The sequence below is a fragment of the Mytilus edulis genome, chromosome 8 (genome assembly GCF_963676685.1).
Source record: "Mytilus edulis chromosome 8, xbMytEdul2.2, whole genome shotgun sequence".
NCBI lineage: Eukaryota > Metazoa > Mollusca > Bivalvia > Mytilida > Mytilidae > Mytilus > Mytilus edulis.
Window position 1 is genome coordinate 45,818,208 of NC_092351.1, and position 118,377 is coordinate 45,936,584.

A 118,377-nucleotide genomic window follows, 5' to 3' on the forward strand; every position below is an offset into this window, starting at 1 on the left:
TATTTTCACAAACTGATCCACGCTTAATTAGATTGAATGTTGATTGTTGCTATTTTTAGACATTATATATATATATATATATATATATATATATATATATATATATATATATATATATATATATATATATATATATATATATATATATATATATATATATATATATAAAGTCTCTGAATGATTGTATAATAAAAACTATAACACAAATTCCCATACGTTTCGGCCATTACGGCCTTCTTCATTGGAATAAATTACAACATTGAACAACAATTACATTGCTTGGATACATTACGTTATATATATATACCTCAATATTGATGAAATTTACATGGGAAGTAAGTTTTGGTAAATTTATCACAGTTCTTGCAGATTGCAGCAGATATATTTCCGAATAGGTATTAAAAAATACATTAATAATTTTGACCGTTTGAGGATACATGTGGCTGAAGCGGTATCATATTTGGTAATTTGAATATTTTTGCCACAAAATCCCTTAGTTTCTGCATCCTGAAATCTGCTAAAATGTATCCAACATACATCTAAAATAGGAGATGCACATGTTCAATGTATATCGATAAATAACACATTGTGCAATTTTGAAAGATCTTACAGTTAGTGTGGAGAGCTAAAAAAAATTAGATTCACCCTAAAAACTTTAAAAGCTAGTTGAAAAAAGTTACAGATAATAAAAAAAATGATTTTAATTTTAAAATTATTCAAAAAATCAATATCAGATTTACAATCGGAAAAGTGACCGTCTACAGGTAGTCATCAGTAATCCATTAGTTGAAAGCAATTTTTCCAAATGTTTATATAAAAAAAAGATGTGTTGTGATTGTCAATGAGACAACTGTCCACAAGAGAACAAACTGACACAGACATTAACAACTATAGGTCACCGTACGGCCTTCAACAATGTGCAAAGCCCATATTGCATAGTCAGCTATAAAAGGACCCGATATGACAATGTAAAACAATACAAACAAGAAAACTAACGGCATTATTAATATAAAAAAATGAACGAAAAACAAATATGTAACACATAAACAAATGACAACCAGTGAATTACAGGCTCTTGACTTGGAACAGGCACATACATAAATATTGTGACGGGGTTGAATATGTTAGCGGGATCAAAAAAGATAAAACTGATATATGCATGTATTATTTAATTTTATATAATAAGTAAAGGAGTGAAAAATAAAACAAAAATATTTGAATAAGATTAGTGAAAGGGAAGGTAGAATGAACTTACTTTTCATGTACCAGTTATAATGTATTGAATATATAATTCCTACTTATAGTATCAGTATGTATGATCTGCAATTGAAAATAATAGCGAGCCAACTTTAACTTAAGATATTTGAAAACTGATGTAGGGTGGGTATCGATACACAATTAATAATAACCTTTTTATGCATTACATTTCAATTGGTAAGTAGCGTGCACCTTTAAGTATTTGAATATTACTGCATAAATTTTGATCTAAATTATGATGTTAATTTTTTTTTTAAATGAATGCAGAATAATAATTTGAAAGTATTTTAACCACCCGTCGAGGAATGACGAAAATATGTAAATATTATTTACATCATTTTAATTTATGAAAATAATAACTGTTTGTTTCATCACGAACAAATCAGATAGGACCCGTTTAGAATGAGCGGTACTGACTTTGTTGTGAAATGAAATTTTCTGAATTTGGATTGTTTATTTTTCATTTCATAATACAGTCAGGTGAGTTTTATTGTAATTAGAAAAGTAAAAATTCAAAGTAAAATAGTTCAAAACAAATGTGTTTTAAAAAGAAATAGATAAAGGCAACAGTAGTATACCGCTCAAAACTCATAAATCCATGGACAAAAAACAAAATCGGGGTAACAAACTAAAACCGAGGATATGTGGCCCGATAAGGTTGCAATTGATACTTCACTACACCAGAAACCAAATGACGTACATGTTAGTGTACGACTGCTTTCATAGACCTTTAGTATTGAAATGAAGGCTCATAAGCTTTTACTTAGTCTACATAGTATATGGTCCGAGACCACAATTGTCGAATATAGTCCCTAGTGTTGACAGTGGGTTACTTGCCAATGTTTTTTATATCCCTTCCAAATTTATTTCTCCTTGTTTTATGCCTGAAATTGCATGTAGGGGGGTTGAAATTACACTGTAAAAAAAATTTGGGTTCAGAATTTGAAAGGAAAGTAGTGATTTAGTCCAGCTGAAAAAGGTTAAAAATCAGCACTTCAGAAGCTGTCAAAAGATTTCAAGACGCCCTAAACTTAAAATTGTCCATATTTTGAGTTAGAGCCGATGACGTTTTCTATGATTTTAATATAGTTTGTCACAAAAGTAATACAACCCACTGTAAAAATTCCATTGAGAAAGCTCAGGTGGGATTTTTTAAATTTTCATTTATGTTTTAAAAGGAATGCACTACGAAATAATTGTGGTCTCGGACCATATGATAGATACATATTCTTGTGTTTGTAAAATTGTGTTAACGTTTTTTGCTTAAAAGTATTCTGGTCAAGCAGATGACAGACATGTTTACTTCTTTTCTTTCTTAGCTTTGATTTAACAATAAAAACAAAAACATACCTCTACCCCCACCACCTTCCCACCCACCCCTTTGGTGTAAAATGGTCGCTCCCTAAGACCAATTTATGGATTTTAATGTTCTAAATGTTTATTCATTTGTATTTCGTTTGATATCGACCTGAAGAACCATGTAGAGATTATTTCCTGACCTTGATTGGACGGCATTATTAACGGGGTATCTTATCATGACATTGTAAAATTTCTAAATTATATAATTTCCAGTCATATGATACACCATTGTATAGATATTAGCTTATTTTCATGATTTATATAATTGTATTTTGTCTATCAAATATTGAACTACTTTTCTAAACAAGGAAACAGAAATTACTAGATATTTTTATGAAACAAATATAAGTTTCAAAATCATATTGATATTTTTCAGATGCACAGTGTACGTTTCCAACAGATCTAAGAGGTTCTTGGATTAGTGCTGATCGTGGAACATTAACGTTTACAGCCAATACACTATCTGGCTATACTGCCTCGTTTAACTCGGTCGTTTTTGAGTGTAAAACTCTTTTAAATAATAAGTATTATTTAAGGTAACATGTTAATCAATCATCAATATATTTTAACGTTTGAAAAATGAAAACAACATGTTATAAATTTGATTTTCATTAGTCCGAAGTACTTTTACAGATTTACCTTCATCAGCAACGCCTTAAACCGAATATTTGAAAGTCCAGGATGTAGTTTATTATACGATAAAAAAAAACATAAAATAAATAACCAATTCTATCGAAAGTCAACTTTACCCAAGAGAATAAAGACCTTAAATGCATAAATAAAGAAAAGGGTTTAGGAGATAAAACAAAGCCAAAGGGACAATTAAAATTATGACTGAGTGGCAAAAACAGACAATACCATGACCCCAAAAAGGAAGAAACAAGTTAAAATGAAACTAAGTACTATACCCAGAACATGTAGTATAAACTAAACCAGCACGAATCCCTCCAAAAACTGTGAGTGAAATCAGGTACTGTGAAACGGTAAATGCTTCCCTAATGACACTTATACCGTGTTCACTATGACTTGTACATAATGTAAGTGGGATATCGTATTTTATAATGATAACGTGTTCACTATGACTTGTACATAACGTAAGTAGGATATCGTATTTTATAATAAGGCAAGAACACATACAGTAGGATTTGCTTGTTTGTGAAATCGACAGAAAAAACACATTTAAGCTGTTCATTTGTGACTTTCTAAACGATTTGTTCCTCGTTGAAAAAACATGATGTCAATATAAACAAACAAATAGACGTAAATAAAGATTTAGTGGTCATACATTTTTTAAGTACTGAACATAATGACGTAAAAACTACTGGTTAATGAATTTATGAAAACATGTTTTTTGGGTCTTCAATTATAAATATACGGCAAGCTGTAAAGTATGATGAAGACTACAAAAATAAACGGCGTTGCATCTTATAAATGTATGAATATTATTTTCTTCATTCTCGTTACCTAATGCAAAGTAGACATGCCATCCGTTTGAAATAAATCTGCATCAACTATAAAAGATAATTGATATTTCAACATATTCGGGTGGAGAAAATTGTATGCGTGTGTATAATCCGTGAGCTTTACATAAATTCATAAGATTTATCCTACTTTTAAAAGACTTTTAATTTCTTCAGTTTAGTGTAGGAAGTAAACTTGTATAGTTAAAATACGTTAAGTTACTGATAAAATATATACTTATTTTTTTTTCATTTTCAGAGGTACTACCGCTGTTACCATTTTTGGTACGATAACTCTAAGGGCACACATCTGTCTGGAATTTTACAACTTGACTTCTGAAAAATATTACTATCACGTAGCAACAGGTTAGTAATTGTGGAAAAAGGGGAGGGGGGGGGGGTAAACGGATCATAACTCTAGTTATTCTTGAGGGGGATTTTATGCGACCGATCATCATACGACCGCAAAATATTTTTGATCCCGTCGTCTTCTACGTCGTCTGTGTCGTCTGAAGACACATTGGTTTCCAGACAATAACAGTTTAAGTAAATGGAACTCTATGATTTTTTTATGAAGGTTCAATACCACAAAAGGAAGGTTGGAATTGATTTCGGGGATGATGATTCAAACCGTTTAGGAAATAGCGGCCCAAGAAGGGCCAAAAACAAGCCAAGTTTCAGGATAATATCTTGTGTATAAGTATTCTATTGCTCTGAAATTGTACCACGATGTTAAATTCCACAAGTAGAAGTTTATGATTTATTATAGGGGTTATACGGCCAATAGTTTAGGAATTAAGGGCCAAAAGTAAAGACTAGCATTTTATTTTGAGGTTATTGCTCCAAGAAGGGGTTTTAAGAAGTTTGGTTTTTTTTCCAATTATTTTAAGGGATTCATATTTTTTTTTCTATTTTCTAATGAAAATTTTCAAGAAGAAATCTTCATTTGCACAGTATTACACAATAGATTTGTAAGATCTTTGACCCGATTATTTGTGTCAGAAACCTATATTATGTCATTTTTTTTTATCACAATCCAAATTCAGACAGTATCAAGCTTGAATAGTGTGTCCAAATTTGCCCCAACTGTTCAGGGTTCGACCTCTGCGGTCATATCAGTCTACGCTCAGCGAAGCATTCTATTTAAATTATAAGACACTTAAGTTTGCTCCTGCAAATACATTTGGCACCAAAACATGCATGCACGTATATAAGTTAAAACATGTCTAAACAATCTAAAATCTAGAAATGAACTTTAAATTATTCTGATGGCAGAGGATCATCAGTAAGATGATAACATCATTTCAGAATGTATTCTTTTCTTGTGAATTAACTGTCTCCGTTTTTTTTTTTATAATACAGAAATATCAAGTATTATAGAACTACCAATTATTATAGAAATACCAATTATTATAGAAATACCAATTATTATAGAAATACCATTTTTTCTGTAATATTAAACCACAGTAGTCTCTTGAAAATGAAAATGACGCATGAATTTAATCTAAAGCGTCATGTTTCTGTAGGTTTCCATTAAAATGATCTTTTTGTTATTTCAGCTATAGAACCTTCGAGTAATGACAGAATTTACGTATCTGCAGGTGCAAGCACAGTGACACACAGCGATGTATGTAACAGACAAACACCTTTTGAAGTGGGAACATATGTAATGTTAATTAAGGACGGTATGTATTACAGGACACATCAATTGCATATTTTGTATTTATATAACCAACACTGCAAATTGTAAGTGTTCGGAACTGATATACAGGGCGACTGTAACTGTGAACACAGTTTAACATGTTTAACATAGAACACTATGGAAGAAAAAACATTAAAAAATGTTTTTGTCAGAAAACGCTGTCAAATATTCAAACATACTTTCTACACCGATCTGTGTCCACACTTGTATTTATAATTTAAAAACATGAACATCTTACTAAACGCGCTTCCAATGTTTCTCTTATGATACATCAATGTTTAGATTATTGGTTTGCATATTATAAAGTTGTTGTTCGAGTTCGGCTAGTATTGTACGAGCACAGCAAATAAGTTAGTCATAACCTAAACAGTACTTATTTTTACAATTTTATAACTGCACAACTGAACAAAAGGTACCAGATGCATAACCTTTGAAATATGCTACATTCGTGTGTCATCGGTTTCAAAACAAAATATTTTAATAGATCTATAAATGCAACTGAAATAATGTATTATCTCATGTAAGCGGTCTTTATTGATTGATTTATTCAAATCTATAAATGTTTTGTTAAATCGATAATCTGTTAATGATAAGAGACATGCAGTTTACATCAGTTGCGATCCAAATTACCATTTCCAGCATCAATATTCATATCCAAGCTTATAATCCCGAATTTCATCTGAAAATTAAAAAAAATATTTTAATGCTTCAATCACAGATCATTGAAACATGACATCATTTATGATTCACAATTTTGATTTTTAAATAGGTGCATCGGATGCTAGTTTAGCAGTAAAATGTCCAAGTGATATTATAAGAAAGTTTGAAAATGTGCAGTTTAGTTCTGCTGATGGAACTGCTAGCTGCTCAGGAAAATTAGACACATGTACTGACAAACTGAAAATGAATTATACATACAACTCGTGTAGTAACAGTCTGACATTTTCAGGTATACTAGGCCTTTTTAACTTTTTTGGATTCGAGCGTCACTGATGAGTCTTTTGTAGACGAAACGCGCGTCTGGCGTATGTACTAAATTTAGTCCTGGTATCTATGATGAGTTTATTCATATGTCTATGGATGAGAGTGTGGATGGGTTGCCCATTTAATTATGTAATCTTCTAAGTTTTATGCAATTTTTCTAAATTATATACCATCTCAATTATTCTCGTTAATAAAATTGAGAATTTCAATGAACATCAGACACAATCCTTCCCGTTAGGGGTTTAGTATCATACCATCATAACATATATGAGAAGAACATAACCCGTGTCATGCCAACAACTGTTTTTAGAATAAATGTGTTTAGTTCCGATGCAAAGACCTTTTCAGTGAATCAATATTAACGCCAAAATATGCAATCTTTAATGACTTGACAACAGTATCGTAATTATATCCCTTCTTAATAAGTCTATTCAAAGGTTTTGTAAGTTTCTGAGGTGAATACTGACACCTTTGTGCTTTATAAAAAATATTTCCATAAAAAATTGGATGTGAAATACCTGAACGTATTAGAAGTCTGCATGTTGAGCTATATTTACGAATGATGTCTTTATACCGATGATAAAATTTAGTAAATGTTTTGACTAGTTTGTGATATCGAAAACCCTGGTGTAATAATTTTTTCAGTAATACATAAATTTCTCTCGTTAAAATCTAAAACATTGTTACATACACGAGCGAATCGTACAAGTTGAGATATATAAACACCGTAAGAGTGTGACAAGGGAACGTCACCATCTAAAAACAGATAATTAACGATAGGAAATGACAAATCATCCCTTTTATCATAAATTTTAGTATTCAGCTTTCCATAAGTGATATAGATATCAAGATCGAGAAAAGGGCAGTGGTCATTGTTAGTATTAGCTTTATTTAAAGTAAGTTCAACAGGATAAATTTCATTAATATACATACTGAAGTCGTCATTTATAGTTCATTATCATATTATCCCCCTTTTTTGTAAACGCAACCTTTGAACCTCGAGGTAGAGTAATACACAATATTTTAGAAAACAATCAAAGACAGGCTTACACTTTTATTTTTTGTCTATCTGATGAGTTAAGCCTTTTTCAACTGATCTTTATAGTTTGTTCTTAATATATGTTGTTCTGTTATACCACTGTCCCAGGTTAGTGGGAGGGTTTGGATCCCTCTAACATGTTTAACCCCGCCACATTATTTATGCATGTGCCTGTCCCAAGTCAGGAGCCTTTAATTTAGTGGTTGTCGTTTGTTTATGTGTTACATATTTGTTTTTCGTTCATTTTTTTACATAAATAAGGCCGTTAGTTTTCTTGTTTGAATTGTTTTATATTGTCTTATCGGGGCCTTTTACAGCTACTATGCGGTATGGGCTTTGCTCATTGTTGAAAGCCGTACGGTGACCTATAGTTGTTAATGTTTGTGTCATTTTGGTCTTTTGTGGATTGTTGTCTCATTGGCAATCATACCACATCTTCTTTTTTATATTACATGAGTTACTTGTATAATTTAAAAGCTTGGTTTGAAAAGCAGTGAATGTTTTGAGGGACTTTTAAGTTATTTTAAAAAAACACTTTAATTAAAGAGGATGTAAATAAAAATGAATATCTTATATAATGACTTATAACTTATAAATGGCGTATGTGTAAAAGTGATGTTTTACAAATGCTTCATTTATTTTATACGTAAACGGATGAAACAGTAAATGAAATTTATTAAGTTAATAATAAACATAATACATAATAAGTACACCTCCGGATGCGAGAGTTTCTCGCTACATTGAATACCAATTGGTGACCTTCGGTTGTTGTCTGCTCTATGGTCGGGTTGTTATCTCTTTGAAACATTCCCCATTTCCAAACTGAATTGTATAATACAATCTTTTATTTTATTTTAGCTGATGGACTCTGGCGTTGTTTATATTACACAAACTCTGGTAGCACTACTTACCTTGCTGCACTCAATATGGATACAACCCTTGTCAGTTATCAGACTTATAGAATAGTTTGCTATGTAAGTTATTTTATTATGAAAGATGATGTTTAGAAACACTGACAAACATTTTTGATCGCATTCACTGTTTATTTGCCATTGGACTTAAACCAACAAACGGTGGTCTTCTCTTTTCAAATCCAGACGTATATATATATGTATATATGTATATTAAATAGTGGTATCGTTTATCTCCACATGATGTGGGAGTTTACAGCTACGTACGGTCGGTTAGTAGACGTCAAATCCGATACCTGGTGTATGTATCCTGTTGTAAGTGAATAAATGAAGGCTTCAGTAGTATGCCGCTGTTAAAAAGTCATAAATCAATTATGGAAAACTACATTCAAAACTAGTATTCCTAGTTTTCCCTTGTTCCACCCGTTACCACGATAGACCCTAATTGCAAAATCTTCTAATTATATTAATGTAGCGTTAAAAACAAAATCTAATAATTTAGTGATTAAACACTTTTTTAGGATCTGCACTGATTGTATGTTTTGAAATGTTTGCCATTGAACGTTCAACAAAATTCAACCAAAAGAACTAGTTGACGTTTGAATACACACAATATTTGTTAGATTTGTTAACATTTGTTCTACAAGATTGAGCTGTCCTTACCAAGTATTTGATCGGTCTTCGATTGATTTTTCCCAGTTATCTCCCTTCTTTGTAATTGTTTATAAATCTCTTTATTGAAAAAAAATCAAACTTTATCTCATATAAACATTTGCAGTTGAACTATAAGTAACCTCATCATAGTAGTCAAGTCATAGATTTGACCAAACCTTAAAGTAATTGCAACAGAAGATTTTTAAGTTTTAATCTTTAGCATTATACCCCAAACATACATAGAAAAAACTCCAATAAAATCTTACTTGTGGAAGACCAAAAAAATCACAATTTAAAATTCCTATTGAGAAAGAGAGAAAACTATGCAAAAAAGGCAAAAATAGCAATAAAATTGATATAAAACTATAACTTGACCGCTTCTATTCAACAGAATGTATTGATTCGTGATATTTTATCCGTCTTTAATGTATAACAAACAACTTTTAGTGTGTTTTCATACTTCAATCTAGATTTCTTAATTCATTAGGTGACCATTTATTGAATTTTTCAACATGTCAACGTAACTAATCTCATTTCTAATACAAATAATTTAGCATATATTTTTCTTTCTGTGGTTTAAAGTTTCTTTTAACAAGGTAGATGCTGAAAAAATATAATATACAGATATAAACAATACCAAATTTTAACATTATGTTTTCAAAATAGTCACAGAGTCACAAATTTGAAATTTCTTTAATGAAAAATTCCCCCCCCCCCACAAAATAAAAACTCTGATAACAATTCCTTTTAGTACATTTCACGAGCAGAAGATTATATAATATAGTCATAACCAAATCAAAGTATTATACTTTACAAAATTTTTAAGAAAAACAACAAAACCTGACAAAAAAGACTATTTTTTGCAGAGTTAGCTCCCCTTCCAATATTAATACTGATTTTGAGTTTTTCACAAGTTAGATTTTTTAGGACTATTTTCTGTGCATATTTAGGGCATAATGCTAGAGATTATAACTACAACTTTTTTATGTTGCAATTAGTTTGAGGTTTAAACTTAGTTTGACTGGACTATAGGCATAAGTATTCAAGTCTTGTATTTGCGCCAGAAAAGGGTCTAGGAGATTCATGAGTGACGCCCAAATCCCGAAACGTTTAAAAGGTCAAATACGATGAATTTTACAAGCCAGTAAACTAAAGTTTGAATCTTTTAACTGAAACACTTTCAAAAACGTTTAATAAAGTTAAGTCTCAAAACATTTTCGTCTATATTAAAACTTTTAAACTTTCAACGAAGCAGATTATTTTGTATCTTCTGGGTGTTTACAATAGTACCTATTGAACACATATTTTAAATATTGATACCAAAAAGGTATATGCTTTTGTTAACATGCTAGTCTAAACAAGGGAACACCAACACGATTTGTTATTTATTTCATTGTCTAATGCTTTTCAAAATACTTTCAGACTTTGCGATGGCATTACGACGTTTTAAATGCGACAACACATCATGGATCTTGTTTACCTGATCAAACTGCGTCATCGGTTGTTTCACCTGGTGTTCTTTTGACAATGTCTGACGGTTCAGGTATGTAAAGAGTATATGGTAAAAATATTAAATGATACTTCTTGTCTTTTTGTCTGGATATACATCGTTTACAAGTTTAAGTTTTCACAAAACGCTTTTGTTTTCAAATAATTTCCCACGAGAATCACTGGAGAAACATTGGTTGTCGAAATGCGCATCTCTAGCAGAAAAATTAAAACCGTTAATGTTAGTAAACAAAATACTTCCATTTTTTCATTAGATATATGTAAATAATGGATTTCAGAATTTTGGTGGCTTTATATATAAATGAAAACTGAACAATAATGTACCTATATAATCAACTGAACTACTTAAACAAATAATAAGACTTTAACGTGACAATCAAAACATCAAAAGTGAACAAAGACAAACAACGAAACGGTGAGCGAAAAAAAACTACAGTATTAAAACATTACAAAGAAAACTAAAGATTGGGCAGGAAAAACGGTTCTCTGAAACTTGAACTGCACTAATGAAAAACACAGAAGAGAAAAAGGATTCCTTTCGCTGCATGTGACAATCGTCATGTAAATCATCACACGTATATATGTGTGCAGATATGTTCACAACGTAGTTTGGATTGTCACCGGTTACTACATTGAACATGTCAGTGGTAATCTTTTGTTGGACTTCAGTGTTCCAGTTGTTCCCTGTTTTTCCTTATACTTAATGTGTTTCCCTCGGTTTTAATTTGTAACCCGGATTTGTTTTGTCTCAATTAATTTGTGACTTTTGAACAACGGTGTATTATTTGTGCTTTTATTTTACACAGACTATTCCTTAATTGTTACCCAAGTAATGATTGATATGTAGACCGATACTCCCTCCAATTTAGAACGTATGTAAAAGATGCACTACTCTGACACGAAATAGTGCTTTTGGTGTCCTTTTTTACTAATACTAACCAACAAATTTGAACAAATGAAACTTTTGGTGAAAGAGAAATATATTAAGACCATAGTGAGCCATAATTTACTTTGTGTATGAGAATGCATTAAAAAGTGAAGATTAATGCGCTCCATAGAATACGAATTTAAGATTTCCAGAAAACCAGTGGTTATTTTTGGAGTACCACTTTTTGAAGGTCAGTTTTTTTCTTAAAAGGCTTTAAATTTATGTTGAAAATTGGCATGCAGAAAGTTGCTACACGTACAACTCAGGATATACCTGGTTTCCATGAAGTTAAACTTCAGGCAAAATATTTAGAAACCTGTGAATTTGGTTGAACAGATAGTGATATTTAATTGGTGCTTTGACACCTGTAAAACTGTCGCAGCAATAACATCCGTCGTCTTCTCAATTAATTTTTCTTTGCTCAATAGCAACATCATAGGCAGCAACCCTCTGATACATTTATAGTGAAAGGAAAGACACAATTTGAAAGTAATAAAAGCTAGTTTTACATTGAGGAAGTTCGCTACTCAGTTTCAAAATAATTAACTTTTCAAAACACTAGTTTATATTGATAGGGGATTAATAAAGGAATCAAAAGAGCAAAAAAAAAAAATATAGGTCAATGTGCTTGTCGTCGTGATATAAACCATTGAAATTTTGGCGGGAAAATATTCTCTCTTGACTTTTCATAGCTTTATCATTAACAAATTTGATGTTCTCAAAAACTTTTAAAAAATAATTAAAATTGTATAAGAAAAAAGTGAAAACACAAAAATACTGTACTGGCTTATCATTATACATGTAAATATTTATCAAAAGAAAAATGGGGGTCAACTAATGAGCAATTTTTTTTTAAAAGGCATTCAAATAGATAAACTAGAGGATTTCGAAAATCTGACTAAAATTTCAAAACGTGACAAGCAAACATCCTTAAAGCTTGTTTTATATTAAGAGGGGTGTCACTTTGTGAGGGACCACAGCTTGTTTTGTCATTCATGTGTAGGATTTTTAAGATATTATTCATAAAGTCTTTAACCCACGACTGAGATTTTATGAAAATGTTGTATGTTTTAAGTATTGTTAAAACAAATTTTGTGTTATATTTGAATAGTGAGTTGTGGTAAGTTCATATGCACTTGCAAAGACTCTACATTTTATAATATACTTAGCATTTGTTTACATTTAAGAGTTTTACCTGAAGTATATTTTTTACATTACATTATTATTATCGTATCTTTTATAGTAATTTAGTATTTATCAAGATGTCGAATTTTCTCTTAATGCACAATCAATATATGTTTAGCTTAGCTTATTTCAAACCCATTTCTACTGTATTATTCTATATGACGTGAATGGGATGTAAAGCTCTCAGATTACCATTAGTATTTGTATGAAATGAATGCATGTACACAATTATCACCAATGAAGGTAATAATAATCGTTTTCAGCATAGTGAATATTGAAATGAGAAGATGTGGAATGATTGCCAATAAGACAACTCTCCAAATGAGTTCAAATAACATAGAAGTAAACAAATGGAGGTCACATGACGGCTTTCAGCCATAAACAAAACACAAACCACATAGTCGGCTATAAATAGGCCACGAAATGACAATGCACAATCAATCAACTAGCAAACTATAACGACCTGATGGCCGTTTTAGCATAGTGAACACATTATTTATTATTAACTATAGGACAATGCAAATCAGTTCTTTTTCGTTAAAAGAGATTTGCGTTACAACAGGACATGTTGCATACCTTATGTCAACTCTGGGGTTTTCCTAAAGTGTAAAGCTGACTAAATATTACCATCACCTGCCGTTATACAAAATGTCTATCTGAAATAGCATCCATCAATTCAAAGTAGTGTTCATATGGCAATTAAGAATCATTTCACATGAAATTTAAAGCGAGTAAGTTATCAACTATTTTGATTTGCTAACTTAAATATTAAACGTATTACATTTTACAGACAGTGGCAGATTACGAGAACTGAAAGCTGTTGAATCTTTGCAAAATGGTTAAAATAATGAGACGTTTAGATTGAGAGAAATATAAGTAGTTCATGCATGGTTATCTTTCAACACACATATATTAACATTAGTTAAGCATTACAAACAGATACTAATATGGTAATGAATGAGCAGAAAACCATGCACAGTATGGAACGCATATTCTGTCGATGTAACTGGTCTCGCACGTTTTGGGTTCATCCGATCCCTAAGGATTTTGATTATCATGATCTGTATCGTGTTAAATCGATTTACGAGATTTGAAAATCGATATACTACTGTTGCCAATCTAAATAAAGGACATCTGAACATACTCCTTTAGGTTATCCAACACCGACAAGACAATAAAGGAATGTATTTAGGGGCTATACAGTGCAAAATTTAAATTCTGGTATCTTAGTGACTGCAACACGAAATACTTTTTGGTTAAAAAAAAGTGTTCGTTTCTATGTATATTGACGTGTTTTTATGCTGCACATCAGTGTTTCTGTTCCGTTGTTTTCCTCTTATATTCAATGTGTTCCTTTGGTTTTAGTTTGAAAACGGGATTTGTTTTCTCTCAATCGATTTATGACTTTTGAACAGAGTTATATTACTGTTGCCTTTATGTATACCATTTCTCACTATCGATTTGTCTTAACCCTGGTCACTTCTCCAATTCCTTGTCTGAGAGAGACTACTACTGTAATGTTTAATTGAACAAGACAAAATAATTATGTTAATAGTAACTGTTGAACTGTACAATGTTAAACCATGGCAAAATATATGGAAAACAAATTTAAGCTAGAAATACCATACTTTATCTTAGAATTGACAAGATAAGGACGGATCGGGTTGGAAATGGGAGACAAGCTGTTTTCGAAAGGATTCTGAAAACGACTGGTTTATCGACAATGTTGTTCTTATTTAGGTTAATAGAAAATATATATATACCTGCGAGTCTTTTCTGGTTTATGCCTGTTCAGAAGTCATAAATCGAAAGTTCATTTCTATCACTACAAACCATTAAAGTCTGAAATGGCCTACATCTGTACTCGACTGTACTGATTTTTACTCGACCAGTCTGAATTGGTCTGACTTTTACTTGACATTACTCGACCCCAGTCTGAACCATACTCGACTGTACTGAATCCTACTTGACCGTTATCTTTGCCGTTGAAAATAGTCTGAACTATTTCTCGACCAGTCTGGAACAGTCTTAACCCATTCTTGATAAGTACTCGACCTTTTTTTCCAGTCTAAACCATACTTAACCAAAGGTCTGAACAATACTCGACCAGTCTGAACCATACTAGACCAAATAACCTCTACTTTTTTAACTGTTAAAATAAATTTCTTTTTAACTGACATTTATAACAACAGCCAACAAAATTTATAAATTGTTTAACCTTATATTAGAAATATATCGATTATTTTATTTAGGTTAAAAAAAATAATATATTATATATAATTTATATCAAAAAGGGATAAAATTAAATAAATAAATAAAATTGTTTTTCTGAGTAGTGGTGAAATATTAAGTATAACCTCTGCTTGGGGCAAACTCATAAATAAGATCACACCTGGTCAGAGGGATTAAATTCTAAATAACATTTATTCAAAATTACAACATCCTGTTTAACTTTAAAAAACAAGGCCTTTCGAATATACAAGATAAGTAATACACGAATTTAAGAAAATAGGGCTTTCTTTTTACCTACAGGTAAAACACATGTACTGAGGGAATAGGACCATATTAAAGTGCTTAATGAATGCCATGTCTTTAATTTGACAAAACATACTTAAATCAATTGAAATTAGTTTTTACTGTTACTTTGGAACACATTTCTTTTTTAAAAAGGTTATCAAGGATCGATATGGAAATTCTATTATCATGATTATATTAAATTTTTGATTTAATAAAACAAAAACATTGAGGTCTCTTTTTTTTTAATTTATGTTTTATATACTATTTTATATAAATATTAATTAAAAAAATACATTCACTGCACTATTAAAGTCTAACTGACAACATAAATCTATACTAGGCTTAAGTTAATGGTGAACATAGTCCAGTTAGCATAAAATACTTCATAAAATTTTTAATAACATTGAAAATATTAGTCACAATTCATTGTTTGGATTATTTGATCACCTTATTTCATTTGTATTTTAAGGTTGATATATATTATTATGTAAGTGTTGATTAATATTGTGTTGAAGTTATTTTATGATTGATTATTGCGAAATTTTAATTTCAATACTATATTGAATACATTTTTAATATTAAGTTGTTGTTCAAATTTCATTTTTATTAAAAATATTTCCTAAATTGATAAAATGCAGAATAGGTCTAGGTTGGTTAAGACTTGGTCGAGTATGGTTCAGACTAGGTCTAGTATGGTTCAGACTAGGTCGAGTACGGTTCAGACTAGGTCGAGTATGGTTCAGACTAGGTCGAGCATGGTTCAGACTCGTATAAAATGGTTAAGAACTGGTCACGTACAAACTCAGACTGTTAAGAATGGTTCAGACTACAGTCGAGTATCATCAAGTAAATTTCAGACCAATTCAGACTGGTCGAGTAAAAATCAGTACAGTCTAGTACAGATATAGGCCATTTCAGACTTTTACTGGTTTGTAGTGTATGTATATTGCATTGTCGTTTTTTGTGTTGCACTTGTTTTGTTGTTTAGTTATTTTCCTCTTATAGTTGATGTGTTTCATGCGGCTTTAGTTTGTAACCCGAATTTGATTTCTCTCAATCGATTTATGATTTTTGAACCCAAGTATACTACTGGTGCCTTTATTTATCTTGACAAAACATCGTGAATTTACAAGAGAACATACATCACCAAAGTATTGAAAATAATATTGAGGATCAAATATTAGAGTCTAAATCATTACCACATCACAAATGTATTCGAAAAATTGTATCTCTTCGTAAATGTAAGATATTTAATGAAGGTAACAGTAGTATTCTTTAAGCCTTACAGTACTGAATATTTCTAAATTCAACATATGAATGTGCTGGAATCATAAGGCTTTTGACTACAGGTTAAGTTGAGTCACAAATACATTTTTAACAGAAGTAGAACAATTGTGAATAAACGTTTCTGTAATCAAAAACAATTGCATGCATGTATACTATGAATATTGCTTAGAATATATTACATTTATATTTGAAAGTACTTCACGCTTTCAGATATGATTGCTATACACTTATTGGTTTTACTATGTACGTATTAGTGATAGTATGAACTTAGTTTTGTGTATCGGATATTGAGTTAAATGGTAAATTCTGTGGTAACAAATTATGGATATCATACAAATTTCTGCCATTAGCATATATTGGATATTTTTTTTATATTTCTCTTTCTTTTTAAATGTCTTTTCACTTCATTGTTCACATTAACTCTTCATAGTAAATTTGAATTAGAGGGTAGCATAGCATTTCTCAAAAATGTGATTCCAGTAACATGAGTAAGACGTACTTTCATGCCTCAGAATCAATGAAAGTGAAAGTGCAATCCATATTCGTAGTTAAATGAGTTTTCAATACAATACAATACTATTTTTCCCCATTTTAGATCCTGACCATGGATTCGATTTAGTCCCTTTTTATGTTGGAGCAATAGCTCTTGCTCTTCTAATTATTGGTTATATCGGAGTGTGTGTAAATTACCGCCACTATAAAAATGCAGACAAGCCCAATAGAGTACATACGATAAAAGAGAAGGAAATGAATGATATATCTAAACGTCAATCAACAAGCGGTATATTTTCTTATAGTGAGTATTATTTTGAAATAAATATATCTATTGTCGATGTTTGTATTTTCTCTAAAAGTGTTAATTTTATCTTAATTATTGAATGTTCTACCTAATTGCAAATGCTTGTCTTTGTATACATACAAATGTCATGAAATTTCCCTGTTCTATGTTGACTTTAGACTAAACTCTATTCCACTCTAAATTTTAAAGTAATGATTAATATGGTTTTTTTTCAAAACTAGGCAACGTGTGAACATGGACACAATTCCGTTAGATGGAAATTTGAAAAAAAAATATCGATTAATCACCGAAAATAATGTATTGTTTTGTGAAAATGATGTATTGTTTTGTGAAAAAAATGCTATATATATATATTGTTGTTGCACTAGATGTTAAAAGACACAACCAATCAAACAACTGGCAGTTTTAAAAGTAAGCCATAAAGTCAGACTTTTGACTCAGTTTATCAGCCGTGCATTTCAACTCTAGATTCATGAATGGAGCTCGAATCATCAGTGTATGAAGGCTAAAACCATAACAAAAGTGAAAGAGTTTGAACATATTAATCCATCACCAATAAGCTCAAGTTGTTCTAAACTTGACTGTCGATGCATATGAACCCACACACATTACGGAAGTATGCCCTCGTCTATACAAATAGTTATCAAAGGTACCAGGCTTATAATTTAATACGCCAGATACGTCGTCATAAGACTCATCAGTGACGCTTAGACCAAATTAGTTATATATAAAGCCAAACAAGTACTAAAATGAAGAGCATTGAACACCCGAAATTCCCAAAAGTTGTGCCAAACACAGCTAAGGTTATCTAGGCCTTTGATAGGTAAATCATTAGTATTTCAAAAAATTCTTACTACAATGTATCGTAAACAGGAAATTTATAAATTTATAAAAAAACCATAGAATTGATATTTATGTCAACACAGAAGTTCTGACTACTGGGATGGTGATACCTTCGGGGACGAAACGTCCACCAGCAGTGATATCTGTGTTGTTATTGGTTATTGATTGTTCAAACGCAATCTTGTTCTGTTTGTTTACTTCGAGATATTGAATGCTGTCTTATGGGTATTTAACATTTTGTTATTGTGCTGCACTAGCTGATTCATTAATGTATAATACCCCGTTTCTAGTATTTTCAAATTCACTGATATTGCAAATCTCATTTGTTTATTTTGCTAAACTTACTGTCAATACGAATATGTAATTAATTGTAGGTTCAACCGCGCTGGATGGAGATGATCATTTTAGAATATCTTCAACAACTATACAAAAGCCAAGGACACAAAGATTAGGACAAAAAATTACGTCACATCCGGCAACTCTGTCTCGTGTTCTACAATATTACGGCGTGCCACCAAATAACTATAGAATAAAAAACAATTTAAACGATTATGACGATATTTTTAAAGCATATGTTGGCCTTAAACATTTAAAGAAAACTGCAAATGTTAAAACGGCGGAAGATTTTTACAGAAACCAGAAAATGTATGTAGATAAAGGACTATTGCCTAGAAAATTTCTTCAAGGCAAGCTACATAAACCGCAAAAAGGACAAAGAGCACGGAAACAAAACGTAGCTTTAACAGTGAATAAAAATATGCCATACGTTGAAAACAGCATTCACGAAAACAAGTTGATAAAATTCTCAGAGAGACAGAACATTTATGGGCAAGGTAGGAAACCGACGAAGACTACAGCAGACCCCGGTGTAAATGACGAAGGAGATATACCAAACACGGTCCATTATTTCAATAGAATAATACCAATGCATTGGAAATAAAATTATTTCAAAATGAAAGATTTTTAAATGATACAAAAACAAATATCTGAGAAAAACGCTATATTAGGTTGTAATGTGTATTATATCGAGTTCTCTGTTGCATTGTCTACTATCCTCATAAGAGATAATCACACTTTATAACCAAATGTAAACAATCTGTGAAATTGGGGTCAAAACTCTAGATTGGCATTAGGATTAGAAAAAACACAGCATAGGGAACAAGTTTTAAGTTAATTAGATTTCAAGTAAACTTTCTTAAAAACTACCTTGACTTAATAAATTAACATGAAGCACTATCATTCTAAAAAAACTAACGTTTTTCTACCTCAGGAATAGATTGCGCCAGCTGTATTTGGCAATTTTTTTTAGGAATTTTTGGTCCTCAATGCTCTTCAACTTCATACTCTATATTGCCTTTTAACACTTTTTAATTCGAGCGTCACTGATGAGTCTTTTGTAGACGAAACGCGCGTCTGGCGTGAATATAAAATTTTAATCCTGGTATCTATGATGAGTTCATTTCTATGTTCGAGATAAAATGATTGTTTTCATCGGTAACATGTGTACTAAGTTTCAAGTTGATTAAATTTTAACTTTATCAAAAACTACATGGACTAAAAACTTTAACCAAAAGCGGGAAAGACGGGTAAGTCAACGGATAGACTAGTGCCTAGGAGGGTCATGAAAACAAATTACAAGTAAAATTGAAAACAGAAAGTCCTTTATCAAATGGCAAAAACAAAACCTCAAACGAAGGAAAACAACTGTCGTGTTTCTTATCTTACTGGATACAGCCATTTCCTTATTGTAGAAAATGGTGGATTCGACTTGGTCGCATAGCTGTCTAAACCTCTTTCTTGTATGGTAGTAGCATAATATACCACTATATTGACAACAATATGTGAACAAAACAAAGACAAATAATCATGATAATAGGGAAAGATTTCAAAAGGGGTTCAACAGTCGACATGTTGTTATAATTTTAATCACTATAAAAACAAACACAAATTTTGTTAACAAAGAAACAGAATCACCTATAAACAAAGCAAACAATCAAAAAAGAAAGAAGAGATAAAATAAACGAAAAGACAAAACTGGTAACGCCAAGAAAAAAGACAAAAAAACAATCCAAAACACAAACAGCCGTCTACAGAACCACATAGAATAACTGAAGACTATTGAATACCAACCTTAACAAAAACTGAGCGTGATATATACTCCAGATTGTAATCAGATTGTCCTCAAAATATGACACTCGTATAGTGATGATCATGTCAATTGGGACATATATATACGTCGTCATCTCTGACACAGATACATATTTATCCTAACGAATGCTGAAATGTTTCTTGTTACTGTTTGCATCCTTTTTTCTGTGATGGATAATTATTCAAATAAGAATAACTGTTGCTGAGTTTGAATGAAAAACAAGTTTGTCTTAGGACACTGAAACCGAATGACAACTTGGAAATCTAACAGCTCTGACTTTAATGTTAATCATGTCCCTATGTAATTCTAAAGTAGTTTTGTACATACAGTTGTTTCCCAGCCGCCACTTTTTAGGAGCCATATAATATTCATAGATATTTTGTTTTGTTCAGGTACTGGTTCTCAGTTATGATCTCTATTTTTATCTCAGAGTCATAACTAGGGAATGTTATTAGTATAACCAAAGTGCAGATTGCTCTGAGGGATACGATTGCCGTTGTTTTCATTGACACATGTATACATGTAGCTGGATAATATTATTTTCAAAACTAATTCAACTGCACATGTATAATGTAAAATATACGTAATCTGAATAGTTACAAAATAGCCAATCGCGGATAAAAGTATCTGAACAATATACTTAGGTCTATTGTGTTTTAGTTTTGTACTTTCAATTCTAAGTTTACTTTCCTCAGCAGGCACTGAGACTCAGAGTGAGAGAAGGTATTTCACTTCGTGTCTTACATGTATCACCTATTTTCCTACGTTAATTCTAGGAGGAACCCCATTCCCAACTCTTTAAATAGTTAATTTTCTTTGGGTCAGTGATCATGACTTCTTTCCGTACACATTCCTCGGTTTAAATTGCGATCGTTTTTAACATAATACGACGTTTATTTTTCTCAACGTGTTGTTTTGATTCGAATTCAAGGAAGTTACTTCCGGAAGGGAGACTACTGGAAACGATAATATGGAAGACTCCATTTCGTCTAAAGGTGTATTGAAGTTACTTTTACGGTGTGGACTACATTTATTTTAATTTAAATGATGCATAAGATTTAAAATAATGCAACAACAATACCCTCAATAGCAGACATACATTGCAACCATCCCATGAGTTATAAATTAATCAATTGAGTGGGGAATCCAGAGCAACCATTCAATCTACTACCCCTTGAAGTCAAGAAAACTACATATGCATGCACATAATTACCTAAACAAACCCTGGAGCAAGAACGTACATTAATTAAACGACCTAGATGGTTCTCTATTTCTTTATGGAAGTACATTATCAAATATCAGTCTCATAACAGTGAAATATAAGAAAAACTCCAATTCAGTCCTTATATGACAGAAATAGATTTATCGGAATTCAGAGAACTCCCGCATTTTTATCACAACTAGGGAATTCCCTCTGACGTGTTTCTAAATTTATAGAAACACTAAATATAAATACTGCTTAATTCTGATTTTCCTTGTTGTTAAAAACACTCATATAAGTCAAGGGAAATATCAGACATGAAGATTATGAAAAGAACATTAAGGGAAAGTTGTTTAAGTTCAATCCATTTGTTTGTTTTTACCTTTTAAACAAGACAATCATAAGAATCTGAGATGTTCCTTAATGTTTAGAATAAAATGGTTGACGTGAGGGCATGGCCCCTGAGCCAATCGTATAAGTCTACAGATTGCTTGAAAGCAATCGTATCCCAAAAACATATGGTTGCAGTGAAAATTGAATTCTGAGATAGGCCCAAGGTGAAGGTAGTACAGAACTTCAGCAGAAGTCTAAACTCTTAAAACTAGTTAAGGGTATATAAATGTTGAAAATATGCTGCACAGCCCTATGTTTTGACCTTTGAATAAAATAGTAGTGTATACCAACTTTCCATTCCAGGATACAATTGTTTATAAAACTCCATAGTAAAAGGGCTTCAGTTTTAGCCATACGGAGTTTTTATGGGAAATTGCATTGTCTATATTAACAGAAATGCAACCTAGTGAGCATATGTTTTGTAGAAGCCCAATTTATATTTGCTAAGTATTATTCAATTGTTAACAGAATTCAACACTGATGGTAAAACAATTTGCAAAAGGACAAACTTGACCAATTTTCAGTCACTCTTCTGTTCCAGCCAATATATCCAGGGCTCACCAAGACAGTGTTAGGAGTGAGTCTTGTAATTGGTCTATGAATTTACCAAATGTCTAGCTGAATAAGACAGCCTTCATCTAAATTTGATGATACCAATTTAAATTTTACTAAATTAAAACATAAAACACTAAACATAATAATCAGTTTAATAATAAATGTATAATATTCATTTATGGTTTCAAAGAACACCTTAAAAACAAAAATAATATTATGTCTTCATTCTGAAGTGAACTCATTCCCATGGTATGTATGCGATGTTCCATAAATTCAAATTAATGTGTAGATGATGTCCAATCTAACATATTTGCAAGATAAATACTGTAGAGCAACTTTTGCAATTTAGCCCTTCTAGCGAACATTGAAGCTATTTATATGTCGTAATATGAAAACTAATGGTTGCAAATATGTAAAACCTTCTTTCTAAAAATAGATGTCCATAAAATATTAGAAAATTACAAAAGAATGTCACAAATATAATAGCTTGCAAAAATAAGTTAGTCAACAGAGCATTATATAATATTTATTTTTTCAGACTTTGCATTGAGGTCATTTTCAAAGTTTGTTCATACACTATATAAGTTATTTATACTTATTTGTATGATACAAAGAAAAATAAATAATATAATTGTTTTACATTTTTGAAATTTTACACAAGTCCCCTTTATCATGTTTATAATGTTTTCCAATTTGTAGCAGTTGAATTTGTCATTTGTTTTCCTTCAAGAAGTTTATTTTGGGAAAGAAACAACATGAACAGAAAGTGTCTCCTTAATTTGATAATATGTCAAGCAAGCAATATAGTAAGCATATGATAGTATTTGAGCTGCGTCGGATAGAAATCGACTTTATGCAAATGAATATCAATCAAGTTTATGTTAACTTTTTCGGGTTGACAATTGACGGAATCTCTATTCAAAGTCTGTGACTTTTTGAAAATTTAGTTGTTATTAAACCCTACAACATAGGTCCAAAATTCATCTTTTATTTCACATCTGAAGGTTCTCAAATCCACCAAAGGCTTTAAACATGTACATGTGTACATGAACTTGCATAAGGTCAATGTTTATCCAACCCAGCTCATTTGCAGTATCTCTAACTGGATGTATGACATGTTTCCCTTTGCCAAAGAATCTTAAAATTTAAAAAAAAAAGTACATTCTCTGATGTGTACACACATAATGTAAATTGGACCATTACATATATATGAAATACAAAATATTCATTCAAAACATTAGAAAAATCTTTAAACATATACTTATGTATGGCACTAGTATCTTGTATTTTTTATAAATTGTTCAATCCTAGAACAAAAAATGTGCTGACAACTCAACATGAGCTGGTTAAATAAAATATTAATGTGCTGATAATCAAAAACATAAAATTATATTATAAATAGTATATAATATTTATGCAAATCAATAAATATCAATGAAAATATTTAAGTTAAATTAAATGTTTGTTGGTCATTCATCAAATTATCTAAACATAAGCTGCCAGTTACTGGCAACTAAAAGTGTTATTAACAAAATTTTCTATAAATTTGAAAATAACCTGAATATCTAACATAAACTGCATCCTAAGCTAGTTACCTTCAATAAAATCATCTGTTTTGAAACTATGTATCATTTGAAATTTACACAACATGTGTTTGTACACTTACAATGGATGCAGAAATACACATATCAAATAACATAATACTTAAAGGTCCAAATTAAGTAAAAGGCTCATGAGTTTTCAGGTTTTTAAAACTAATGATATATTTCAATCAAAACAACAAAATGTTGTAAAATTGTAGCTTTCAAATTTTTTATCACTCACTATGGATGTTATTTATCATTCTCTTCATGATAAGGGCTGTTCCATAAAATACTATGTTCTCCCCAGGGAAAGCATTTAATTTTAATTTTATGTGGATAGTTGTTTTCGAAATACACACAATGTCAAGGGAGGGTTGCTCTAATGTTTTTCATTTCAAAGGGCAGTGGGGTTTTAAAAAAGTGCTGTACCCTGGGGGGCATAGTATTTTTCTCTAACAGCCCTAATACGTAGATCTTGTTCTGAACTATTGTGTAACAAATGACATATTTGTGTTGGTCAATTAATCAATTATTATAGATGCCGATTATTAGCATACTAATTTTCAGGCCAAAAATTTAAAATGTGTGTTTCCTATAACATGTTTGAAAAAATAGGGTAGGTAGGTATTGTTTTTTTTATCATTGAGTCTATGGGAGAGACATTCTAACTTTAACAGTGCTTATTGAAAGATGACAAAAAAACTTTAGGGTAGGCTATTTTTGAGCTTAAAAACAAGGAAGAGTAGGGTAATAGGAAACACACATCTTCTTTTATTTGGCCTTACTATTCTCTATTGATTGTCCTAAAGATGTTGACAGGGGCCGTGAACCATATATTTCTGAATATTCCAACACTTGATAATATAAACTTAAAGAAGAGACATTATTTTCTTATGTTTATTCTCTGCTTGACCTTGCACCGTATTTAAAAAAAGTTGTAATACAATTATTACAATAATATTAATTAATGGTCACTATTTAATCTTTTTTTGAATAAAACGATATAAGACCTGTAATTGTTCCTCCATTTCCCAAATGAAATGCTTTGCTTCTCGTACAATTGTGTGTCCATAGTCTTTACAAATCTGGTCCTTTTTCTCTCTCTCACAATACACTGATATTACATATATCATTCCAATGATGAATAAAGCTGTCATGAACAACGATAATAAAACCTTTGTACAAAGCCTGCCACCAGTTGCTAAAACAGATCATAAAAGAAAAAATTAAGCCTTTAACTAACACTAAATTATTCGGTTCACATGGTTCTTTCTTCATAAAATGTAGGTATAAGTTCTGCAACATTATGAATGTTGAAATTTTGACTTAATCCAGGACATTGGTCAATTATTACTTGTTAACTACATTCATTAGCCAATCCATAACACGTTTGGTAGATGCTTTCAAAATTATTATAAAAAATGCATTAGACTCTTAAAAGGGGAATTGACAAACTGGAACAAGAAAAGTTTCTCTCTTTGATACTATTTCAACGTCATCAAAATTTTAAAACAAAATTATCGATCTTGAAGACATCAAGAAAAGCACTGTTCCTCTGGTTTGGAATTAATGAACCTGTAATTATTTGGTGTAAGGAATTGATACTCTATTTCTTTTCCATTTATATTCAAACAATTATAAAAACTTTTATAATTATCATGATTATGGTTACCTGTTTTTACTTTAATTGCACTTTTACTTGTTCCACTATCAAATCTTTCACCTAAAACATGAATTGAAATAATAAAAAATTGTCTTATATTAAACATTACACTAAATACATAAAATATCTATAATGGATTAAGTACTCTTCTGTTGTTTCAATGCTAAACATATGGAAATTTTATACAGCCTTTCAACTTATACTTCAATATTTGAAACCAGGTGCTCCGCAGGGCGCAGCTTTATACGACCGCAGAGGTCGAACCCTGAACAGTTGGGGCAAGTATGGACAAAACATTCAAGCGTGATACAGCTCTGAATTTGGATTGTGATCAAATTTTTGACATTACATGGTTTTTTTTACACAAAACAAATGTCAAGATTTTACAAATCAATTAAAGATTTCTTCTTATTTAAATCTAAAATTAAATAGTTGACACAGCATAGGTTTCTGACATAGAATGAATGTGGTCTAATGAACTTAAAAGTTTTTTTTTGCCTTTGAGCAATTCACTATGCTGTTGAATATTAATCCTCTCAAAAAAATGTTTGAAGAAATTTTCTTTTTATTTATGAAATCTGAAATGAGAAAAATTTAACCCCCCCCCTTTTTCACATCCCCGTTTCCCTTTTTCCAAAACTGATATCAATTCAAATTTCTAATGGAGTTTGCAACAATAACTACTCTTTTAAATACATCATAAAATATTAAAATGTAAAATAAAGTGCTTGTTATCACTGAATGGTAAAGATTGGTTGGTAGTTAAAGTGAATATACATTGTTTATTGTATAAAACAATAAAAAAAAACTTCATCAGCAACATTTTATATTGGCAAATTTCCAATGAAGTTATTTACATAAAGTTATTGGCAAATAAAAATAGAAAATGACATCATAGTCATGTCTGGCAAATTTCCAACATACATTATCTAAAACATTTTAGATAAGATAAGGAAAAAAAGCTTCATCAGCAACATTTTATATTGGCAAATTTCCAATGAAGTTATTTACATAAAGTTATTGGCAAATAAAAATAGAAAATGACATCATAGTCATGTCTGGCAAATTTCCAACATATATTATCAACTACTATTCTATACAAAGAAAGATAACTCCAATTGAAAATTAATTGCTATTGCACAATATTGTGCAATTAGATATTTCTTGCTATTGTGCAATACTGTGCAATTGAAAATTTCTTGCTATTGCACAATACTTGATATGGAATCCTGATTTGGACCAACTTGAAAACTGGGCCCATAATCAAAAATCAAAGTACATATTTAGATAAAGCATATCAAATAAGCCCAAGAATTTAATTTTTGTTAAAATCAAACTTAGTTTAATTTTGGACCCTTTGGACCTTAATGTAGACCAATTTGAAAACTGGACCAAAAATTAAGAATCTACATACACCGTTAGATTTGGCATATCAAAGAACCCATTTATTCAATTTTTGAAGAAATCAAACAAAGTTTAATTTTGGACCCCCATTTGGACCAACTTGAAAACTAGGCCAATAATTAAAAATCTAAGTACATTTTTAAATTCAGCATATCAAAGAACCCCAAGGATTCAATTTTTGTTAAAATCAAACTAAGTTTAATTTTGGACCCTTTGGACCTTAATGTAGACCAATTTGAAAACGGGACCAAAAATTAAGAATCTACATACATAGTTAGATTCGGCATATCAAAGAACCCCAATTATTCAATTTTTGATGAAATCACACAAAGTTCAATTTTGGACCCTTTGGGCCCCTTATTCCTAAACTGTTAGGACCAAAACTCCCAAAATCAAACCCAACCTTCCTTTTATGGTCATAAACCTTGTGTTTAAATTTCATAGATTTCTATTTACTTATACTAAAGTTATGGTGCAAAAACCAAAAATAATGCTTAATAGGGCCCCTTTTTGGCCCCTAATTCATAAACTGTTGTGACCTCAACTCCAAAAATCAATCCCAACCTTCCTTTTGTGGTCATAAACCTTGTGCTAAAATTTCATTGATTTCTATTTACTTATACTAAAGTTATTGTGCGAAAACCAAGAATAATGCTTATTTGGGCCCTTTTTTGGCCCTTAATTCCTAAACTGTTAGAACCAAAACCCCCAAAATCAATCCCAACCTTCCTGTTGTGGTCATAAACCTTGTGTCAAAATTTCATAGATTTCTATTCACTTAAACTAAAGTTATAGTGCGAAAACCAAGAAAATGCTTATTTGGGCCCTTTTTGGCCCCTAATTCCTAAAATGTTGGGACCAAAACTCCCAAAATCAATACCAACCTTCCTTTTGTGGTCATAAACCTTGTGTTAAAATTTCATAGATTTCCATTCACTTTTACTAAAGTTAGAGTGCGAAAACTAAAAGTATTCGGACGCCGGAAGACGACGACGACGACGACGCCGACGCCAACGTGATAGTAATATACGACGAAAAATTTTTCAAATTTTGCGGTCGTATAAAAAAAATTGTGTTTGTTAGATAGAGGATTATTGCATGCAGTGCTAGCAATGATTTCCTTAAAACAAGTTTTAGAAATTAAGGTTTTGGTTAAAACAAATATAATTATTGACCAATTCAAGTAAAACTCTAGGGTGCGCTCGACTTAAGTGATTGAGCATGAGGTTTTTTGAAATGTAAAGGTTGTTTAGGATTTTTTGTAATGTAAAGGTTGTTTAGGATTTTTTGGAATGTAAAGGTTGTTTACGATTTTTTGGAAACAAAAAAAGGTAGCACATCATGGCAAAACAGGAAAGTCATCTATGTTCATGATGTTTGAAAATTTTAAAACGAAAATCTCTGTATAAAAGTCAGTGGAATTTCTGCAAATATCTTGGCTATATTCATGATACATGTATTTGCCACAAAATCCCCATTTACTAGTTATCAAATACAGTAAAATAATTATTATATTGCTTTGAATGGTATATGTACAAAAAGGCACATCTCTTATATCTATTATCTTTACTGTTTTGATACTATTGCACTTTGAAAATTTCATAATACACATGGCTACAGAAGGGGTCATCAACCTTATTGAAGAAAGTCAGTGGCAATGCTTCAATACTGGACACAATTTTAAAATTTTCTGATCAATTTTTTTTAAAAATATCTTCAGGATCTTAGGAAAAATGAATGATAGACAGCAAACACAATGCAATTTCAAATATTTAATATTTCCAAGGGGCAGAACTCTATAAATTTATTGAAAAGAAATTGAAATTTCAACTTTTTACATATAGGCACTGGCATGATTTTACCGTATCCAAACAAATCAGTCTGACATCTAAGGCCAAATAAAAATGTATGTGTGGTTCCAGTTACATTCTTTTAAAAAATAAGGTCGGTAGGTCAACAAATTTTTTATTTTTTCTTTATTTTGGATTGTGAAAATCCGGAAAAATCGTATGTTTAACTAGGGACGGTCGGGTAACTGGGATCACACATATATTTTTATTTGGCTTAACGATATGGGAACAACATGTCAGTCTGGTTTTTTTTGAATTTGTGGCCACAAATAAATTATACATACCTTCTTCTGATGATTGTGTATCTTCATCTTCTTCCTTTTCAGTCTGATACTTCTTTCTGTTTTCTTGCTTCTTTCTTTCCTTTTCAGCTTTTCTTTCATCTCTTATTTTCTGTCTTTCACTTTCTTCCTTCTCTTTTTGTAAATTTTCTAGTTCTATATTAACAAACAAATTTGTTGTGCAATTAAAATATTTAAAGGAGAAAAAAAATGTTATTTTTGTAAGCACTATATACATGATATAACCATGATCATGATACCAGTTATGAATAACATTATATTACTATAAACATGGCAGCTAAACCCAACTTGAACTTAAAGTTTCATGCCATTATTTCCCCAGTGAATTTCTAATCTATCTATTGTTAGATTTATATAAAGTAAAACACACCAAATTTACTACATTTTAACATTTCTTTTAATCTGACAAATGGTACTTCAAAAAGTAGAAGTCTTCTGAAAGACATGTAACACTACCCAAAGACATGTAACACTACCCAAAGACATGTAACACTACTCAAAGACATGTAACACTACCCAAAGACATGTAACACTACCCAACTACCCAAAGACATGTAACACAGACATGTAACACTACCCAAAGACATGTAACACTACTCAAAGACATGTAACACTACCCAAAGACATGTAACACTACCCAAAGACATGTAACACTACCCAAAGACATGTAACACTACCCAAAGACATGTAACACTACCCAAACACATGTAACACTACCCAAAGACATGTAACGCTACCCATAGACATGTAACACTACCCAAAGACATGTAACACTACCCAAAGACATGTAACACTACCCAAAGACATGTAACACTACCCAAAGACATGTAACACTACCCAAAGACATAATTCTGTCTCTGAGCAGATTAGTCTTTGCTCTCACTCCTTTATGACACATTCTTAGCAATAAGCAGCAAATAGTAAGTTTTAATTTTGACCTGATTAGGGGTTGATTATAACACTCATTTTGACCTGATTAGGGGTTGATTACACTCAAGGCAAGCATACTACCAAGAGACCAACAATCTGTTGGACAAATGTCAAGACTTGAAATGGTACTAAATACAAAATAGTTATCCTATTGCTCATAACTGAAGAAAAAACATTCTTCAGTCACTGAACCAGAAAAATGAAAGACTACAAAACTTAAGACTGAGCAACACAAACCCTTCAAAAAAGAACTTATCTCGGAAACTCTGTTGAGGTAAGCAGATACAAACTCAGAAAATAACTATACATTTTCTGAAAATTTACCTCTTTCTTTCTGAAGTCTTCTCTGTTTTACTCTTTCTAGTTCTGAATTGAGATCTTTCATGTACCTCAATATCTGAAAAAATAAATGCATCCATTGGAAATTACAGGAGAATGTTGGAGAGTTGTAAGAACGGTCGAGGTATTTTTCGTTTAGATGGCACATTTTGAAAGAAAGAAAATAATGTATATTGAACATGTTGAAGTTCTATCTACATGATAAAGCATGTACAAGGTTACATTTAAAGTTGTTTTTTGGGGTCGTACTTGTAAGAGTACACAGGAAGTATGGTGATTTATTTTACTATAGATTCATTCATTCTTGTTAAAATGCTTTTGTGAAATATTGATTCCGCTACATACATGTCTATGGAAAATATTTTTTTAACACTTAGGTTTATGGTCTATCTTTACCTGCCAATAACAATAAATGAATAAATTCACAATATATTTTTGGATTATCTATCAACAAATGATCAAGGCAGTCTACCTCCAAAAAATTGTGTGCCAAGCCATATATCGAATTAAAGTTTAAATCATACGTTACAACAAATGGAAAGCTATTCAAGAAAAGAACAATAACATTTATTGTCAACTCTTACCCTTTGTGCACATTTTTTGCATTCATTCTCATTTAAACAGTCTCCAGCATTTCTTTTCAGCTCGTCTTTCAAAGGATTATCTTTTAAGTCCAACCATCGTAATTTTTCCAATCTCCAAAAACTTAATGGCAAAACATTCAATTTGTTCCCAAGTAGGTCAAGATGTTGCAAATTGCGTAGACTTCCAAAATTCTGTGGCAATTCTGTTAGTAAATTTTTGCTAAGATCAATCTTGACTAGATGAACAAGTGTGCAAAATGGATCCTGAAAAATAAAATAAAAAATCAACAAAAAGAATTATGAAGCAGCAAGTCATACATGTCAGGAATCTGATGTTCTGAAGTTGTTGTTTGTTGATGTGATTCAGATGTTTGTTTTTTTATATAGATTAGATTGTTGGTTTTTCCATTCGAATGGTTTTACTCTAGTAATTTTTGGGGCCCTTTATAGCTTTATAGGCTAGCAAACTAAAAAATAATGTAAGCTTTCTACCTTTAATGTAAGAATGTCTTTCTGTGCATAAGATCGTTCCTTCACTTGCAGTTAATATTAAGATGACATTCTTTTTTTATTTATATATGTTGTTGAGATGACTTTGCTAAAATGTTATTCAGATTAAAGATCTGTTGATATGACATTGTTATTTTTCTTACAGGTACATGTAGTGTTGAGATTTTCTCATTTTTGGATTTGTGTGTGAAAATATCAGCTGCTTGATACAATATGAACCCATTTTGAAGTTGTTTGCTTCGCTCACTGACTTTCAGCTGATATTTTACATCATCATATACTTAGACTAAATAACATATGATTTTTACCGTATGATAATAGCATTAAATTAAAGTATTTTCCATATTTTTCGAATTGGTGTTTAGAGGGCTGATATGAAAAGTTTATCACATGCTTCGATTGTTATCACATGCCTTTCCGTAACGTTATCACATGGCATTCCGGTGATACTCGGAAAATTCCGGAAAATACACCTCAATGCTACGTTTTCAGTGAAAAACATTACAAAGTAGTGCACAAAACAATTATTTGAATAGTGGAAAGTATATTGTGTAAAATGATAACATTAAATTAAAAAAAAAAAAAAAAAAATATTAAATAAATGCAGTTTTTAAGTTTTTCTGAAACATAATTTAGAAAGTTACTTTAAAAAAGTTGACTTTTCCAAACAATGTTTATTATGTATATCATAATTGTTGAATTATTTTAAGTTGATTCGTCAATATTAAAATGTTTTTTTTTTTTCTCTGTTGAGGCATATGATAGAAAGATTTCATATTGAATGTATCAAATTTTGGTTCCGACGTCCGTGAACTTTTTACTCTTTCAACTTCTTTTCGGGAACCACGTAGAAGGATCAATATATGAATCTGTTATTTTTCTCTACTGTTGAAGCATATGATAAAAAGATCATACCATATCATTTTTCATATCGCATGTATTATCAGCCCTCGGTCAATATTAGCCCTCGAGCCATGCGGCTCTTGGGCTGATTTTGAACCTAGGGCTGATAATACATGCGATATGAAAAATGCCATGTAATAATCTGATAATAACAATATACAGACACCCTGATCATCAGTCATGTGTCAGTACCAACAGTACTTACTGGAAATGTTTAGTTGCCTTTGTTATTTTACTTACAGGTAAAGTTGAGATGACATTGTTTGATAAATCCAATACTGTAGCTTTTGGTATGGCTGCCTGTAAAATAAAATAATTAAACATGTACAAGCGAACCTAGTTAACTAAGTCATGTAAGTTAAGTTGAAGTCAAAGGAACCTGATGAAATAATTTGACTAATTGTATCTATATAGATCAAGCTGCATTTTTCATTACCTCTTACTATCAGACTTCGTGACATTTAATTTATAAGTCCTGACAAAATGCCTGAACTGCTAAATATTTTTTTAAGTACACCTAACAATAATTAATCCTTTTTATTATACCTTGCATATATTCATGATATTTGAAACAATTCTATTGGGTAAAACATTATCACGTGACATGAAATATTTCAGTTAATTTTTCATTTAATTGCACATTTTTAGGGTTATTCGTCATGTGTTCATCCTTCCTTGCAATTGAATGCAATTTTCATTCAACTGCAAGGAAGGAAGAACACATGACGAATAACCCTAAAAATTTAGACCAGTGGTGAAAAACCATATTATTCACAGGCGAATAACCTTTTTAGTTTCTTGATTTGTATACCAGTTATCTGCCAAGATAATGACGTCACAGACATAAAGTAAAGCTCATGTTGCAGGAAGCCCATCAAGAGACGAAGAAACAAGACCAAACAAGCGTTATGAATTCCTCAGTGTCAATAATATTTCTTGTAAACCGGAGGCGGATTTAGGAGGAGGGGGGGGGGGGGGTTAGGGGCAGGGGGCCTGGGCCTCCCCTTTTGAGAAAAAAATTGGTTGCTTATATAGGGAAACACTGAAGCGTGACGAAATCGGGCCCCCTCTAAGGCAGCCAGTGGGCCCCCACTTATGAAAATTTCTGGATCCGCCCCTGTAAACGTTCCTTTTCAGTCAGGGGACTTACTTAAATTAGTGATTTTTTAAACACTTATTTGAGTAGCAAATTGGAAGTTTTGTCACAAATTGTGATTTTGTAGTTTTATCAAAATTTTAAACTCATAGGTAACCTCACGCTACCAAGCGACTTGGGCGAAGAAGTCGCTTTCCCGACCGTCACTTCGCTTTCCCCGACCCCCAAAAGCGAAAACAAGTCGCCCTGTTCTTGACGATACTCGCTTTCAGTCGCTTCCGTCATCGGACATTTTCAATTTTTACCAAGTTGATGAAACATCAACTTTTTATTGATAATTAAAGAGATTCAGACATAAACGATTCACTATCTTTAGAAAAGAGGTTGAAGCATTGTCTTCGCAGTGTGTAGCAGTTTATTTGATAAAAATACAACTTTTTATCACTTCGTGCATTTCCGCAAGTTCCGGTGCTTGTTACTCGAAAACGTACATCAACCTAAATTTCGGCGGCAAAATAAGTTTGTTACTTCATTTAACTGTGATAAAGGTTGCCTCCAGTAAATGTTTAATCCATTTATTGCATTAAAACGTCAAGATGCCTTTCCAAATAACTTGTCAAACATCGTTTATTTTTGTAAATTTTCTTGGATTTGTCCGCCATTGACCGATTTCTAAACTACAGATCTGAACCTGACCAGCTATGACCGAAATCCGTACTTTTACATGTACAATAATTACTGCAGCCGCATGGATGGAACAGCTGACAGAAGAATATTGATCCCAAAGGAAAAAATTACGCATTCCACACGCTTTAAGAGACTTTTGGTTACATCTAATTGATTGGTGTATATAATTCCCTATATTTTTATGGATTGATTAAAGCTGCTTAACTCTGAGACTATTATACTTATATATCAATATATTATGGCCCAGCTTAATAACTTTTATATTTTTTTATGAGAAACACTGAATTTCATACACAAGATAATTTTTAATTAAATTGTAATTGATATTATAATTTCTTTATATATTTTAAAATATTTTTTTTTTAGTGCTAGATATTTAGTTTCTCACAAGAACCTTAGTAAAACTTTAACAACTTTAATTTCAAATGTTACTTTAATTGTAATCTTTTTACTCAGATATCAATTGAACAATATAAAAAGAACATTATTTACATATGGCCCTTTATACTATTGTAAAATCCAAACATTGTAGCGCACTGCGCACTTCTCTTTCAAATCTCACCACTTCTCCCTATCAGTTTTAAAAAGAGAAGTCACTTCTCCCTATAATTCTGAAGTAGTGTGAGCCCTGAATTATTTAGTCTGATTGGTTTGAATAATATCTTTTAATTAGTAAAATTGACAAAAATTAACTATTTGCTTCTATTTAGAAGCAAGGTTTATGCCTTTGATGCTATCATTTAGCTGCAAATTCTATTTTAGTTGGAAAAATGCTATAATAATTTATTCAGGGCTTTCCATTGAAGCCGGTAGCCGGCGGAAATCCGCCGCTTACGGTGGCTTCAAGTGCCGGCTACTTCACTGCCAAAAATATAAATTCAAAAAGAAAAAAATATCTTTTTCAAATGTTTACAGGCAGCCGAGAGACGGTCACGATAAACAAGGATGAAAAGTCAATGTTTACCTTGGGCTAAATATAGTTCACATGAATTCAGGTCACTGATTGGTTGTTTATTTAAAGTCAGAATGCATCGTTTCTTTTCAAAGATAACAAGAGAGACGTTCCGGTGGTCATTGAACGATAACAATAGAGACGTTCCGATGGTCATTAACTCGTTGGCTTTTTTTGGCTTTTAAAACGTGAAGACAATCAGATTGGATGACAATCTTATGTTATGGAATAATATTAGTCAAATTAAAGAAAGTGTAGTAGATCATATTGTTCAGAATCTGGAAAACAGTATCTTTTGAAGTTCATTTTTCAAAGCCCACGTGGTGTTCAGAGAATCAAGGTCAAAAACAAAAGTAGAATATTGTCGACTCGACATCAAATAAATAACATTTCCAAATAATTTATGTATCCGACTTATTGAACAGTTTATATTACAAAAAAAAAGAGAAAATCAGAGGATATATCAATTTTCTGTCAATGCTTGAGAAATAATTGTATGATTTAAATACGCGTAACAGTCTTTAGAGAGAAAAGGGGGGTCATTTGTTTACAAATGCACGTAGTTATGCAAAATAAATCGATCAAGATTTCTAACAAACCGGATGATTATTTAAATAAAACTCCTTTAAAAGTAAATGAATTTTAAGCATAAGGTAATGAAAATAAAAAACTGACATAGAAAAAAAATGAAATTTCTTTGAGTTTTTTTTTTTTCTTTCTTTAATTTCATACATAAAAAATGGTCATTCGAAAGATTAAATTAGATGCCAGGAGATTTCGAGAATGCAGGATTTTGCTCTATTTATGCCAGAGCTTCTGGGGGCCTTGAGCGGCCCCCGCACCCCCTGCCGTAAGGCACCAAGCTTACAGCTTGGTGAGCGTCCGGCTTCGCCGAACGCATGTTATAGCCGCCTATAATTTTAATTCAGCCTTCTACTTCCATTTTAATGGAAAGCCCTGATATAATGAGATTACTTTCTTTTTGGTGACACAGTATCGAATGACTAACCAGCTCTTTGACGGGAACAGTTGTCAAATTACTCAAACCAAGGTCTAATTCGTTTCCTTCTAATTTATCTTTTAAATTTTCTTTCGGCATTCTGACAGCTGCGAGAGATTGAAAACTGAAAGTTGAATTCGTCACCAATTTCTACACCGGAAATGACACTTATAACACGTAATGCTGAACATAGAGAAAGCAATTTCATATTTTTGCATTGCCGAACTATTTTTATATTTAACTAACACCCAGATAAGATCATAGCCATCAACGGTCATTTTAAATTAAAAGAAATGGTTCATAAATCATTTTCAAATCATGACTGAATAACAAAAAAATATTTATAATCTTGTACTGAATGATTTTACTGGCACTAACACACTTTTCTCTCCAGTTCTATATTTTCGCACGTTTTGGTGAGTTGTCGAACAAACTATCATGAAGTACTTTGCTACATTATACTAAGGTTGCTCATGGTAAAATCTCAACCGAACATGACTATTGTTTATTGAAGGAGATCTTTTAAACGTTTGATTGGAACGAAGGTTTAGTCTTTAAGCTTCCTGTTGATCTTGACATGCGAAATGTGAATTTCGAGAAGACACACACGCACATTTAGGCTTTATATCTTTATCAAAAAGCTATTTCTATGGTATTTTCGTTTATAATTGAATTCATGCAACTCTCACACACATATTCCAAACCATTATAATACAAGAAAGTTGAATAACAATGCTAATTAGTGATGATTTTCTCTTCACGACCTTGAAATCATTTTGTTTCGTAATAGATACGCAGCTTAGATCACGCAATCACAAAACTATTACACCATACTGTATTTGGTGGCATAATTAAAGAGTGAATTATCATTTGTGCAATTTTCAAAGTATAACATTTGAATTATCATGAGTATGTTGATGGTAAGTGAAAATTGAACCATACATGATACAGATGAAAAAATATGTAAAAAATAAAACATGAAGCTATTTAAGAAGTTAATATAATTTTATATAATACTTTTAAATTTTAATTTGATATTAAACCATATATTTGTTGTTAATGGTCGTTAGATGCAGTGTGGTCTAAGTAGCTAATCGACTTAGATAACATGTATAATGAGAAGATAATATTTTTATTGTCCATGATGAATAATCAGCAATACAAAATAAACAGCAAAGATATTTTGATCGGGCATTATATTCTTCTCTACATGCTCTATAATGTTGGTCACCACTGTTGGAAGATTTGCTTAAGTCTGGTTAGGAGCATAGCCTCTTTAGAGCTTCTAAAACTAGATTAACTTAAATGTTTCTTTGAAATTGTCATACCTGCCAACTGTCACTATTTGTGGGGGATTTCCCCCATGAAGGCTCAAAAAAATAATTTTGAAAGATCAATTTTGTCCATCAATTTTGTCCATCATGTCCATAATTTTTAACAAAACAATTAATTTTAAAATGGCCATAGGCTTGTTAAAGTAAGGAGAAGCCAAAAAACAACTTTAAAATGTATTTGAAGGCCCCATTGAAGGTTTGTAGGACTACATTGTTTTACATTATAGCCATCTTGCACGTAAAACCCCCATGGGCATTTTGAAAAGTTGGCAGGTATGAATAGTTACCCATATTGACATAGTGATTTTGTATTCGTTGTCATAGGTAGACATGGTAGATATGTATTTGTATGCCATAACAATATTGTCTACTATTTTTTTCAGGCAAAATACCTTATACAGATTGTTACTGCTGGGGCCCAAGTTGTTGGAAGGGCTTTTGTGAGAGCTGTGCGAGAGGAACATCAAGCTTACAAACATGCTGCAAATCGACATGGAGGACAATCGGGTTCTTCTCAAACTAAACAAGAAGCCAGAAAGGCTGCTATTAATGACACATTTACTGGAATGTCTATACAGGTACATTATACAAATGTACATTGTTATATATAAGAGGTCTATGATCAGTCAGGGGTACTACTTAAACAAGTGATTACAGAATCACTTCTTCATGTGATTTTAGCTGTGAAATATTTATTCAAATTTTCACACAGGCTTTTTAAAATTACTGAAACAAGTAATTTTAGAAGTTAAAATGTAATCACTTTAATAAGTGTTTAGTAACATTTTCTTGATATTTTTCCCACAAGCTTCATGTTTTTATTAGTAAAAAGACAACAATTCCATTGAAAAAACAACTATGTACATGTAGAAATTGTCTTTTGCTTGGTAAACCTGTCACTTTTACTGTTTATTAAAAATATGCAAACACTGGGATAATTTAATTTGTAGATCATAGAAGTAGATCATTCTAACTCTAAAGAAAACCATTTAGGTTACTTAATATTGTTGACCTAATGACCTTTGTCTGATAGTATTTAGTCTATAAGATGATATGCACTTATTAGCCTATCATGTTTGTCATGAGCAAGGGCTGGATTCTATAAACATGATAAAACATATTTAAACATGTTAAAAAACCCACTATAACATGTATGACTTTGTTTACTGTAATTAGTTTTAACCAAAGTAAAGAAGAATTCAGGAGATTACGGGTCAGATCACATGATGTCACTTGAATACCATTTAATGCTAGGTCTAACTCTTTGAACTTGTAATTTGTATCATTAACATAAATGATGTCATAAGTGTAGCATATTTACCTGACGATATCAGTATTAAGTCGGATCTTAACATGTACTTGTGTTTTGTAATTACAAACCGGTATTTTTAAAAATAAACAAACAAATGTCGAAATGATCAGGACTTAATTAAATCTGTATTTGGGTAAGATGTTGCAAGCATACGATTTTTATTGCGTCTTACACTTTGAGAAACAAATAATCTCTGACAACTTTATTAAAATATTGTGTAAAAATGTTAATTATGAGCTATGAAAGTCAAGTGGCTCAAGCATTTTTCTGAGGAAGTTTTAAAAAAATTCAAAGAAATATTTTTACAGTGGGTTAGCTTTCATTAGTCTTCACTATCCTATAGATTAACAACTTTTGGTTATATTTATAATTTAGAATCTTCATTGAAGGTGGAGCGCGATTGCACAGTTAATTAATTATATTGATCTGCCATTTGTATGCAAGAGTGACATTCCTTTGTATTATGTGCCGATTCCAAAAAAAGTTGTGCGAGTATTGTCTCCCTTTAAAAGGTTCATTATTTTATAATTAAGTATATAGGCTTCTGATATTATTTTGAATAATTACAAAATGTATCAATTCAATATATTTCAGTTTTTGTTATTGGTGTATCAAAAACATGAAAAACATTGATGTACGAATATAATTATAAAGAACCGTTCATCAGTTTTGAAAAAAGACCATCAATGAAAATCGACTTATTTATCTCCCCTTCATGATAGATTGATTGGGAAATTAACCAGAGTTATCTAATATTAATCACAGAGAGGGACTAGCAAACAATTTTTAATTGTAGCTTATCCGTTAAAACAATTTTCCACTATAAATGAACGTTACTTTATACAAATATAAGGACTTTGTTAGCTAAATCTACAAATTTTATTAGATATTATGATTTTTTATTACAGTAGATTAATATGCTAATAAGTGTATGTTTGGATATATATGGTTTTTGTTTTTCCTTTAAACATTGTTAAAAACTGATTTATGCAAAAACCCAAATCTATCAACAATGATCAAAGACTAGGGGTTACATGCATTGACCCAACACACATACATGTTCAGATTTTTATCTTTGAAATATCCAACTTTCTATAACAAATTTATTATTAATCCTGGACAAATATTTTTATTGGAATGAAATGCCTAAATGGTCTAATAAATGCATTAATAAAAATTTCTAAATTCTTCATATTCATTTAAAAAAAAATAATTTTGACTTAAATACTGGTCATTGTCATGATTGTAGTACATTATTGTACTGAGAGAATTTAAATATTTAGTAAAGTCTTGAATCAATTGTCTATTTGGGAATTTACTGAACCGATATTTTATTTAAACTGCCACAATTGCATATTTTCTTTATTTGTTTATTCCAGGAAGCCAGACAAATATTAAATGTAAAAGAAGATGTAGATTATGAAAGTCTAGTGAAGAATTATGATCATTTGTTTCAAGTCAATGATAAGAGTAAAGGGGGATCACTATATGTACAATCAAAGGTAAGTACAATTAAAATTGAGAATGGAAATGAGGAAGGTGTCTAAGAGACAACAACCTGACCATAAAGCAGAAAAGAGAGTGGTTTTCTCAGGGCACTCCGGCTTCCTCCAACAATAAAAAATGGCCGCCACAAAATAGCCTAAATGCATTGCATTAAAACACCACAAATCAAATCAATCACAACGATCAAAACTAGTTCCCCTTACACAATGTACAATTTCCCTAGGATTTATAGTTTCTGCAATTCAATATTAAAATGCATATCACAGGGAGACAATATTTACAATGTTGCGCTTTCATTCTGCAGTTTTATCAGAATTTATATCCGACAAGTATTACATCAAGTATGTATGTACTAGAACTCATTTGTATATTTGAACTCATTCGGATCTTGCGCTGTCAGAAAGTTTTAAAAATTGGTATAGCCAGGAAAGTTGTGATTCAGAAGAATTGAAATAATACAAGGGTTATTTCCCTTTGTTCAGCAATTTTAGATATAGTTTTCAGAAGTTGTGACTAATTCTAACAACATGTTTTGATTGACAAACATTTTGTTTTCTTGTAATTAAGAGGATAAGTAATATTTTAAAAATTATCATACATGAGTGGTTAACTCCAGATGAAATGTCTTTGTGTGTATGTTAACGAGTCGAACACATGAGTGTCATCACTTGAAGCAATCGACAATCACACTGTTTCACTCTTTTACCCTCATCATTTGATTTATAAGCGTATAGGAAAACCAAGAATTAAAATTCAATTAAAATAAATACTTTTGTCAGTTAAAGGATATTTCCACAAAACATTAAACTTTCTTTCTATCTGCCCAGATGAACAATTTTTAAAATAGCATACATACTAAACTAAATAAAATTTGATTCCTGAAAAAAAAATGTTAAATTTTAATTCATTTTCAGGTTGTGAGAGCAAAAGAAAGATTAGACATGGAAATGAAAGACAAAGACAAAGATATAAACACTGAAACAAAGAGAATAGAAACAGACAATAAAAGTCAAGATGGTCCTTCTTGACAAAAATTATTTTAGTGTATAGTGAATCTACAATATGAAAGAAAATGCCTTCCGTTCAGGGCATTCTTAGAAAACTACCATCTTATCATATAAACAATCACTGATGAATTTGTTATTGAATGAATGGAAGGATATGTGTCATTGTACGTAACAACAAACATGTTCATTAAATCTGTTTGCTTAAGTTTGACTAATAAAAAAGTACACATGTAGTCAACATTTGCTTTGTACAATTTGATTAAAAAGAGGCTAGACCAGAAATTTTATAATTTATTAAGGTCAGATCTCTTTATATTTTCCTTAACTTTTATTACCTCTAGCATAATGGAACTTACATTAAATTAAACTACAAAAATAATTTTCTACATTAAAAATTGACAAGTTTTAGAGAGTTTCTGATAATTTAAAAGAAATAACTGTAACAGGCTAAATATATATTCAAAATATATTTGATCAGTGGTAAAATGGAAATTTCATTTTCATTATGTAATCCTTATCTTTTTTATCAATTTACAAATGATTTAATTCCATAATTCATAATTCATGGCAACGTTTGTGATAGATTTAAACTTGAATTATTTTAAGAGTGTAAATGAGCGATGACATAAAATTCAATCACTGAATAAAAAAGTCTCTCTAAATATAAAAACCCCATAAGTATCAATATACTACATGTTAACAATTGAAAAATACTTTCCTTGAATCCTGTATCTTATAGCAATCCAGATATTTATATTTAACCAATTAATTTATAATTGAAAAAGGTAAAATATGAAATAAAAGTAATACTTGTGGATTATAAGATTTGTTGACCAATTAATTGATTATGCTTGAATATTATACTGACAGACTAAAAAAACACAACACATATTTTATGTATTTGTTCATTTTTTGTCAAATAATGACTTATATTCATTTCATTGTTGATCATGCTTCCCATCCTCCTTTCGGAATAGATTTTTTTAAGTGCTTACCACATGATTTAAACTTTAAGCATGACATGATCAATTCAACTTTCAAATTCCAAACTTACCTTAGACCATGTAGACGATGAAGAAATAAATTAACTTTATATTCAATTTAGCATTTTATGCATAATGTGTATTGAAAAAATAAAAAAACAAATTGTATGTTGTTTCTAAAGTCTGTCAGTATATACATGATATATGGCTTTGCTTCAATGTTTTCTTAAGTACATGGTGTGTAAGTCTATACATATTACAGTGTGGATATTACAGAGGCTTGCCATGTGTTCTAATGGTCTCATCTCTGAATTCCATTTTAATTGTTGGTTTATTTTTGACAATGTGTATTGAATTTTTAGCTCACCTGGCCCGAAGGGCCAAGTGAGCTTTTCTCATCACTTGGCGTCCGTCGTCCGGCGTCGTCCGGCGTCGTCCGTCGTCCGTCGTCGTTAACTTTTACAAAAATCTTCTCCTCTGAAACTACTGGGCCAAATTTAACCAAACTTGGCCACAATCATCATTGGGGTATCTAGTTTAAAAAATGTGTTCGGTTACCCGGCCAACCAACCAAGATGGCCGCCATGGCTAAAAATAGAACATAGGGGTCAAATGCAGTTTTTGGCTTATAACTCTGAAACCGAAGCATTTAGAGCAAATCTGACATGGGGTTAAATTGTTTATTAAGTCAAGATCTATCTGCCCTAAAATTTTCAGACGAATCGGACAACCGGTTGTTGGGTTGCTGCCCCTGAATTGGCAATTTTAAGGAAATTTTGCCGTTATATGGTTATTATCTTGAATATTATTATAGATAGAGATAAACTGTAAACAGCAATAATGTTCAGCAAAGTAAGATCTACAAATAAGTCAACATGACCGAAATGGTCAGTTGACCCATATAGGAGTTATTGCCCTTTATAGTCAATTTTTAACCATTTTTCGTAAATCTTAGTAATCTTTTACAAAAATTTTCTCCTCTGAAACCACTGGGCCAAACTTATCCAAACTTGGCCACAATTATCTTTGGGGTATCTAGTTTAAAAAATGTGTCCAGGGACCCGGCCAACCAACCAAGATGGCCGCCATGGCTAAAAATAGAACATAGGGGTAAAATGCAGTTTTTGGCTTATAACTTAAAAACCAAAGCATTAAGAGCAAATCTGACTATTAGAAAATTGTTTATCAGGTCAAGATCTATCTACCCTGAAATTTTCAGATGAATCTGACAACCTGTTGTTGGGTTGCTGCCCCTGAATTGGTAATTTTAAGGAAATTTTACTGTTTTTGGTTATTATCTTGAAAATTATTAAAGATAGAAATAAACTGTAAACAGCAATAATGTTCAGCAAAGTAAGATTTACAAATAAGTCAACATGACCAAATGGTCAGTTGACCCATATAGGAGTTATTGCCCTTTATAGTCAATTTTTAACCATTTTTCGTAAATCTTAGTAATCTTTTACAAAAATCTTCTCCTCTGAAACTACTGGGCCAAATTAATCCAAACTTATCCACAATCATCTTTTGGGTATCTAGTTTAAAAAATGTGTCCGATGACCCGGCCATCCAACCAAGATGGCCGCCATGGCTAAAAATAGAAGATAGGGGTAAAATGCAGTTTTTGGCTTATAACTCAAAAACCAAAGCATTAAGAGCAAATCTGACAGGGGGATAAATTGTTTATCAGGTCAAGATCTATCTGCCCTGAAATTTTCAGATAAATCGGACAACCCGTTGTTGAGTTCCTGCCCCTGAATTGGTAATTTTAAGGAAATTTTACTGTTTTTGGTTATTATCTTGAAAATTATTATAGATAGAAATAAACTGTAAACAGCAATAATGTTCAGCAAAGTAAGATTTACAAATAAGTCAACATGACCGAAATGGTCAATTGACCCCCTAAGGAGTTATTGTCCTTTATAGTCAATTTTCAACAATTTTTATAAAATTTGTAAATTTTTACTAACATTTTCCACTGAAACTACTGGGCCAACTTCATTATAGATAGAGATAATTGTAAGCTGCAAGGATGTTCAGTAAAGTAAGATGCACAAACACATCACCATCACCAAAATACAATTTTGTCATGAATCCATCTGCTTCCTTTGTTTAATAGTCACATAGACCAAGGTGAGCGACACAGGCTCTTTAGAGCCTCTAGTTAGATAATGATAATCTATTAAATGGAGAGTGATATTTTGAATCAATATGTCAGTTGTAAAGAAATAAATATTTTTTTTTATGAAACAAGTTTCTCTTTATACATTGATATGTGATGTACAATACAGTTGTCAGAAAATACATGTCCAGTAGAGAATATTTCAAAATGTTCACAAGTTGACCGCTACTACAACATTATTGTAAGTCAATACAGAAATTATGTGGCCATAACAACCTTTAACACTTTCTTGACATGGTCATTAAAAACATTTAAGTGATCTTATCTTTAATTTACTATCATAGCTTAAAAAGTATGTACCCTATACTTGATGCACCGACTAAATCATACTGCATTTTGAACATGAAATACATAGATTACCAAAACTGCAATATGGATGGATGTTTTTCCAATAATAAGTCATTTGTAAGTTGTATCCACAAATGAAAAAAAAGGTAGCTGGTGGAATGTTAGTCCTTGAGGGTATAACCAGAGGCCAATATAGTCGGTACTGTGCAGTACTGGCATGAAATTATAAATATTATGTTATTGAAATTTGCCGTTTCAAAATTTTATAGTCCTGAAGTTTTGATACAGCACATAGTATTTTTTTTGCTATATTTGTTTCATGTAGACATGGTAGAGGTTTGAAATGATAAATTTTATATAACAACACCTGAATATACATACACATATATCCAGAGGTGGATTTCAGGAGTGTTGCAAGGATTATGGGGGAAGGGGGGGGGGGGGGGGGGGGGGTTGAAAATTGGATATTTTGGGAAATTCTTGAGCAGGCCTCTTCCTGGCATTCAGTGGGGCCCCCAGTGGATACGCCGATACTTATCCAATTGATGGAGAAAACATGATTTTTTCTGTTATTTTCTGTGTGAGATGCCCATTTTGATTATCTTGGAAGGGATGAAGGAGGATTTTATTCAGATTGACTATACATTTTCATCTGTTGCTACGCATTCTCATGTGTACACGATTGATTCCTGCCCATTTTGTGTTGCAAAGTATTCATTGACATCCTCGGTCTCTTGAAAGGAAACATATTTTCAGCTCTCACCAGTCCAAAATATTCCTCCCGAAGCTTGCTTGATTATATGTTTAGTGCTGGCCTCTTTGAGTGATAAAACAGATTAAGAACAGACAACATTGATGTCCTATTAACTGGTCAAGCCTTTACATGCACAGGCACTTGTTTCGGGAAAAAAATTACCTATATATTTTTTTTTTCTGAGACAAGTGCCTGTGCATGGTTGGGACATAATATTAAATCGGTTTCTTTAGATGGATTTAAAATTAAAGTAAGTAAAGTGAAGCAGTGGCGGATCCAGGGGTGGGGGGTTCCAGGGGTTGGAACCCCCTTTTTTTGGCCGATCAATGCATTTGAATGGGGACATAGTTGGAACCCCCCCTTTGAAATTGTCCTGGGTTGGGAACCCCCCCTTTTTAAAATGGCTGGATCCGCCACTGTGAAGCATGATGGTAAGCCTTTTATTTCAACTTCTATTACTCTAAAAGAGTTATCCACTATATAGTATTATTTGTCCTATGATATCAAATTGATGTGTATCGACTATTTGCTATACAGATCAAAATCGAAAGTAAAAGCGAAAGTAGGATTTACAGAAAATTACTCATTACGTAATACAAAGTTCAAAGTTAGACATTCCTACACTAATTGTCGATTGTCGATGATGATACGCATATATATTATAGTACCCGACATACATGAGAATAAAGGTAAGATACCAAAATTTATAATTATTATCATTTTTATGTATTTAGACATAATCATTAATCATGTTGCGCAGCGGTTCATTAAGTTACCATGGCACATGCACATGAATGGTATATATTTTGCTTAACTTTTAAATCGACCTCAGGCTTGCAATTATATTCGTGCTTGCCAACGCCATATAAACAATTCACGATACTCAATTTTCGACAGTTTACCAATCAGTGTTTTGCGTCAAATTTATTCTTTGTGGTATAACGTATCATGTTCCTCGAATCTTCAAGCAGTCATGAAATGCGGGGGGGGGGGGGCTAGGATGAAAAATTTTGTCCTGCATTTTTTTTTAGCTGTAATCTCTGTCCTGCCTTTTTATTTTTCACTCTAATCGGTCCTGCCTTTTTTTTTTTTAGTTTATCCTGACTTTTTTTTTTGCAAGTGTCACATCCTGCCTTTTTTTTACTCAAAACTCCTGTCCTGCCTATTTTTTTCAAATTTCATCCTAGCCCCCCCCCCCCCCCCCCCCCCCATAAAAATCAAATGGTAGCTCCCTAAGACTTTAAAGTTTTAGGGAAATTCAAAACATTAAAAGACCGATATGTAGGATAAAGCAAAAATCGTAATTCTCATAATCATTAATACCGGATCTGTCTGTTCTTGTCTTGTCTTGTATTGTGCTGAGATTTTTTATGACTAGATTTAAATATAGTGACAGTCATTAGTGCAGTGATATACGTTAAATTCTAGTACTGCTCAAGTCGACACTAGGGATCATTTTGACCTTGTTTTACGGTATTTATGATTATTTCATTATTGAAGACCCTCCAGCAACTATCAAGATGAAAAACAGGAATAAAAACTTTGACCATTGATCATTTGTATTTTTTTTTTCTATACATTGACATAGCTCCCGTGTACGTGTACTTCATAATCCTTTATTTTCTGTTAAAGGGTCTGAACACGACTTGATGCAAATTTAACCCTTGAGTGTAAAAGGTCATATGGCAATACATTGATGTTTTTTTCAACAAATGATTTGATACCGGGAAATTGGTGGTCTTACTTTAATTTAAACCATTTCAGCTATCTAGTTTTAACCACAGGCGCTTTGGTATAATATGATACAGTTATTTTTTTTTTGTTGATTAAGATATTCAATTTTCTATATTTATAATACATATCTATCACTTCTGTGCATATCGCACCTACAGAAAATACCTAATTTTACAATCCATACTAAGAAAAATTGGGTATGGTTTTATATACAAGAAAGGCAAGTTTCGTATTCTTTGATATCAAGTTCAATTCTTCATGCAGAAACGACCACTTTTTTTCTGTGTCCAGTAGCATCGTATATTCTTAAAATATTTTCTCGCATAATGCCTGGACATCGGTGGACATGCAACATTACACAGTGTGACACGTTTACAAATGAAAATCAACACTCAGACTAGTCATTAAGTAGGACAATAAATGAACTAAAGACAAACCCGGGACACAGAAGTACAAACAATAGACCATCAACTCGATCTGAAAACCAAAAGTAAAATAGAAACATGGATTACGAAAAATATGCAGGGGCGACATCAGAGAGTGAAGAGAACTTGCTTCTTGCAAGACACTTTCAGTGAAAACAATTTGATATGAAGACAATCATATGAAGACAATCTTTAATTTGTTGTTTTTTTTTTTGTTTTTTTTTTTTGAAATTTAAAACATGAGGCCTCATTTGCCTCAATGTAGTTTGAAAAAAAAACGTTGTAGCATGGAGTCAGCTTAACTAAAGTCCTTTAAAGTCAATTGAGGATCTATCTATTCATAAAAGGGGGTTCCTAACCCGGGTTTGAGGGGTGGGGGTATCCAACTATATGTCCCCATTCAAATGCTAGATGTCCCCATTCAAATGCATTGATCGTCAGAAAAAATTGGGGTTCCACCCTGGACCCCCCCACCGAAAGATGAAATTATATCCCGAATCAATTAGGTCCTTAAGATGAGATACTAGTATATACATTGGTGTCATATATATACAAGACTCACTTTGTCATAAGTGGAAAATATACACAAACACCCACCCCCATGGTAAAGTTTGTGACACTTTATTGAGGTTGTTTTATTTATTTATGATTTTTTTTCTATGCAAGTAATAGGGATAAAACTACCATGCAGGTGATGCAACTATTTGTATAAAGCTAAATGCATTTCAGAAGTAGAAGAAATAGGTGCTTCATACCTTGTAAGCATATATTTATACCCTATGTTCTTAAGTTTTTATCATGTATCTGGTGTCCTTGCATTTACCTTATTTTCATTGTTCAGTGAGATCTTGAAAAAAAATATAGTTTTTCATGCGAGTGAATTTCTCACTTATTATGAGTAACAACAGGGACGTCACCAGCCCTCTAAACAACACAACATAGTAAAATAAAGCTTGAGCGACACGAACCTCATCCCATGCTTGTGTTATACTAATATAGGTTGGTCTTTCAAAGAAAGTATTTGGTATGACTGTTCTAAGATAGCTTTATTTAACATCGCAAGACAAGACATATCATAGGATATTTCATTGACATGGCTACAGAACATTTTTGAAAAGGTCCTATTCACTGTTTTTACTACCAATCTTCTTAAGCATTCTAACGAAAATTCAGATATAAGTATGAAAACTGAAAAATAAACCGGAAAGCACAGGGGGCATCATTTTCGATATTAAAATGAAAATATAGCGCTGCGCGAAGCAATTACGCCAAACAATTTTTATGAGGATTTTATACAAAAAATTTAGATATATATCGTGAAGAACATGATATTTTTTCTAATTGTTTGTGCAATCAAAGTGGATAGATTGCGAAGTCTTATATTATTTTGAACTATACGTTAAACCACTGTGCAGTTAGTTTTAAAAACAAGTCCATTGACAATATCTCTAAAACTGTCGCATCGTTTGATATATATATAATGTATATCAAACAGTTTTGGTTTTGTAAGACTGGCTTTCCTTTCTATATCTTATAATTTGCTAAGTCTCTAAACTGTCAATATCTTTATAACAAGTCCAGTCAGTAGATTATTTTTTTGTTTTATATTGACAGTCTGATCGAATGAGTGGCACACTATTTAAAATTACTATATTACGTAAGTGACCCTTGGCAATGCTTATAACCATGTATTTACCTTATTTACTGTAATAGTGCTACATTTTGATTGAATGGAAGAAATGGTATTTTATCACACATTTTTTTTTTATCAATTTAGATTTTTTTTCTCTGCCAGTTTATGTCATTAGAGAATTCAATGTAGCCGTGGTATTTCAATAAAAAATTTCAAACAGACGATAAGCGATTCAGATTATTTATTCAGAACTATTTGTTTTTTAAATTAATCAAAAGATAACAGCGAATTTCAAATTTATTGGTCGTAATGGACAAAAGGAATTCTTTGTTGGATAGTTTACTCTTAATTTGCAATATTGTGTTTGTCCTTCACTAATGCCGAGAGGTCACTTGCTAGATAAAGCGCCCATCATTTTGGAGAACAGTATGTAACAACTGACCAACTCATAGTAAGTCCAGTAATGTGTGAAGATTAAGTACTAGTATGTAAATATTTGCTACTGAACGTTAAACAATATCCATCCAATCAAAATGATTCAATACACGTGTATTCCCTCAAATTTGAATTCAATTTTTTTATTTTGCTTTTCAGATTCTTACTATCTGCATCATACCAAGTTCATATTAAACGACTATATTGAGTCTATTATCGATTGCAAGACGATCATATATTGCCTTTTATAATTGATTTTAAGCCCACATATCGGTACGGTGTAGGTGAAATACTGCACCAGACCATTGGTGTCGCAATGAACGATGTGCTCTCCTTGTATTTGGGAGGTTGTGGACTGGATTCCAGCCGGACCAAATAATATTTTAACATGTTTACACTATAGTATCTGCTTCACACTGCCTGTCCGCTATATACACACTCTGCTTTTAAGAGTTTGACCAACTAATAGTAGCTTGTAGGTAGAATAATGTTAAGATGTAGACCATTAATATCCCAACTCAGCGTGATAGTAAGTAAGTAAGTTAGTAAGTAAGAAATGACTTTATTTAATTTGCAATAGTTGTGTGAAAGGTACAAAACAAATACATTCATACCACATTAGCATATCACATAAACATTTGTTTAATCGAATATCCATGTAATAGTTGCCACTGAACATTACGCGCCATTCTATTTATGTGAAGCTGTTGGCATTTTTATTAATGCCTGCCAGCAGTTTTAATTACATGAGCAAAACAAGTAATAGCTTTTCAAAAAAGCTAGCCGTCTCTTAGCTGTGGTAAATGAAAAGTGTTTTCGCTTTGTAGATTAATTCATTCAGAATAGCCTTGCAATCACAAATTTTACCACACAAGTTAGGTCACACGCTTTGAAGTAGTATACCGTTTATTGTTGTGTGTTTACAAAATTCCAGGAGATTCTGGTATTCATAGATAAATGTTACCTGTGTACAAATATGCATGATTAATGACCAGGCAAAATCTTATTGCTAAAATAGAGAGGACAAGTCCGATACTCTACGGGATTGAATGACATTTACTAGGTTTGGATTGTCCCAACCAATCAACGAACTTTAAGTATTTACGTCCAGTAATATCTTCCAATCAGGTAGTAAGAAGCATCCAGCCCGCAGACTGTTCATCGTTCAATTCTTAATAACGTCAATAAAAAAAATCAAAAGTTTAGAATGTTGATATTTAAAAATTTTGATAAAAAATTGAAGAAAAAAATTGTTTTAAGTTCATGATTTGTCAATTAAGAAAAACGTTTCCAGAAAAAAAGAATTGCATTGCTACATGTAGTGTTTGTTATGTCACTATACTGCACATAGAGATTTAATCTACTAACTAATTAAAACACAATATAGCAAAATACAAAATCAGCTATATAAATCCCACCAAATCGGGGATGATATCTCAGGTGGTCCAGAAGGAATTTCACACTGATTCACATGCCCACCGTCGTTCTGGTCATGTAAGTACACATTTGGTGATATCCAAGTATCTTTGAAACATACAAGTGTATTCGTTAACGATCAACCAACTCGAACCAGCGTTCGTAAATTTTCGAACGGATGACTGCAACTTTACATTTGGTTTGATAGCTTCTCTGTAAGCAATAACACTCTTTCGAGGAAATCCAAAAAGGGAGCACAATCCCTGGAATAACATATCAACTCGGAGATATATACTCAATATGCAGTATAGTCACATGACGAACACGGTCAAACAGAGGTATTGTCCCTTATTGGTGATTTAGCATTTGACAATCATTAAATCAATTTGATCGATATATCTGTAGATCGAAAACTGATTTGCAGAGGCCCATGGAAATTGGTGCATTTTTGAAAATATTTGGTCTTGATAAGCTTTAAACATAACATGGTTGCTACACTACAAACACAATTAATAGCAATGATTTCACTTGAATGCAATGAAAAATAGGATTCAGGAAAGACTCTAGTCGTAAAAAATTAAATTTGTTTCAAAATTATATTAATTTCGTCAGGCTCGAAGAATCGATTACTTTAATTTTGTAAACAAATAGTTTTCACACGTGAACAGTACAAACTCTTATAATTTTAAATGTTTATTTTAGACTTCCCTAAAGAAAGCAATTGTTGACAGTCAACAAAATGGCAGTTTGCAGTCCAGGCATGGATATAACCGTAGATTATCTCCGTCACATGTGTATTTCAAATTTAGAAGATGATAAAATACTTGAATTTCTGTCTACATCATCGAGTGAGCTACACCAATTCACAAGTTCTGCAGTGCTCACGAATGAAGCTACTGAAATCTTACTTCATCTTGTTGCGTGCGCATCACGGGTTGAACTACAATCATCCCGTCAGAAAGTTCTACAGCTTCTTCAAACATTGACAGAATCACCAATTCTGAACAATAGTGGAGCAAAACTACTAATAATGAACAGTAGCAGTTGCAAGAATTACCATTCATACCAATGCCTTCTCGTTGATTTTCTGACTGTACTCCAAAAATTGAATGTAACAATTCCGTCGGCACTAGATACGCCACAAAAAATTGGATTGGTCACTCTTCTTCAAAAGCAAATAAAAGGATATGAAGATTTAAAAAATAAGCAACAACTTCAAGAAGATATTGACGAACTTCAAAGCTGTCTTATACGAAAACTTACAGAAAGAGCTGAAATCGCAAGAAATGTTAAGAATTCGAAGAAGGAGATAATTGCAGAGGATAAATTAAAACCACCAGACGATTTCCGGTGTCTTTCGGTAATGCCAGAGGAAGACGACATGCTTTACCAAACAATTTTTCTCCGAAGGAACAAAGCTACAGGGGGATACAATGACCTAGATCACTACTTAGATGTTCAGTTTCGACTGTACAGAGAAGACTGTATTATACCTTTACGTGAGGTCTACGAGGAATTTATAACAAAAGATAAAGAAAATCAAAGATTTCGTTTAGAAAGTGGACGCATCTACAGGGACGTTATAATACAAAGGACAACAAGTACTTCATTGGACCATGGCGAAGTTTTTATTATTCAGCTAGATGACGAACATCGACAGCGTATCCGCTGGAACAATTCGAAACGATTGATATTTGGATCGGTTTTGCTTTTGTCATTTGACCGTTTCAAATCTTTGTTATTTGCATTGGTGTCAGATTCTAAACCTGACGAAATGAGAAAGACAGGTTCATTTAAAATCAAAATATTTAAAACTAGGCCGAATCAGCAGATACCCAGAGAAAACCCAGGAATACTTCTTGAAGCAACATCTGCATACTTTGAGGCATACCATCATGTTTTAACCGCTCTGCAATCAATCGAAGAAGACACATTGCCATTTCAGCAATATATTGTACATTGCAATAGTTCAGTTGATATGCCAAATTATCTTGCTATTGACCCGGATGTGAGATTTGATTTAAGATCGATACTATCTATAACCCAGTCCAAAAATGAGTTAAGTGAAAGTTTGGAAGAAGATTTAGACGATTTACCAGTGGCATTGACAAAGCATGTGCAAAAATCAGCAATAAAAGAAAAAAAGATTGAGAAACCAGATGTCGAAAAACATATGATAAAGGTGACAGATCAAAATCGATGGCCTTCTGCAGAAGAACTTCGTATGGATGAATCACAGAAGGCGGCATATATATCTGCTCTTACAAAAGAATTTGTCCTGATCCAAGGACCACCTGGGACTGGAAAAACTTACATTGGTCTGCAAATTGCCAAAACGTTACTTCACAACAAAGACAAGTGGAAAAACACACGAAATAATGATCATGATGGGGAAAGGACCGAGAAGAAACAATGCATTTTAATAGTGTGCTATACCAATCACGCACTGGATCAGTTTGTTGAAGGAATCATTCGATTCATCCCAGAAAGAGAACTAAATAATGATATCCCTGCTGTTATTAGAATTGGAAACCAAAGTAAAAATCCTGCAGTTGACAAATACTCTATTAAAAATCAACGGTATAAAGTTCCAAAAAGAAGACATGCGCATGATGTAATAGAAGCAGCTGATCGTACAAAAAATACTGTTTTATCTACTCGTGCAATAATGAAAATAATTCAAGGTAAAGATATTGTTCTCAATTTCCAACAGTTAAAACCGTTCATGTTAGAACATCACGTTCTTAATTTTCAAGAGGATCCCCCAAATGATTGGTTGGACTGGATTCATGTATCTCCTAAATCGTGGTTTTATGAAGTTCAGAGGAAAAGGTCACAGAAAAAACGCAGACAAAAACCTACTAAAACTGTGGTCAAAGCAAATTCACAACAGCCATTACTTAACATAATGACAGAGGCCGAATACGAATACCATGAAAGGTCATTAGACGAGAACGCAGAATGTAGCCTTAATGTTAATCTGATTGGTATTGATGTCAACAATCAGTTAAGTGAGATTTTGACCGACGTGCAAGACCAATCATGCCAAGAAATTCTACAGGAAGAAGCAGGAGTTGTTTTAAATGAGTTAAAATCAGGTATTACGGCAAAGGATGATTTAATTGAAGGAACAGAAGACTTGTGGACGCTTTCGTTGGAGAATAGGTGGAAATTATATCGCTATTGGTTATTGAAATATGTTGAATACCTAAAGGAAAAGCTTCAGACGAAAGAGAACGAGTTCAACCGGATTTTTGAAGATTACAAAAAGGCCAGAGCAGAACTTGATGAAGAAATTTTACGACAAGCATCTGTTATTGCTATGACAACAACTGGTGCTGCAAAATATCACGAACTACTAATGAAAATAGGCCCTCAGATAACAATCATAGAAGAAGCTGCAGAGGTACCAGAAGCTCACATCGTGACTGCAATTAATCCAGCATGCGAACATTTAATTTTGATCGGCGATCACAAACAATTAGAACCGAAACCAGCTGTTCGTGAATTAGCTACACGGTTCAATCTTTCGATTTCGTTGTTTGAGAGAATGCTAAATAATGGCTTAGAATACGATTGCCTGCAAAGACAGCATAGAATGAGACCAGAAATTTCAGAATTAGTAAGACACATGTATCCAAAGCTTTATGACAATTCAAATGTTCTAGAGTATGAGAATGTTCGAGGTATTCGACAAAATCTGTTCTTCATTAATCACGAGCATCACGAACAGTATAATGCAGATGGCAAAAGTTTCACAAATGAACACGAAGCAGAATATGTGAAAGAACTTTGCACTTATCTATTGAAGCAAGGTTACAAGCGAAAGGAAATAACAATTCTTGCTGCATATACAGGTCAGATGTTTTTGATACGAAGCAAAATGCCACGAGCTGAATTTGAAGGAATTAATATAAGTGTTTTGGACAACTACCAGGGAGAAGAGAATGCAATTATATTATTGTCTTTGGTGCGAAATAATGAGAATGGTGACATTGGTTTCTTGAGACGTGAAAATAGAATATGTGTTGCATTGTCAAGAGCTAAAAAAGGTCTTTACATTATTGGAAATAGTGGAACATTAACAAAAGATTCCAAGGAATGGAGAACAGTGGTACAGAAAATTAAGTCAAATAACCAGACAGACACGAACCATGCATATCCAAGGCCAGATTGCGGAACGTCTTTTGGTAAAGCCTTACCATTATATTGTCAAAACCACCCAAAAGAAGAAGGTGTGCGAGCTGAATTACCTGCAGATTTTGCCAGAGCACCCGAAGGAGGATGTGAACTATTTTGTGAATTCAGATTGGAATGTGGTCATGTTTGCTGTTTGAGGTGTCATCCATACGATAAAGACCACACGAGATATGAATGTAGGAAAACTTGTCCACACGTATGCAAAGAAAGCCATAAATGTAAAAGACACTGTCATTTTCCCGAATCTTGTGATTGTGAAGTTATTATTGAAAGGACACTTGAATGTCTTCACACAGCAAAGCTCAAGTGCCACATTGATCCTTCAGAATACTATTGCCTTGTTGAAGTGCAGCGTACGTTAAAATGCGACCATAACGTCATCTTGAAATGTCATATAAACTATGATAACTTTATATGCAGGAGAACTGTAACATGTACACGAAAAGAATGTGGTCATGAGTATAAACGCAAATGTTATGACTTATCTTTTGAACGAATAAACAAATGTGAAATCAAAGTTGAGAAAACGCTCAAATGTGGTCATATAGATATAATTCAATGTTATCGGAGTAAAAGTAACTTACCCTTTGCATGTACACAACAATGTCTAAAACAGTGTGACAACAATCATATTTGCGATCGCGTATGTCATTTTTCAAACAAATGTCACTGTATGGTAAAGATAAATAAAACATTACCACGATGCGGTCATAATGTTCTTATTGCATGTTCGAAAGAGGTTGACCAAATGACAAATTGCATGGAAGAGATAGAGTTTACACTTGAAATATGCGGACATCATACACAAATAACTTGCAGTGAGAAGCACAAAATTGAAACTGCTGAACCTTCGAAGAGAGAGTTGTATGAAAAGCAAACCAAATGTAGTGAGATGATTCAAGTAGACTTACCGCAATGTGGTCACACAAAACTTGCCGAATGCTGGAAGTCGATTGAAATAAAAGAGACCGACAAAGGTACTATGTTGGACGATATACAGGATATATATGATCTGAAATGTTTGAAGGAAGTAGTTTTTAATCTAGAATGTGGACATTTGACAACAACAATTTGTTACAAGAAATTAGCTTACGAGCAGGAATCTGAATTAATGCAAACAGAGGGAAATGCCGGAATTAAATGTGAAACTATGGTTGATTTGGATTTAGTATGTGGTCATGGAATTGTGGTCAAATGCTTTGAGAGATTTTGTTACGAAAACATGAGAAAACAGTTTTCCTCTTCCGTCGTGTTAGCACGAACATTTACAAATATCAAATGTACATCGATGGTAGATATTGGGCTTAGATGTGGTCATATGGGACGAACTGTGTGTTGGAAAAAAGAACAACAGACGGGAAACAATATTTATGAACTAGATGTAAATTGTCAGGAACTTATTGAAATACGAATTGGCCAATGTGGCCACACTAAAACGGTTCAATGTTATCAAAGACATACACATTCGGAATGTCATAAAAAGTCTCTGTATATGTACCCGAAATGTGGACATGAAAGGTACTTTGAATGTTGTCAACATCCAGATATGCAAAAATTGCAACTTATAGCTGCAATGGCACAGAAAAGGCGTGAGATGGGAAGGCGGTATAATTATCGTGAGGAAGTCGAATTTAAAATACCGTTATGTGAACATCTATTAGATAAGCAACTGTCTTGCGGTCATAAGATTATTGTAAAGTGTGGGATGTCCGACAATGCAGTTTGCAATCAAAACTGCGAACAGATTTTGATTTGCGGTCACTCTTGTACAAGTACTTGTACAATATGTTCAGTAAATATCACTCACAAAGAATGCATGCGTAAATGTGGTAAGCGTTTGTTCTGTGGCCATAATTGCAATGGTAAGACATGTATGCAATGTAGATCGTGTAACAAGAAATGTTCTTTTTCATGTGCTCATGATATTTGCAAGCTAAATTGTAGAGACAATTGCGTTCCTTGCAAAAAGTCTTGCTCTTGGAAGTGCTCACACTTTCAGTGTTCGAAATTATGTTCAGAGGAATGTGATCGACCGCTGTGTTTAAAAGATTGTGAAAACAAACTGACTTGTGGTCATAAATGCGCAGGATTTTGTAGCGAGCCGTGTCCGGTTTCTTGCAAGGAATGTGATGCAGCAAACTTTTATGAAGTTAATGAAGGAATAAAAACCGTCACAATAAAAGAATGCGGACATTCATTTGGGTATAAATATCTCGATAACCACATGGAAGAGACTGCTAATGAATTAACATCACAATGCCCAGGCTGTGAACGAGTTTTTAATTGGCATCCACGGTATGATAAAATACTAAAAAGGAAGAAACTGTTTACAGAAGAACTTAAAAAGAATTTTCAAAAGATAACAAAACAATCTAATTACACATTTCCATTGTGTGATTCAAAAATTGTTCAACAATTCCACAATTATATTGGGTCGTTTAATACCTATGTACAAATCATCAGCTACATAGCTCGAGACAGGAATAATGTCCAGATCAAATCCGTTCAGGCATATGCTGAAAATATTTTGAAGGCAATGAGAAGGACAACAAGTAAATGCCTACAGAATTGGATAGATGTCTCTGATGCGTTATTTTGCTTACATGTAAAGTGGATTTTACAAATTGTAACAAGCAATGAAAAACTTCTTGAAAGGAAATTTAATGGTAAAAACATAACCCTCAATCAAGACGAAAATGAGTGCACATATTCTCATGATATTCCTAAAGGTAATAAATATTCCTCTACTGAATTTAAAGATATAAAGACATCTGAATCTGACGTTAAAGGTAAAAAAAGAAATGTAGAAAACACTAAATCCGAAGTTATCGATCTATCAACAATGTTTGGAGAAAAAAGCGTAGTCCGTCTGAATCAAAAATCAAATGAAATCGGATGTGATGGAGACACGTCAACAAATCAAAAAGTTGAAGAGATACCAAACACGGAAGTCGAGGAATGTCTAACTGGACTGGAAATGGTAAAGATGATCGAAGACAAAATGAGAAATAATAAGAAAAGTGAAGTTAAACGATTACTGAATATTATAATTCCCTTCATGAGAGATGAACCTCATTTTACAGAAGCAATGCAATATCCACAGCTCGCCTCTGTGACAGCTATTGGTGTCCACGAGAAAGACTGGAAAATATGCAAACAAGGTAAAATATAGAGAAATTTATCTAATTTAAATATGATATTTCAAATTTTGTTCCTACCTAGTTGTGATTGAAAACCGAAAATTGTTAATATTTATATTAGTACTTTTGCATGATTTTCCTTCAAAACAAACTCCCTTGGTGTCGCAAATATGAGTAAAATGTGGTAAAGATACTGACTCATTACAACGGAACTGAAGGCTTATATTTCAATAGATTGTACAGCAATTTATATATGGCATATATGTCACTTGGCGTTGATTAAAATATCAGATGAGTTGTAAGCACAATCTACATTTTTCTTACTGTAGGGAGTGATGATGAACTAGAGTTAATCAATAAAGTTATCATTTGTGTAGTTTAAACATTTATGATACGGTTCAGTAGTAATCGATATTGTTTTATACAACCACTATTTTTTTGCAATCGTATAATGATATGACGTTTTGGTCGTCATCGTCGTTGAGATACATTTTGTATAAGTGCATGAATCTCTATGAAATTGTTTTACAAGTTCCCATACCTAAAAGTAAATGTCGGGATTGATTTTTGGGGGCAATGACCCAAACCGATGAGGTATAAGGGACCAAAAAGCTGACCAAAACTTATAGATTTTTCTAGTATCCGGACAATAACTTGGAGTATAAATCTATCATGGATCGCAATGACATTGTAGCAAAATGTTCCATTCCATAAGAAAAGGAAGGTTGGTTGAATTTGAGGATTATGACCTAAACTGTTTCGGAAAAAAAGGCCGCAAACAAAGATGTTTCTGATACTTTGTATAAATTGCTTTTTTTACCAATTTCAACGGGGTAAAAAATGTATTCTTGAAATTCTTTAATATGCTCAAACTAGCCGTGTACTTAGATTTTGGATTTTGTGCTTTGTTATCAAATTGGTCCTAAGGGGTACAAAATTTACAACTGGATATGACCATACTTATAAATATAAATAGATGGTAATTACATGCAATTGGATTTTCCTATTTTGTCTGATTTCTTGCAGAAGGTTTAACAATTAATTTAATTGTCGTTTTCACCTGTACACGAATGTTTTTGTGTGTGGATTGAATCAGTCTAGGAAGTGGTTTAGAATGCTATATTTATTTCTCTAATTCTTATCCGATTTATTCGTTTTCTGACTGGTTGATTATTTCTATCTAATCAACGTGTGGTTCGTTTGATCTTTGCTTGTCAAAGGTCACAATTCGACTATGACATCATGAAAAGAGACGACCATGCCTGATTATGTAATATACAAGGAACACATCGTTTTGCAGATCATTCGAAACAAAAGGATTATGATTGTCTGAAAATTGTCTAAAAGAGGGACAAAAGGTATCAGAGGGACAGTCAAACTCATAAATCAAAAATAAACTGACAACGCCTGGCTAAAAATGATTAAGACAAACAGACAAACAATAGAACACATGACACAACATATAAAACTACAGAATAAGCAACACTAACCCCACCAAAAACTAGGAATGATATCAGGTGCTCCGGAAGGGTAAGCAGATCCTGCTACACATATGGCACCCGTGTTGCTTATGTTAAAACAAATCAAATAAATAGTGTAATTCGGTAGGTCACATTCATGAAAGGGTAGGGGATTGTAGTTACGACAAAAGGAACATATCCGATATCATTTGTGAACGGTTATTCCATAACGGTCAACCAACTCGTGATGGCGTCCGTAAAATTAACGGATTTGGAACTCGTTGCTTAATAGCTTCCTTGTGAACAGCAGCCCTCTAAAATTCATTAGAAAAACAAATTCCACCACCTCACCAAATATCGTGCGATTCGATATGTATCAACTCTCTAGTAACATTCTACATATTTAAATTTGATTTTTTTTTAAACTGTTTTGAGTGGATAAATATTGTATCACACTCGAATAAGTGGTTGGATTTATATATATTGAAACTAACCTTGTATTTTGATTTTACATATTGCACCATATTAGGAAAAAATCCAATTTTAAATTTTTCAGTACTTTGCAAACTTTCATTCGGTATCATAAAACTATGTTGTTTGGGTTCAGCATCTGCGGTCTTATCAAACGGCGCCCTGATTTTTATTTATATTTGGGTCATTTTCAAAACATGTCGAATTTTCAGTACACCCATGCTAATGTTTTAATTTTTAATGGAAATTTCAGTTGTAATGGCTTAAATGAAAGCTTGTCGGATTTGTGATTCAGAACATTAATAATAAACACACCTTACATATATTTTGGTAAGATTAAACTGCATTTTAAGTCCGATTTTGAGGGTATTTGTGTGCGTACAGTGTCAGAAAAAACATTTCAAATGATTTTTTTTCGATTTTCTGATCGCCTTGATATCTGCAAAAGGGACTTTTTAAGAACGTTGATTATTGCTCGAACGAAAAATCGTAGCTTCTTTATCATTGTATGTAACATATTATCTACAAACTAAATTCAATCAGCGTACGGGAGGTTCATGTCCATCCTGTTACCGCTACTTAAATCAGCCGTTAAAATATTCTCCCTATGAATATTGAATCAGTCAGTGTTGATTTCAAAAGTGCAAAGTAATTTTTACATGTAAAACGTCTTTTCTTGAACGACAGTGTAGAGAAAAGAAATTTAAGACATTTAGTGAAAAAAATAGAGTGTACTTTTTTCATGTCTATGCTGTTACCAACAATTTTGATTAATTACACTAACAGTATGCTTGTAAAAAGTGCAATAACGTGTTGGAAACCAAATTATCAATAGAAAACCATAATCACTTCACCAAAGGGAGTAGTTATTTCTAAGGATTTTCTTATCCCAGGCATTGATTACCTTAACCGTATTTGGCACATTTTTTTTGAATTTTGGATCCTCAATGCTCTTCAACTTTGTACTTGTTTGGCACTTTAAATATTTTGATATGAGCGTCACTGATGAGTCTTATGTAGACGAAACGCGCGTCTGGCGTACTAAATTATAATCCTGGTACATTTGATAACTATTCAAGTTCACAACAGCAATCAAAAACGAAGAAATTTGTCTATCCTGTTATGTCTTTCCTCTTACTATGGTTGCTATGGTTACAGTAACAGGCTAGACAATTGTAGACAAAAACGTCGTTAATTTTTTATCTTAACATACAGGTGCAAAACGAATGAAATATTTCGTTGTTTGAACTCATCTTAAGGTTATACATGTAACGTCTTAATCTTCCCAATTAAGCATTTGCAGACCTGTGCAATACTGATATCGGTAACAGGATAGACAAAAAGGTAACAGGATAGACTTTTATATGGTGATAATTATATCAGAAACATACGTTCCTGTTACCAATGAAATAAAGGGAAAAGTAAACTAACTTATGAGGGATTTACTTGATGTTTGCCTGGGTTTATTTGAAAGGGTGAACAAATGCCGAACAATATAAAATTGCTATCTTAGACTTGCATTACTGGTGGTAATTTTTACAACCTTTGAAAGCCAGTTTTTAGAGGCATTTTTCGGTACAACCTGGAAAATAGGCAAACAATCTATTATTTTACAGAATGAATATATATATAAGTTTATTTTCTTGAAAACCATCTAATTGGCTACGTAAACAAGCTTAACATTTTATCTAAATCTTTTCTTAATAACCCATAATTTCTTTTGAAAATGGTAACAGGAAATTAAAGACAAAATATTGTACCACCGATCAAAAAATGTTTGAAGATATTCTTGTATGACATCATTAAGATTGCATCTTTTAATATGTTGATCTTAAAGTACTGTTTGTTTTGATTTTCTTATGTTGAGGGTTGTTTGAATAAGTGACTTTTAATAAAAAAAAAAAATAACTTCAAAATTCGATATTTTTTTTTAAATGACCTATTTATGTTCGTTGTTCAGTTACATGACAAGTTGATATGATGCACTAGACATCAATGCCTGTTCTTTATTCAGTGATCAACGTCAATCTATAGCTATACGTTTAGTTTCTCAGTGACCACGAGTAACAGAACACTTACAATATGTGGTCTTATGACTTATAAAATACTGTACACTTTCAGTCAGATAGAGGTCACACCAACTTTTGATCATTTCATGTTTTATTGATTATCGGTACATAAATTATTGATGCATGTTGTTACTGTCAGCCAAATATTAAAAAAAAGTTGTCAATAAAATTTTGAGAATGCTCCGTTTTAATCAAGAAGATACTTTAGATGTTTAATAAACGATATTTTGTGAAGCAGACACAAACACTTAAAAAATTACAATGAAGACCATGTTCTAAAAATTTCTGAAACATAGTTTTAGGATGTCTATTTTATTTCATATTAAAAATAAATTTGTAATAATAATAATCTTTTGTATAACATAACTGTTTAATCTAATATTCAAAAGCGTTCTTTTTTATGGTTTTCCTTTTCAAAAACAGAACAATGTAAAGCTGATTTTATTCCATTCTAGGCCATCTTACACCAATCTTGATTCATCAAAATTGTTATACTTGTTCTGATGCTTCGTTCTCAAAAGTGCCTGCAGAGTCAAAAGAAGGAGTTCTTTGGCAAACACATTTTCAGCCTCTAACTGAAAATTCAGAATGGAATAGATACAATCAAGGTCATGGAAATTTAATAGGCGCACAGCAGAACAGAAATAAACGAAACAAATCTAATAAAAATAGGATGCCTGAAACATTTGAAAAGGATACAACACTAACAAACACCCAAGAATTTCGTACATATTTACAAGGAAGTAATCGTTCAGCAGATAATTTAACACTTCAGGATTACATACATCCAAATGCAGCTGGCAGTTCTTATAGAGGAAACAATCGCGGACGCGGGCGTGGTAGAGGCAAGAAAAATCAACAAAAAGTTGAGGTGCCTGGACGTTCATTTCATACTCGTCGAGCTGGATATCAAGGGAATGATACGGATTTTAACTCTCCAGTTGTGCGACCACAAAGGGGTCACAGAGCTACAAATTTTATGGAATCGAATTTTGCACGATCCACCGAAGGCAGAGGGACAGGTCATAATGGAATTTGGCAGAGAAATGCTGTTCCTCATCCAGATCAAATTGTTCCTCATCATGTTCAAGTAGCAGGTCATACTGAAATGTGGCAGAGAAATAGTGCTCCTCATCGTGAGCAAGGTGTTCCTCATCATGATCTAGTAGCAGGTCATGATGGAATCTGGCAGAGAAATAGTGTTCCTTATCAGGAGCAGATTACTGGAACATTTGAAATAAATATGAAACAAAACATGATAAATAATGAACCGATCGTAAACAACATGCCTTTAGGAGGATTTGGCCGTCCGAAATATGATCCTGGTTCGTTTGATTCATTACATGATAGAGGAGGCTACAGAGGCGGATGGGGATATAGAAGAGGTGATAGAGGCGGCCCAAGAGGCGGGTGGGGATATAGAAGAGGCGGTAGAGACAATATAAACTGACAAACCATTTATTATTGAAGGAATATCATACCAAAACTTACTAATGAATAAATCATGTTAGTGTATATTGTTTACCAGGAAAAATTATGAGAACTGTTTTGTTTTGTCTTTTAATTGCTAGTGATTATGTTATGTAGCAATTTATATTTGGCAATGAATACGTAGTGTAGCCATCTTATTTGGCAGTGATTATGTAATGTAGTTATTCATATTTTGCAGTGATTATGTAATGCAGCCATTTATATTTGGCAGTGATTATGTAATATAGCCATCTATATTTGACTGTGATATGTACAAATGATGTAATGTAGTGATGAAGTTTTGAATTGAAATAAAGCCATACATATTTTGCAGTGATTATATGATGTAGCAATCTATATATTGCAGTTAAATAATATTTTTTTGTTACTTTGTATACTTCTATGGTCGGGTTGTTGTCTCTTTGCTGTGTTTTTGTAAGAATATACTACTTTTCGGAATTTTCGGTTAATAATGCTCTTCCCTTTCGTATTTAAATTGGCTTTTAAATTAGGTTTATTTTTGTGTAACTTGTAAGGTTTATGAAGACGAAAAATGTGACTGGCGTACCAAATTATAAGCTTTTTTTGTACCTTTGTACGTACTTAAGATTTTTGCTTCCTAGTGGCTCTTTATTTTCTCAAAATCTATCATGAATCCATTGTATGATCAAATACGCTAGTGTTCGTTGGCTCTATCTATTTTACTGTCTGTCCCTTGTATGAATAGCTTAAATTAATTCATATGCTAAAGGATATAATGTATTTATTTAACTGGCATGATCAGTACAGTACACCATTATTGAAAATATTGTAAAAGTTGTGAAATAGCTGAAAACGTTTTAGCCTGTATTCGTCGGATTTAGACGCAGTAGTTTACTAATGACAAATTGCCCTAACTTGTGCATAAACATTAGGTATCAAATCTATTTTAGTGTTTTGTAAGCTTGGTTTTCTAGCCATTTAGGAATTTTGGAAAAAGGAAAACAAATTGTATTGCTTGTTATTAGAAGTATTACCTTATTATTTAATTTTTGTACCAATCAGTAACATTATAGGATGATTTTTGCATTTATTGAACTGTATACGAATTTATATATTGTATGTATCAAATTTCACTTAAGTTTATAGATTCTTACAATGCTTTTATTTCTTTTAATATATTAATTGTTTTTATTTTTAAACGCTGATATTATGATATGAAGAAGTATAAGTTATTGGGAAAGAAAATGGAGTTGTATTGAAAAGAATATGGAGTTGAATAGTTTTAAAGAATACGGATTGGTATTGTTAAGAATATGCAGTTGTATTGTTAAGAATATAGAGTTGTATTGTTAAGAATATGCAGTTGTATTGTAAAGAATATGGAGTTTAATAGTTAAGAATATGGAGTTGTATTGTTAAGAATATGGAGTTGTATTGTAAATAATATGGAATTGTATTGTTAAGAATTTGGAGTGGTATTGTTAAGAATATGGAGTTGTATTGTCAAGAGAGTTGTATTGTTAAGAATATGGAGTTGTATTGTTAAGAATATGGAGTTGTATTGTAAAGAATATGGAGTGGTATTGTTAAGAATATGGAGTTGTATTGTAAATAATATGGAATTGTATTGTTAAGAATTTGGAGTGGTATTGTTAAGAATATGGAGTTGTATTGTTAAGAGAGTTGTATTGTTAAGAATATTGAGTGGTATTGTAAAGAATATGGAGTTGAATAGTTAAGAATATGGAGTTGTATTGTCAAGAATATGGAGTTGTATTGTTAAGAATATGGAGTTGTATTGTAAATAATATGGAATTGTATTGTTAAGAATATGGAGTTGTATTGTAAATAATATGGAATTGTATTGTTAAGAATATGGAGTGGTATTGTAAAGAATATGGAGTTGTATTGTAAATAATATGGAATTGTATTGTTAAGAATTTGGAGTGGTATTGTTAAGAATATGGAGTTGTATTGTTAAGAGAGTTGTATTGTAAAGAATATGGAGTTGTATTGTTAAGAATGTGGAGTGGTTTTGTAAAGAATATGGAGTGGTATTGTTAAGAATATGGAGTTGTATTGTAAATAATATGGAATTGTATTGTAAAGAATATGGAGTGGTATTGTAAAGAATATGGAGTGGTATTGTTAAGAATATGGAGTTGTATTGTTAAGAATGTGGAGTGGTTTTGTAAAGAATATGGAGTGGTATTGTTAAGAATATGGAGTTGTATTGTAAAGAATATGGAATGGTATTGTTAAGAATATGGAGTTGTATTGTAAAGAATATGGAGTTTATTGTTAAGAATATGGAGTTGTATTGTTAAGAATATGGAGTTGTATTGTAAATAATATGGAGTTGAATAGTTAAGAATATGGAGTTGTATCCGTAGGGGTTCAGTAGTTAACGTATAACGAATTTATCGGACGCTGGACTTTTTCTGCTGCGTTTTGTTGAAAAATAAACAATGAAACACAACAAAAGCAATAGATGACGTCACCAGTAATGCGTCATGAACCCCCTATGAAACTTACTAACCCCCTACAGTCTCATAGGGGGTCACCACGTGACGGCGTTTAACCAATCACAACGTGATAATTTATCTGTGGTCCGATAATAATTTGTATTCGACAAGGGAATGCAATTGAAATAAGCCTTAGGGATACAATTATTTTGAAGAGGAGAAATACAACGGTATCGAAGTTATGATATTTATAGATTATCGTTGATCATCTCAACGAGATTGATTTTCTCGCTCGAGCTGGGACGGCGAAAGCGAGAAAGGCAATCGAGTTGAGATGAACAATGATAATCTGTTTATCGCTATTTTACCTATGACCATGTTGTCAATTTCATATCAATTTCGTTAGCAACACCACTGTCGATTCTAATATGACGTCCTTATTACGCTTTGTAAACAAAGTCGTGTTCTAATGAGCACAAAATATGTATGACACCTGCGCACAAATTTACTGTTTATATTGAAGTTATTTCCATCGTTATCCTAAAAAATATATACACTCAAGTAGCTTATTTAAATTTTTATAATATTTTTTTATATCGAACAACATATATTTACCCTGCTTGTATTTTTTAAACTTATCAAAAATGAAATGTAATGTACAGACTCCTCGGGGAGGAAACGGGAACAGCTAAACATTTTTACGGTATTTTCGTACGCTTCGACCTATAAAAATACTGTATTTGTCCTATTAGAATCGAAATAATTCCTTCATGTCATGCTCTATGCTCATTTTAACATGGGTAGGCATTATATATGTGACCCAAATTTTACATGGTATCGCTAACGCTCAGTGTAAAATATCGACAAATATAATGCCTATCCATGTTAAAATGAGCATAGAGCATGACATGAAGGAATTATTTCTTAATTAAAAAAATCTTTCATACTTATTTTGAATTCAAGATATTTTTGCAATTATAAATCATTTCAGATTTTTAAGTTAAAAAAAAATTAGACCTTGTAAATTTATACAAGTCTAAAGATTTGTGCAACGTTCAGTAAAGAACAAGATCAAGTTATTGCACCATTGAATACAAATATTCGGGTACAACAAGTTAAATGCACAACCTTCACTGGTGTCGGTTTTATTTCTACAAAATGAAAATTAAATAACTATACAATTCCATTGAATCTCCTCATATTATGTTATTTATTCAACATCGTTCAAGTGTTCATATCCGATTAAATATGCATAATAAGTATATTGATTTGTACTTTAGGCCATTTCCTATTTTGTCCCATTTTGAATTAATATTTTTAATTTTTTAATTTGTGAATGATTACGAATCTTAAATAAGACATCTGAAATGGGCCATAATTGTAAACAAGTTTGTCTAGTAAGAACCAATAGTAAACTATGCACAATTTCTCGTGTGTGTATTACTGAAAAACAGTAGAAGTTTAACGTTCATTCTGTCCTTGTGTCTATATGAGTTGTAAAAGTGTGAGTATATTTTGATTCGGATAAATCTACTTTCCCCAATTATTAGATTTGTATGCCCCATTTTATATGGGCATGATGTGTTCTGGTATGTGCGTCCGTTCGTTCGCCCGTTTGTCCCGCTTCAGGTTAAAGTTTTCATCAAGGTAGTTTTTATGAATTTAAAGTCCAATCAACTTGAATTTAGTACACATGCTCCCTATGATATGATCTTTCTAATTTTAATGTCAAATTATAGTTTTTATTTCATTTGCACGGCCCAATGAACATAGAAAATGAAAGTTACTTCCGTGTACTATGGAAACATTCTTGTTTTTGATATTGATTGAATGATGTAGAATATTTTTTGTCACATTTGTTGCAGTAACCACTGAACTAAAAAAATCCATACCAGGCCATTAGTTTAGCAGTCATGGAATGTAACGTGGAAGCACTGTGGATTTGTGATTCAATTTTCTGATTCTTTTGAATTACTATTGGGGATATTCATATTTCTGTCAGTAACTGCGATGTCTCTCAGATCAGTTGTTGTAGTGTCGTTTTTTGTTTGTTAGGGATTACTGATGGATACATACCCTGCCACATCCTGTCTGTGTTTTTCTTTGATGTCTTTCTTTGTATATGACGTGTTAAGCCTTTTTCAACTTAATTTTATAGTTTGTTTTTATGTTGTGCTGTTACACCAAGTGCTGCCTTAGGTTAGGGTTATTGTTTAGCGCTCACATAAAATTGAGAATGGAAATTGGGAATGTGTCAAAGAGACAACAACCCGACCATAGGACAGACAACAGCAAAAGGTTACCAATAGGTCTGCAATGCAGCGATATATTCCGCACCCGGAGGCGTCCTTCAGCTGGCCCGTAAAAAAGTATATATACTAGTTCAGTGATGATGGACGTCATTCTAAACTCCAATGCAAATTATACACAAGAAACTAAAATTAAAAATAATATAAGAATAACAAAGGCCAGAGGCTCCTCTCTTGGAACAGGCGCAAAAATCGGCGGGGTTAAACATGTTTTTGAGATCTCAACCCTCCCCTATACCTCTAGCTAATATAGAAAGATCTAGACAAGTAAACGCATAACAATACGCACATTAAAATTCAGTTCAAGAGAAGTCCGATGTCAGAAGATTTAACAAAAGAAAATACACGTTTAACCTAACCACATTCCTTATATGCCTTGTACCAAGTCAGGGGGCAATAGTTCAGTGGTTGTCATTGGTTTACATCTTTCATTTTTTTTTTGTAAATTGTTTCATATTTTTCATGTCGGGGCCTTTTATTGCCCATTATACGATATAAATTTTTCTCAGAGTTTAAGGTCGTACAGTTGCGTATACATGTAATTGTTTCCATCCACTTGTTGATTGGATGCTAAAAGTTGTGTAGGGTATAGTGTTTTGACCTGTCCGTCCATCCACTTGGCAGTCGTGGTCAGTCACCAATACTCCTCTAATACCACACAAAATATTTAATGATATTTTGTAGATAATCAGGACAAACTAAATGTATATAGATATGCATATCGACAGTAAATTATGATACATTTTTTTATTGTGCTACTTTGAACTTGAAATTTGAACAACCTTGTGCAACGCCAGTATATAACTAAACTTGCAGTATCTACAGGAAATAAAATCATGATGTTAAAACTGTAAAACTAGTACATTATATTTAGCAACAAACAGTCAGTTATGTTTTATTTTTTTCAAACAAAAACACTGTTTATAGTTCATTAAACCATTTTCAAAGACTTTAAAACTACTATGTTGAAATGATAAACTGGCTTTAAGAAGACATTTATTCAAAGAATAAATTAGGGAACAGTCATTATTTATCAGCTGAGGGGGTCGGTTCAAATTTTTACATCAAAAAGTTTTGTTGGCAACCCCCCCATAATTTTTATGAACCACATAATGACCCCCCCTTAAATTGATGTTTCATAAGTATGACCCCCCCTACTAAAAAAAATCCCTATTAATTAACAGTGGGCAAATAACTATGGGAAGAATGTGGACATTGACACTATCTGTTACCGAGTATGCATGGCAGAAAGAAATTTTCCCTGATTGCAGTCATTTTCTTTGATTTTTTACTGATTTTTTACATTAAATTCTACAATTATAAGTTCCTCTGGTATCTTCCGTCCCTCTTTTCTATTATTTAGTATATAAGTAGCTTGAACTTATTAATTTGATAAAGATAATTCAGTTTGACTGCATGTTAGCAGTCATTAATAACTGATATTCTCTAACTATTTTCAAATATTTTTATTGGATAAAGCAAAAAAACTATAAGGTAATTGTATGTTCCCTTGATGTTCATCATGACCTTCAATGTTCTTTAAATTTGTTTTGAAGCTGATTGAACTGATTTTGGTTAATATTTTTCAGTTTAATTCTACTTTGAATAAAACAGCCTAATTAAATACATGAAATATCACATTGATTTTTTTTTCAGATTTTTTTTTCTTGAAGCAGGAATTTCGAATTTCTGACACATGCAAGAAGAAAAAAAGACAAAATAAGCATTTAAATGAAAAAAATATAGATCGCAATTTAACTGGAAGGTTTGTGTACAGAATGAAGGAAAATGTCTCAATACATTTAATGCCTTTATTGAAATTTTAAAGTTTTATAAATGTTTCGTGGATTTTAATTTTCTAATCATATAGTTCTAGGGAGTGCAACTTATGGTTCTGGTCCGTCCTGCTTCAAATATGAATAAACAGTAACATTATTTTGGAGCTTATATTTATATATATACGTATATATAGGTTTAGTATTATAAGAACATTCAATTGCATTTCGATGTGGAAATGTTTTACAAAATCCCTGAGTGTACTGTTTTTTGTTTGTGAATGCCATGCTACCAAACAAAATTAAAGGCCCTTACTTGAATTATTAAATATTCTTTATCTTAATCGATAACTTTGTAATGATTTAATAAATTAATAATATCTATATAATTATCAAATGATTTTAGAATGTACACACCTTTAACAGTCCTACATCTATCCTAAGAAATATCATCAACATGATTTTAACACTTTAGAAAGTTGAAATAAACATGTTCAACTGCATGTTCAGAAACTTTTCATGTTTTATACAGTTGTTAATCTTATGAATTGGTTGTAAATTTTCACATCCTATGGATAATGAACCATAACAAATGAGTGATTAGATACACTACAAATGAGAGATTGGGCATCCTGCTTGTGCTATCAAAGATTTTAAAATGACAGAAATCATCAAAGAGATTGCACACTTACTTACAAAATCGTCAACAATTTATATACTTGACAGACATAAAAACTTTCATTGTGTGACCCCCCCAGTAAAACAAAAATTTTGATGGCAACCCCCCCAGCTGTGTGATTTTTTTGGTAATGACCCCCCCTAAAATGCACCGACCCCCTCAGCTGATAAATAATGACTGTTCCCTTAGTTTACATGGAATGTGTCTAAATTTACGAGCTTTATTAGCAACACCACCAACTTTTGAGCTGAGCCCTGATCCCTCCTCAAGTATTGGACACCCCTTTCCATGCCCAAAAATTTTCAAAAGACCAGTTCCTAACGACTAGACGATATATTGATGTCTTGTATTAAGTATAAAGACACTCATTTCCTGTATAACTTATCTATCAGAATCATGCATATAATATTAGTTTAAAATTTCTTATATGTTATATGTCAGTTATATATCAGTATGCATAATTATCAAATTTCAAATTGAAAGTAGATTTTGAAATGAAACGGAAAGTAGGATTTACAGGAAATTATTATTATATGATATGCTAGAATATAATAGAATATACCTCCTCCCCAAAAAAATAACACAAAAAATGCAACATCATATTATAAAATTAAACAAATTCAAACCAATTCAAACATCAATACTGAAAGAAGAAAACAAAATCTGTATTTATATATATGTGTAAATATATATAGAATAATAGTATTTATATTACGTAAAGCCCATAACTACCATTTTTACTTGGCAATGAGCCATTTATATATCTATTTTGTACGATGATCATGATCTGACAACGAAGGTAATACGAAAATTTATGCTTAATACCTACATGTTCAGTTTATACATTTATTTATTTTTGTTTGTTTGTTACGGTACATTTGGAAATGACTATCATAATATTTCATTCGTTTTATTACAATATGTAGTTGTTTTTTGTTTGTTTTCTTATAAATTACGTATTGAATAGATTATTATTCTGCAAATTTACTGTCTAATATGATATTGTTGTGTATAAGGGACTGGTATTTTTTTTTATTGAGGAGTGGGGGTTGAAGGAAAACTTCACATTAGGTGAATTATTTCAAATTCATTTGTTTAAAGTAGTACGGTTTGCAATATAAGATCATATGATGTAGACATGTCAATGATACTCCATCTTTTTTTTTTTTTTTTTTAAAGTAAAGCATATATGACTAGATGTGGAATAAAAACGATTATAATATTTCCATGGTCCTTGGGATGTGCAACCTTCATGACCTTACAATGTAGATCTATAGTATGTCCAAATTAAAAAAATCAGCATAGGACCAAATAACTATGTGTCCACAGCTTACACAGGTTAGGAACAAGCCCTCATATGAGGGGTGTCCCTTAAATGAGGGACCGTCCTGAAGACAAGGGGTCCTTTTACCGTTGTAAAATATGAAAAAAAGATTTTTTAACTTAAAAGTGGAAAAAATCATTATATTTCATTTGGAAAAACTTTTCTTATAGAGCATGTAGAGGGGTCCAATTATTTTTAATAATAAAGAAGATACAAGTCCAGGTATATATCACGAAATTCTTGGACATGTTTTGACCATATCATGCATATATATACTGAGACTACATAACGCATCTAGCGTTATAGTAGTCTCAATATGTATAATACCAGATTATATGTATAGTTCTTTGGGAAAAGTTTCTTCATTGAAGGGGGGAGAGGTTGAAGGGGGGAGAGGGGGGGGGGTGTTCCCAAACTGTTACATTTGACATGCTCATAAGATGTGCAAGACTAAATTGAAGACAGAAATACATTTGATTTTTGTTACAATTTGCATAGATAAATATCACTTTTTCTGGTTTCTCAATACAGCCACTTGTCTCAGAAAAAATTGCCTCGTGTTATATTAAGGTATGTATAGGAAAGAAAAAAATCTGAGGCAAGTGCCTGTGTTTCGTAAGGATAGTAAACACAGCAAATTGTAACAAATCCCTGTGGTGTGTCGTCTGCTTGTGAGTGACGGTGGTTGACATGTACGAAAGTTACCTAGGATGGTTTTACCATGTTTACCAGACGATTAAAGCATAAAAATGGAGACATAACACATTTTTACCTGTAAGGCTACATTTCAACGTTTTTCTCGTACAATCTGAACAATCGAGAACCCAAAGTTGGTTATTTACGAACTGACAGGTGCGTGTTTACTCCATTTTCTAACCTTCACCTAAAAGAGCTGTTAAAACCGAGGTCGGTAATCGGAAGTCGTACGATAATTATTCCGACACGTTTGTGAAACACTCGTAAACTTGGTCGGTAACATATCCTACGACCAGTCGTAAATCGTACGATTTACGATGTTGTGTGAAACGATAGCCTGGTTTAAAATTTAATACGCCAGACGTGCATTTCGTCCACACTAACCAGTGACGCTCAGATGAAAAAAAAATCGGAAAAAAGTACAATGTTGAAGAGCACAGAGACCAAAGGTTCCAAAAAAGTTGCGACCAATACGGCTAGGGTTTTCTGGCTGGGTTAAGAACATCCTTATTATTTAAAATGATTAATTCATACTTTTGCAAACAGTAAATTTTATAAAATGACTATATAATAGATAGTGGTGACTCAATTCAGAATAAAAACGGATACATCACATAAAACAACCTAACAAGGACATAAAAATACACAGCTAGCCAAAGTCATCAACGCAGTAACGTCACATTTAAATTTCTAAAAAGATTTCCCAAAAATAAGATAGAATCATGATAGAATTCAAGATAATACGATTTTTAAAAAAAAATTCTGACGAACGGAGGACGTAAGGAGATTTTTTTGGAAGACGAAAGATTCATTTTCATCCTGTCACGCTTGGACATCTCACGCTGAGACAATTGGAAAAAAGTATTGAGAAAAAAAAAGTAGCACGCGAGAAGATCAGCAGGAGATGGAAGTTTTGTGCAAAATTTGGTAGAAATACTGCAATTGAAAAGCATTCTTCACCTTCCAACCTCAATTTATTTTTCTACTTTCTATGGAATACTAGTACTCAAATTTTCCGAAATGAAAGAATATAATAACGTTATAACTGGGAGAGGGCTTTGTCCTATCCATTTGTCCCGCATACTAGACTATTTCTAATTTTTAATTGTTTCTCCTTGAAACATAGCCAAATTGACAATATGTATTGGTACGGTTTAAATCCCTATCTATAATTAAGTAAAATGGTACCATGAAAGGGTCGAGGACAAACGCAGTTTAATTTGGCTATGTTCCAGGAACATTAAACTTGATTCAAAATAGTAAATTGTGTCGAACAAAAGATAGACTATTATCAAATTAGTCTAAAATAAAGATCATACGTCAAGATACCTATGATCGCAACTTGACAACGCTTGTTTTTGTCATGTTTCTACAACTCGTAGACATAAATTTTTACCATACGTATATGGCATATTTATTTGCTCTTGAATACAATTTTGAACATTAATATAGTATATATAGTTGTTCGTCCGTTCGTCTGTTCATTGTATCAACAACTCCACTAAATTCAGTGAATCACTTTCAAACTTACCGATAAGCTTTTTTAGGCTTGACGTAAGCCCTAGTGTCACCTATCCTATTGTTTGTCTTCTTCAGGTTATTAGTAACACAACGTAGGACAATCATAGTTGGTATATAGATTTATAGCAAAATAGAAATGTCCGTCAGTTCAGTAAACCTTTACCCTCGTTTATTGCCCATTAACAAATGTTAATTTGTGTGAGTATGTCCGTTTCTCGGATAAAATAATTAACAATAGATTAACAATATTTTGTTATGTGTCGTTTCAGTATTATACTTTAACCTTATTTTCATGGTTCATTGTTGAGAGTAACGTTTATTTGACTATATATCCCTTTCTCATATTTTGCTATATTGCCATGGATGTTTATAGATTACCGTTGGTTATCTCAACGAGATTGATTTTCTCGCTTGAGCCGGTACGGCTGTTGGCACTTGTTCAACATATTCTTTAGAAATATATTATTTAAAAACTAAAATTAATGGTCCATTGTGGTATTTGAATCAAATGTGCGCTTTATATCTACATAAATATATAGTCCATACTACCAAGCATTTAAAATTGAAATATTGCATACTAGTGAGGATAAGTAAATGTCATTCCTCACAGGCACTGTTGCTTACATGATTGATGCCAGAACAAAGTCGCATTTTTGCGCCTGTCCCAAGTCAGGAGCCTCTGGCTTTGTTACATGTATCTTGTATGATTTTGAATTTTAGTTTCTTGTGTATATTTCGGAGTTTAGAATGACGTCCATTATCACTGAACTAGTATACATGTTTGTTTAGGGGCCAGCTAAAGCACGCCATCGGGTGCGGGAGTTTCTCGCTGCATTGAAGACCAATTGGTGGACTTCAGCTGTTGTCTGCTCTTTAATCGGGTTGTTGTCTCTTTAACACATTCCCTATTTCCATTCTCAATCTTATTGTATAATATTTTTACTTCAGTGAATGTGTTTCTATTGTTGTTTTATGATGACTTTTATGCTGTTAATGTTAATAATTTTGGACTGTCACTGAAGAAAGGTGATCTAATAAGAACATAGATTTCAGTTAAATGAAGCTGTCATTTTAAATTATTTAATTATTTAAATACTCGGAAAATCCAGTTTTTATCGCAATAAAGATGAGCATTCTTCACCTTCCAACCTCAATTTATTTTTCTACTTTCTATGGAATACTAGTACTCAAATTTTCCGAAATGAAAGAATATAATAACGTTATAACTGGGAGAGGGCTTTGTCCTATCCATTTGTCCCGCATACTAGACCATTTCTAATTTTTAATTGTTTCTCCTTGAAACATAGCCAAATTGACAATATGTATTGGTACGGTTTAAATCCCTATCTATAATTAAGTAAAATGGTACCATGAAAGGGTCGAGGACAAACGCAGTTTAATTTGGCTATGTTCCAGGAACATTAAACTTGATTCAAAATAGTAAATTGTGTCGAACAAAAGATAGACTCTTATCAAATTAGTCTAAAATAAAGATCATACGTCAAGATACCTATGATCGCAACTTGACAACGCTTGTTTTTGTCCTGTTTCTACAACTCGTAGAATACAATTTTGAACATTAATATAGACTAGTATATATATATATTAGTTGTTCGTCCGTTCGTCTGTTCATTGTATCAACAACTCCACTAAATTCAGTGAATCACTTTCAAACTTACCGATAAGCTTTTTTAGGCTTGACGTAAGCCCTAGTGTCACCTATCCTATTGTTTGTCTTCTTCAGGTTATAAGTAACACAACGTAGGACAATCATAGTTGGTATATAGATTTATAGCAAAGTAGAAATGTCCGTCAGTTCAGTAAACCTTTACCCTCGTTTATTGCCCATTAACAAATGTTAATTTGTGTGAGTATGTCCGTTTCTCGGATAAAATAATTAACAATAGATTAACAATATTTTGTTATGTGTCGTTTCAGTATTATACTTTAACCTTATTTTCATGGTTCATTGTTGAGAGTAACGTATATTTGACTATATATCCCTTTCTCATATTTTGCTATATTGCCATGGTGTTAGATGTTAGATGTTAGATTTTGGACCCTACGACTCTCTTGTTTTGAACAAATGCTTTTAAAATGTGAATGTAACCAAACATGTATTTTGTAGAGTGCCAGAAGTAGACCAAATAATATCAATCAACAAAATGGCGACTTCAAGTGCTGATCTGGAGATAAGCGTGAATTATCTACGCCGTATTTTGAATTTTGAAGATGAACAAATACTTGAATGTTTTACTACATTATCAAAAGAGTTACATAGATTCATAAATTCTGCTGAACTCACTATTGAAGCCATCGAAATTCTTATTCATCTTATTGCATGTGCATCACGGAGTGAACAACATTCGTCACGACAAAAAAATCTTCAGCTTCTCCAATCAGTAACTGAATCACCGATTTTGAACAACAGTGGAGCAAAACTACTAATGTTAAAAAGTAGCACTTGCAAGGATTTCCATTCATACCCATGCCTTCTTATTGATTTTCTTTCTATACTTCAAAAAATAAACGGTACGATTCCATCAGCACTTAATACGCCACAAAAAATTGGACTGGTTTCTCTTCTTAAGAAAGAAATTGAAGAATCTGATGATTTGAGGAATGATCAACAAGTTTCAGAAAATATCAATGAACTTCAGGAATGTCTGATTAGAAAACTTACAGAAAGGGCTGAAGCAGCAAGAAATTTGAAGAAGAGAGAAAAAGAATTCGAAGATAGGTTAAAACCACCTGACGATTTCCGGTGTCTCTCTGTAATGCCACGGGAAGAAGATCTGCTGTACCAAACGTTGTTCCTCCGACGGAACAAAGCTAAAGGTAAATACAATGATCTAGACCACTACTTAGACGTTCAGTTTCGACTGTACAGAGAAGACTGTATTGTACCACTACGAGATGTCTATGAAGAATTCATTAGAAAAGATGCAGAAAATGAGAATTTCCGATTAGAAAATGGACGTATCTACAGAGATGTCAACGTACAAAGGGAAACAAGTACTTCAATAGATCATGGCGAAGTTTTTAGTATTCAATTAAATGACGAACACCGACAGCGTATCCGCTGGAACAATTCAAAAAGACTGATATTCGGATCAGTTTTGCTATTGTCATTTGATCGTTTCAAAACGACATTATTTGTATTAGTTTCCGAATCTAAACCAGACGAAATGAAAGAGACAGGTACTTTTAGAATTAAGATTTTCAGAACAAGACAGAATCAACAGATACCCCGTGAAACCCCAGGAATACTACTCGAAGCAACATCCGCATATTTTGAGGCATATCATCATGTTTTGACTGCTATGCAATCAATCAAAGAAGACAACTTACCATTTCAGAAGTATATCGTTTCTTGCAATAACTCTGTTGAAATGCCATTCTATCTTGCCATTGATCCTGATATTAAATTTGATTTAGGACCAGTGCTATCTGTAAAGCAGACCAACCACGAGTCCAGTGACAGTTCTGATGACGAAAAAGAGTTTGACGTAGACATAAGTCCATTGCGGACAAAAAGTGAAAAAGGGACGCAGAAAATGAATTTCGAAGAATACATGATGAAAGTGACAGATAAAGATGACTGGCCATCTGAAGAAGAACTTGGAATGGACGAGTCACAAAGAAAAGCATTTATCTCCTCTCTAACAAAAGAATTTGTCCTGATTCAAGGACCCCCTGGCACTGGAAAAACATACATTGGTCTGCAAATTGCAAAAACATTGCTTCACAACAGAGAAAAATGGAAAATCATACGAGGTTATGATCAAAATGGAGAAATGATTGAAAGTAAACAATGCCTCTTAATTGTTTGCTATACAAATCACGCTCTTGATCAATTTGTTGAAGGAATTATTGATTTTATTCCTGAAAAAGCATTTAAAAATGAAATTCCATCTGTAATAAGAATTGGAAACCAAAGTAAAAATGAGGCTGTTAACAAATATTCGATAAAAAATCAGCGGCATAAAGTTCAAAGAAGACAGCATGCTCGAGAGGTGCTTGAAGCAGCTAATCGTACAAAAGATACTATTTTATCTATTCGGGCTATATTAAAAATCATTCAAGGTCAGGACGTTGTTCTTCATTTTCGACAGTTGAAGAATTTTATGTCAGAACGCCATGTTCATAATTTTCAGAACGATCCCTCAGAAAACTGGCTAGACTGGATTCATATTTCTCCAAAATCATGGTTTCTAGAAGTTCAGAGGAAAAGGTCACAGAAAAAACGCAAGCGAAAAGCAGTCAAAACTAAAATCAGGGCAAATTTACAGCAGCCTGTTCTTGATATAGTGACAGAAGCCGAATACGAATATAGTGAACGGTCATTAGATGAGAATGTAGACTTCAAGTTTAATGAGAATTCGATCGGCATTAATGTCAACAATCAATTAAGTGAGATCTTAACCGACTTGCAAGACCGAACATGTATACAAATTTTACACGAAGAGGCCGAAATAGTTTCAATTGAGTTAAAATCAAGTATTACAGCTAATCATAATCTGATTGAGAGAAAGGGAAACTTGTGGAATCTTTCTTTTGAGAATCGCTGGAAATTATATCGCCATTGGCTTCGAAAGTATGTCGTAGACCTCAAAGAAAGGCTTAAGATGAAAGAAAACGAGTTCAATGAAATATTTGAAGATTATAAAAAGGCCAGATTAGAGCTGGACGAGGAAATCTTGAAACATGCATCTGTTATCGCTATGACTACAACAGGAGCTGCGAAATACCATCAGTTGCTGATGCAAATAGGCCCCCAAATAACAATCATAGAAGAAGCTGCAGAGGTACCAGAAGCTCACATCGTGACTGCAATTAATCCAGCATGCGAACATCTAATTTTGATAGGTGATCACAAACAATTAGAACCAAAACCAGCTGTTCGCGAATTAGCTACACGATTCAATCTTTCGATTTCGTTGTTTGAAAGAATGCTAAATAATGGCTTAGAATACGATTGCCTGCAAAGACAGCATAGAATGAGACCAGAAATTTCTGAATTAGTAAGACACATGTATCCTAAGCTTTATGACAATTCAAATGTTCTAGAGTATGAAAATATCAAAGGTATTCGACAAAATCTGTTTTTTATTACTCATGAGTACGACGAACAGTACAATAGAGACGGTAAAAGTTTTTCAAACGAGCATGAAGCAGAATATGTGAAAGAACTTTGCACTTATCTATTGAAGCAAGGCTACAAACGAAGTGAAATTACAATTCTTGCTGCATACACAGGTCAAATGTTTTTGATACGAGGCAAAATGCCAAGAGCGCAATTTGAAGGAATTAATACATGTGTATTGGACAATTACCAGGGAGAAGAGAATGAAATAATATTATTGTCTTTGGTGCGCAGTAATGATAACGGTGACATTGGATTTTTGAGGCGTGGAAATAGAATTTGTGTTGCTTTATCGAGAGCGAAAAAGGGTCTTTATATTATTGGTAATAGTAAAACACTGACAAAAGATTGCAAAGAATGGCAAACAGTGGTTAAGAAAATAAAGTCAAATAACAAAGAAGATACGAACCGTGAATTTCCAAGGCCAGATTGTGGAAAATCATTTGGTAAAGCTTTACCATTGTACTGTCAAAACCACCCAGAGCAAGAAGGTATTCGAGCCGAATTACCTGCAGATTTCACAAGAGCACCAGAAGGTGGATGTGAACTATTTTGTGGAATGACATTGAAATGTGGGCATGTTTGTCACTTGAGGTGTCACCCATACGATACAGACCACGTAGTGTATGAATGTAGAAGAAAGTGCCTAAACGAATGTGACGAAAGTCACCAATGCAACAAACACTGTCATTTTCCGAAATCTTGTAATTGTGAAGTTATAATGGAAAGGATACTCCAATGTCATCACACAGTGAAGCTCAAGTGCCATATTGATCCATTAGAACACCAATGCGTTGTGGATGTGACACGTACCTTACTGTGTGAACACAACATTATCTTGAAATGCCATATAAATTATGAAAAATATATGTGCAGAGAACTTGTTACTTGTACACGAGACGACTGTCGTCATGAGTATAATCGGGAATGTCACGACATTGCTTTTGAACGTAGAAACAAATGTGAAAGAAAAGTCGAAAAAACTCTGAAATGTGGTCACATAGAAATAATCAAATGTTATCAAAACATAGATGGTACATTCTTTTACTGCACAAAGAAATGCCTAAAACAGTGTTATAACAATCATATTTGTGATCGTGCATGTCATTTCTCTTCCGAATGTCAATGTGACGTAAAGATAGATAAAACATTACCACGGTGTGGTCATGATATTCTCATTGAATGTTCGGAAGAGGTTAACCAATTAACACGTTGCACTGAACAGGTAGACTTTATTCTGGAAAGATGCGGACACCATCAAAATATATCTTGCAGTGAGAAGCACAGAATTGAAACAGCTGAACCGGGAAAGAGAGAGTCATTTGAAAAGAGTATCAAGTGTCGTGAAATTATTCCAGTAGACTTACCTAAATGTGGCCACACAAAACTTGCCGAGTGCTGGAAGTCGTTTAAAATCAAAGAGGCCGGCAAATATATGATGGACTATAAAGAAGATGTGTATGACCTGAAATGTTCAAAGGAAGTAGTTTTTAATTTAGAGTGTGGTCATTCAATAACAACAGAGTGTTGCAAGAAACTGTCTTACGAGAATAACTGTGCGTCGTCGCAAACAGAGGGAAAAGCTGGAATTGAATGTGAAACTATGGTTGGTCTACATTTAGTATGTGGTCATACAACAACGGTCAAATGCTTTGAAAGTTTTCGATACGAAAACATGAAAAAACTGATCGCCTCACCTAGAGCGTTTGCCAGAGCGTTTACAAATATTAAATGTTCAGAAATTGTAGATATTGAGCTCAACTGTGGTCATATGGGAAAAATACAGTGCTCGGAAAATGAAAACCATGTAAAATGCAGTCGTTATGAATATAATATCGAGTGCAAGCAACTAGTTGAAATACAAATAGACCAATGTGGGCACACGAAAATGGTTGAATGCTATCTAAAGCACAACAAATTCGAATGTCATGAAAATTCTGTCTATACGTACCCAAAATGTGGACATGAAAGATACTTTGAATGTTGTCAACATCCAGATATGCAAAAATTACAACTTAAAGCCCGAACTGCAATAAGAAGGCGTGGGATGGGTATGAGGTATAATTATCGCGAGGAAATCGAATACAAAATACCGTTATGTGAACATCTGATGGAGAAGCAACTGACTTGCGGTCATAATATAACTGTTAAGTGTAGAATAGCCGACACTGCAGTTTGCAATCAAAACTGTGAACATATTTTGATTTGCGGCCACTCTTGTACAAATTCATGTTCTGTATGTGAAGACAACATCACTCACAAAGAATGCATGCGCATATGTACTAAAATTTTGTTCTGTGGTCATAATTGCAACGGTAAGACATGTATGCATTGTAGACCGTGTGATAAGCTATGCACTTTTGCATGTGCCCATGATATTTGCAAGCTAGAATGTAAAGACATTTGCACTCCTTGCAAAGAGTCATGCCCTTGGAAATGCCCGCACTTTCAATGTTCGAAATTATGTTCAGAAGAATGTGATCGACCGCTCTGTCTAAAAGATTGTGAAGATAAACTGACTTGTGGTCATAAGTGCCCAGGATTTTGTAGCGAACCATGTCCTGTTTCTTGCAAAAACTGCGATGCAGCAAACTTTTTTGAAGGTGATAAAGGAATAAAAACCGTCACAATAAAAGAATGCGGACATTCATTTGGAGATATATATCTCGATAGACACATGAAAGAGACTGGTAACGAATTAACATCACACTGTCCAGGCTGTGGACAAGTTTTTAATTGGCATCCACGGTATGATAAAATATTAAAAAGGAAAAAAACGATAACAGAAGAACTTAAAGAGAATTTCAAAAAGATAACAAAACAGTCTAATTTCACATTTCCATTGTGTGATTCAAAAATTGTTCAAAAATTCCACAATTATATTGGGTCATTTACCACCTATGTACAAATCATCTGGTACATAGCTCGAGACAAGAAAAATGTTCAGATTAAATCCCTTAAAGCATCTGCAGAAAATATTTCGAGGGCATTGAGAAGGACAACAAGTAAATGCCTACAGCATTTGATAGATATCTCTGATGCGATATTTCGCTTATATGTAAAGTGGATGTTACAAATTGTAACAAGCAATGAAAAACTTCTGGAAAGGAAATTTAATGGTACAAATGTTATCCAAAATCAAGATGAAAATGAGCGTGCAAATTCTCATTATATTCCTGAAGTTGATATAGATTCCTCTTCTGAATTTGAAGAATCAAATATATCGGAACCTGTCATAGAAGGTCAAAAGAAAAATGATATGAACACTGAGTTCGAGGTTATCAATCTATCAACAATGTTTGAAGAAAAGAACATGGTCTGTCTGAGTCACGAACCAAAATCAATGAAAATCGGATGTGATGAACATGATGAAGACACATCAATAAATCAAAAAGTTGAAGAAATACCACAAACGGAAGTCGAGGAATGGCTTACTGGATTGGATATTGTAAAGATGATCGAAGACGCAATGACAAATAATAAGAAAAGTGAAGTAAAACGATTACTGAATATTATTATTCCCTTTATGAGAAATGAACCTCATTTTACAGAGGCAATGCAATGCCCACAGCTGACATCTGTTACTGTTATTGGTGTTCACGAGAAAGACTGGAAAATATGCAAGCAAGGTAAATATAGAGAAATTTATTTTACATATAATATAATATTAGAAATTTTGTTTCTTCCTTTTTTTTAATGAAATAGAGACCGTTTAATATTTTATTATTACTTTCTAAGCATGTTAAAAAGGACCAAATGAGAAGAGTATTGAAATTCGGCATAATGCATGGTAATAAAAAAGGAAACCACCCAAAATAGTCAGCGAGATTAACAATGGTTTTATTCACTTTGTATAACATAACTTGCTGTTTATTCAATATTTACACGTAATTTTCATGGTTTTTATTTTTAAAACCCAGAACAATGTAAAGCTAATTTTTTTTTCATTATAGGCCATCTCACATCGACCTTGATTCACCAAAATTGTTATACCTGTTCTGATGCCTCGACCTCGGTAGTGTCTGCAGATCTAGAGTCAAAAGAAGGAGTTCTTTGGAAAACACATTTTCAGCATCTAACTGAAAAGTTTGATTTGGATATATACAATCAAGGCAAAGGAAACGAAATGAGCGCACGACAGAAAAGGAATAAAAGAAACAAATCTAATAATAAAAGGATGCCTGACACATTTAAAAAGGATACAAAACAAACAAACACCCAAGAAGTTCGTACACAGTTTCAAGGCAGTAATCGTTCATCGGATAATTTAACACTTCAGGATTACATACATACAAATACAGATGGAGGTTCTTATAGAGGAAACAGTCGCGGACGCGGGCGTGGTAGAGGCAAGAAAAATCGACAAACAGGAGAAGTGGCTGAACGTCCATTTCAAACTCGTCCTGTGGGATATCAAGGATATAATATGGATTTTAACTCTCCGGTTGTGCGACCACAAACGGGTCACACCGCTTCTAATTTTATGGAATCGAATTTTGGGCGTTCTACTGAAGGCAGAGGAACAGGTCATAATGGAATATGGCAGAGAAATTGTATTCCACAGAAGGATCAAATTATTCCTCATCATGGTCAAGGTGCAGGTCATAATTGGATGTGGCAGACAAATAGTGCTCCTCTTCGTGAACAAGTTGTTCCTCGTCATGTTCAAGAAGCCGGTCACAATCAGAACTGGCAGAGAAATAGTGTTCCTCATCAAGAACAAGTTGCTGGGACATTTGGAATAAATATGTAACAAAACAAGATAAATAATGAACCGAATGAAAACTTCAAACCATTTAAAGCATGGTCCGACCGTCCTAATTATGACCATTGTTCCTCTGATTCACGTCCTGGAAGTAGAGGTAATAGAGGCCGCGGGAGGAGAGGTAGAAGAGGTGGTAGAGGCGACAGAAACTGACAAATACGTTTTATAATTTGATGACTATACTTTAGATTAATGAATATATCATATTAAGTGTATATAATTTTATTAGACATAAGTATGATAAATCTTTGTCTTTTTAACTGATTTGATTATGTTATGTAGCCATCTATATTTGACAGTGATATACAAAATAGCAATAATATTTTGCAGTGAAACGTAATTATTTTGCCAAACATGTTTGCAGTGTTTAGGTATATGTAATGTAGCAATGTATATAGCAGTCAATTGATACCCTTTTTATTCGACCGCACACAATTTGAGATCGTTTATCGCTATCAAGTTGTCATCGTCGTCGTCATTGTCGGAAGAAATTTGGTTTCAGACAATAAATTAGGCATAAGCGAATAGAATGCTATGAAATAGTAACACTTGATTTAATGACACAAAAGAAAGGTTGGAATTGATTTTGGGAGTAATGGTCCCAACAGGCTAGGAATTAGAGGGCCCGTTTAAGTTGATTGCTCTGAAATTGTACAAGTTCCAACATCACAAATAGATAACTAAGATTTACGAAAAATGGTTAGAAATTGACTATAATACTTCGGGATAATATCCCAACCCGATTTCTCTTTAATTGTACCTTATATTACAAAAAGAAAATTTCTTCAATTACTATTTTAGGGGTTACACTTATTTCGCTTATTCTAAGTTTATTGTCTGAAATCAAATTTACTATGTATTGCGTAACAGCACAGTGTATTGCACAACCACAATACATCAATAAATATTCAAATCATTTAACCTATTTTAAATTTTCTGACTACAGTATTTCTGTGTCAGAAACCTAAAATGTGTCAAATATTTAATTACAATCCGAATTCAGACCTGTATCAATTTGATTTTTGTGTCCATGTTGCCCAAATTGTTCAGGCTTGAACCTTTGTGGTCGTATGAATCTACAGTCGAAAAACCATATTTATCTAATTTGTATTCATTAAAAAGTGTTGTGGTTTACAAATATGTTTTTCTATGGTATTTGTAAGTACATACTTTTTTTTCAATTTTCGGTAATAAATGCTCTTCAAATTAATATTTGAATTGGCCAGGATTTTGTTTTTGTTGTGTCACTGATACGTCATATGAAGACGAAATGCGCGTTTGGGCAATCAAATTTCATGTACAAAATGCAATTTGATGAGGTTTTTGTACATACTATAATGTGTCTTTTTCTTGTGCTTTCATGTCTTTGTTTTCGCATAGTATTTCAAAGAATCAATTGAGCGTTTTTATCTGATATTAATTGCCTCTGTTCATATGGTTGTTTGTTCCTCATATGAATCGATTTATTTAGTTCATATGGGGAACAAACAACCATATGAACTAAATATATCGATTTTTTTTGCATTATATATGATAAAGAATTTAATTGGGAAATATTTGTACTCATTGTCACAGTATATCTTTTACTTTCATTATCAGTATAATGCAGTATTCTATTTGGGGAAAGTATGTAAAAGTGACAAAATATCTTAACGTTTAAGCTTATGTATTAAATATCAGACGCAGAAGTCGAGTTTTGTCAAAGCTAACTGAATTGTGCATAAAGATTCGGCACCCTGCAAAAATGTTCATCAAACCTACTGGTGTGCTTATAAACAAAAACAAAAAAGGTTTTGAAATATATTTTTCTGCTATTTTTTTCTGGCACAAAACTGTACAGAGATATCTTTCTTGTTTGTGTTGGTAGTATTACTTAATGCTTTATTTTTGTACTTAACAAATAGTAAGATTAGTTGATGTTTTTTTTATTTTTATTGAACTATATATAATGCAGTTTTACATATTCTACCGGTGAATCAGGTATCACTGAAATCCATTGATTCTTACAATGCTTTTGTTGCTTTTTGAAAATTAAAACTATTAGACGTTTGTACTTTTTTTGTATTTTTTACACTTTAATGTATATTATATGAATCATAATGATTTACTTGTAAAGAAAGTGGTGGTGTATTGTAAATATCATAAATTTTTAAATTTCAAAAGAAGCAGAACACACCAAAATTATACGTTTGAATTCAAATTTCGAAGAAAAACAGACATGCCTTGGTTGAATACCTTGGTTAAACAGCTAAATGACCAATAGTTTCCGCTAAACGCTTCACATAGATTTAAAGAATGAGCAAGACGAAAAAGACTGAAAAAACAAAAAAGGCAACGAACACGTGTGCATCGGGAGTGCAAGCGGATATTATTACTTCTGATTACATTTAAGCTATACTGTCTTCCAGCATTGTCAGTAAAATTAAGTTAAAGCGTACTTTTCTAGAGTTTGATCAATGACTCTAAATTTTCTTTCATGTGTGACACCAAGTTTATAATATGTAAATGTTTGATGTCAATGTCATTAATACCGTGTTCACACAATAGAATCTTCATCGGGGGCGAACCCGGGTTAACTAACCCGAAATAATTACCCCAGTTCACACTTCATAAAAAATTAACCCGGTTTGGGATTTTCCATCTCAACAAAAATAAAAACGTAGGGCGCCAAAATTGAAACCCGCTTCTGCATGTCCACTATACTCATTTTTTTCTCATCAAAAATGCATTATTTTAAAGTCTGAAAGATTTTTTCAACATGATTGCTTTTAAGGTGTTCAATCACAATCAATCGCTTTCCATTTTTTTTCTTCTTAACAAAACGCCACTTTATCCAAATTTCACCCATTTTACGCCCAAAAAGGCAATATAGGTTTCATCGTTTGTCATTGTGCAGGCTTTCAACATAGATTAATACACTTACATTCATTTCTTTGTCGTTATTTTTTTGATGATTATATAATTCGTGACCCAGTATATACGGTAATTGGCCGTCTGTCAAAATATGACGTCATTCAATGTTTGACGTCACGTAATAGTCACATCACATTGAAGACTTATTTAAGCAAACGTCATATTAAATTTAACCCGGATTAACTTATTCGGGTCCAAACCGGTTTAAAAAGGCATAGTGTGAACGGGGTATTAGACTCTGGTGGATATGATAATATGCCAATATCTCACTTCTTTATTTGAATTCAAGTATATACATTAAGTAATTTAAACGTAGTATGCTATAAGATGTTTTACATTTAAAAACCGGTCAAACCGTGAAAAAGGCCAGATTATTAAAGAAAGAAGCGAACAATAAAACCAGGATTTTTGAACTCATAAGTCAAAAATAAAATTACATTGCCATGCCATTTAAAAAAAAGACAAAATGACAAACAGCAGGTTAATACAAGACACACCATAGAAAATCACATCCTTTTAAGTATCAGAACTATTAAGAGCTTGACATTATGCTGAGGCAGCTCTTACAATGTTTAAAAAGTGCGTTCATCTCAAATCGAAACTAAGTAGGATTGTTAGTGTTGCTACCTAAGATCGTTGATTCTCTCTTGGCATTTAGGCTTTGTCCACCAATACAAACGTACCGTTAATAAGATAACTCATTAGGATTGAAAGTGGCGTCAAACATCAATCAACCAATCAAAGTTCATTTGTTTTTTTCGTAGTTTGTTTATGTATACGCTGTATCTTCTTTTTATTCAAATGGTTAAACAACCGTCAACGTAAATGAAAAATACATTGAACATTTGACATTTTACCGATCTCTCATAGGGGACCATCATTAGTATTCGATAAGAAACGCAATGGAAAGTAATGGATACAATTGTGTCCAAGAGGAGACATGTAAGGGTATCAGATATAATTATATTCAAGGATTGTAGCTCATTCAAATCATCTCGACGAAACAGGAAATGGTCAACTGTTTTAAAATTATTTTACAATCTAATGTTGATTTCAATATATTTGAAGTTATGAATCATTTTATATGCATTAGAAATTATTAGAACTTGCAAATATACAATTTTAAAGATTTGCGCAACGTTACGTATAGAATAAGATGGAGTAATCAATTTATACGAATATTCGGATTCAATAAATGAACGACATTAAGCTTCGTTGGTATTACATTTAACATATTAAATGAAAATTAAATAGCATTTGAAAAACTATTGAATTTACTTATACAATGTAAGCTATTGAAGTGTTTATATCCGTTTATAAATTATATATAAATATTTATTAAATATTGATAAAACTTTAGTAGGTTTTTCTATCTGAATTGGTTTTTGAATAAATAAGCATATTCACCTGCGGAAAAAAAGTATACTCACCCCACAAGACAGTAATTGTATAACATTGTATGATTTGTTCTATGGTCCATCTTCATTTTTTAAATTTTAAATCATTTATTGATGAATCAATACATCTGAAATTAATCGTAACCAAGTATTTCAATTATTTAAACCAAATTGAAAGATAAATCATGCACAACGACTGATGTGTGCACAATTGTGTGAATAACTGAATATATATAACTATTTCTACAACCTGCATAAATATAATTTGGCAAAGACGTCAGGGGTGTTAAATGTCCTTCTTCAGACAGACCTTTCCAAATGATACAATCAGCTTAATAACTTAGTATATCAAAGCAGGTGTATTAAGGAGTTCATTTCGTCCTTGTGTTTATTTGTACGTCGGCCGATCATTCTCACAGTACCTTGAACAATCTCTCTATCGAAATCTGTGTATTGACTTTGGTTAAATTTTCAGATAATATTAAGCGATTGGATGTAAGGTTTAACATATTTTCGGGTTTCAAATGGTCGTAATACGATTTTCACATTCTAAGAATTTGAATGTCCTGCAATTACTTTATCTGTCCGTCCGTCCAATAGATATTTTCGTTAACATTTTTTTTTTCGGAAACCCCGGTAAAGCATGACTTCAAATCTGTATGTTTTATTATGAGAAGTTGTAAATAAAGGCAACAGTCTTAAGACGGAGTTTAATAGTTATTAATTGATTGAGAGAAACAAATCCGGGTTACAAACTTAAACCGAGGGAAACATATCAACTATAAGAGGAACAACAGACAACTGAAGTGCAACAAAAACAAACGCAAACATACTCAGAAACGAGTCATTTAATATACATATTCTTGACTTGATACAGGATATTTTAAGAAAAAAATGATGGATTGAAGCTGGTCGTATGGCTAGTTAAACTTCCCGCTTGCTGAAAATGTTAACAAAATATCGCTAAAATGAAAACACTGCGTGATAGAAATACAGTTAAGCGTGAGTATTTTAGATTCTTCAGACAAATACATCCTATTTCCCCGATTCCTAGATTTTTTAGATTGGTTGAATGAAGTAGACCTTTTTTTGTCTCTCTTTTAGCTGTTACTACTTAACCAACTGAATACATATTAGATGATACGTTTGCAGTAATGAAATGTAACGTAGGAGTACTGTGGAATTGTCGGACATCTCAGTCCGTTTTCTGATACTTTTAAATTACGAGTAGGGATATGCTTACAGCTATCAGTAACTGCGAGTACTACCAGATCTGCAGATAGTGTCCTTCTTTGTTGTCGGATATGAGTTATGGATATATATATACCCTGTCACGTCCTGTCTGTGTTTCCATTTGATGTTTTTCTTTGTATCGATCCGATGAATTAAGTCTTAAAAGTTTTTAAAAGATTTAATAGTTTGTTATTATGTTGTGCAGTAATTCCACTGTTCTCGGTTAGGGGATGTTTGAGCCCTCACGATAATTATTGATTTGTATCCCCAGTCAGGAGACTTTTGTTTAGTAGTTGACGTTGTTCATTGTTGTTCACGTCTGTCATATTTGAAAAATAGATTCGGCCGTTCGTTTTGTCTATTACATTGTTTCATATCTTGAAAGTTACTGTCTTTTATATCCGACTAAATGGTATGGAATTGACTCTTTGTTAAATGCAGTACGGTTGTCCGCAATTGCTTATATCCACTATATTTGAACTTTGGTGGACATTTGTCTCATTGGTGTTTTGGTATTTTGTTTTGAAATACATTTCATTAAACTTAGAGCCAACGTAGGCTTTATCTTTATACTGAAGACAAACATGAAAAAACTTGTGGTGAAAGTATGAAAAACTGGTGTTATTCTTGCAGAACTGTAGTCTTCAACCAGGGATCACGTATAGATACTGGCGTTATTCAAATAGTTAAGCTATAAGAATCAACTACAATGGAAAAAGTTTTCTTTATGATCAGGTTGATGAGGAAAAACTGATGATATAAACAAAATTGCAGTTATCTGAGGCTTGCCATGCCTTTATCATTGTTACAGTAGTAACTTTGCGTGATACTTTTCTGTTCAATGATTGTTTTGTTGGTTCCTCACATTTTCCATCTTTATTGTGGCTCCTAGTAACCGTGTGCGATATTATGCAATTTAACTTCGTAGTTCAAGTGTGAAAAACGTTAAAAAATGTAGATGTTGATCAAGCTATGAGTAGAATTACACACTTGTAAACTGAGAAGATTGGACAATCGGATTGTCCATTTATATCAAACAACCAACCTGATAAGTGTGTAAAAGCTATAATTTTATGAATATTTTAGCCTTTTATTCGGATTGTGACTGCGAGTGAATGCATATGGCAGATACCCTATAGACATTTATCACAAAGGTATCGTTATTTTGGAATGAGCTAATATAAAATGTAATTAAAAGATAACAAAACGGTGGATACACATATGCAAGGACAATGATGTTATGTACATTGGTGTTTGAAATGTAGTGAGGAGAAATGAACTGTTCTTGATACGCATTTTGAAAACTGCTGTGAAAATATTTTGTTGTTAAAATGATACAAAAGGATTAGAAGACACATAGGCACTCTAAACAAATTAGAAAAAAACAACCAAACTAGACAACAGCATGGATGAGAAAAAGAAAAAGATCAGTCAAGACGTCTTTACACAAAAAATCTTAATATTGAGCAACACAAACCCATCATAAAACAGGGGATATGATCCCAGGTGCCCGAGTTGGGTCATCTGCCTTCAGTTGGTGATATTGTTTAAATAGCTTGATGAATCATATCCAGTATCCAAATTTGAAACTTGTTGCCAATGTGTAGCATCTAAAATTTGACCAAATGTGAAAGTTTGGAATGCAATTAGATTTTTCATGCCTAATGGATAAACACTACTTTCACAGGTAGACAACTCAGACATTGAAAACCAAGAAAAAATAGCACAAAATTGACAGCATAAATATCACAAGTCCGTCTTGAATCCTATGGTTAACACAGGTGTTTCAGAAGTTTCATGCTTTGATTATCAAACCTACAATTCTTCCAAAGATATGCACGAATCGGCTGGACTAAAAATGTGAACTGTCACGACAGCAATCAAATGTGTTTTTTATAGAAAAGATCCGGCTGTAATCATTTCATTGTTTTCCCCAAAAATGATGAATTAAAGAACGAAACTTTCGTATCTATATTTTGTTATTATTTGATTTTATATATTTTGGAAACAGTAACTATCTAGTTTTGAATAAATACAGCGACTTTCATGGAAAAGAAAATCATATAGTCATAAATAAAAAGCAGTAAACATGAAGATGATACATGTATCTATACTGGAATCATCTATTGACCAGTCATTGTCAGGTACTTGTATACACTGCTGGTGGACGTTTCGTTCCCGCGGGTATCACCAGCCAAGTAGTCAACATTTCGCTGTTGACATGAATATCAATAATTCGGTCATATTTATAAATTTCCTGTTTACAAAACTTTGAATTTTTCGAAAAACTAAGGATTTTCTTATCCCAGGCATACATTGCATTAGCCGTATTTGGCACAACTTTTTGGAATTTTGGATCCTCAATGCTCTTCAACTTTGTACTTGTTTGGATTTATAAATATTTTGATATGAGCGTCACTGATGAGTCTTATGTAGACGAACGCGCGTCTGGCATAATAAATTATAATCCTGGTACCTTTGATAACTATTGTATCCTAGCGATTTGAGAAGATAACATTGACGGGAATTTTACCAGCTTGAAATTTCAGAAATTGTTGAAGTCAACGGTAAACTTAATTTATTCTTTCTCTGCGTTTTACAAAGGCTTGGGTATCGCTGGGTGAAATTTAATGCAAGTAGTCGTCTGAACTGAATAATCTCAACGAAAGTGTATATGGCTGGATCAGTTGAATAAAACTGTTCATATGGCTGTGAAATTAAAGACGTTGTCCCAAGGATTGTTGTACGTTTTGTTTCTTCATTGGAAATAGCCGTCCATTTTGCTGGCGGAAATTTTGACTCGCTGGTATCGTTATATTCTACTAAGTAGTCGGCAATTAGTTGCAATTTTCATTTACAGGAGCATTTGACTGCAAAACTTTTGAATTTATGTGAACACTATTAAGTTTAGTTTTTTCTAATAATAAGTTATGGATTTATTTTTCAAGTTTTTGGATGAATCCGCGCAAATGTATTGACTTTTCAACAGGTAAATTTCGCGCAAACGTTTCGTCGCGCAAATGTGGATTTTTTTCGAGGAAATTAGGGACCAATCCGCGCAAACGTAACGCGGCGTATCTAATTTTAGGACCCAGTTGTTGACATGTGCCCTATATATTTAGTAATATCTCTAACAATTACATCTGTCTGTCTGTCAAAACTTCTAGGTCATACAATAACTTAAGACTGCCTCAATAGATTTAAAACAAAAATACATGTATTGTACAAAATGGTGCTCAATATAAAAGGAAGGTCCCTTGTGTATTGTAAAATTTTGGAGGACATGTGGAAGAAAATTTAATATTTGTAAAAAATATAGAGCTAAAATTCCCTCAAAATTAGATATCTAATACATGTTTTGGCTGTCAACATTGATTGCCATTGAGTTATAATTTGGGGACTTAATTTTTGGTCTTGCAGGCAATTGCAACTCTTAGCATAGGGATTACAATCTGGTGAAAACGTAACAATTTGCGCACAGCTTTATATTTCCGCTAGTGGAAGTATAACAAAATGTGTATAATACTTCATACAGTATACAAATACTAAATATGTTACGAACTTTCCCGCCCGCTGTCATATTTCTATTGTCATTGGTGTTATTTCCATGGTTCAGAGACTATTTTGAAATTTGTTATAGTTTTTATACAATTGCAAAAGTTTGGTGAAAAAATACATTTGGATTCCATACAATAATTTGAGCTGAGTATAAAGTGTATGTATTTCTTTGAAACTTTACAAGGTTCTATAAAACAAAAGTGAGGTTGTGATTGATTTTCGGGATTATTTCCCTAAGTGTTTATGAGTTATTGGCCGAAAACAAACGTTTTATTGTATGAGTACAATACCTTGTTTCCAGACATACAAAGAAGATTGGAACTGATTTCGGGATGTTTTGCCCAAACCGTTTTGGAATTAGGGGGCGGTAAAAAAGAATTTCAGGTTTATGAATAACATGAGTATAATTCTATGGAACGATATGAAAATATACCGCAATGTTCCATGCCAACAAAGGAAGGTTGGGATAAATTTTGGGCGTCATGGCACATAGGAAAAGTAGGCCAAAACAATATATGTCTAATACTTTTTATAAATTGCTTATTACTTGACCAATTATATTACTGTTTAATTCAGTTTTTAATTCTTTGGGTTATCTGGTAGGTTGTATGCAAAATATAAACGTGTATTAAGATTATTTAAAAAAAAAATAGTTTTCAATACTAGTAACATAAACAGTAGATTTTTATTAAGAGGACGAAGAACTATAAACCAAAAAAGGAATAAAATTTATAGCCAAAGCCGGGAAATGAATAAGAGCTTTGCATGAGGGAGATACATTCTTTAATTTTAAATAATTTAAAAATAATTATAACAGCAAAATTTAATAACACAAAATCCGTATGTGCATGCCTGTACCGAAATATTATTTCAACAAAAGTGGTCTCCATTGAGGTCTAAATGTTTCAAATGAAGTATTAGGGATTCTTTGATATGTTGAATATAACCATGTATTTGATATACTTTGAGATATTGGACCATAATAGGTAAATTCAATTCCAAAAGACTGGGCGATACAAACCTTAAAGTACACACTCGTAGTAGATACAGTCTTTTAAACAAAACATTTTACCAAATTACTTGCATAGTACGCACATCTATATCACGCATATCTATTAAGTACTTAAATATACAGAAGACAAAAACTATTTATCTGATAAAGTATTGAAATATGGATTTCTGCACAGCTCCATTATGAAATATGGTTGCCTGCACAATTCAACTCATTACAAATACACAATTTAGCAGGAAGGCACCTGCTATCCCCATACAATATACTTTCATTATAATAAAAACTGTGCAGTCAATGTATGAACATTTCCATATCAAGTTACAAAGATGATCTGCTACACCAATGTTTACTTATACATGTATTGATATTATAAACAGCAATCCAGATTAAATAATATAAGTTAGATAAAGCCTATAAGTGAATTATCACGAAAGTTCAGTCAGTATTACATCAATATTAAAATCCCTATCATTAATCTCCAATCACAAGATTTTGAGATCATCCGAGTAGACAGTACTTCAGTACTTTGATTAAAGATATCGATGTCCGGACATTTTCTGTCATCTGTTATTAATACAGTTATGCACTGATTGTTATATCGGGTTTAAAAGAAGTAATTGTAATAAAATATATACCATTATGAAATAAAAATTAATCACATAAACGAAATTGATCTTTATCACATTACTTTTTTATCGTTATTATAACCAAAGACGGGATTCTGATTTTTGACATGTATACCTATTTCATTACTGAAATATTGTTTCTTTAAATACCCACTTCCTTGTATTGTTTGTAGATTCGGAGGACATGTTGTGTTAATAACTGCTGTGCCATTTACAGTATCCGAAATTTACAGTAACACAACAGTTAAGATCGACTAAGAAGTTTTATATTGTCTGAATTTTAGAAGACAGGAGCCGCATATCGACGACACTCTAGTTTTCAAAACCAGTTTCAACGACCGACTAAAAAAGGAGTGTAAGTGTTATATTTATTAAATTTGTATACGAACATTTTGTTTTCCCAGAAAAATTAGCAGGTTGATATAACGCGTTTTTACAGAAATATTGCTAATGAGAAAACTATGATTTCAAGAAATAACCGGATTTTTTATTTCTTATAAATAAATTTCATATCTATTTACAGACACAGACCACTTATGGAATATCTTGGTAATGCAGTTGTTCTCTTGGTTTACATTGGGTTTGTAGTTGGTAGAAAATGCGAGTTTGAAAACAGATGCCAGTGTTTCGTAAATAATGGGAAACAAGTTAGTAAAGCAGATTGTTCAAACGCACATTTAACTCACATTCCAGATTTTCCCAAAGGTATCAAAGTGATTATATTGGATAACAATTTGATAACAAATATACCAGATAATCATTTTATAAACAACAGTAATCTGTGTAAGATAAGTTTTTTGAATAATAAACTGAAAGTTTTAACGAAAGACGCATTTTGTGGAGCCAATAACCTCATAGAATTGACGCTTTACAACAACGAAATAAAAGATGTTGACGAGAATGTTTTTATGTCCATACCTGCTCTGAAATATTTAAACATTAAGAGAAATTATATTGATTGGATTGAACTTAATATAACTTTTCCACATGCCTTGCAAACCTTGCAAATGGACTTTAAAATACAAGAAGAAGACCATATTGTTAACAGTTTCAAAGGACTCGTCAATCTGAAAACCTTGGACATTTCTGGATTGTCCGGTGAATGCGAATGTAAAACAATAACTCCGGAAACCTTCCGAAATATTCCAAATTTAATTCATCTTGATATTTCCGCTTGTAAAATCTCTTATGTCTATAGAGGAACATTTGAATTCATGTCAAACCTTACATTTTTAGACGCCTCTTTAAACTTTTGTCTTAAATTTGCAGGGGCAGAGAATATTACCTATGATCTTCAAACAACGTCTATTAAGATTCTGAAATTAAACAAAATTCATCAAACTTTTGAGCTGGATACAATTGTTTTGAAATCACATATACGTAACTTAAAGCACACAAATCTTACTGAGTTGCACATGGATAGCAACAGAATTCAGCTTTTCGAGAAGGGTGCCTTATCATCTCTTCCGCTTACGTTAAGGCGTGTATATTTATCGGATAATATGTTTGGTTTTGGGAGTTATTTTTATGAATTCTCCTTAGTACCAATAACTTTCATAAATATCTCACTTCAGTTCAGCAGTCATAAATTTCAGAATTTTTATGAGGAAATATGTCTAAAAAATGAGCATTTATCAAACAAACCTAATTATAACCAACATGAAATACAACGTCATGGGCAATTTAAATCTAATACACTGCCGTATACAATTCCTTTCAAATTACAAAAACTTATTTTCAGAAACAATTTGTTTCGATTTAAAATAGAAGCGAATAATGTGCCAAACAATTCATTAGAATTTCTTGATTGTGGGTTTAATCTTTTTTATTCCTGGATTGGACCTCTGCTTACTTACAAGAAACTTATTCACCTTGATCTTTCGAACAATTTTTGTTCGAACGTGTCGAAGGATTTTTTTAGGGGTTCCCCGAATTTAAAATCATTACTTATACAGAATAATTTACTGGGATTTGTTATCATCGATGACATGGATGGTGAAATTCTGCAACATATTCCTAAGTTGGAAATAATAAATTTAGCTGACAATCGAATACCGTATTTACCATACAACTTTTTCAAATTTCAAACAATGCTCATAGAAATCAACCTTGGTGGTAATTTGCTGGAGGATTTGAGTTTTCAAATAAGTCATATGCAAAATCTTTCGTATTTAGATCTTTCAACGAATAGATTTTCAAGTCTAAATTCGACGGTACGTGGTCAACTTGAAACTATTATAAAGTCAAATCCAAACTTGACAGTGAATTTGAGTAATAATCCTTTGATCTGTTCGTGTGACACCATACAGTTTATCAAATGGATGTCACAAACTAAAATTAGATTTACAAAGATACAAAGTTACAAATGCAGATTGTACAACGACAATAATGAATTATTGAAAGAACCAAAAAGAGTATATGAAATTCTAAAAAAGAAGTGTTCCTCTTACACAGCCTTACTTGTTGTATTATCAATCTTCATAATATTTTTCGTGGTGGTCTTGCTATGCGGTCTAGTCTATAGACACAGGTGGAAATTACGATTTATGTACTATATGACAAAGAATAGATATCAGAATTTATCAAGAAAACAGTCAGATGACGAGCAGTATGAATACGATGCATTTATCTCATATGAAGAAGAAGATGCAGCTTTTGTACATAATCATCTACTTTTGAATCTAGAAGAAGATGCAAAACTGAAATTGTGTATCCACAAGAGAGATTTCCAACCCGGTAAGGATATTTCCGAAAACATTACTTCGGGAATTCGCAATAGTCGAAATGTGGTTGCAATATTATCGCAGACCTATCTTGAATCATATTGGTGTCTGTTCGAATATAAGATGGCACGTATGGAGAGCATATATGTAAGAGATCGCGAAAATATGTTTATCCTCGTTTCTCTTGTGGACTTGTCAGCAATAAATTTGCCTTTATGTGTTCTTGAAAAGGTACATAATCAGTCGTACATTGAGTATCCTAATGATCCATCAGCTAACTCTTTATTCTGGAATAAATTAAAGGAGGTGCTTAAATAGACTTATTGATTTGATTTAAAACGTATTCCATGTAAAAATAAATTGATATTTCAATTCATGATATACTATCAGCTACATTTGGATTACTACCTCAGAAACCTGTAACATTATATCGTGTGTCATCTTTTTCAGTGTAGAAAATTTCATAAAATATTATCGTTGTTGTTATCAAAAGACTTTTGAGTAAGAACGTTATTTCATTTAATGCATGTACATATGTCGAGTACTACTTAATTTTCATTCAAAAAAGGTTATCGATACTATAGTTATTAAACAAATTAAAAGTGTTTTATTGAATATGATGACAGATACTATATAAGATATGGAAAAAGAAGACCGTATAATACTATTTAGCTCATCTTTTTTCCATATTATACCGTGATAAATCATTTATTAACTGTATCATATTTTAATTCTTTTTATTGTTTTGTTCCTGGTTGATATAAAAATATTCATGCAAATATTTCATTCTGCTTTTACCAAAAGCAAATTTAGTAAAATATCTAAATATATAAAAGTTTCTATTATTTTACTACTACATGTATGTTACACAAAACACAAATGTTTCCATATTATATGGATGCCCCACTCACACTATTATTTTGTATATTCAATGGACCGTGAAATCGGGGTAAAAAATCTAATTTGTCATTAGAATTAGAAAGATCATATGAAAGGGAACATTTGTTCTATTTTTCAAAAGAGGGGCGAAAGATACCAGAAGGACAGTCAAACTCATAAATCGAAAATAATCTGACAAAGCCATGGCTAAAAATGAAAAAGACAAACAGACACACAATAGTACACGTGACACAACATAGAAAACTAAAGAATAAACAATACGAATCTCACCAAGATCTCGAGGTGAACTCAGGTGCTTCGGAAGGGTAAGCAGATCCTGCTCCTCATGTGGCACCCGTCGTGTTGCTCATTTTATAACAAATCCGGTAAATAGTCTAGTTCGGTAGGTCGCATTTCGAGTTGATTGGTATTTCAACTTCACCAAATCTACCCTGACCACAATCTTTTATATTAACACGCGCCGAAGCGGAACAGACTTACTTTCGAACGGACGGACGGACACACAGTGAAAAGCATGGTGCCCCTAGGTTGGGCATAAAAAGCTGATAGTGTCACTGTCATTAGTGAACTATTAAGATATGTCAATAATAATGATAATAGACAAATGCCATTGTGGCTACGTGTGAATTTATCACATTATGGTGAATGGTTGTAGGGTAGGTTGAAACAAAACTTTACGACAAAAGAGGTGATTTCAGCTTCCCAATTGTGAACTTTCAATTTATATGTAGCAACATTCCAGCAGCGCCTGCATACGGAGTATATATCTTCCAATTGCTACGATATTCATGGATTTGTATGTCATGATCTCCTTGATAGAGGGTAGCTGCTCACAACGAAGCTACTTAACCAAGAGTTCCAAATGTTGAAGTCGAAATCATCCCATCGTAAACGGACGCCATCACGAGTTGGTTGACCGTTATGGAATAACCATTTCACAGATGATATCCGATATGTTCCTTTTGTCTTTACTGCAATCTCCTTCCCTTTTCATGAATATGACCTACCGAATTATAATATTTACCGGGTATGTAATGAAATGAGGAACACGACGAGTGCCACATGTGGAGCATGATCTGCTTACCCTTCCGGAGCAACTGAGATGACCCCCAGGTTTTGGTGGTGTTCGTGTTGCTTTGTCTTTAGTTTTCTATGTTGTGTATTGTGTTCTATTATTTGTCTATTGTCTTTTTTTTCTGTTTTAGCCATGGCGTTGTCAGTTTATTTTCGATCTATAAGTTTGACTCTCCCTCTGATATATTTCGCCCCTCTTTTGTGGAAGTGGTTGTGCTTAACCACTAACCAAATATAGCAAATTATATGTGACATTAGTTTTTCTTGCAGCAAAATGAAGTTTATAAAATTTACACAGAAAAGATGAAAACGTGAAGTCTTCGATAATCACTACTGATTTAAAAACAGATTGTGCTGAAAAACTTTATATAAGTAATTTTTCTCGAGAATTTCGAAAAGTCATTTTTGAACTTTTTTTTAAAGAGTGCTATATGATACGTGTCTGAGACAGTGCCTATTGTTGGTGACCTTACAGTGATCTGTAGTTGTTTTCATTTTTCCACATTGGTCTTCAGTGTGTACTATGAATATTTCATTGACAATAATACTACATTATCCTTATGTTTATGAATATGTATTGAAGTATTCATATTCTGTTTTTTAGAATTTGATGAAGCATTTTAATACGTATTGGGTTAAGCACTGCAAAAGTAAAATAACCAAAGTATGACCTCTTTCAACAACGGACAGAATGATCTACAACCTTTGAACATGCACGCTTTGCATTAACAATATATAAAATAACTACGCCGGAATCTATTTTAAATGATTCTATATCTATTACATATTTAAGGTCTTTCCTCTCCGCCATGAAAGACCTTATTGTTTTTCTAATTATTTTTAATTTTTTTTCTCTTTTTTTTCTTCCAACATTTTTTTGACATGCCCTCCTCTTGTTTCTTTTGAAGTTATGAAGACCAAATATGGACCATCGATAGACCTCATCATGAAGTATTACCAGATGACATTGTTAAGGATTTCATCATCCCCTTCAGAAGTTATCTCCCTTTTATTGATTTTTTTCAACAAAGACCCTCCCTCGTTGTTTTTAAAGATATCACGACTTTATTAGGACCATAGGTAGATCTCATCATGATATATTACCATATGAGGCTGAATAGGATTTCATCATCCCCTATGAGAGTTATACCCCCTTGAAACAATTTCTTTTATTTGCATTTTTCTCAAAAAGTATTAGAGATAGAATCGATTTGAAAACTGCAACATGTAAAGGTACAGATGGCAATGTTAACGAACATATACAATCATTTTGTTTTTAACCCTTATAAGGAGTAATTTCCCTTGATAAAAAATACTTGATATTTGAAAAATTGTATTTCGAGAACCGGAAGTCGTAGAGACTTGGGACCTACACCAATAATCTTTAATTCATGTGACCTTTAAGATGCACACAAGGTCAAAGGTCACCGAATGCGAAATAAAATTATGCTGCAATTTCAAGCTTACATATTAGGAAAACGATAAGACTTGCTACATACATACAGCGAATAAAATGTTCCTCTCGACTAGCTCTAACTTTTATACAATAAGTCCCAAAATTACCAACTGTCTGTTCAAAAGTTACAACGGGATGATTCTTAAAAGTATAGTATTGTGTGTATATCTTTTTAAGGGTAACAGATATCAACTATAAACTGCAAAGATGATCAGCAATTCAAGACCTTCAATTGGAGGACAATGTCAGGTCATGATGAAATTTCACCTTGACCTTCACAGTATACCATAACCTTGATCTTGTGATATTTTTGTCATTACCCCCGCTTTCGTGTTGCTTAGTCTTCAGTATTCTATGTTGTGTTTTGTGCACTGTTGTTTGCTTGTTTGTCTTTTTCTTTTTTAGCCATAGCGTCGTCAGTTTGTTTTCAACTTATGAGTGTAATAGACACATGGTATCTTTCGCCTGTCTTTTCATTCATGTGCATTACATTGTAGTAAAATTCCATACATTTACTGCACTGAATATTTACAAACAACAAAAAAAGTTCCGTTCAATACCAACAACCAAGGTACACTCAGAAGAAACAGAGATAAAGCAATTAATCAGGCTATGGCACAGGCACTCGTCTCAGACAAAATCCTGTAGACCTTTATATAACAGGTATCTAGGAATTGTTTTTCTCAGACGAGAGGCTGTGGGGTATGGCTATAGAAGCTATCGTAATTTGCGTTTTCTGGCAACAACTATATGTACATCATGTAAAGATTTTGACTGACCCTCTCAAGGAAACAACACAGGAGTGCATTGATTTACTAATCTATTAGGGAAATACATGTACTCATAATAGGGGATACCGTTTACATTTTTACCAAAAAGGCATTAAATGTCAAATTATAACATAACGAAACGTATATCCAAATAATTTTTTTTTTAAAATAAACAAGTTACACTAAATGGGCTCATTATTTATATGTGCATTTCGTGTATAATTTAGTCTAGTCACCATCTAATTTACCATCGAGGTGACCTTCGAAGCCTTCCATCAGTTATATAACCCGTTTAAACAAAAATATAGGTATGAACAAATACCGAACTCGTGCAATTGGGTTTTTCTGTTTCTTTTTTTAATTTCATATTACAAGTTTAAATGTATATCCATGTGGATAATCGGCCAATCAAATATTTTGCCCTGGTTTCACTACCAATATTGATATGCTTTTCCTTTTGATAACCGAACACGCACAATGCATGTGTATCCCATATCTAGGGTTAACTTGAAGGTCAAATGAATAGGGATTCAATAAGGTAGAATTATTCACCTGCAAGTGAATAGTATATTAGCGATCGATGTTTCTTGACTTTTTTTTGACAAAATGGAATAAAACTGAAACTAAAAATAATTTTCATTTCACTATTTCACTTTCATTCATGATTGAACAAAACAAAAAAAAATGATATATATTTTATATATGTCTCGTAGCTAATACTCCCTTCATTAATTTGACAATACAACACTTTTGGTTGGACACTAACTGCTTTACTCGTCGTTAATATAAACATAGTCTTGCTATTACACATACGAGTAAACGCATGGAAATTATGTTCCGATTCATATAAGTTGTTGTGGATATATGTTGTAGAATTAGTTTATTTGTAATGACATCTCCTGCACCAGAATCAGAGGTCCCGATTCATTTCACTAGAAATATTTCTATTGTAACCCGTCAATAGACAGATCCATCCTTTTTGTTGGCCGCACAGTTATTTTGACTTCCGGTTTGTGACTGGTTCCCATCGAACCACATATTTGAAAATCCTTGTCTTCTATGATTATTTCCTTAATCGCATTGTCATAAGTAAAAGGTTCATATCTAAGATTCGCATCACTTTTCCCTTGTGTAATTGTATTGAACCAGGAACTTTCATGATTGTCCTTTCCTGCTGTAGTTAAACCAACTGCCATAGTATTGCTTGCTATAAACGGCGATCCCCACACGATCACTACCCGTTTTTCTCGTTTTTCTATTAACCAAGAGACAATTCCACTTGATCCTGTCATTGTGTAGCCGTGTTTGTGTGCTATCTAAAGAAATATATTAAAGATAAATCATATGAAATTACACCTCGAATAATATCGTCTTTTGAGCGTAAACTTTTTTTTCCAAAACGGCCATTATCTTTCTTTTAAATAACAACTTAATGAATACACTGTACAATTACCATTTCTGCACTCTCAAAATTAGTTTAAAAATGTTGCGTACTATAATTGAAAATATTAAAAATTACGTCATTGTGGTGTAGACTTAACACGTCGATTTTAGCCTCCGTTTGATCTACACATACAATAACTGATTGATTAAAGAAAATGTACCAAGTACAAAGTCGGTCACTCTACGATTAATTTATATCATTGAAACGGAAATGTATATATATTAACCACATATAGTTTTTTTTAGGAATAACAAATTGGAGATTTTGTGATTGAAGAGGGGGACAATAGTTGGTCTGTTAACATGTTAACAACAACTCGATTTTGGCAAAAACAGTTAACAAATATACATAAATTCTGATAACAGTTAACACAGTGGGTTGAAAAAAATTAACAGTTTTAATTTATTTAAAAAAACACTTAACCAGTTAACAGCATCTTGAAAAAGGCCAAAACAAGTTAACATCAAAAGGTATTGCCACTCCTCATTTGAGACAGATTTATGAATGTTTTTAACCGATTTAATATGCTTTTTATTCAAATGTCTACCTAATTTTAAAGATTTCAATATTTTATATTTTTCAATCATCAAAGAAATGTTGGCCTTATTTTCCGATTTTCATATACTATCATGATTATAGTTCAACGGTGGATGTGGAGTTAGTGGCCGGTTCGTTATTCGATATTCAATATTCAACCGGCTGCTAGCAGTTGGGTCGGTTTTCAAAATTTTTAATATTTGAAAATTATAAAGATTTCGATATTCAATTACATTTAAAGCGTGATAGTCATTATAAAAAGGAATAAAAAGATATGTAGAAAATCGTTTAAGACCCCTTCGTACATAGTAAATTCTCGTTGTCCTTTAAATATAAACCCTTGTGCTAATCGCAAAATTTCTCCTATGAAATATAGATTTGTATCATTAAAATGGAATAAAAGATGTACTTTTATGATTTTTCAATATGACATTTCAAGAAAGAAAAACAAACGATCGCTATAGTACTTAAAATAACAATAGAAATAGGTTTGGAAAGCCAAAAATATACAAAAGATGTTGTTCATCTTCAGCTAAAATCGTCACTCATGCTGGTAAAAGTGCTCAGGGCGAAGGCTAGACCTCTTTCTCAATTTTTATTATATTATGTACTAGTTATTTAATTGATATGAAGATACAATTGGTACCAAAAAGAATTTAAATACACTTCTTGTCTTTTATGTTTAAATTGGGCTCAAAGAGCCAGTTTTATATATACAAAATTTATAGTGCAAACCTTCGAGACACCGCTTGAATGATCCTGGTCTCTCAATGCCCATACACTTTTGTGATCTTTTAAACTATAATATTGTATGTATACAGATTGTATCAAAAGCATTTGCCAGAATATTGCCATCTTAGATATCTTCGGAGGGCTTAAGTTGTTATATATCTACAAACCGTAGAAAATTCAGGTAAAAGGGCATAAGAAGACAAAATATTTACCCAAATTCTATTTGATATCATTGATATCTATATACTCACTAACTAAATGAACCATATAATGAAGATCAGGAAGATCTAGCATATCCTTTTGCGCTCGTTCCTGGATATAGATATAGGAAGATGTGATGTGAGTGCCAATGAGACAACTCTCCATCCAAATTACAATTTATAAAAGTAAACCATTATAGGTCAATGTACGGCCTTCAACACGGAGCCTTGGTTCACACCGAACAACAGGCTATAAAGAGCCCCAAAATTACTAGTGTAAAACCATTCAAACGGGAAAAACAACAGTCTAATCTATATAAAAAACGAGAAACAAGAAACACGTATATATTACATAAACAAACAACAACTCTGTAAAAGCTGAATATTTAGTAATTCGAAGATATTTTGTTTTGGCTTTCCATTATTGTTTCTATTTATATTTTATCTTAATATTGGGTCGTCTTGTTTTTGTTTCTTGAATTATCATCTTTTAAAAGTTCCTTCTTAATGACATTCAATTTGTAAAAATATATAGGTCACAAAGAATTTTTTTATATTAACTTAAGGGTTTAAGGGTTTATATTGCTTGAATTGGTCAGAAAAAGATATATATATCTTAATTTTAACAACTATTAACTAATAACTATTATGCTTTGAATGTTATCGAAAGTTTGTTTTTTTATTATATTCACCTTAGAAAAGTTGAATATCGAATGACGAATAACAACCGGATTCTTACTTCACATACATTGTTCAACGAGCAAAATTCGTTGGCAAAAAGTTAATCAAAATATGTTACCAAGCCCCTCTACTGTTCCTTTGTAAATTATGATAAGATACATGTACATGTATACGATATGTTTGTCTAATATAAACAAGGTGCTAAGGTCGTTTAGTATTTTAAACGTATATCAATGATTTACCATTTCATGTTAAACAATCATTTGGAAGTTTTGATCTTCCGTCGTAAAGTCGAGTTGCCGAAATGATTAAGACGACTTGTTATTATCTCACCAATTCGACTTACCTTTGTCGCATGCTAGAAAAACATAGATACGTGAAAATTACGACATTGCACCAAATATAAGCAAAAGATACCAAAGGGTTATTAGAATTCATAAGTTACTGAAATAAACTTACAAAGTTATTACAAAATACAAAAAACAACTATAAAAAGGAATAGAGTTTAGTTGTGATTGATAGAACTTACTATAATTGTGTAATATGTTCCAATAAATGCATTTGTCAAATAAATAAAAATTACAGGGATTTAATTTCCTGTTTAACATTGTTTCTACATGATCAGTAAATAATTTACCATGCCCTCTTTTTGACCAGGTCGAACTGAAACTGGCGGCATTGAAATATAACCTGAATATATGTTTACTTCGGGACTTGTCAGGTGATATTTTGTCCAGTTTGCTATTTCAATACCAACAACAGTACGATAGTGTTTATTCGTCATCATTGTAGACAGGTTTGTTCCCTGTAAAGAACTGCCGAGTCGTGTTGAATCTCCCATGGAGGTTAGCATGTGTCCGTTCCAAGTAACTCGACTACTGGTTGATTGGTTTCGGGTGTAATTTCCTGTTTGAGAAAAGGATAGAAATAAAACACTACACATTTTGTTAACATTTAAAGTTAGATCAAACAATAGGAATCGGAAGATGCAAGTTATTTTTTTTTGTTTACTACAACTGAACCTATGACAGGGTCTTTGGCATTGATTTCTATCCAAACTTTTTGATCACTGATTTTTCTCGTTACTTTTATTTGAATTTTAGTGAATTTCTCGCTGCATTGAAGACCTGTTGGTGACCTTCTGCTGTTGTCTGCTTTATGGTCGGGTTGTTGTCTCTTTGACACATTACCCATTTCCATTCTCAATTTTAATTTTGATAATAATAGTATTAATAAAAATGAAACAACGATTCTGCAGCAAAATAACAAAAAATGTTGAACCATCTTTTACAAAATATAAAAATGAAAATTTGGCAAATGTCTCCGAGTATTCATTTCTTGAAATTCTTGTATAAACAAATGAAAACTTATTGCATAGCTCTGAAGAGCTTGTAAATAAAGCAAGGACAGTGATGTTTGCCATTAAAACTTAAACTGGTTCTTTAAATAATCTGTCAGTTAAAGTATCTTGCAGTCTTTTTGGTTCTATAGTTAAACCAATAGCCACTTATAATTTAGAGGATAATTATATGTATACTTATATTTCACAATTTAGAGCAGAACAACGTGCAAATATTTCCAAAATAAATACAGACCCCCTTAAAATTACGGATTAATTGTGCTTAGAAAAATTACATTTGTCTGTCTGTAAGTTAATCCTCGGAACAAGAAAATCTTCATCAAACATAGCTGTGAGAACAGAGCGTAAGAGATACACACTAGAGATGCATATAAAAACTCAAAGTATACTTTACAAAATTACTCAGTTCTGAAATTAATCCATTATTTTTTAAATCCATTTTACTTTCTAAAAGTTTAGATAAATCAGGTTGCTATACCTGGTTTACATATTTTAAAAAATATTTTGTATTTATATAAAAGTTTAAAGCAAAATTTAGAAATGGAAAATTACTTAAATTGTAAATATTTTGAAAAGAGAAGTAACATAACAAAAATGGGGAATTAGCGACCATTATTTAATGATAGAAAAAGGAAGACACTTAAAAGTACCTGTAATACGAAATTGGATGAAGCTCATTTTATTTTATACTGTAGAAAAAAAATTTAAACTAAGAGATAACATTATAGGAAATGTAGTTGACATATGTCAGATTTTATGTCCTGGCAAGAAAATGAGAAACTTAAATATCTTCTTGGCCCATCAACCTCAAAAGAAGTAGAAAGCTTAAAGTCCTTTTTTAAACAGGCATATTAGAACTGAGGACAAGAGACTCTTGATTTTTTTATATAAATATATTTATATATCATATAGATAGATTGTTTAGCTTTTTTACTTTTTATGTTTTCTGACATACATCTGGTATGTTTTCCTCTGATTTTGTTTGTAAAATGTATTTTTTTATGTTTATATTATTTGTCGCAAACTTATGGTTCAGAGTTTATGTGACAGTAAATATTTGAATTTGAATTGGATTACATTTATTAAGGAAATGACTACCCCTTCCCTCCAAAATAAAGAAAGTCCTACGAACATTTCGTAAATTACAATCTTAAAAGGTAATAACTCCAATAAGGATATTATAGATGATTAAAAGATTTCAGACCAATAGGAAGAAGGTAGATTATAACTTGCTAATCTTTCATAGGATATATTTTTTCTGAACTCAATTTCGAGATAATAGCTGTAGACAAAACAGTACCAATTATATATTTCTATTTTTTAACCACTGCGAATAGAACCTAATTATGCTGAAAGTTTTACTGATGTTTGCATCAATATTTCTGCCGTTGCTTTCAGTGTCGTCCTCTTGACTGCTATGAACGGATACATCATCATTACTGTCATTGTTTTGGCTGTCGTCTTCCGCCTTGGCGAATCTTCTGTGGCGTCTTGACTGATGGGCCATTTAAATAATTAACGCCTGCAAAGTTAAATAACAATTTATATTCTTTTGCAATAAAAAAAATCTCTATTACCAGAAACATAACTGCTATATTCAGACATTGAGTACGCAAAGCGTCTTACATGAATGCGCAACTTTGTTTTAAAGAAATAAAGTGGTCTTTGTGGACTACATTTGTCTGTTATACCATCTTATAAATGCAAGAACATTCTAATAACAAACAAAAGCTCCGAAACTACTGTTACATTAGGCTTAACAGAGAACAGCAATGAATTCATGTAAGCGAGTATTAATTTTAATTTTGCTCGGTTATATCAATTTCATACATTTGATGTATTTTGTTTAACGATCGAGACAACAAACCAGCATTTCGTCATACTATGACTCGTCAGTGGCATTTGAATCAAAACGATTAAAAATTCAAATTTATCTTATTACTAAATAGAGAAATAGATATATTGGATAAGTATCGGAGGTACTTTCAACTTCAAAGTAGTTTGAATCGTATATATATGCAAACAAAATGTATTATGATAGGTATTTAAAAAGGTAAGTCGATTCTACGAGGGCAGAGGTGAGAAAACATATACCGTCTACTATATATCGTTGTTTAAAATATATTGCTACTGCATTTTAAGCTCACATTGAATTACTTAGGTATAAAACTAATTTTACAAACAGTTTTAATTACAAACTACACTGTACATTATTTGTCCGAAACACATGTCAATTAATCTATATAAAGGTCATGACTGCATTTGATTTTGACCCTAGTTCTTGGACAATGAATGTAGTAAAAAAAGATATACCATGAATCAGATTTGCATTAAAGATAACTAACATTTGATAAATAAACTTTAAGATAAGAACAATAATGATGACTCTGATATTTGACATTTTACGTAAGCTCTCAAAAAGCCTTACCTGTATTTTATAATGACAAACTGATAAACAAATACATAAATATACCTTCCTGATAAAAATTTCATTTGCTGCGCATGTCTAATCATAAAAGATGACCTTTCAAAACTTTATAAACATTTAAACTCATTTATGAAAAAGTTTAAAAAGAAACGATTATGCGTGTGGGACAAATTAGTAGTGGGGAAACTACCGGTTCTGGGCCACTTTGTCTAATGTTAACCCTATGGGGAAAAGGTAGCCTCCTGAGAGGTAGCCTCCTGATGTGAGGCTAATTTCTATGACGTCATTTTTAGGTATTATATCATTAACTAATTAAATTAAGTAATTTCTTGAGAGATAAGGTCATTATAAAGTGTTACTAGTTACGTTTGTTTTTATTATGGATAAGTATATACTTATATTTTCTTTATATTTGATGAAAATCCCCAGTCTATTAATAGATATACAGGAAAACCCCACCTTAGTGTGTATTAACAAACCATTATTGTATAAGATGTCTCTGGTATTATATAATATTTATTCACCTACGGCTATTAATCTGTGATAACATGATTATTAAATCAATATTGAAAGCGTGTTTAAACTTGTCCAATAGTGTACGTAGTGACCTTTAACATGTTGATACGTGTCAATAAATCCGCCATATTGAAAAATCGCGTCGGTCTTTTGAAATCATTAAATACGTTATATTATTGGCACTAATTTATTAGAATAATATATCTTCATATTTATGGGGTAATTTTTTGTTTGTTTTTAAAGTCTTTAATCTTTAATTTATAATATAATTGCTAAATCACTGAAAGCGTTCGTTAACTTGTCTGTGTCGTACAATATAATCAAGTTTAGACTTGTCAATAATCCGATTTAAATGTAATCGCCATGTTGAAAATATTATAAACATTGTCGCGTTATGCAGTCTTTTGAAATAAGTAAATCATAATATTAATTTAATTAAATAGTATTATTCTTACAAAGATGAGATTTATCAAGTAGTTAATTTTAATGTGTTCGATGATACATACTGTTATATAATACGTCTTTTATTTAATATCCAACTATCATCCCTCCGTTAATCATATAATATACTGTATGAATTGAAAACTTATTTTATTATTTCCTCGATCATATTTACTTTAAAACTGAAATCCTTTTACTATAACTGATAAACAAGACACTTCAACAGTTTCTGTTGACCTCAATAACCTGGTGTGATTAAGTACATATATAGGTGAATGACCATTGATGTAAACATGTCAAGTAATTCTTATCAAATAATGATTATTTCAACCTTTTTTTATTAGGCTGTACTTAAACTTTTAAGTAATATTCATTCTTGATAAATTTATTCATTAATAAATGCTTTTATTTCAAATTATTTTTTATTACATCAGACGGTAAAAATAATTTTGCCTTGCTAGCAAAGAAAACTACGTCTGATCGCTCCAACAGGTAAATTAGACAGAACTGATTATCGATCGAAAAAATTTGCCGGATTTGAAATTAACCAATAAGATTACGTAATTACGGAATTTCCACAATTCATGAAAATTCTGCTATATAAACGCTGTGAAATGCGGGGCTCGTACAGTCTGATCGAAGACATTCTAAAGGTGAAATCAAGTTTACATTAACAGTATCTTAAGGATTTAAAGGTTTGGTATGGCTAATAATTTGTTTATTTTAAACAACTTTTAACGTTTAATAGTAAAGGAATGTATGATATAAATTAAAGTTTTCTTGATAATTTTGTTTTTACCAACTAATTTAACGAATAACAAATAAATGGAATAGACTTATGCTTATTTTCAAAATAATGGGGAAAAAAGGGGGAGGTTGTACTTTAATTTTGAGTTCTCGAAAGTTTGAAGTCGTCTCCTGCACTGGTAAGGTGTACTGACTTAGGGCAGTGTCATTTAGCTAACAATGGAGAGGAAGTGTCATGTGACATGCCCCGCTATAGTCAGGAAGACCTCTCCGACCAAAACCTTTGCAGTCTTGCTTAACTGCGAGAGCAGCTCTGTTTCCAGTGATGGAAATGTTGACGGGCGGCGACTACTTTGGCGAAAGCCTTAGTCAAACATTCTTGAATATCAATCAGATCGTTATTCATATCAGTATCAAGACTGGGAACCCATACGGTCGGTAGACTGAGGAGTCGTTTTTCCGACCCGTGGGCGAGTACCAGTGGCGATAGGCTCCTTTGATATGAATAATAACTGGTTGCATGTCCGTATCATATTATGATGAATAATAAAAATAAAAATGATTTAACAATATTGAACACACTTTCACTTTTCAGAAAGAAAAAAAAAGATGGAACCAGCATCGAAAAAAATAAAGATGGCAAAATCTCCAATTAAATGTGATGTATGCGGAACATCGTTTTCTCATTAAGAGAGTTTGATGCGCCATAAGAGATCGGTTCATACTGGAACGAAATGGCATTGCCCCACCTGCGATGTGGTATTTTCAAGAAAAGACAACTACCAACGCCATAAGCGAAACCAAGATAAACAACCAGTCCAAAATGGTGCTGGTGTTACTATGACTAGTACAGAAACAAATGAAAAGACGGATCCATGCAACTTCAAAGCGCTCAATGGAACCGTTGAAACACATACGATCGATGCAAAAGGATTGAACAAATTTGATCCAATGTCATTCCTAAAAAGCCAGTATGATGATGTTAAAAATGTCATCAAGCGTAAAATTAAAGAAAGAGGTGGATTGAAGTGGTATCTATCCATGAAGGTTAAAATGAGCAGACGAAAAGAAGATGCCATAGAAACTGCAGAGCCACATTTCCGGGGAAAATGCCAGACCAGTTTAAAATTGGAGGATATCGATGCCGGATTAAAGGAATCTATCAAAAAGATGTATACATCTTTCATTGAATATCAGCGACAAGGGAGTAATTGGACGGTAGATAAAGTGGTAGATCTTACAATACACATGGCACGTAACAGACCACTAAAAGGCTCAAGTTATATTCCACTTCCAATCAAACTTAGATCTAAACATGCAATAGTCAATGTGAAAAACAAAGACAGCAAATGTTTCATATGGTCGATTTTGGCAGCAATTTACCCAGCGAAATGTCACGCAGAGCGAGTTTGGAAATACAAGGAACACACTTCAAGCTTAAACTTTGATAACATCATGTTTCCTGTGAAATTAGCCGACATACCAAAGTTCGAAAAGCAGAATGAAATATCTCTTAACGTGTTTGGGTTTAACAAAGGCGAAGTATTCCCTATACATATTTCAAAACATCGATTTGAACAATATGTTAATCTACTCATAATATCGGACAACAAGAAGTCACATTTCTGTTGGATTAAAAATCTTAATCGATTATTGGGCGATCAAAAGTCTTCTGAACATAAGCATTTTTACTGTCCATACTGCTTGCATGGATTTACAAAAGAAAGAATATTAAACAACCATCTACCAAACTGCCAGACCTACGGACCACAGAAAATCGAACTTCCTACTGAAGACAATAAGTGGTTACATTACAAAGATATTCGGAAACAGCTCAAGGTACCATATATCATATATGCAGCATTTGAATGTCTTCAAGAACCTATTGTTGGTAGCATCAAATGTGGTCAGAAGACGAAAAAGACTACAAAACACATACCATGTGGCTTTGCATACAAAGTGGTGGGTCTGACACCTGAAACGTCAAATGAACCAGTAGTATATCGGGGTGCAGATGCTGTCGATAAATTTGTGGAGTGTATGGTAAATGAACAGGAAGAAATAGAACAGCGATTTAAACATTGCGAGCCCATGATCATGAGTGGGATTGATGAGCAATCGTTTAAGAACGCAACTCTTTGTCACATATGTAAAAAAGAACTAGCAGACATTAGAGTTCGAGATCATTGTCACGTGACCGGAAAATTCCGAGGGGCGGCTCATAACGACTGTAATATCAATTATAAGTTTACAGGTCGAATCCCAGTGGTATTTCATAACCTTCGGGGATATGATAGTCATTTGATTATGCAAGCTATTGGAAAAGTTGATGGAAAGCTGCTGAATTGTATCGCTAATAATATGGAAAAGTATATTTCTTTTTCATTGGGATGTATGGACTTTATAGACTCGCTCCAGTTTATGTCTTCCTCATTACAAAAACTTGTGGAAAACCTTGCAAAAGAAGGTTCGAGTAAATTTAGACACATGACAAGCCACTTTGGAGAAGAACGGATAAGCCTACTTCTGCGTAAACAAGTATACCCATACGAGTACTTTGATTCCGAGGCAAAGTTTTTAGAATCTCAACTACCACAGATTGAATCTTTTTACAGTACATTATCGGGAGAAGGTATAACCACACTGGACTATGCACATGCACAACACGTATGGCAATTGTTTAACATACAGATTCTCGGACAGTACCACGATCTATACGTACTATCAGATGTTCTTGCATTAGCCGACGTCTTTGAAAATTTCAGGGAGATCTGTCTCAACTACTATGGACTGGATGCTGCACATTTTTATACTTCACCCGGTTTAGCCTGGCAAGCTGCCTTGAAAATGACAGGTGTCAAGTTAGAATTACTCACTGACATAGACATGCATTTGTTTATAGAGAAAGGTTTACGAGGTGGAATATCAATGATATCCCATCGCCATGCTAAAGCTAACAATAAACATGTACCAAGCTACGATCCAAATCAACCCATTAATCACGTGATGTACCTAGATGCCAACAATTTATACGGATGGGCCATGTCACAGGCACTTCCAGTTGAAGGTTTCAGATGGATGAACGATTCTTAAATTGAAAACCTTCATATAAGTGACATTGCAGACGACAGTGAAAATGGTTATAGATTAGAAGTGGACTTAGAATATCCAAGAGAACTACACGACGACCACAACGAATATCCACTTGCTCCAGAAAAATTGAAGGTCACAAATGATATGTTATCACCCTATGCGAAAAAACTATTGGACGATTTAAGCTTAAAAGGAACTTCGACAGAAAAATGATACCAAATTTACATCCAAAGCAAAAATACGTGGTACATTACAGAAATTTAAAACTTTACTTATCACTTGGAATGAAACTAACAAAGATCCATAGAATCATGACATTTGAACAACGACCTTGGCTAAAGACATATATTGATTTCAACACAGAGAAGAGAAAGCTTGCAACAAATGAGTTCGAAAAGGACTTTTTCAAACTCATGAATAATGCAGCCTTTGGAAAGACGATGGAAAATTTAAGGAAGAGAACAGATATAAAACTTTTGAATGACCAATCAAAGGCCAGAAAATTAATTAGTAAACCAACATTTCATGCCTTCAAAATATTCAACGACGATTTGGTGGCTGTTCACATGCTGAAACAACGATTATACTTAAACAGACCTATCTACGTGGGATTCGCTATACTCGATTTGTCAAAGACACTTATGTACGATTTCCATTATAATTACATAAAGGATAAATATGGATCTAAAGCAACACTCTTGTTTACGGACACTGACTCGCTGTGCTACAACATCAACACTGATGATATATAACAAGATATGATGGAGGACAAAAACTTGTTTGATACGTCAGAGTATTACCCTGAACACCGCCTTTATAGCACTTTAAATAAAAAGGTGTTAGGAAAGATGAAGGACGAAACACATGGTATTCCCATACAGGAATTTGTTGGTCTCAAGTCAAAGATGTACTCATTGATATATGAAGAGAATAAAACACTACACGAGAAGAAGACAGCGAAGGGTATAAAGAAGAGTGTGATCAAACATGACACAAGACACGAACATTATAAACAAAGTTTATTCAACAAAGAAATCCACATGTCTACCATGACACAGATCCGTTCATATGACCATACGTTATATAATATATCAATCAACAAACTGGGCTTATCCCCTTATGATGATAAAAGATACTTACTAGATGATGGGATACAAAGTTTGGCCTATGGACATTGGAGAATATAATTAGGATGAAAATCAATATTTTAATCACGCTACGTCTATCATTTGAAGGAGGCGGACGTGTTTAAAGAGCTCTCAAAGATGTATACAACCTGTCCAGAATGTGGTATAGAATTTTCGAGAAAAGATGCTATGTTGAGACATTATAGGAAAACACATGAAACCAATCAGTCATATCCACTGAGCGGTCATGCATATCCACCTCCACCTCCACCGCCTCCACCACCACCAACACCGCCTCCACCACTGCCTCCACCACCACCTCCACCGCATTCTCGAAGGGAAAGGAGAGTCGAACCATGAGCATCAATAGCCAGTATATAGTTTTATTCAAAAACCCACGTGATCAAGTTGGGCCAGCCATATTTGCTAGACAGATGTATCCTAATAACCCGAAGAAATTCATGAATAAGTACAAAGAGGGGACACAACGACCATATGGGAGTCTATTCATTGATTTGAAACAGAATACACCGGAAAACGACAGACTAAAACTTTATATATTTGAAAACAAGAATATGATTGGTGGAGGTGTTTCTGAAGAGTATATCAGCAGAAAAGAACTAGAACCACCTCAGTTTGAAGAATCATTTCAAAGTGAACAGATGAAGATATACCCTCGAAGAAGTCTCGTGTAAACGAAATTGATATAGAAGATGGAGAAGATATGGCTTTTTATAAAATTAGCTGAACTTGCCAGAGAGGCAAATGCAGATATATGGGAAGAAAAAGTTGATAAATACATGAATGGTGACATGAAAGAAGGCCACGCCATGAGTAAGGCTAATCGCAAACTAAAAGACGAGTATATGGGTCAGTTTTTGTCCAGATATAGTAGTTTAATTGAGTATTTACTACAGTTGCAAAATGGTAAACTGCATGGCAAAGTCATGAAAATGATTACAGAATTAGTTAACGATGGCATGGACTACGAGAGAGCCATTAAAGTAGCCATCAGAAAATATAAACCTATGTTGGAAAGTTTTCTAGATGAAGCTATTGATAACGAAACAAATATTGATGGTTCTGAAAGTGAAAATAGCATTGATGACGATGAAGAGGAAGAGGAGGAGGAGGAGGATGAAGACGATGAAAGCTCAACTATATAAATATGAGAACGTTGTACTCTGTATATTATTCTATAGTCATCATTCCATGTGTAAAGATGGCCTCTTGGGAAAAGTACTTGAGGAATATTTATTACAATCCAGCTAACCCAGCGAGTTTTGCAGGGCCTGATAAACTGTACAGATTTGTTCGAACAGATGGAAAATTCGTTCTCAGTAAATATAAAATAAGAAAATGGCTACAACGACAGGAACCATACAGTTTACAAAGACCATTAAAAAGGTCGTTTAAGCGGAACAGAGTTATCGTTATTGGAATAGACGACCAATGGGATGTCGATTTGATGGACATGTCTAAATTTTCGAAATTTAACAGTGGATATAATTTCATATTGGTGGTGATTGACATATTCTCTAAATATGTATGGCTAAGACCTCTAAAGAATAAGAAAGGCGAATCCGTGGCGAATGCTTTAAAACATGTTTTATCAGAAGGAAGATCACCAAACAGAATAAGAACAGATAAAGGACAAGAATTCAGATCAAGATTAGTAGAATCTCACCTCAAACAGAGAAATATCCAACATTTATTTGCACAAAATACAGAAATCAAAGCTAATTACGTTGAAAGAGTTATCAAAACTATTAAATCAAAAATCATGAGATTTATCACCAGTAAGCAGTCATATGACTATGTGGATAACTTACAGAATTTTGCTAACAGCTACAATAAGACCTTCCATATAACGATTGGCATGGCACCAGATAAAGTCAACATATCTAAAGAGACAAACCTGTGGTGGAAAATGTATTGGCCGAAAAAATTACAACCCAAGACAAAGAAAGCACGAAAACCTTTCCGTTTCAAAATCAGTGATAAAGTTCGGATTACATACATAAGAAATCTTTTTACCAGGGAATACGATGAGAAATGGAGCGGAGAGATATTTAAAATATCTCAAAGAATATTACGTGGTGGGCTTCCAGTTTATCGACTTATTGATTTTCAAAACGAAGAAATTTCAGGAACCTTCTACCAATCAGAAGTGCAGAAAGTGGATGTTCGGGAAGACGATATGTAGAAAGTTGAAAAAATCCTCAAAACGAAAGGCAAAGGACCCAACAAACAATATTATGTGAAATGGTTACACTGGCCAAAGAAATTCAACTCTTGGATTAAAGCTCGCGATTTATCTGATATTTGAGAGAGTTAACTATCCCGGAAAGACTAACTTCAAGTCTCGACAGTTTACATCCCTGCACGAAAGA

The 118,377-nt window shown here is 32.6% G+C and overlaps 8 protein-coding genes across 13 annotated transcripts; 6 read left to right on the plus strand and 2 right to left on the minus strand.

Moving 5' to 3' along the window:
- The first annotated feature begins 1,572 nt into the window (after nt 1-1,572).
- On the plus strand, nt 1,573-19,387 carry LOC139485713 (uncharacterized). Its single transcript, XM_071270359.1, has 9 exons — nt 1,573-1,737; nt 2,993-3,152; nt 4,336-4,442; nt 5,636-5,761; nt 6,548-6,727; nt 8,660-8,775; nt 10,789-10,927; nt 17,388-17,588; nt 18,809-19,387. The coding sequence occupies exons 1-7, from the start codon at nt 1,686-1,688 to the stop codon at nt 10,915-10,917; spliced, it is 870 nt and encodes a 289-aa protein (XP_071126460.1). The 5' UTR covers nt 1,573-1,685; the 3' UTR covers nt 10,918-10,927; nt 17,388-17,588; nt 18,809-19,387.
- A 3,479-nt stretch (nt 19,388-22,866) lies between these two features.
- On the minus strand, nt 22,867-36,715 carry LOC139485715 (leucine-rich repeat-containing protein 59-like). 2 transcript variants are annotated; one of them, XR_011655370.1, is made up of 8 exons: nt 36,545-36,715; nt 33,041-33,100; nt 31,388-31,651; nt 30,789-30,861; nt 29,517-29,669; nt 25,988-26,038; nt 24,784-25,516; nt 22,867-24,592 (listed from the first exon to the last, which is right to left on the minus strand). XR_011655370.1 is itself a non-coding variant. In XM_071270360.1 (7 exons), exons 1-7 carry the CDS (start codon nt 36,632-36,634, stop codon nt 25,290-25,292), a joined length of 918 nt encoding a protein of 305 aa, XP_071126461.1. In that variant the 5' UTR covers nt 36,635-36,711; the 3' UTR covers nt 22,867-25,289. The 2 variants fall into 2 exon arrangements, 1 of the variants encoding a protein (XP_071126461.1); XM_071270360.1 differs by having other exon boundaries at nt 22,867-25,516; nt 36,545-36,711.
- A 349-nt stretch (nt 36,716-37,064) lies between these two features.
- Nucleotides 37,065-42,514, plus strand: LOC139485716 (mitochondrial import inner membrane translocase subunit tim16-B-like). Its single transcript, XM_071270361.1, has 4 exons — nt 37,065-37,187; nt 38,253-38,447; nt 40,561-40,683; nt 41,602-42,514. The coding sequence occupies exons 1-4, from the start codon at nt 37,185-37,187 to the stop codon at nt 41,713-41,715; spliced, it is 435 nt and encodes a 144-aa protein (XP_071126462.1). The 5' UTR covers nt 37,065-37,184; the 3' UTR covers nt 41,716-42,514.
- A 3,979-nt stretch (nt 42,515-46,493) lies between these two features.
- Nucleotides 46,494-65,342, plus strand: LOC139485717 (NFX1-type zinc finger-containing protein 1-like). The gene is made up of 3 exons (XM_071270362.1): nt 46,494-46,590; nt 52,247-58,905; nt 63,340-65,342. The coding sequence occupies exons 2-3, from the start codon at nt 52,284-52,286 to the stop codon at nt 64,332-64,334; spliced, it is 7,617 nt and encodes a 2,538-aa protein (XP_071126463.1). The 5' UTR covers nt 46,494-46,590; nt 52,247-52,283; the 3' UTR covers nt 64,335-65,342.
- Nucleotides 65,343-72,318: 6,976 nt separating this feature from the next.
- On the plus strand, nt 72,319-87,065 carry LOC139485718 (NFX1-type zinc finger-containing protein 1-like). Its single transcript, XM_071270364.1, has 3 exons — nt 72,319-72,363; nt 77,234-83,880; nt 84,205-87,065. Exons 2-3 carry the CDS (start codon nt 77,271-77,273, stop codon nt 85,002-85,004), a joined length of 7,410 nt encoding a protein of 2,469 aa, XP_071126465.1. The 5' UTR covers nt 72,319-72,363; nt 77,234-77,270; the 3' UTR covers nt 85,005-87,065.
- An 8,903-nt stretch (nt 87,066-95,968) lies between these two features.
- Nucleotides 95,969-98,931, plus strand: LOC139485700 (toll-like receptor 4). The gene is made up of 2 exons (XM_071270343.1): nt 95,969-96,110; nt 96,279-98,931. Exon 2 carries the CDS (start codon nt 96,292-96,294, stop codon nt 98,794-98,796), a length of 2,505 nt encoding a protein of 834 aa, XP_071126444.1. The 5' UTR covers nt 95,969-96,110; nt 96,279-96,291; the 3' UTR covers nt 98,797-98,931.
- Nucleotides 98,932-103,356: 4,425 nt separating this feature from the next.
- On the minus strand, nt 103,357-111,280 carry LOC139485719 (tereporin-Ca1-like). 5 transcript variants are annotated; one of them, XM_071270368.1, is made up of 4 exons: nt 111,193-111,280; nt 108,995-109,154; nt 106,910-107,178; nt 103,357-103,994 (listed from the first exon to the last, which is right to left on the minus strand). In XM_071270368.1, the coding sequence occupies exons 2-4, from the start codon at nt 109,137-109,139 to the stop codon at nt 103,623-103,625; spliced, it is 786 nt and encodes a 261-aa protein (XP_071126469.1). In that variant the 5' UTR covers nt 109,140-109,154; nt 111,193-111,280; the 3' UTR covers nt 103,357-103,622. The 5 variants fall into 5 exon arrangements, with proteins under 5 accessions (XP_071126469.1, XP_071126468.1, XP_071126467.1 ...); XM_071270367.1 differs by having other exon boundaries at nt 111,096-111,255; XM_071270366.1 differs by having other exon boundaries at nt 111,083-111,202.
- Nucleotides 111,281-112,604: 1,324 nt separating this feature from the next.
- Nucleotides 112,605-114,857, plus strand: LOC139484123 (uncharacterized). Its single transcript, XM_071267851.1, has one exon. It carries the CDS (start codon nt 112,605-112,607, stop codon nt 114,855-114,857), a length of 2,253 nt encoding a protein of 750 aa, XP_071123952.1.
- Nucleotides 114,858-118,377: the final 3,520 nt, after the last annotated feature.

Bases quoted from the DNA above. Each gene is read 5' to 3' on its own strand.
- LOC139485713 (XM_071270359.1), top strand. From the start codon at position 1,686: ATGAAATTTTCTGAATTTGGATTGTTTATTTTTCATTTCATAATACAG. The intron at 3,153-4,335 runs GTAACATGTTAA...TTTCATTTTCAG, and splicing joins AATAATAAGTATTATTTAAG to AGGTACTACCGCTGTTACCA. The intron at 6,728-8,659 runs GTATACTAGGCC...ATTTTATTTTAG, and splicing joins TAACAGTCTGACATTTTCAG to CTGATGGACTCTGGCGTTGT.
- LOC139485715 (XM_071270360.1), bottom strand. From the start codon at position 36,634: ATGCCGAAAGAAAATTTAAAAGATAAATTAGAAGGAAACGAATTAGAC. The intron at 31,652-33,040 runs GTAAGTAAAATA...TTTATTTTTCAG, and splicing joins ATGTCATCTCAACTTTACCT to GATCCATTTTGCACACTTGT. The intron at 29,670-30,788 runs GTAAATTTTCAG...TTGTTAATATAG, and splicing joins AAGACTTCAGAAAGAAAGAG to AACTAGAAAATTTACAAAAA.
- LOC139485716 (XM_071270361.1), top strand. The intron at 38,448-40,560 runs GTACATTATACA...TGTTTATTCCAG, and splicing joins TTACTGGAATGTCTATACAG to GAAGCCAGACAAATATTAAA. The intron at 40,684-41,601 runs GTAAGTACAATT...ATTCATTTTCAG, and splicing joins CACTATATGTACAATCAAAG to GTTGTGAGAGCAAAAGAAAG.
- LOC139485717 (XM_071270362.1), top strand. From the start codon at position 52,284: ATGGCAGTTTGCAGTCCAGGCATGGATATAACCGTAGATTATCTCCGT. The intron at 58,906-63,339 runs GTAAAATATAGA...ATTCCATTCTAG, and splicing joins CTGGAAAATATGCAAACAAG to GCCATCTTACACCAATCTTG.
- LOC139485718 (XM_071270364.1), top strand. From the start codon at position 77,271: ATGGCGACTTCAAGTGCTGATCTGGAGATAAGCGTGAATTATCTACGC. The intron at 83,881-84,204 runs GTAAATATAGAG...TTTTCATTATAG, and splicing joins CTGGAAAATATGCAAGCAAG to GCCATCTCACATCGACCTTG.
- LOC139485700 (XM_071270343.1), top strand. From the start codon at position 96,292: ATGGAATATCTTGGTAATGCAGTTGTTCTCTTGGTTTACATTGGGTTT.
- LOC139485719 (XM_071270368.1), bottom strand. From the start codon at position 109,139: ATGGCCCATCAGTCAAGACGCCACAGAAGATTCGCCAAGGCGGAAGAC. The intron at 107,179-108,994 runs GTAAAACTTTCA...TTTCTCAAACAG, and splicing joins AAATATTGATGCAAACATCA to GAAATTACACCCGAAACCAA. The intron at 103,995-106,909 runs GTAAATTATTTA...ATATTTCTTTAG, and splicing joins CTGGTCAAAAAGAGGGCATG to ATAGCACACAAACACGGCTA.
- LOC139484123 (XM_071267851.1), top strand. From the start codon at position 112,605: ATGACTAGTACAGAAACAAATGAAAAGACGGATCCATGCAACTTCAAA.